The 140,743-nt window shown below is 47.0% G+C and overlaps 8 protein-coding genes and 1 non-coding gene across 11 annotated transcripts in view; 1 reads left to right on the forward strand and 8 right to left on the reverse strand.

Annotated features, from left to right (window-relative positions):
• Positions 1-16,299: 16,299 nt before the first annotated feature.
• Positions 16,300-36,699, reverse strand: LOC134506728 (uncharacterized). Of its 2 annotated transcripts, none has more exons than XM_063317014.1 (12): positions 36,691-36,699; positions 30,743-30,929; positions 29,247-29,402; positions 28,357-28,493; positions 25,658-25,803; positions 24,635-24,823; positions 20,381-20,470; positions 19,904-19,993; positions 18,611-18,733; positions 17,801-17,932; positions 17,483-17,599; positions 16,300-17,211 (listed from the first exon to the last, which is right to left on the reverse strand). In XM_063317014.1, exons 2-12 carry the CDS (start codon positions 30,901-30,903, stop codon positions 17,098-17,100), a joined length of 1,455 nt encoding a protein of 484 aa, XP_063173084.1. In that variant the 5' UTR covers positions 30,904-30,929; positions 36,691-36,699; the 3' UTR covers positions 16,300-17,097. The 2 variants fall into 2 exon arrangements, with proteins under 2 accessions (XP_063173084.1, XP_063173082.1); XM_063317012.1 differs by lacking the exon at positions 36,691-36,699 and adding an exon at positions 34,025-34,128.
• Positions 36,700-38,659: 1,960 nt separating this feature from the next.
• Positions 38,660-48,525, reverse strand: RIN1 (Ras and Rab interactor 1). Of its 2 annotated transcripts, none has more exons than XM_063317016.1 (7): positions 48,278-48,525; positions 45,655-45,732; positions 44,396-44,651; positions 42,718-42,832; positions 41,647-41,719; positions 41,226-41,317; positions 38,660-39,386 (listed from the first exon to the last, which is right to left on the reverse strand). In XM_063317016.1, exons 3-7 carry the CDS (start codon positions 44,573-44,575, stop codon positions 38,788-38,790), a joined length of 1,059 nt encoding a protein of 352 aa, XP_063173086.1. In that variant the 5' UTR covers positions 44,576-44,651; positions 45,655-45,732; positions 48,278-48,525; the 3' UTR covers positions 38,660-38,787. The 2 variants fall into 2 exon arrangements, with proteins under 2 accessions (XP_063173086.1, XP_063173087.1); XM_063317017.1 differs by having other exon boundaries at positions 48,236-48,525.
• A 3,477-nt stretch (positions 48,526-52,002) lies between these two features.
• BRMS1 (BRMS1 transcriptional repressor and anoikis regulator) lies at positions 52,003-66,601 on the reverse strand. The gene is made up of 11 exons (XM_063316794.1): positions 66,457-66,601; positions 63,309-63,464; positions 61,350-61,440; positions 58,623-58,750; positions 57,394-57,473; positions 56,563-56,659; positions 55,423-55,485; positions 55,176-55,240; positions 54,683-54,722; positions 53,140-53,278; positions 52,003-52,260 (listed from the first exon to the last, which is right to left on the reverse strand). The coding sequence occupies exons 2-11, from the start codon at positions 63,433-63,435 to the stop codon at positions 52,143-52,145; spliced, it is 948 nt and encodes a 315-aa protein (XP_063172864.1). The 5' UTR covers positions 63,436-63,464; positions 66,457-66,601; the 3' UTR covers positions 52,003-52,142.
• A 1,240-nt stretch (positions 66,602-67,841) lies between these two features.
• B4GAT1 (beta-1,4-glucuronyltransferase 1) lies at positions 67,842-70,420 on the reverse strand. The gene is made up of 2 exons (XM_063316868.1): positions 69,265-70,420; positions 67,842-68,519 (listed from the first exon to the last, which is right to left on the reverse strand). The coding sequence occupies exons 1-2, from the start codon at positions 70,324-70,326 to the stop codon at positions 68,328-68,330; spliced, it is 1,254 nt and encodes a 417-aa protein (XP_063172938.1). The 5' UTR covers positions 70,327-70,420; the 3' UTR covers positions 67,842-68,327.
• A 475-nt stretch (positions 70,421-70,895) lies between these two features.
• Positions 70,896-70,977, forward strand: TRNAS-GCU (transfer RNA serine (anticodon GCU)). Its single transcript has one exon. It is a non-coding gene; the product is annotated as a tRNA-Ser (tRNA).
• A 1,446-nt stretch (positions 70,978-72,423) lies between these two features.
• SLC29A2 (solute carrier family 29 member 2) lies at positions 72,424-88,685 on the reverse strand. Its single transcript, XM_063316740.1, has 12 exons — positions 88,585-88,685; positions 85,187-85,268; positions 84,482-84,669; positions 83,378-83,517; positions 82,328-82,462; positions 80,986-81,083; positions 80,499-80,583; positions 78,522-78,697; positions 77,762-77,867; positions 77,410-77,495; positions 75,513-75,712; positions 72,424-74,383 (listed from the first exon to the last, which is right to left on the reverse strand). Exons 1-12 carry the CDS (start codon positions 88,650-88,652, stop codon positions 74,275-74,277), a joined length of 1,473 nt encoding a protein of 490 aa, XP_063172810.1. The 5' UTR covers positions 88,653-88,685; the 3' UTR covers positions 72,424-74,274.
• Positions 88,686-97,422: 8,737 nt separating this feature from the next.
• Positions 97,423-104,202, reverse strand: NPAS4 (neuronal PAS domain protein 4). Its single transcript, XM_063316917.1, has 9 exons — positions 103,978-104,202; positions 103,494-103,645; positions 102,979-103,081; positions 102,245-102,494; positions 101,500-101,609; positions 101,247-101,385; positions 99,257-100,112; positions 98,785-99,208; positions 97,423-97,451 (listed from the first exon to the last, which is right to left on the reverse strand). The coding sequence occupies exons 1-9, from the start codon at positions 104,150-104,152 to the stop codon at positions 97,423-97,425; spliced, it is 2,238 nt and encodes a 745-aa protein (XP_063172987.1). The 5' UTR covers positions 104,153-104,202.
• A 15,859-nt stretch (positions 104,203-120,061) lies between these two features.
• Positions 120,062-127,072, reverse strand: MRPL11 (mitochondrial ribosomal protein L11). The gene is made up of 5 exons (XM_063316849.1): positions 126,556-127,072; positions 123,986-124,081; positions 122,832-122,925; positions 120,867-121,026; positions 120,062-120,537 (listed from the first exon to the last, which is right to left on the reverse strand). Exons 1-5 carry the CDS (start codon positions 126,673-126,675, stop codon positions 120,402-120,404), a joined length of 606 nt encoding a protein of 201 aa, XP_063172919.1. The 5' UTR covers positions 126,676-127,072; the 3' UTR covers positions 120,062-120,401.
• A 10,251-nt stretch (positions 127,073-137,323) lies between these two features.
• Positions 137,324-140,743, reverse strand: part of GAL3ST3 (galactose-3-O-sulfotransferase 3) — a 3,874-nt gene continuing 454 nt past the window's right edge. Inside the window, exons 2-3 of the mRNA XM_063316883.1 lie at positions 139,291-139,529; positions 137,324-138,852 (exon numbers count right to left, since the gene is read on the reverse strand). Coding sequence (XP_063172953.1) covers positions 137,697-138,852; positions 139,291-139,529 — 1,395 coding nt within the window. The 3' untranslated portion in view covers positions 137,324-137,696. The remainder of the gene's footprint in view (positions 138,853-139,290; positions 139,530-140,743) is intronic.

Raw genomic sequence — 140,743 nt, forward strand, 5'->3', positions numbered from 1 at the left:
AATGGTTAAGAAAAGCCCCCAACAAGGGAACTTCTAAGACAACTGTGTTTAATTCTCCTTTCCCCCCCCCCTTTCTTGGCTAAGTAGCTCATACTTAATTGTTTTAGAGGGCTGGGAATGATCTGCTTTACAGTCCCCAATTCAGAGGAGGGGTGTGAGCGGACCCTTGGGGGCTGGAAGCCGAGACTCCTGAGCAGCTTCCAGGTTTCAGCTTGCAAAAATCCTTCCCCCACCCGGCTGGGACCGAGAGAACCCAGCCTGCCACCAAGTTCTCTTCTGACTTTGCGCAGAGTCCAAGCGTCTCCTTTCAGGGGGAGCGGGGTGGATTTTGCCGAGGTCAGTGGGGTGCACGAAGCAGGACTGCAGCCAAGCATTAGTTAACAAAATATAAGCATTTGGGAATGCAGGCGATACTTTGGCCAAAGAAATAAAACACTTGCAGGCTTCCCAGAATGGTCTGATTAGCACAACACACTGCAATCCAGCTGGGTTCCCACAACAGGCCGAAGGTAGTCCTCACTTAACAACCATTTGTTTAGTGACGGTTCGGACTTACAACGGTGCTGGAAAAAACTGACTTATGACCAGTCCTCACGCTTACGACTGTCACAGTGTCCCTGCAGTCATGTGATCGCATACAATACGATACTTTATTGGCCAAGTGTGATCAAATATACAAGGAATTTGACTTTGATGGAACGGCTCTCAACATACCTACACAACATCAAAAATAAACAATAGTAAAGCAACAATGTTGTTTACTAAAACCATACAATCAAGAGAGGAAAAAAATGGAAGGAAATAACACTACAGCTATCAACCAACACACACTCACATTTAAAAGGAGAATTTATGGACAGCATCTGTTGTCCAACATATGTTCACATCCAACAGAGCATTTTGGGCGCTTGGCAACTGGTTCACATTTATGACCGTCGCAGGGACCCATGGTCATGCGACTGCCATTTTTGACCTTCCTGGCCAGCTTCTGGCAAGCAAAATCGATGGGGAACCATGAGATTCGCTTAATGACCATGTGGTTCACTTAACACCAGGGAGATTCACTTAATGACCGCCGCAAAAAAGGTCATAAAATTGGGTCGGATTCACTTAATGAGCGCTTTGCTTAGCAACTGAAAGTCCAATCCCAATTGTGGTCGTTAAGCAGGGAGTCCCTGTATTTTAGTGAGTTCACCAACTTCCCGCAACTTGTTAACAGCAGGACTACCAGATTGGTGCTGGAAAACTCTGGGTTAGCCCTAGATGCACCAAAGACACAGGAATTTTGCAGATTAGTAGAGAAACCCTTGAGTAAATAAGACCCAGAGAACTGAACCAAAGCTTAATAGTAAACGAGTGTGGCATATGGTATGATTAGACTGAGATATTTCCTGGATCTGATTACATGTGTTCAGTGGGTGTGCTCACAAAACCATCAACTAACCACACTGGCTGGCTTGCAAACACTGGATGCATCCATTCACACAACTCATTTACCCAGACCAGGTTAACCAGCAGCTGATGGTTTATTCAGACAACATGCTAATCTAGGTTGGTATTGACCTGGATTAGGCTGCTTTATTTTTTTTGCACCTGGGCTTTTTGTTCAAACTCGGCCCATTTGGCTAGTTTATGGTTTACCATTTGCTGCCTTGTGCCTTGTGCCTTGTGCAGAAGCTGGCTTAATTCAGGAAGCAGGTTAGGTTTGTTGTGGTTAGACACAAACTGGACAAAGGTAGTGGGGCTTGTGAAAGGATCACTTCCCTGATTTGAGCAATGGAGAAAGGGGATCTTCCTGCTGAGGGTTCTCCCTTGATTCCCCCAAATCTTCCCCAGGCTTCACCCTCTTATGAAGGATGTATCAGCTGCAGAAGGGGGAGAGGGCTCTTTGGAAGTGGGTGGGAGAATGCCCTCTCCTCAGGGTTGGGACAAGGATGTTGGCGGTATCAGCAAATCATCATGCCTCATTAGCGTGGGGATGAGTTCGCTTTAGGATGCAAATGCTCCATGTGCTTCTGGAGGAAGCTGTTTGTTGCCCCTCCCACATTCCTCACTTCCTCTTCCTCCTTCTTTGGCCTTCTGGGAAGAAGCATGCTTTTGCAGCTCTCCCCATCTCTTGGGCCATGCAGTTGGCCTAGGGACGGAGTTTGCCCCTTTCTGCATGCAGCTCTTAGCAGCAACGAGGGCTTAAGAGTTCAATTCAGCTTAGGGACCAGAAGAAAGAAAGAATCATCATTTTTCTACCGAAGATGGATGTAACTGAACCAGCTAAATCAGTAAGACTCTTTTTACTTACTTTTTGAGCCTCCTTTGTCTAAGCGTGTAATTTTTTATGCTTGGGTGGACTAAGTGTATTAGATCAATAACCTATATTTCTCTAACGTGCTCATTAAAGCTATTTTAGATAATATTCTTTTTCTGTGCACATCTTTCACTGTGTTCAGCTCTGCTCCATTCAGTGGTCCTAGCTGTCCACTAATGGCTTCAAAGGATGGGACTTGGGTGTAAGGTGCTGGGTGCCCCCACAAGTTGTCTCCCACCTTAGTGCTGAGTGTACAGTCTTGGAGCATGAAAGTTTGCTGATCCTGGCTTGGGAATTGCAGATGACTGCAGAGACTTGTGAGCAAGCACATGGCACTCTGTACGTGTCCAGAGGAAGGAAGGGAGGAAGGAAGGAAGGAAGGAAGGAAGGAAGGAAGGAAGGAGGGAAGAAAAAAATAAGGAAGGGAAGAAAAAGAATTGGAAAGGAAGGGAGGGAGGGATGGAATTTATTTCCATTGCCAGTTCAGGAAACGTCCCACCACAGTATACCTTTTCACCTTGTCTCAAAGCAAGCAGATTTACCTCTTTCCTTGGGAGAGTTATAAACACTGTTGCTTGACTTTCCGCCTGCCGTCATCCCCCATATATATTTTATTTAATGACAGGGATTTGATGGTGGAGGACAATTAGTTAAACCCTCACCCTGTCCTTGTCCCAACACAGAAACAAACAGGAGCCAGATGGCTGCCCCTCTGCAGGGAAAGCCTCTGTGCCTTTCTGCCTCTCCAGGCCTCCTTTTCCCACCTCGAAATCTGCTCCCCCCAGCCCGCTTTTCTCTTTTTCCTCTCCTGCAGGGATTCTATGCCAGTGATGTCTGCAGATCCAAACTGGCCTGCCCCCAAAACCTCCAGCCCAGAAAAAAAGGAAAACTCCCACCCTCCTCAAAATCTGCAGCAAGGGCCCCCTGAAGGGTGGGGCTCTTGACACATCATTCTTTGCATCATGGCTGCCCTGAGCCAAAAACTGGGATCGCTACAGAGAACATGGACAGGGGAAAAAAAGAAGGGGAAGAAATGTTAGCAACAAAACTGAACATATTCCCCCTCCTTACACATTCACACCCAACAAAGTGCAAAGCAGCATTAGGAAACGGCCAACGTGTGTTTCCATGGTAAACAAAAAAAACCTCCTCTTGCAAAGAAGACCCAGCCAAGTGTCAATTCAGAAGCTGTGCAGGGACAGAGCTTTGAATCCATGGATGGGAGACCACCAGGAAAACTTAAGGCTGGAGGCTAGGCTAGGAAGACCCACAATTTTTTTTTAAATCCAGAAGTGGCCAAAAAAAAAACCTGCATGGCCTTATCATTAGGAGCTGAACTTGACCTGATGGAGATTTGACTTAATAAACCATGGCTTAGCCAAAGCTCTGAGACTGACTGAAGAAAGCTAGAGAAGATTAACCTTCAGGGAGCTTGAAAGAAAGGGGATCTGTCTGAATCCAAGCATAATTTAGCTGACCTAAAGTTGAGGATAAGCTTGAATGGAAGAAAAGCCAAACAAGACTTTGGTTGCATAACATGCTGGCCATAAAGCTCCTTTCGAATGCCAGGAACTCGAGGCTGCAAAAAACCAGTCAGGAGAATTAAATACAACCAAGCTTGAGCAAAATTTTCCCCATTCCCAAAGTACAGCCAAGTCTCGGTATCTTTTAACGCAAGAGATGAACCCAGATCAATTTGGGGGGGAGCCAGGATATTGATTTAATTGTTGGCCCTCCGAACGCAGCCTGGAGGGGTTAAAAATTCTAAAAGGAAGAGAGAGGGAATTGCAGTCCGTAAGGCATAATTTATGGCAGGAGGCGTTCCCTGGACCTAGCTTACGTGTGGCTTCTTCAACCAAACACGGTTCAAGCCCAGCTTGGCACCATGTGTGAACCCCATTTTGAGCAATGCTCCTAGAAAAGAAGACAAATCCAACCTCTTTTTCTTTTGAGCAATATTTGGGGTTTCCCAGATCCCCAGTTTAGATCCCGGTTCAGTTTGCACGCTGCGTTTAACCCAGATCAGGGAAAACCAAGCCATTTAGCATAGGACAGGTCCGAGAACACCAAAACAAAGACAGGAAAGTCGGGCGCCATCAATCAAAAGCATGAGTTTCTCAATCCGGGATGGGAAAAAGATTTTGTTTGAGTCAGCAGGCTTTTAAAATCAGGGCCGAGGCTCTGATGGATGGGAAGCAGCGCTGGGTGGTGGAATGCATGACTTCATCTCAACTTTGCACCAGAAACGCGAGCAAGCAGAACAGCTGGGGAAGGTTAGGGCAAAAGAGGCACAAGAGCAAGGGACAGGCGGCTGGTTCAGGGGTGGCCAGGAAGCCCACCCAGGGGTCGCTGAGGGCCTAGAGAAGAAGCAGGGGAGGAACCCGGCGAACGGATCCAGGGCCGAGAAAGGGGTGTTTGATTTCTCTGGAGGGCCAAAGGCTTGTGGTCCACAGCAAGCAGGTGTCCCTGCAGCTCAGCCCAGGGGGGAGCCTGGCTTAAGCAGGAGGTGATGGGGGCCCTGCAGCCAAAAACATCTGGAGAACAGAGTTGGCATTGCCAAAATCATCATCATCATCACCATCATCATCATCTGGGGATCATCATCATCACCATCTGGGGAACATCATCATCATCACCATCATCATCATCATCTGCAGATCATCATTATCATCATCATCATTACCATCATCATCATCTGCAGATCATCATCATCATCACCATCATCATCATCATCATCTGCGGATCATCATCATCATCACCATCTGGGGATCATCATCATCATCACCATCATCATCATCATCTGGGGATCATCATCATCATCATCACCACCATCATCATCATCTGGGGATCATCATCATCATCACCATCATCACCATCTGGGGATCATCATCATCATCATCACCACCATCATCATCATCTGGGGATCATCATCATCATCACCATCATCACCATCTGGGGATCATCATCATCACCATCATCATCATCTGGGGATCATCATCATCATCATCATCACCATCATCATCATCATCTGGGGATCATCATCATCATCACCATCATCATCATCATCTGGGGATCATCATCATCATCATCACCATCATCATCATCATCTGGAGATCATCATCATCATCACCACCATCATCATCATCTGTGGATCATCATCACCATCATCACCATCATCATCACCATCTGGGGATCATCATCACCATCACCATCATCATCATCTGTGGATCATCATCATCATCTTCATCACCATCATCATCATCTGGGGATCATCATCATCATCTTCATCACCATCATCATCATCTGGAGATCACCATCATCATCATCATCTGGGGATCATCATCATCATCATCACCATCATCATCATCCTCTGGGGATCATCATCATCATCATCACCATCATCATCATCATCTGGGGATCATCTTCATCATCATCACCATCATCATCATCATCTGGAGATCATCATCATCATCACCACCATCATCATCATCTGTGGATCATCATCACCATCATCACCATCATCATCACCATCTGGGGATCATCATCATCATCATCACCACCATCATCATCATCTGTGGATCATCATCACCATCATCACCATCATCATCATCATCTGGGGATCATCATCATCATCATCACCATCATCATCATCATCTGGGGATCATCATCATCATCATCACCATCATCATCATCATCTGGAGATCATCATCATCATCACCACCATCATCATCATCTGTGGATCATCATCACCATCATCACCATCATCATCACCATCTGGGGATCATCATCATCATCACCATCATCATCATCTGTGGATCATCATCTTCATCACCATCATCATCATCTGGGGATCATCATCATCATCTTCATCACCATCATCATCATCTGGAGATCACCATCATCATCATCATCTGGGGATCATCATCATCATCACCATCATCATCATCATCTGGGGATCATCATCATCTTCATCACCATCATCATCATCTGGAGATCACCATCATCATCATCATCTGGGGATCATCATCATCATCACCATCATCATCATCATCTGGAGATCATCATCATCATCATCACCATCATCATCATCTGTGGATCATCATCACCATCATCATCATCATCTGGAGATCATCATCATCATCACCACCATCATCATCATCTGTGGATCATCATCACCATCATCACCATCATCATCACCATCTGGGGATCATCATCATCATCACCATCATCATCATCTGTGGATCATCATCATCATCATCACCATCATCATCATCATCTGGGGATCATCTTCATCACCATCATCATCATCTGGAGATCACCATCATCATTATCATCTGGAGATCACCATCATCATCATCATCTGGGGATCATCATCATCATCATCACCATCTGGGGATCATCATCATCATCATCACCATCATCATCATCATCTGGGGATCATCATCATCATCATCATCTGGGGATCATCATCATCATCATCATCACCATCATCATCATCTGGAGATCATCATCATCATCATCATCATCACCATCATCATCATCATCTGGGGATCATCATCATCATCATCATCACCATCATCATCATCTGGGGATCATCATCATCATCATCACCATCATCATCATCTGGGGATCATCATCATCATCATCATCATCATCACCATCATCATCATCTGGGGATCATCATCATCATCACCATCATCATCATCATCTGAGGATCATCATCATCATCATCACCACCATCATCATCATCTGGGGATCATCATCATCACCATCATCACCATCTGGGGATCATCATCATCATCATCATCACCATCATCATCATCTGGGGATCATCATCATCATCTTCATCACCATCATCATCATCTGGGGATCATCATCATCATCTTCATCACCATCATCATCATCTGGAGATCACCATCATCATCATCATCTGGGGATCATCATCATCATCATCACCATCATCATCATCATCTGGGGATCATCATCATCATCATCACCATCATCATCATCATCTGGGGATCATCTTCATCATCATCACCATCATCATCATCATCTGGAGATCATCATCATCATCACCACCATCATCATCATCTGTGGATCATCATCACCATCATCACCATCATCATCACCATCTGGGGATCATCATCATCATCATCACCACCATCATCATCATCTGTGGATCATCATCACCATCATCACCATCATCATCATCATCTGGGGATCATCATCATCATCATCACCATCACCATCATCATCATCATCTGGGGATCATCATCATCATCATCATCACCATCATCATCATCTGGGGATCATCATCATCATCATCACCATCATCATCATCTGGGGATCATCATCATCATCATCATCATCATCACCATCATCATCATCTGGGGATCATCATCATCATCACCATCATCATCATCATCTGAGGATCATCATCATCATCATCACCACCATCATCATCATCTGGGGATCATCATCATCACCATCATCACCATCTGGGGATCATCATCATCATCATCATCACCATCATCATCATCTGGGGATCATCATCATCATCATCATCACCATCATCATCATCTGGGGATCATCATCATCATCACCATCATCATCATCATCTGGGGATCATCATCATCATCACCATCATCACCATCTGGGGATCATCATCATCATCATCATCACCATCATCATCATCATCATCATCACCATCATCATCATCTGGGGATCATCATCATCATCATCACCATCATCATCATCATCTGGGGATCATCATCATCATCACCATCATCACCATCTGGGGATCATCATCATCATCATCATCACCATCATCATCATCATCATCATCACCATCATCATCATCTGGGGATCATCATCATCATCATCACCATCATCATCATCATCTGGGGATCATCTTCATCACCATCATCATCATCTGGAGATCACCATCATCATCATTATCATCATCTGGAGATCACCATCATCATCACCATCATCATCTGGAGATCACCATCATCATCACCATCATCATCTGGGGATCATCATCATCATCACCATCATCATCATCTGAGGATCATCATCATCATCATCACCATCATCATTATCATCATCTGGGGATCATCATCATCATCATCATCATCATCTGGGGATCATCATCATCATCATCATCTGGAGATCATCATCATCATCACCATCATCATCTGGGGATCATCATCATCATTGTCCTTGTCGTCGTCATCATCATCATCACCATCATCATCATCACCATCATCATCATCATCTGGGGATCATCATCATCACCATCATCACCATCATTATCATCATCATCATCTGGGGATCATCATCATCATCACCATCATCACCATCACCTGGGGAACAGAGTCGGCATTGCCAATATAATAGTTATAATGGTGATGATGGTGATGGCAGAAATGGATGTGCCAGGAGGTCCGTGGGATCATCTGGTGGCCTCGTGTGTGGTGGACCACTTGGCCCTTCCCTAAGGTCTTCGCGGGCCCAGGGGACGCCACGCACTGCCCGCCTCTCATTCCGTCTCCAGGCTGTGGCTGCGGGGCTGGCAGGCAAACTGCCAGGCACCTCATACAGGAATGCGAGACCGGAGCCTACAATGGGAACTTTGCGGACTTCCTGATGGCAACTGGCACTGCAAAAGGCTGTATTTGTAATCTTAATGTTTGTTTTTAGTTATAACTGCCCATGTATTTTTTCTATATACCTTTTTATATTCCCAATTTTTAAAATATAATACAATGGTAATATGTATGATATGCTGCTGTACGACACATACATAAATAAATAAATAAAAATAATAGTTGCAGCTTTACTTGGAACAGCTTCCATCCTGCGACGATACCGTTAATATTACTAAACATCTGCCTGTCCCAGGTCCTTGGGAAGGGCTTGGCAGATGGACAAAAATGCCAAATCCAGGCTAAACATCTGGCCGACTGTGCGACCAGCCATCATCATCATCACCATCACCATATACACACACCATTGCACGGCCTTGAAGAGGAAGGAGGAGGAAGGATGATGTGTAACCAAACTGGCTCGCAGGTGACTCAGCCCAAGGAACCAGTTCCGAGCTGGAATGGCCTCTGAGCATATGCAGAAGAGAAGCGGAATCGGGGCTGGGGGAGGTGCCAGTTTAAAGAACAAGACAAGGGTGCCTTGAGACAAGTGCAGAGTTTGGGCCTCTCCCTGTGGAGGAAGCCCAACTGCTGTTTGGGTGTCAAGTCTAAATGAGCATAGCTTTGCAGGCCAGGCTGAAACCCAACTGGTCCTGTTTACAAAATAAAACCCTCTGGGGAAAAAAATCTCTCCTAAAATTTTTGGGAACAAAAGTTTGGACTGAAGAGGGTCAGCTGAGTCAGGCAGAAGTGGATGCCTAAAATGGTTCAGCTCAAGCTTGGAATATTAAGATGTGACAAAAGAAGAGATATATTGAGCATGTGCAGAGTGCTGCTATCTCCCTAGCTCTCCCATCAGAAATTAATTAATTAGTCTTTTCTTGCTTTCACCAATGTCCGTTACCTTTATATCTTTGGATATAAAATCTGTTACTTATTGGGCCAAATAATGATGATTTATTGAATAAGCTACCATATTCTGGGTTTGTATGACAGGTTAAGCCCAAGTCAACCACACTGTGTCTCTGTCTGCTGCACAAACCTAGCCATTTTCCTTATTATGTTTTGCTACAGTTCATTTAATACAAGTTTATTAAATAAACCACAGTTGGCTGGGCTTCCATGACACTCAAAAGCTATAAACCCAGATTCATAAGCAGTTTTGGCCTGCTTTAAGGCAAAATTAAATAAATCCCAAATTTCTGAATGCACATTCCCAGACCAGAATGGGATCCCCACATAGTTTTAAAAGGGAATTAGACCAATAGGTATCAGTGAAGCAACCCCCTTTGGCTCAATCCAGCCTTCTCAGGGCCTTTCTTGGGATCAGAGCCTCCATGTTCAACAGCACTGTACCTCGGTGGCTGGAAGCACAGGCTTTTTCGACATTCAGCTGGCCGGATCCTGCAGCAGAGTTTTCCTTATGGGAAGCCAGCTGGCTTTACGAGCACAACGGTGCCCACGGAGCTGCTGCAGAGCCCAGCTCCAGTTCGCTGCCTCCGAGGTGGGACAGCAGCCGAGAGGGCCTGTGATTGGAGCCAGGTGGATGTGGGTAATGGGCTGGGCGCTTGACAGCATCCTTCCTCCCCTCCGCCCCACCCCCTGGGAAGTGAGTCAGCCCAGCAAACATCTGGCAAGTGCATTCGCTCACATCTGATGCAGGCACCCCACCCCACGCTCAGCATTTCTGTTCCAAAAGCCGGACGCCAAGCAGACCTGCATCAGCAGCTGAGCTTTTTCTCCCCAAGCCTCAAACAGGCCAGGGTTTATAAACGGTCCCTGACCTTTGTCTGGATGTCCGAGAGGACCGTCCACCCCACCCGCCTCCCATCTCGAACCCAGCGGCCTCTAACCACTAGGCAACCACTGCCTGCTCCAAACTCTGCACATGATCTGGCCTTCTGTTGGTGGGCCGGGCTCGGCCGCCCACAGCCACCTCCTTCCAGCCTAGCTCAAGGGTTTCATCCTGCCCATGAAGTCAGGAATGACAGGCGTCTCCCCTAATCTGGTGCAGTCCAGATGTTTTGCGTGCAGTTTGGGATTCTGGGACTTGCAGTCCAACAGGTGTGGAAGGAAAGCAACCAAGCCAGGACACGGGGAAACCTTGGATTTTCTTTCCAGCAGCCAGAGGCTCAGCCTACGAACCGGAGGGGCAACATGAAAAGAAAAGCAGTGCTCCTGCCCATGGACAGAGGGCAAAATTGCCTGGTTCCATGCAAGAGGGGAGCTCCTCTGCATTGTCACTGCTACAGGTATCTGGAAGAGTATCTGGAAGCTTCAGCTGGTCCAGAATGCAGCCACGCGGGCAGTCATGGGTGCCCCAAGATCAGCACATGTGACACCACTGCTGTACCAGCTGCATTGGGTGCCAGTCTGCTTCTGGGTCAAATTCAAGGTGTTGGTTATTACCTTTAAAGCCCTACATGGCATGGGGCCAGGTTACCTGAGGGACCATCTCATCCCCATAACATAGACCTGTCCTACCCGGTCAGGCAGAGAGGGCATGTTATGGACCCCGTCTGTAAGAGAATTTCATCTGGCGGGGTCCAGGAGGCAGGCCTTCTCTGCAGTAGCTCCTGCCCTGTGGAATATCCTGCTTCTGGAGTTGAGATGGGTCTCCTCGCTCGCAGACTTCCGGGAGGTTTGAAGACCTGGTTCTGCCGCCTTGCCTGGGACAGGAAGGGCAGCAGCTCTTCCTGCGGGTGGCTGGTGTCGTAGAGTTCTCCCTATCGAATGTAATCCCCGCCACTTGGGATTTATATTTATATTTATTATTTTATTGCTTGATTGTTTGTTTGGTAATTTATATATGGATGGTTTTAAATGTTTAATTTTATTGTAAGCCGCCCAGAGCCCCCCCTTTTCTGGGGGAGATGGGCGGTGATAGAAATTTGAATAATCAATCAATCAATCAATCAATCAATAAAACTACACCAGGAAGTCAGAAACCACTCCAGAAGAAAGGAATGCCTATCACTTCTGTGTTCTTGTCTAGACTAGTGTTTCTCAACCTTGGCAACTTGAAGATGGGTGGACTTCAACTCCCAGAATTCCCCAGCCAGCCAGCTGGCTGGGGAATTCTGGGAGTTGAAGTCCACCCATCTTCAAGTTGCCAAGGTTGAGAAACACTAGTCTAGACAATTAAATGGATGTGTCCATCCATTGAGTTCAGTCTGAGGAAGGCTTCACTCTTGAAACACATGAAAATAGCCACGCTGGGCTGATTGCAAGAGAGGCATCTGGCTTGTAAAAAATCCCTCCCGGGAGAGACGCAGCTAAGTTTAGCATGCACTTGCCCTTCGCCTCCCAACCCCTCTCTAAGGGCCCGTCTTCGCCCCCAGAGCCGAGGGTGGCAGAGCCTTTAACTTCCCTTCCCAGCCTCTCCGCGTTTCATTTCCTGTGCTTCCAAGGTTGCGACACACAGAAAGGGTCAGTGACGCCAGATTCGGGCTCCCTTGGGATCCGGTCTCCCTTCCAGCTGTGGGCCAGGGAGGCAAAGGGGTCAGGGGGTCGAGCGGGGACGGAAGTGTCCGCACAGCTGCACCCAGCTGGGGCCAGGAGGAAAAATCGGAATCCGGCGTCCCAGTCAACAGTCTCTGTTCCCAGCAGGGCCCAGAGGTGACAGCTTGGCCCCAGATGTCCCTTTGCCTTGGATGGCCAGAGAGAACAGCAAATATTCTGGTGCTCAGGATCCACTGGGATCGGATTGCCTGGGCTGGAATCCTTGCGAGGAAATCGACTGGGAACCATGAGAATTGCTGGCGCGAAAAGCCAGATGTTTTTTCCCCCACCTTTAGGTTCCGATTCATTTTGAATTTGCTCTCACACACCTCCCAGACTCTTTGGGGACCAGGGTGGGTTATAAGTGCCATCAGATCAGTCAACTGATCAATCGATCAATCAATGTTTCTTAGGCTCACAAACGCCATCATTCAGCCCAAGTTCACTTTTCCAGTCTTTCTTAATAAGGGCCCTGAATGATGGGTGTTGTAGCTGAAAGCCAGCCAGGGCCCCAGCACTGGGAAAGAGGGACCCTAGTTATTGCTGGACTACAATACCCAGTAACCTCAGCCAGCAGGACCCAAGGATGCCACGCTGGTTGCAGCTCAGCACCAGCAGAAGGATGATCCGACTTGCAACTGAAACCATTCTCCATTCATCTGTTCTTTGTTTCAGTTCCCATTTCCAGCAGAGTCTACAAAACAATACAGGGGAAGAAAAGAATAAATGCAAAGAGGAATGTCATCAAAGAATAAAGCTGCATCTTTAAAAGCCTGGGAAAATAAACAGTGTGGGTACCCCAAGCAAATGCAAGCCGATCATCAAGCTAACTTCTTCTGAAGATAATGTTTTATTCTTCAATTACCACCACCATGAAGCCTTGAGTGGGTGGCCAGCCTCTGCCAGTGGGGAAAGGAGAGGTTAGTTTATTTTGCTAAATGCAAAGGAATGCAGACTTTTCTCCCAACGCACAACCCAAAATATAGTTAACATTCAAATCCGCACTTCTCTGAGCGTGGCAATCCTCTTCGGTTAGACATGAAGTAAGCAGGGAGAAGAAAAGATTTGGATGAATAGATTTCTGTATCCTGAAAAAAAGAGGCCATCACAGGTTTGGAGAAATGGAGAAAACTTTGGAAAAATGGGCAGGACTGAATTTGACCGAGTCGAAAAGGGCAAAATGGGGAGAAGGCAAACTTGGCAAATTTGCACCATTGAGACCTTGGACCAGTTTTGCCCGGTTCAAATTCTCACTGGCTCATTGGTATCTCCCATGTAATCCAGTTTGGCCTTCTGGTTGGGTGAGTGTGTTTTCCTGCACATCTGGAAAGGGCCAAACTGGGGAGAGACCACAAAGATGGACGAGAAAAACAGCTCAGGATTCTTGCTGTGCAAATAATATTAGAGGAGAGCTGGTCTATCGAGTTGAAGCCATCAGGGGTTTCAGGGCAGACTGTTAGGAAAATCTTCATGTGGGTGACTTCTGGTGGGTGGATAAATTAATCACTTAGCCAGAACAGGGTTCCTGATTCCAGAAGTCAGTACAATGAAGCTAGAAATTAAGAGTTTTCTGTCTTCCCTTCAACCGTTAATGCTTACAGGTAGTCCTCACTTAATGACCACAATCGGGACCAGGATTTCAGTTGCTAAGCGAATCATTAAGCAAATCCAACCCAATTTCACGACCTTTTTTTGCAGCAGTCATTAAGTGAATCACCACAGGCCTTAAGCGGACCAGGTGGTTATTAAGTGAACCATGCAGTTTCCCATTGATTTTGCTTGCCAGAAGCCAGCCGGGAAGGTTGAAAATGGCAATCACCTGACCAGAGGATGCTATGACAATTATAAATGCAAACCGGTTGCCAAACGCCCAAATCATGATCACATGACCGTGGGGATGCTGCAACAGTCATAAGTGCGAGGACTGGTCATAAGTAGGTTTTTCAGCACTGTCGTAAGTCCGAACTGTCACTAAACGAATGGTTGTTAAGCAAGGACTACCTGTAATTCGAGGTTTCGGTTGAATCCAGAGGCCCCAAGTTATGCTACAAGAATCATTGGAAGTTGGGTGGCATATAAATTTAATAAATTATTATTATTATTATTAAGACTGGAGTCTTGGTTGGGTTAGTTCATGGCTGCAGATGCGTGCAACACACTAAAAATCATGACTAACTTATAGATGTTGAAGCCTTTCTCTAGATTTCTCTGTTTTATTTTATTTTCATACCGTTGCTGTACTTTACTTTTCTTTTCCTTTGCTCACGCTAGGCTAAGGGCATGTAATCCCGGGTGCCACACACAGAATGTGCACAAAGCATTATGCTTAAATGAAGAAGTCATGCCAGGATGAAAGGTTTTCTCCAGGAATCAATTAGCTACTTTTTCAAAGTGCTGCAAGAATTGTTGATATTTGGGGCTGCAAACCAGGAACGTGGTTATTCCCTTTCAAAACATTAACAGAAGATGCTGAAGGGTATTGTAAAAGCTAACCAGGTTATTATGGCCTGAGATGGGCTTTCAGAATGCCCTGATCTAGGATGGTTCAAAGGGTTAGCCCTTTTAGGACTTGGATAGGAGACCACCAGGAAATCTGAGACTACAGGTTAGATTGGGAAGTAATAAAATAAAATAAAATAAAATCCCTCTGTCAACAGCAAACCACTTCTGCTCTGTTGACGTGTCCCTGTGAGTCATCTGGAGCTGAGCTCATTTTGCAGGAAAGCTGACTTTTCGGAGCCTTCCCGGGCTCCGAGGACTGCAATTACAAAAATTCCCAGCCAGCCTGCTGGGAACTGGGGTAAGTTGCCCAAACATACTGCAGTCTGCAATAGGTTTAAACTTTGCCTGGAATCCATGCAATGCTATCAGGAAGAGGCAGGCAAGCAGGCTATCTTTCAGCTGCATGGCCTGTGGCAAGGCCTTCTGGGAGTTGTAGTTCAGAACAGCTGGAGAACCCAGGTGGCCACAGTTTATGCAGTGGTTTACCCCAAGGGGCGAACTGTGCTACCCCTCTAGATCAGGCTGGCTGGGGAATTCTGGGAGTCTAGAGGGCTTCAAGTTGCCAAGGTTGAGAAACACTGGAATTCTCTGCCTAACGTTGGCTAACAAAATCTCCGACAGCAGGCAAATAGGCCCGTGCTGCCCCCTGGTGGCGATTCTGTGAAGCTGCAACCATCTTACTTTGGTTTTAATCTGGGTGAAATTTTCAGGGAGGAAAAAACCATAAAAAGATCTAAAATATGAGTGTTTGTGGGCAGCCAGCTGACCTCCATCCCCCTCCAGCCAAGCCTGAGTGATGCAACTTACAGATATGGCAATGGTACGTCAGCATATTTCCCTGTTCTTGAATGATGAAGACTTTTTGATTACCCCAGGCTCTTAAATTCGTATTGTTTGAGATTTTGAATGACTGCTCTGTTCTGCTGCTGCCAGAGTTTGGATGATGTTTTCATTCTGAATTTAATTTGATTTTCTTGGGGATGTTTTTATTCCCATTGTGTCTGGTAAGGTTTTATTAACGGCCCAGACAGCTTTGGGGATGGGGCAGTTTGAATTTTTTAAATGAATGTGAAATAAATAAATAAAATAAAATAAAATAAAATAAAATAAAATAAATAAAATAAAATAAACCATTTGGGATGGTGATGGGATTGAGGGAAGTACCATGAGAAAGCTAAGAGGGAGGCGGAAGAGATTATGAGATGGGAACCTCCATCTTTTAGGAGCTGGGCAGTGAAGGACCCTGTTTTTGTATATATGTGAAAGATTCTGTTCCTTCTTTCACAGCTCATCCTAAAAATGTCTTTGCATTGCAACAAATAAAAAAAAAAACACAAGCCATTCTGGTAGAGGAGAATTGATTTTATTAAAATCCTTCCCCGATCCTAAACAATGATAAACATTGCAGGGAAAGAGATCCAGTGTTTGGAATTCCAAATCCTCCCTATTTCTCTCAGTTTTAGAACCCACCAACAGGAATTTGCCTCCACCAGTCACTACAACTGGCGGGATGGGTGGTTGAGGGCAAAGTACATAGAAAACACTTCTAAAGCATAAAACCAACTGGATCCTGAGTCATGTTGAGAAAAACAGGATTAGCAGCAAATCCCATGCTCTTGCAGGCAGGAGCAAATGAAACTCTATGAATCTGGGGGGGGGGGAATCTAAAATCCAGAGGACAACAGTCCTTTTTTTAGGACAGTTTGGCAGGAAAAAGGACAACTGTGTAATCTTTGGAGTTCTGCAGGATTCTTCATCTGCCAAGACCCAAGCTGAGATGGCACAGGCGTGACATTCTTTGCACTCTACTAATTTTGGGATGGAGTTTGGAAGGAAGCAACGCAACGAAAAGAAAAACAGATGGGTGGAAAGGAGGGAGTTGCAGAGCAATAAACTCCCACTTGCCAACCATCCTGGAACTCAGCCCCAACCATCTGCTAAAAGGGCCAGCAACATTGTGGAGTGGGAAGATGTGTCTTCTCCAACCCCTGTTCCCAAGGAAAGCCGGTGGGACTTGCAAATCAGTGGGACCACCTGGGAAACCAAGCCAGGCCGTTCACATCTGGAGTTGCTATTAAAAGCTGGAAGTTCAGAAGGGTGTTGGAGAGGGCCAGTGGTGGGTGGGCATGTGGACTCTGCCCGGTTCTACTGTGGCTTCTGCGCAAGGAAGACTCCCCAGCGCTGGTCTCCGTTGGCACAGCGTTGCAGTTTCTTTTCCCACCCGGAAGCCATGGACTTAAACTCATCCTCTGAGAACTCCTGAGGATGAAGGAGAAAAGGAGAGAAGGCATTAGGCACAGGGAGGAAGGAACATATTCAACGTCAAGAATCTGGAGATGTCGCATCTCCAGTTCTTCTCCACTCTGGTCCAACCCATGGAAGAGAAGCTATGAAAGAAATGGGCCTCCCCCAAACAAAGAACGCTTTGCTACTTGGTATGTCTGTTGCTACCACTGGCTGTATAGTCCCCGTGGCTGTCAAGGTGTGCACGCGCTGGTATTTGGACACTTGCTCGAAATTGCTACCCCACCTGAACAAATTTCTCCCGGCTTGTCTCCAGTTCTTGAAGCTCTTGGGTCAGTGCAGACAGCATCCGTTCGGTCAAGTCCAAAGCTTTGACCTGCACAAATCCAGCCTCTCGCAATACCTATGGAATGATAACGAGCGATGGAGCCATTGGATGGTAAGTGATGGGTTGACTTGATGGCAAGCAATGGGCCCATTTGTGGCGGTGGAAAGGGATGGGTTGACTTGATGACAAGTGATGAATCCATCTGTAGTGGTGGAACATGATGGGACTGTGCGAATCCAGCCCTGCCAGAAGTTTGTTCCACTCCATGTACTCTACCTGTCCATAGTCTTCAGGGGTCAGCAGGCTGTACTTCCTCTGCTCGACATATTCGGTGAAACCTTTGGACCACGGACGTAGCCCACAGCAATAATCGGAGATCAGAAGCTGCCCGCCTGGCTTCAGCCATGACTAAGAAGAAGTCAGAGATGGCCGAATAAGACAGAGCAGGCTCTAAGACCGTGCTTCTCAACCTTGGCCACTTTAAGCTGTATGGACTTCAACTCCCAGAATTCCCTAGCCTGGGGAATTCTGGGATTTGAAGTTCATACAGCTTAAAGTGGCCAAGGTTGAGAAAATCTGCTCTCAGGCATGCACAGTTTTTCACACTGGAGTAATGGGGGACAGTAATGGGGGACAATGCCTTCTGATTGCTTTTGGCCTGCAAGAGAGCAAACAACACTCTACCAGAGCCCACAGAAATCAAAAGTGGCAGCATCGTCCCTGGCAGAGGGTTGTTTTTAGGGTCCACAAGAAACAGGACCATGTCATTTTTTACTGGTGCCCGCGAACAATCAAATCTGAAATGTTTGGGGGAAATGGATCATGTTCTGCCTTTTTAAAGTAGCACCCGCCCCCAAGTGTCTTATACCCATTCCATCTCTGTTGGATAGCAGCTTCCATCGTCCCCCCCCCATGCAGGCTGGCTGGGCATGATGGGAGTTGCAGTCCAACAGGCCTGAAGGATGCCTTGCCGAAGAAGGTTGTCTTAGGGCCTTCTGTCTTTCTGGTTTCTACATGGGAGGGAGGGAGGGAGGGAGGGAGGGGGGCTTCCTCTGCTTACCTGCAGGGGCAGGAAGGAGCACTCACCAGGAACTGCTGGAAAAGGCTAATTTTATCTTCTATATGCAGGATGGTGTCTCGGCTGTACACAATATCAAAGGAGGCCTGTGGGAACCTTCTTCGGGTCACGTCGCTGATTTCAAACTGGACCTGGAAACGGGAACGATTCGAGAGAAAACGGGGGCTCAGGGATGAAAAACCAAGGATTCCTCCTCGCTAAGTGGAAGAAAATGTGGAACCATTTAGGGAAGAATACTTGTGCAACCGCCCCGCCCCGCCGCCCAAAGAGACCATGTTGGAAGACGCATGCATCCAGGTCGACCAACCTAGGGACAGATAGCCTTTCGGCTTAAGCGTCATCAAAACAAATTGGAACCAGCAAAATTCTTCCCCCTAAACCAATTATTTTCTCCCTGCTGTCGGGTGATAGACATTACAATCGCTATATGCAAATGTGCTTCTCTTACTTTGTAAAGTTTTGGGGTTATTAGTGCAGTGGGGGGTTTAACTGACCCAACCCAACCATGGTTTGCTTCCTTATTTCATCCTCTCCTCCCCACACTGGACCCAAACCAGGATGTGGTGGGGACTCTTAGGGAAAAACCCCTTCTGACTGTGCACTGATGTTATATATGCGGATAGCCCTCAACTCACGATCATTTGTTTAGCGACCATTTGAAGTTATGATGGCACTGAAAAAAAGCGACTTATGACCAGTTCTCACACTTACGACCGTCGCAACCTCCCGCAGTCATGTGATCAAAATTTGGGCACTTGGCAACCGGCATGTATTTACAACGGTTGCAGCATCCCGGGGTCACGTGATCACCATTTGCAACCTTCCCAGCTGACTTTCGACAAGCAAAATCAGTGGGGGAAGCTGGATTCACTTAATGACCATATGATTTGCTTAATGACTGCAGTGATTCTCTTAACAACTGTGGCAAAAAAGGTTGTCAAATCGGGCGTGGTCATGGAATGCCTTACTTAATAAGTGCATCACTTAGCGACTGAAGTTCCAGCCCTAGTTGTGGTCATAAGTCGAGGACTACCTGCATATTTAAAAAAAATACAGAGGCCTGATTTGGCTAAAAGAGGGAGGAATTCACAAGTTAGAGTCCAAATTGACAAGATGGTGCATGGCACATTATGATCTTAATGTGCACATGTTCTAAAGAAGTCAAGTTTGCATCATAGCCAATTTTGGCCACCTCCCCAAGTATGCCATTGGATGCCTTGATGTCCTCCCTCCCCAAATCCTTCCCTAACTGAAGAATTATCCTGCTTGTATTCCATATCAGTTCCCTGTCTTGTTCTTACCAACAAACTGGGTTCTTTCTGCGCCCGTTCCAAGGCCAGTTTCACCATGTTGGATGAAAGATCCAGGCCTAACACTTCCACCCCAAATTCCTGCAGAGAAAAAAACGTAAGAGACTCGCTCGGACCAGGTGGCCTGTCAGTCCTGGGGCTGGCCCCATTCACTTCTACAGTGCCCAGGTGCTGTTTGAGTTTTTCCATTCTGTTTAAAGAAAATGGAAAAGAGTGCCCCAGAGCATTGACAGAGTGCTTTTCCATCACTACTGTGGAAAACCATCCCATAGTCACTATGGGATATTTCCGTGAAGCCCTGCATGGAGGAAGGTTCAGACATTCGTTGTCGGGAAGCCATTGGCCTGTTTGAAGTGAGGGCAAATGATGGGCAATAGCCCCTTGCCAGGAAACCTGCAGGGACTTGTCCAGGCAGTCTCAGAGAATCAGACACGGTTGAATGGATTAAAATATATAAAAAATGTATACCTTAGCCAAGTAGAAATCGCTACCCCCAAGTCCACAGCCCACATCCAACACACATTGACCGGGTTTCAAATCCAGCAGGCAAACCAGCTCCTGGGGAAAAGTTGGGGATGTTAGACAGATGTTAGATCAGTCAAGGAGAACATTTTGTCCTGATCCATCCATTCCCTGATCTGGCAGGTTATTGGAACTACAATTCCCAGCATTCCTTGCTTTTGGCCACGCTCATGGTTGGTGTTTTGATAGCTTAGCATGTTATACAAACAAGCCCACTGGATTCATTTAGACCAGTGTTTTTCAACCTCTGCAGCTTTAAGCTATGTGGACTTCAACTCCCAGAATTCCACATGGCTGGCTAGGGAATTCTGGGAGTTGAAGTCCACATAGCTTAAAGCTACAGAGGTTGAAAAACACAGTCTTAGATGCTGCTCTACCTAGTGGGGATGGAATGACCTTGGCTTAGCAAATGTGGATCAGAGAAATATTACCATTATTCCATTAGATTTATACCTCACCTTTCTTTCAGGAGCTTTGGGTGGCATACATCGCACCCTTGTTTTTCCCCATAACAACATCCCTGTCAGGTAGGCTGGGCTGAGAGGGAGGACTGGTCCAAAGTCCCCCAGGAGCGTCAGTGGCCAAGGGGGGATTTGAAGGTGCCCAGCCCCTTCCCCGCTGCGCCCATTGCTCTCTATTCCTAAAAGCAACAGAATCAGTTGCAACAACCAGGGCAGAAATAAGCCCTAGATTCAGAGTTTGCCCAAACTCACATTATGGGACGACCGCCACACTCCGTTACCAATATCAGTAGCTCTCATGTACTAAGATCTGAACGCAATTAGTTCTTCCACTGGAAAGCAGCGATCTCCGTGGCATATCCCCTTCCCCTCCCTTTCTCTCGGCATCTTGACACGCATGTCCCGACGCGTGTCTTCTTCTTCGGCAGGGGTGCGCCGGCTTGCGGGCCCTGACAGGCTGCCCCACCACCCCTCAAAATGAGCTCATACGTTTTATTTCTTCCTGTAGTTCCCCCCTGAAATGCAAAAGCAACTGATTAGCGCGAGGAAAGCGAAGCGAGGGCACGTTGACTCGGCGTTCGCGAGCAGACTTGTTTAGGCTTTTCAGGGTACCTTGCACAGAATTTCTGGATCAATTCTGCAGCACGGAGAGATGATAAGCCAGGATTTTCATCTCTGCTCGCAAGCAGAACATTCCAGTTTTAATCTCAGGCTTTGTCCGATATCCATGGGTAGAGCTGTATCTACAAACCTGGAAAACTGGCCCTTATTTGTTACTCTTGATATCAGACCTTTCTCTAAAACCATGAGGACTAGAACCTTTTGAGACAGACTGAATTGCTCGAGCTTTGTATAAAACCCATTCCAAGTCAATTCCTCGCAACTTCTTCAGACGGAGCTGAAAAAGATCCCAGGCTCAAAACTTGGAGATCAGCAAAACATTGACCAGGGCTGTGTTCCTCAACCTCGGCCACTTTAAGATGCGTGGACTTCAACTCCCAGAATTCCCCAGCCAGCCATGCGTCGGCAGGCCACCCGTTCGCCGTCGCTTCTTTTCATCATCCCGGGATTGGCACGGCTTCCTCTTTGCCCCCACGGCTGCTGAGGATTCGACCTCTTCCCCGTTTTGGCGACGCTTTTGGAGGCGAGGCGAAGTTTCGTGTTTTCCACCGTCCCCGCAAGGCAAATCCATTCTTTAAACGTGGCGGGATCACCTCTAGACGGGCAGCCTTCCAGGATTTCCGGCTGTAGCCCCCTCGACTTTCAGTGCTTCGGGCCGATCAACCAGTTTCCCCGCCAGCCTCCGGAGCTCCAAGGCATCCTCCGCCACGGAGCGGCTCCGCTGCCTGATGTATCGGAGGCTCGTTTCGGCTCTCATGTTTGCAAGAGGATCCTCGAAACGGCCCCTCAGCGCGCTCATAAAGCCGTCGAAGCCGAACAGCTCCGGCGAATCCGCCTTTGCGCATTTGAAGCATCCCTTCCGAAGCCTCGCCTTCCAAGTGAACTGACGCGTATCTCACCTTAGCTGTGTCGTCTGGGAAGAATTCCCCCCAAATCCTCCATAAATCCACGCACGTGGATAAGGAAGAAAGCCAGCTGTTCGGGGTCTCCGCCGAACTTGGCGTTTAAACTAAAAGCTCCCTTATGCCGACGGGAGCTTCTGCCCTCCGCTGAGCCCTGGGAGGGGCGGCAGCGACCCTAACGCGCTGTGCGACGCGCTCCCGGTCCCCTGCAGCTTCTGGGGCTCCGGCCCGGCCGCCTGAGGTTGGCTGCGCGCTTTCGGGTCGTTTCCCGGCTTCGTTCAGATTTGAGCCTCAGCGCCTCCACCGCTTCTCTCAATGTATGCACGCTTTCGCGAACCGACGCGACCTCCTTTTCTACCTTCAGCGGACGCCCCTCAGCCATCCGCTCGTGGGAACGCGACCCTCTCTCTCCGGGCGCCTTTCTGGTCCTTCCCCGGTAGTGGCTTTGTCGGGACAGAAGCCTCGCATTCGACCGGTTCCGGGGACTCAGCTCGACGTTCGGGGGGCTTCTTGCCCCTCTTCTTCGCCCCTCTGTCGGCGAGTTTGAGGGTCTCGGGCTTGGCCGCTTGCGCCCGACGCCCGCTGGCCTCGACGGGCCCGGCGCACCTTCGCGCCCCGCCGCCTGATCCTGCCAGCGGCGCCCTCCATTCTCGCTTCGCCCGGGACAGACCTCCCACCTGGCCGAGCGCGGTTGGCGATGTTCCTCGGAAAAGGTGAATCCTCTCCGGGTAAAGCTTGCAAATCGAAGGGACTCTGAAAAGGCTGCCCTGCTCAAGAGCCAATATCAGTAACTCTCTGGTGCCAGATCTGGATAGGATAAGTTCCTTTGTTGGAAAGTAGCGCGCAGGTAGAGCTTCAAAGCGGCGAGGGCTGTTTCCCGCTCAATTTCCCAATTAAAACTTTCCACCCTCTTTCTTTCTCACCCTCCCTTTCCCAGCGTCTATCCCTGCCTGTCTCGGGTCTCTCCCAGCTGCCAGTTCACGCCAAAGCGATCTCCAACTGCCTCTCCGGAATTCCCCCCTCCCATCCTTTTCTCCTTTGATCTCGACACGCAGAACTTGACTCGCGTCTTCTTGTCTGGCGGGGACACGGGAACAGGCGCCCTGCGAAAGCCTGGTTGCTGTTCCTGACCGACGCGCAGCTTCCTGCGATGACTGCCAAACTCAGCCACCAGTGCCAGTAACTCTCAGACGCATGCATGAAGGTCTGAATGCGCTAAGTTCTTTTATTGGAAAGCAGCACGCAGGCGAAGTTCAAAGCTGCGAATGCGAATTCCCGCTCTTTTCCCCAATTAAAACTTTCCACTGCTAACGTAACTACCCTCTCCACTTTCTCACCCTCCTTTCCACCGTCTCGTCCCTGCCTGTCTGGGATGCCTCCCAGCCTGCGACCTCGGCTGCCAGTTCACCCCACAACGATCTTAAAAGGATGGCGGAGAAGGGATCTGCAGACCCCTCGCATCCTGGACAGAAACTGTGTCAGCTTCTACCATCAGGACGGCGCTACAGAGTACCGTCGGTCAAACCATCTAGACACCGAAACAGCTTTTTTCCTCGTGCCATTGCTCTGTTGGACTCCTAATTAATGTAGCCTGATATAATGATGGACAGTGTATGGTAAGCCATGACTGCTAAGATGTGACTGGTAATGCTCTGTTGGATGTGAACATATGTTAGACAACAGGTGCAGGATGCTGTCCCTTAATTCTCCCTTTAAATATGAGTGTGTGTTGGTTAACAGCCATAGTATTATTTTCCTTCATTTTTTTTCTTTCCTGATTGTATAGTTTTAGCAAATAACATTATTACTTATTATTGTTCATTTTCTGATGTTATGTAAATATATTGAGAGCTTTTGCACAAGTCAAATTCCTTATATGTCTAATTATACTTGGCCGATAAAGTATTCTATTCTGTTCTGTTCTGTTCTGTTCTGTTCTGTTCTGTTCTGTTCTGTTCTATTAATTCTAATTCTATTCTATTCTATTCTTATTCTATTCTATTCTATTCTATTCTATTCTATTAATTCTAATTCTATTCTATTCTATTCTATTCTATTCTATTCTATTCTAATTCTAATTCTAATTCTATTCTATTCTCTGTCTCTCTGGAATCTTCCCCTCCCTTTCTCTCTGAATGTTGACATGCATGTCTCAACGCTTTGGCAGGGGTATGCAAATAGGTGCGCCACGTGCGCCTGGTTGCGGGTCCTATTACCTTGGTGGTAGCCAAGCCACCCACGCTGACGAACGCAGGTCCGAAGATCCATTCGTAGCGCCGGATGCTCCGAGCGGCATACTGTTCGCTGTCTAGAAATTTCTGGAACGTGTCATATCCAAGCCCATTTTTGAGATCCCAGGGGGCTTTTTGGAGAAGCCAGCAAATCTGATTCTGGTTTTGCTTTCTCTGGAGGATAAGCAAGCAAGCAAGCAAGCAAAGAAACCAACTTGGAGTTAGAACTGAGGGTATGAGAATCACATTCTGTTTGTGCTTTAAGGTCAAGTTTCTAGTCCCCCATGTCTTTGCAGACTTGGCAAAAACTTGGTGATCAGTTTAAAAAAAGAAAGCCAGGTTGTTTTGTAACTTTTAATTGTAAGCTGCCCAGAGTCACTGTGAGTTGGGTGGCCTATAAATTGGACAGATGGCAGATAGACAGTAGAGATGGTATAGATAGATAGGTAAATGATAGATAGATGATAGAGACAGACAGACATAGATAATAGACAGACAGACAGGAGATAAATAGGAGATGGATGGATGGATGATAAAGATATATTATAGATAGATAATAGATAGGAGATAGATGACAGATAGATGAGATGGATGGCTGTATACTGTAGATAAATAATAGATAGGAGAGATAGATAGATAGATAGATAGATAGATAGATAGATAGATAGATAGATAGATAGATAGATAGATAGAGGAGATGGATGAATGGATGGATGAATGGATGATAAAGATATATTGTAGATAGATAATAGATGGAGATGATAGATAGATAGATGGATAGATGGATGGATAGAGATAGGAGATGGATGGATGGATGGTATATCGATAGATAATAGATAGATGATAGGTAGTTAGACAGTTAGAGAGAGATCTGTCCATCTGAGGAGGCTGTTCTAATTTTTCTCGTATGTGAGAACCCGAAGAGGAGGAGACACTCTTCTTGGGCTCAGAGGCCCCCTTTCCATCTCAGAGTATCGAAAGAGGAATCGGGAAGGAAGGGGCTGTTACCTTTATGTAAGTCTGCACCGACCGGGAGAGGACAATCTCAAAGCCATAGGACTGGTTTCCAACTGTGGCTCGGGCTGAAGTGAGCAGATGGTTGTATTCTGCAGGCTTTCTGTACAATGAAGGGTTAAAACTCCTTGGGCTGTTTCCTAGAAGGAAGTGGGGTGGGGGGTAGGGGGACAAAGCCAACCTGTTGGTGGGGAAAGAACTGAGCATCCCAGCCTTGGATAAATTCATTGGGGAGAGATGATAAGCCAGGATTTTCATCTCTGCTCGCAAGCAGAACATTCCAGTTTTAATCTCAGGCTTTGTCCGATATCCATGGGTAGAGCTGTGTCTACAAACCTCGAAAACTGGCCCTTATTTGTTACTCTTGAGATCAGACCTTTCTCTAAAACCATGAGGACTAGAACCTTTTGAGACAGACTGAATTGCTCGAGCTTTGTATAAAACCCATTCCAAGTCAATTCCTCGCAACTTCTTCAGACGGAGCTGAAAAAGATCCCAGGCTCAAAACTTGGAGATCAGCAAAACATGCTGGCTGGGGAATTCTGGGAGTTGAAGTCCGCATCTTAAAGTGGCCAAGGTTGAGAAACACTGGACTAGAGACATACTAAGCTGGGAGGACCAATATTTTGAGTTTTTCTGAGATTACCTCCTGGATCAATGGATGTTCTGAATGAGAACTGCCAATGGGCCGTGTGTGGTTCAATGCACTGGGGGAATCCAGCTATTATCTCTGCAAGTTGTGAAAACCAGGCTGTCACATCAAGCCATAAAATGGGTTGTCTGTCTGTCCCATGCAATATTAAGTAAACGAAGCAATTAGTTTGCTAACCTGCCTCCAGAGTTTAGCAGGTTGTGTGAAGGCGGCCGAAAGTACCCTTGTTACACACTACTTGCAAATATGAAGGTTATGGAGGTGTATTGCCCTCTGGTGGCTGAAGCTGGCTATTGCAAGTGTCCCAATAAGACTTGTGCGTTCCAAAGGACGGCAAATATGCTGCCCTCTGGTGGCTGAGATTGGTCATTACAGTATTCTTGGAAAGGACCCCATTCTAAAACAGGAGGAAGGAGAACAACAAAGCAACAGACAGAACAGCTTTGTCAAAGGAGAGCACAAAGTCTGCCCTCTACTGGCTCCATTTAGTCATTGCACCTCCTAAGGTGGTGGCGCTGCCTTAAAAGGTTGCAAAATACTGCCCTCTGGTGGTTGAGTTTTAGCATTGCACCAGTGAGAAAAATGTTTGCGCTCAAGCTTTTAGCCATTGCTCCTGTTTTTTAATTGTACTAATTTATTAGGGTTATATACACACACACAAAGAGAGACATTAGAATGTAACCCCCCTTTGACTGTTCTTACAAAGAGAATAGAGGGGTGGAAATGCAAAAATAAATAAGAAAAAAAACAGCTTCCAAAAAAAACCCACTGGGAAACAACCCCACCAAACTAACTTCCTACTAGCAAAGGCAGAAGTTGGTTTAGGTTCATAAGGGAAATGATAGCTTGGCTAGTCTAAAAGTTGGTCAAAACTCTGCCCTCTGGTGGCTGAGGTCTATTGATAACGCTATGCATCTTTAAGTGGAAATGTTTTTTGAATTATTCCAAAGGACACAATAGATTCTCCAGATCAGTTAATAGCTGGATTGATTCAACTTACTAACCCTGGCTACAGTTAGCCCTGGTTTGTGTATGTGTGGCTTAGCCATGTTGTAGAAATCCAAGATTTTTGGTTCCTTGTGCAAACCAAGGTGATGATAGGTTTCCTCTGAAACCCATTTCTAGCCATTTGGGTGGACAGACTTCCCATCCCTTTGAACAATACTCTGAGCAGCTAACAAAATGATAATGTAGCTGACCCTAACAAGACCATCGAGACCCCTCTATGAAGAAGAAAAATGAATTTTTTAAAAATTTATTTTATTTATATTATTAATAATATGTAGTTTTATAATGTATTTTATATATTTATTGTTTTATTGAGGATTTTGTTGCAAACTGCCCAGAGTCCCTCCAGTGGGAGGAGATGGGCGGTGACAAATTTGACAAATAAATAGATAAATAGATAGATAAATAAGTAATTGGTATCCGTTGAAAATTAAAATGACTTTTAAACTAACCAAAAATTAAATCAAATTAAATTTTAAATTGAATTAAATTAAATCAAATTTTAAATTAGATTAAATCAAATCAAATTTTAAATTAAATTAAATTATTATCACTGAGATAAAGCAGGGTTAAAAAATAGTAGTGGGCTCATTAGTTCGTATATTCCAAATGCTCTCTGGAAGACCCCAGTTTGAACTGGTTGCCAAAAATCTAGTAGTATGAAGACAATCTGGGTTTCAAAGGGGACTATATTTCTGTAGGACTGTCACCACCATGAAGGCCTATTTCTAGGTTCCTGCCTGCTAATCTCCCCCCTTAATTTCATTCAGGAATGAAATTAAGTGCACCTCAGTCTGCTTAATGCAGCAAACATTGCTGTATCCATGTTTCCCAATCCTGGACCCTTCCAGGTGTGTAGACTTCAATGCCCAGAATTCCACAGGCGGCAGGACTACTGCCGAGAATTGTGGGAGTTGAAATCCACGTACCTGGAAGGGCCCAAGATTGGGAAACACCATTCTGGATGCAATCCCAACATTCAAAGCCTCGGTTTCCAAATTTGCTCTGGATCTGGTTTCTCAGCAGGACTCACCTGACTGGTAGGAACATGATTCACGGAAGAAAATATGGCCCTGCGGTCGAAGCCACCGAAGCATCTGCTGGGCCAGAGCGCTCAGCTCGGCATCCGAGAGGTACATAAATAGCCAGTTGGAGAAGATGAGGTCAAAACTAAAATTCGAAGGAAAACTAAGCTATCAGAAGAACCGAGGTTCCCACTGGCGTTTCAACTTTACATTTTACATTCCCTAGTTTGCAATCAGAAGCGTCAGCATCCTGGCTATGCATAAAACTTGGTGTTTTGAGGAACGCTTGGTATTGGGGGGCACGTCTGCATTTCCTCGCAAGGAATGTTTGCCAGGATAAAATTGGGGTCTTCCATTTTTTGAGGCTTTTTTTTAAAAAGCCCAGCCTGCTTGGTTAGTTTATGGTTACAGGTAGTCCTCACTTAACAACCATTCGTTTAGTGATGGTTCGGACTTACACCAGTGTTAAAAAAACCGACAACCGGTCCTCACACTTATGACCGCCACAGCATCCCCACTCTCACATGATCACAATTTGGGCCCTTGGCCACCAATTTGCATATATGACTGTTACAGCCATCCTGTGGTTACGTGATTGCCATTTTCGACTTTCCCAATATATATATATATATATAACATATTGTGTGTGTGTGTGTAGATATATATATATATATAAAACAATATATTTATATAATATATATATAACATATTGCTGTAAATCGTTTCCTGATTTTTGTGTGCCATTTCTGTCTGGCATTTGTTTGAAAATGACACATTAAATTGGCCTGCATTAGGTTGGATATCTCTCCCATTTCTGTTTTTACGTTTCAGATTGTAAATCTCTGCTCTTGCATTGGGCCAAGCGATATAGCTAGCTAAACGCGCCGCCTGTTCGCACCTCTGGCTTGGCAATTCCAAGTTGGTAACATCAGCCTGTAAAAACGTTATGTTGGTCCAATGCCCATTTTCTTGCTGATTCCGGTTCAGGAAGCTATTCATAAAATCAACCGCTGTAACGTGATGGGCTAATTCCGCCAGAGGTCCTGTGAATCGGCTAAAAAGAACAGAAGGAAGGAATTACATACAGCTTTGGAACTGTGCAGGGTTATGAATTTAACCTGGTTAGAAGTCATTTTAGGGGTAGAATTAGCTTAGTTTAAAAAATCTGTTAGGAGATTTACAGATATTAGACCAAATCACTTACCTATTTAAAGTTCTTCGTTTTACGGGAGTTTAGCTCTATATTATTTTCTACTATAATTTACGTTTAATAAATAGTTTATGAACTTTAGATTTGTAGGTTATACCCATGTAGTTCTTAATTTGCAGAGATTAACCTCATGGTTATTCTGTAGTCAGCACAATTCATGGACCTACCTGTAGCAATCAGTTTACAGATTGTATTCTCCTAGGCATTTCACATAAAGACATTGTTCTTGCAATTTTGCGATCAGTTTTATATTGTTCTATACTTTGAGCTGGTCAAAGGCAAAAAAAAATTGATTGCCCTCTCTCTCTTGCACAGGGCAGGCCAACATGTCAAAGGAGGAGATGGGCAGATGGCCAAGCAGAAACGGTAAGCATTACAAACCGGCTGGATTTGAGCCAGTAGTTCTCCAGTGGCATCTGAGCCTGTGCAGATTGCCTTCTCCAGCGTGAGATCTGGAACTTGGAATGGAAAGTTTACTGGATAGGAGGCAGGAATGTTAGATATGTTATAATATAAAAGGGGGAATTATCATGTGGCAGTAATGAAAAATTGGTGGGGGCCTAGAGTCGAAAAAGTTGTCAAAAGCGAGCAGCTTAAAATATTGGGGGGTTTCCAAATACCAGCTGATGAAGCCCTGGCACGTAGCACACCAGATTTAACGGTGGTTGAAAAGAAGGACGTGTGGATAATTGGTGCGGCAATACCAGGGGGTAGTAGAACAGAAGACAAAGAACTGGAGGGGATCACCACGTATCTGGACCTGTAAACTGAAGTTGGAAGATGATGGCACAAACCGGCCCTGGCGGTCCCAGTGGTTATCGGCACACTGGGTGCCATTCCAAAAAGCCTTGGGCGGCACTTAGAAAATCTGCGCGTGGACCCAATTTCCATCTGTCCGTTACAAAAGGCCACGCTACGGCATGCCCGGGTCTTGGGAAGGGCTCGATGTGAATGAGGGCCAATGCCAGCTAAAGAACTGGCAGTTGTGATTTCACATTGTGGTGTGTATAATAACAATAACAATAACAATAACAATAACAATAACAATAACAATAACAATAACAATAACAATAACAATAACAATAACAATAACAATAACAATAACAATAACAATAACAATAACAATAACAATAACAACAATAATAATTTCCATGTTGCCTTTTCCTGATCTCTCCATCACTCACCCTATTCCGGCTCCCAGTTCTAACACATCTTGTCCTTCCGAGGAAGGCAGGAGGCTGAGAATCTCAGGAGTGTCTTCCAGAGTGAGTTCCCGCACTCCCGAATCCAGCATCATTTCCTGCAGCGAGGAATCCTGCGAGTGTTCCTCCCAAAATTGGTGCATCAGGTGGCGGGGGGAGGCTTCCAGTGCTGTCATAAAGAATAAAAAACTCACCGTTACAGCTAGTCCTCGCTTAATGACCACAATTGGGACTGGAATTTTGGTCGCTAAGCCAAGCGAATCCAACCCGATTTTACGACCTTTTTTGCGGTGGTCATTAAGCGAATCACCGCAGGTGTTATGTGAACCATGCGGTCGTTAAGCGAATCCAGTGGTTCCCCATTGATTTTGCTCGCCAGAAGCTGGCCAGGAAGGTCAAAAATGGTGATCCCGTGACCACAGGATGCTGCGACGGTCATAAATGTGAACTGGTTGCCAAGCACCCAAACCGTGATCATGTTACTGTGGGGACACTGCAACAGTCATAAGTGTGAGGACCATTTGGGGGTTTTTTTCAGCACCGTCGTAAGTCTGAACCATCACTAAACGAATGGTTGTTAAGTGAGGACTAGCTGTATGCCCTCTCTAGATTACTGTTTGCAAAGGAAGGGGTGCTTTTTTAAAATTACACAAGGGTGCCCAACTTCTGCAAATGTCAGTTCTGAGATGAAATTAGACTGATGGGCCTGACTTAGAAGGCTTGAAGCTCCAGCACATAACCAGGGCATTCAGATTTAGTTTGAAAGAATCCGATTCCAACATTTGGCCAAAATCCGTATATTGTCCCAGAGTTGGCCAAGGCAGCATTTTTATTAAGAGATTGTGCTGAAGTTGAAAATGAAAGAGGACCATCTCTAAACACAAACCATGGACAGATGGGAGATTCCATCACACGTTTGCCAAATAAAACAGGCTTTGCTCGCCACAGTTAACACTCTCAGGGGGTTACAAGCATCACATGCCAATCAAATATCCAAATGAAGCCATCATGGAATAATATTAAAACTACCATTGGATGGCATAATGCCATAAACCAAAAGCTTTATGAGTCGCCAGAAAATACCAACAATAAATACATAGAGGGCAGGCTTTATAATTCAAAGGCCCTCTTAAATAATCCTATTTGTAATAATTTCCTAAAACCTAGGAAGCTGGCGGTCGATTGGATTTTAGAGTTCACCTAACATTGTGCCGTTTTTAGCAGTTCTGTCACAGCGGCCGGTTCATGTTCAGCTTTTGGTCAGCTGCACGATCCGTTTCTCATACCTCCTCTCCCAGTGAAATTTCTGTTCCTTAAGCTGTGTTTCTCAACCTCGGCCACTTTAAGCAGGGTGGACTTCAACTCCCAGAATTCCCCAGCCAGCCATGATGGCTGGGGAATTCTGGGAGTTGGAGTCCACACCTCTTAAAGTGGCTGAGGTTGAGAAACACTGTTCTCAAGGGAGAAAACAGATGGGGAATCTTACAAAAGGAGGGAGGAGGGAGGGAGGGAGATTGTGTGGGATGCAGGCAAGTCCAGGATTAGGACACAACAGGATAGGTGGAACTTTTCGGAGAGGCAGAGGGACCTTTGGACACCAGAGAACGCTGGAATTGAAGGGACGAAGATCACTGGCAGAGAAGGGTTGCAATACGCAAGAGATAAATAAAAGGGTGAAGGTCACGAGAGGTCTTTGAAGGGAAGAAAAAGAACTCGGACAGCATCTGGGAGCAGAAAGGAAAGGCGCACAAAGCTTAGGGGCAGAGCCCCACCCTTGATCCAGAGGGTCTCCGTTCTATCTCAGTTCTGTAAGAATGCTGGGCTGGATTTATACAACTGGTTGAGCCAGGCCCAGTAAAAATCTAGCACCACAGTAAGGATTGGCATAATAATAACCACAGCAATAACAACATTTTTTTTAATCCGTCCAGTCGTGTCCGTTTCTCGGGGACCGCCTGGACAAGTCCATGCAGTTTTCTTGGCAAGGTTTTTCGGAAGTGGTTTGCCATTGCCTCCTTCCTAGGGCTGAGAGGGAGTGGCTGGCCCAGGGTCACCCATCTGGCTTCATGTCCAACTCACAGTCCGACTCACGGTCTCCCAGTTTCTAGCGTGGTGCCTTAACCACGACACCAAACTGGCTCTCAGTAATAACAACAATAACAACAAATAATAATAGGAAAATAAATAAATAATAATAGCAAAAAACCTTGGACAGCACTTAGGAAATCTGCACACTGGCAAAATTTCCATCTGTCAATTACAAAAGGCCACCCTGCTTGGATCCGCACATGTACTATGCCGATACATTACGACATGCCCGGTTCTTGGGAAGAACTCAGTGCGGAGGCCAACACCCGCTAAAGAACTGGCAGCTGTGATTTCACGATGTGGTGTATAAAATAATAATAATAATAATAATAATAATAATAATAATAAACGATGATAATGATGATGGTCTGGATTCACACAACCTGTTAAGCCAGCCTAACGAAAAATCTATCAATGCATCTGTTTAACACACTTTAATGAATGTACCATAGTAACTGAAGGATTTAAAGCAAGACAGCTGAACAAGCCTCTTGTTTAGGTGATACCAACCCTCTATTTAGAAAAAGGGGTACCAAATTGGCATCTCCAGAGAGCCATGCTTCCCCCCCCAAAAATTATTGCCTCTGGCTGTCCAAGCGCTTCACAAAACTGCCATCGCGTGACCGTATGAAAGGAGAAAACATTTCCTTCCAAGGCAGGTCATCTATTAATGGCTCTTTAGTTGCACATCTTGTTAAACCCCATTCCATCATTTCTCTCCTGTCCTGCCACCGCAGCTTTCTGCTCGCAGGACCTCTGCCACTCGAGGACCTTGAGGACTAGCAACCTGGGCGGTCCTGCGGTGCTGCAGCCCTCAGCAAAGGTCCCAATTCCAAAATCCAGGGGGAAAATCCTTCCTGCCCTGAACTGAGAGGGGTCTTGGTAGCCAGGGCCAATAAAATTGGATTTAGGGACGGAGGGTTGCCCCAACCGATCTGCAGTGGGTGGGCGGAGAGGGGATGAAGCCCCCAGCCCATTCTGAGGCCAAGTTCCCTCTGTGAAATTCATCCTCTCCTTATTTTTCCAACCCTTTGGCAGGGGAAATATTTGCCCACCTCCGAACAGTGCTCCATAATTCCCGCCTGTCATATTTGTAGGGGGTTCATTTATAATCCAATTTTTGCTCCCCACCCTGCCTCTTCATGCCCCTGCCAACTTCCCCAAATCCCCACTCACTGTGTGCCATGGCTCGGCTTGGCTCCTTCTGAACGCTTCTCCAACTTGGCAATCCCGTTTAATCATTAATTGGCAGTTGTGCTGATATTGCTGGCCAGCTAACAATCGACAAGAACCCGCCTCCCACCTTACCTGGAAAATGGGCCTGCTGTTACCCCTGGATAAATTAATTCAAATCACCTACGATGCCCAGCTGAGTGACCACATCCAGCTAACTTTGGCCAGTCTCAAAAAGCAGCAAGGAGGATGAGGCCTGTTTTGTGCTTGGATGGGAGACCACCAGGAAGACCTACCTTTTTTTCTCCACTTTGGGTAGTGAAGAAGAATATCTGGGAAGAAGAAGGCAGTCCTGATCTGCCTCTGGATCAAGAAAATGACACAAATGTGCCTGGAAAGGTTGTTTCTAAAGAAAACCTCAGCTTTCCCGAACGTTTTTAAGCTCATTGAAGGGCTTGGTGAGCTGGACGGGGTGTTTTAGGGGTGAGACCCCCCAAATCCAAAGCAAACTAAATGAGATTCAACTCACCCAAGCCCTTATCTGAGACAGTCCGTTCTTTTTCAGGGTGATGCGCCTTCCTTGCAGGATTGTTGTGAGGATAAATGGACCATACAGAAACTGGGTGACTTGGAGAATAGAGAAAGTTTAAAGATGATTTAAAAAAAAAAAAAAGGAAACAGATAAATTTCCCCAGGAGATTTTCTTTTGCTTGCCAAACTCTAAAGGTCACACAGCAGAGGTAAAATTCCTGCAATTTTCTGCCTTGTGGGAGATGCAGGATAACAACTATTTGGGAGGGCAGAGAAAGGAATATTCCGTATTACAACATTTTGATACAGGCGCCACTTGCCTTGTTCTCTTTTCTTGCAAACCAATTGGGAACGGAAGCTAATTTATGGGAGAAGGTTTAAAAATCCTTCCTTGTAAAATAATTCTCTTATTGCTCCTTCGGCTTTGTCGCTCCTCCCGGTGCAACTTTCCCCTTCAAAATTTCCCATTCTTGGGTTCTCTGCCTTGACCATATTCTATTTCCAAAAATAAATCTATTATTATTATTGATGTTTACACACAGTCTAGCACAGTGGTTCTCAACCGTGGCAACTTTAATACGTGTGGACTCCAACTCCCAGAATAATGTTGCCAGGGTTGAGAAACTGTGCTAGACTGTGATGTCCTAAAGAATCTTAACCATTTTACAGGCAGTCCTCACTTAACAAACATTTGTCTAGTGATGGTTCGGACTTACGACGGTGCTGAAAAACCTGACTTACAACCAGTCCTCGCATTTATGACTGTCACAGCATCCCCATGCTCACATGATTGCAATTCGGGTTCTTGGCAACTGGTTCGTATTTATGACTGTTGCAGCACCCCATGGTCACATGAACGCCATTTTTGACTTTCTTAGCCAGCTTCTGGCAAGCAAAATCAATGGGGAACCACGTGATTCGCTTAACAACCATGTGGTTCACTTAACAACTGTGGTGATTCACTTAACAGCCACCGCAAAAAGGTTGTAAAATCGGGTTGGACTCGCTTAATGACCGCTCCACTTAGCGACCAAAATTCCAGTCCCAATTGTGGTCGTTAAGCGAGGACTACCTTTATGTTGCTCCGCTGTTTTTTTTTTCTTTAATGTTCCATTTTAAATGGTGATTGTTTATTTTATATACTGTTCTGTGGCTACCAAAGCAGTTGATAGAAGCTAGCTGAATTTGGTTGATCGGCATACGAGCAGGATCAGACCTGGTTATTTCTGGAGGGGAGACTGCGAGAAAAAGATATTTTGTAGGGGAGACTGCAAGAATAATCACAATTGTGGACGAGAATCAAAGGAAGTTAAAATCCATGCTCTGGGGTTGCCCAATAAAAGGAAATACCAATTCACCAGCATACTAAGCCATTAAAAAAACAAACACCACTATTAATGCAGGAGCTTTGCCTGCGGTATAAATACAGTTGCCAAGTGAATAAACATTGCCTAGCCAGGTAGGCTTTTAAAACTTTTAAAAAGCCAGGATTACTTTTAAGCTCTTCTTCATCAGCAAATAAAGAATTAATTCACATGTTCGGGTAAGCCCTAGCTTTGCACTTTGCTGTTGCTTTGAATATAACCGGGAGGCACGGTGGAATTTTGCAAGGTGGTTGGGGGCATGCTCACCAAATGGCTGCCATAAAGGGCTTGCCTAGTCTTAAACTGGTTGCTTAAGGCAGTGTTTCTCAACCTTGGCGAGTAGACTTCAACTCCCAGAATTCCCCAGCCAGCATCTTAAAGTTGCCAAGGTTGAGAAACACGGACTGAAGGGACAGAAATGGTTACCAAGTGCCTGTTTCCCAGAATGCCCCCTCTGTTCTCTGGGTATGGACTGGGCCCTTTCCAAACCAACCTTTGCAATGACAAGTTGCATTTTATTGGTTAAGGTCTTGGTGGCTCCAGGTCCCTTTGACAAATATGGTGGAGACAGACTGTTTTGCTCAGCAAGAGACTTTTTGCACACGTTCATATGTAATATGTAAAAAGGAGAGCCAGTTTGGTGTTGTGGTTAAGGCATCAGGCTAGAAACCAGGAGGCTGTGAGTTTGAGTTCCACCTTAGGCACGAAGCCAGCTGGGTGGCCTTGGGCCAGCCACTCCCTCTCAGCCCTAGGAAGGAGGCAATGGCACACCACTTCCAAAAAACCTTGCCAAGAAAACTGCAGGGACTGGTCCAGGCAGTCTCCAAGACTGCGGCGATGCCAACAGAAGAAACCCCTTTGGAAGGCAATGGAATTGTGTTCCCGCTTGCATCTTTTTTCAGCCCAAAGTGGAATTGCCAGGAAAAGGTCTTTTTGTAAGTTTTTTGGTGCATCGGTTCCAGCTCCGTGGGGAAATACACATAGGGAGGGTGAAGTCGCTTTTCAAATAATTAAGCGAAAGGGGATTGCCGTATTTACTTGCAAGGGAAAATAACCTTCTAAGATGGTGCTTCCTCCCCTCCAAAAAAGAATTAAGACTAAAGAATTTAAATGGGAGTCCGTCTTCAACAATGGAAAGATATTTCCTTTCAGCCAGCCCACCTTGCAGGGTTGTTGTGGGGAGAAAACTGGAGGAGAGACTACTACAAGGGAATGCCTTTTGTTCCTCCAGAGCAGTGTTTTTCCAACTTGTCAACTTTAAGATGGGTGGACTTCAGCTCCCAGAATTCCCTAGCCGGCTGGCTGGGGAATTCTGGGAATTGAAGTCCACCCATCTTAAAGTTGACAAGGTTGAAAAACACTGCTCCAGAGTATAAATCTATTTAATGAATAAATGAGATTAAACAAGGGGGAAAAAAAACCTGTCACTTTTTTACTATATTTTCAGCAAATCTAAGACAATAGAAATAAAAATAAAAGAATTGGAGAGGGGGGCCAAATTTAGTTGTCCTCTTCAAATATTTTTAAATATTTAAATTTAAATATTAAAAATATTTCAGATATTTTCAGATATTCAGTGTTTATTTGGGGGATTCTGGGGCCTGGTTTACCTTGGTCTTCTCCAGTTGGGCTGGGGATGATGGGTATTGTGGTCTGGACCATCTGGAGGGTGCTTTGGGCTGGGAAAAATAAATAAAACAAAACAAAACAGACAGACACATAAATGCATGGCGTTTGCATTTATTAAGGATCTTTATTTAAAACTTTTAAAAATGCCTGCTCTTCACAGAAGGAGGTTTCAAGGCTGCATTCATGATATAAAAAAAGGTAACAGAGGCCAAATAACACTAGTAAAATTTTAGTCATAAAACATTGTTCAATCACAGCATAATATTTTAGCTCTTCAAATATTGAGAGGCCAAAGAGGAATAACAATATTGTTTTTTTATGTGAAGAAAGGAAAAATACACAAAATTACTAGCAGGTAACTAGATATCTTTAAATGTCCTTGTTTGACCTAAGCTGACATAAACACACAAATCTGTATCTCTTAAATCCCTCTATCCAACATTATACGCTGTACATGAGTTAAGAAAATATTTAAGAACAATCTCAGCTTTCCTCCAGAAAACTCAAAGCAGCATATATGTTTGCTTTTTCACCCTCACAGCCCTGCAAGGTAGGCCAGCTCCAAACAGAGGCTGGAGGGCCATGTACCAGAGATGCTGCAGCAGAGCCCACCCTGAGCAAGGGGTTGGACTAGATCTAGGATCCCATCCTAGATCTAGGATCCCATCCTATGAATCTAGGATGCTTCAATATGGAAATGGCTTTGATTCATTTGTTAGTATCATTGATAAATCACTTCATACGCAACTCGAAGTGGGTTTGATGCCCAAGTATTCATTTTTTTCTCCAAAGTTTGTTCCCAGAATCCTCTCGCCAGCTAATCTGACACCATCGCCCAAAGTGTGTAATATACAGCCGGCACTTGTGCAATGGGGAACTATTTTCCCCTTATCACCCCCACCCCAGCTGCAGCCTCTAAAAAACGATGAGTTCCCTTTTTCTCAGCAACACTGAAATATTCCAGGCGTCAAACAGTAACCCCTTTTATTTCTTTTATTTTCCTTTCCTTTTTCCTTTTTCCTTTTATTTTTTATTTTCCTTTCCTTTTTCCTTTATTTCCTTTATTTCCTTTCTGTCCTTTCCTTTCCTTTCCTTTCCTTTCCTCGTTCCCTTTCCCTTTCCCTTTCCCTTTTTATTTATTTCTTCTATTTTCTTTATTTCTTTATGTAACCTTTATTCCTGGCTTTGGCAGAAATTTCTCTGCAGCTGCGAGTTACGTTCCTGCCACTCAAAAAAACAGGCTCAGATGGGCTGGAAATGCAGTTCCCGACTCCGGGGCCCAGTTTCCCCGCCATCTTGAGCAACGGGGGGCCAGGGAGAGCATTCCCTGCTTGGCCCCTCGGCCTGTTCTTCCTCCATCATGCCCAGCAGCTGACCCAACGAGGCAGAAGGAGCGAAAATCTCCCCGCCGCATGCATCTCCATACACCGCTTTGTCCGTGGAGAGGAATTGGAAGTTGCAGTCGGAAAACTGGCCTTTCCCATCAGAGGCAGGAGGCTGGGGCGGGGGGGCAGGTTTCGTTTTTTTCTTCCCAACAGGAATGGGGGGCGGTGGGGCAGCCGGGGGAGAGAGGGGGCTGACAGCCTCGGTGGAGACTTGCACCTTGACGTTACTCTTGAAATATTGGCGCCGGACGCTCACATCTTCGAGGGACGGGCCTTCAAGCGGTGGGGTGGGCAGGCCACAGGCTTGGGTGGGCTGTCCCCTACCCACCTGGGATATGTTCAGACCCTGGGGGGCTCTTGGAGGGGGGCATGGAGAGGCTGTGCCCATGCTGAAAGAGGATCCTGATGAAGCCAGCCTGGTGGATCCCTTGGCGTTGAGGGAGGAATTCCAAAATTCTGCAGGTGAAGAAGGAATAAGGGGGGTTATCCTTCTGAGCATCCTAATTCTGGGTTTCTGAGCCCAGAGACCAAGATGGATGAATGTTTCCCACTGACAGCCAACAGTTAGCAAGTTGAAAAGAGAGCAGCTTATACAACGATCACCCCTCCGTTCTCACCCTTCCCAGGTGGACCAGACAGGAAACACAGCCAGATGAGCTAATTCTATTGAATTGAAAAGCTATATTGACAGAACCTTGCGAGTCGGAAAGTACAAATCTCCCCCTGTCTCCCTTACAGCCCGAGAAACCAGGGAGGGTCCCTCTTGAGCCTCTTTCTCCTCCCATTATGCAGCTGAGGGCTAAGCCACCTCTTATCTGACCGTTCCCTAGGCAGCATCTTTTCGCCCCATCTCCCAAGGTCCTTCTCACATACCATTATGTCAGCCTTCCCAGGTGGACCAGACAGGAAACACAGCCAGATGAGCTAATTCTATTGTATTGAAAAGCTATATTGACAGAATCTTGCGAGTCGGAAAGTACAAATCTCCCCCTTTCTCCCTTACAGCCCGAGAAACGAGGGAGGGTCCCTCCTGAGCCTCTTTCTCCCCCCATTATGCAGCTGTGGTCCATGCCCTCCCTTATCTGACTGTTCCCAAGGCAGCGTCTCTTTGCCCCGTCTCCCAAGGCCTTTCCCATATATCATTACATCCTTCCAGCGAGCGCTGGCCTGCCAAAGATCTTGCCTCCCAACCAGATCCCAATCCTTTTCAATCAGAGATCCCCAAACTGGTTTCAAACATCTCTGCGCCAAGCACAATCTATAGTTCCTTCCTCTCCCTGCCCTATCATTGTAGCAGACCGTCAGAGCTCATTTGCGTCTCCCAGCAGCCTGCTCAACCAGGGTTTTGAGCTGAACTTAAAATCAGTGAAGTAACGAAGTCAAAAAAACTCAGAACTGTGACCAATCCAGAAGAAATGGGAGTTGGGTCTACTTCTGGCCCCATCCATATGGCAGCTGGGAGAGAACAACTGAATCTCCACCTGTTTTTTGTGTGTGTCACGCACATGATGGGCCGTGCTTCGATCACCCTGTTTTAGCCACCATCTTGACTTTTTCGCACACCTGGCAGCCCCCTCTGCTCGAAACACATCAATGTCTCCCAATTATTTCCCTTTCTCTTTGTTTTCCAAAATGTCAGGGGTATCAAGAGCCAGAAAAGCAGAAAAGCGAAAGGAAAGCATATATTCCTATTTTAGGAAGGACAGGAAGGGCAGGAGGAGGGAGAAAGGGGAAAGAAAGCAGGGTGGGGGTTTAACTGAAAAAATATTAATTTGGCTTGTGGCAAAGTTTACAGGTAGTCCTCGCTTAACGACCACAATTGGGACCAGAATTTTGGTTGCTAAGCGAAGTGGTCATTAAGCAAATCTGACCCAATTTTATGACCTTTTTTGTGGGGGATCATTAAGTGAATCACTGTAGGCGTTAAGCGAACCACATGGTCATTAAGAAAATCACATGGTTCCTCATTGATTTTGCTTGCCAGAAGCTGGCCAGAAAGGTAGAAAATTGCAATTATGTGACCACAGGATGCTGCGACGGTCATAAATGTAACCGGTTGCCAAGCACCCAAATCATGATCACGTGACTATGTGGACGCTGTGATGGTCATAAGTGCGAGGACTGATCATAAGTTGGTTTTTTTCAGCACTGGCGTAAGTCCGAATCATCACTAAACGAATGGTTGTTAAGTGAGGACTGCCCATATAGGAATTTGTGTCCACCGAAGATAAAATTTGGATTGGTGAAGCTTTGAGGGTCAGATGCAGTGGAAACACCTTGACCTGAGTTACTCACCCAGCCCCAGGTGAGCGATGGCTTCCAGCTGCTGGCAGGATGCGGCCTCCCAGATGGGTTGGGGAAGACGTAAGGCAAGAGGGAGGACGTCCCTTAAGAGAGGAACAGAAAGAGAATCTCATCAAGAGCCCAAATGCCTCTGTTTGGAAACACATAAGGCTGCTTCTGAAAGCCAAAAACCTGTGTTTGAACAGAATGATTTAATCTTTGACAGATTTTTTAGATGGCGCCTGGCCCATGCGCAAATCTTGAGTCTTGCTCGGTTTGGGAAATAAGGCCAACCCTGAGCGCCCCCGATTGCAGACTTTCTCGCCTTCACACAAGGTGCTTAACTCGGTTAGTTAAGAGACCCACTTTCTGGGTAAATTTGATACCTTCCACCATAGCCCGACCCCTCCCCGGCTTTGCTAGAATCGCTTACGGAACTGAGCAGTAGAAGGCAACGAGATGGAGAAGGGTGGGAAAACTCTGATCCGATCCTTCCAGCGTAATGGCTAGGAAAGATAAGAGAAATATTAGGAGGAAAAATACCTATTCATCTTCTCTGACTAATTTCCAGCCTTAAATCCGTTGCAAAAATGTAGAATATTCTGAAAAGACGCCAACATTTGTCTGATTGGTCTTTCAAATCAGCCTGTAGTCTTGACTCATTGCAGGTAGTCTTCACTTAACAACCATTCGTTTAGTGACGGTTCGGAATTACAACGGTGCTGAAAAAACTGACTTATGACTGCTGCTCGCAGTTACGGCCATCGCAGCATATCCACGGTCCTATGAGTCCGATTTGGGCGCTTGCCAATCAGTGCGCATTTATAACTGTCGCAGCGTCCTGTGGTCACATGATCACCATTTTCAACCTTCTGCGCCAGCTTCCAGCAAGCAAAATCAATGGGTAACTGCGTGGTTCGCTTAACGACCACATGGTTCACTTCATGACTGCCGCAAAAAAGTCATAAAATTGGGTCAGATTCACTTAATGACCGCTTTGCTTAGCAATCAAAATTCCCGTCCCAATTGTGGTCATTAAGTGAGGACTACCTGTATGATGTTTGATTTTGAAAGTCCAACATTTTGCTAGAGCAAATGAATGAGGGGGATTGGAATTTGCTTTGGTATTACAGACATCATCATCATCATCATCATCATCGTTAAAATTTATATGCCACTGAACTTTGGTGGCTTAACAATAGGATAAAATAGAATAAAACATCCACAGCAGGAAATCATGGAAATTGTCATCATGGATGGCCAGAGCTAACTCTAGTGTGCAAAATCAGCAGGAGGAGGTGTGGTTGCTCCTGAGCATGTCTAGAGTGCTTTTCTCCCATTCGAAATGGCTATCTATATAACTGAATCTCCCCCCATCAAGCACACAATGACCAGCACAGAAAGAGTACAGAGAATCCACTTTTCTCTTTAAAATCATGTGAGTTTTGCAACCCGACTTCACAAAGACATCCTACTTTCTCCAAAAATGCCGTCCGGGTCTTACCTGCCCGTTCCTGGTGTAAACGGTAGGTTGTCACGAAAGCAGGTGCTGAATCATCCAAAAGACGGAGACAAAGAACTTGGCACTGGTGTGTGCTGGATCTTCGCACAAGGAATGTCTGTGGGAAGCAAGAAACTGGGTTATGCTAGGACCGAAGCGTAAGAGATGACTGCTAAGATGTGACAGGTAATGCTCTGTTGGATGTGAACATATGCTGGACAACAGATGCAGTATGCTGTCCCTTAATTCTCCCTTTAAATATGAGCGTGTGTTGGTTGATAGCGGTAGTGTTATTTCCTTCAATTTTTTTTCTTTCTTGATTGTATGGTTTTAGTAAACAACATTGTTGCTTTACTATTGTTTATTTTTGATGTTGTGTAGATATGTTGAGAGCCGTTCCATCGAAGTCAAATTCCTTGTATATTTGATCATAGGTAAAGGTTTCCCTTGACATGAAGTCCAGGCGTGTCCGACTCTAGGGGGTGGTGCTCATCTCCCTTTCAAAGCCGAAGAGCCGGCGTTTGTCCAAAGACACTTCCTCCATGGTCATGTGGCCAGCATGACTACACGGAACACCGTTACCTGCCCGCTGAAGCGGTACCTATTAATCTACTCGCATTTGCATGTTTTCGAACTGCTAGGTTGGCAGGAGCCGGGACTAGCAATGGGAGCTCACCCCGTCACGCGGATTGAACCACCAACCTTCTGATCAGCAAGTTCAGCAGCTCAGCGGTTTGGCCAATAAAGTATTCTATCTATCTATCTACCTACCTACCTACCATCTATCTATCTGGGAATTCTGGGAATTGAAGTCCAGAGACCTGAAAGATGACTTTCAGCTCCCAGAATTCTCAGCAATGGCTGTGCTGGCTGGGGAATTCTGGGAGTTGAAGGCCACACAGCTGGGAAAGTTTTACTGTACTTAAAAATGCGGAGCCCCAGCCAGGATGGCAAATTACTATCCTAAAGGAAGCAGGTGTTAATTCTGATTATAGTTCTTAGGATAGTTCTTGCAACTTCACTGCTTTGTCCTGGGCATGGAAGGCAGAAATGCAGCAGGTCCAGTTTCCCCTCTAAATTGCATTTCCACCCTGTAGGTGATCAAATTTCAGTCTATCCTGCGGGCTACGATATGCTCAAGGGACTTGGCTTTTACAAGCCCCTACCTCAAAGTCGCGATCACACCTAACTAGCCTATAAAACAAGTGTCTGGACCAGTCCCAATCTGATCCATCTCAGTTCAAGTCGACAATTCAATCCGATCTCATGCTTCAAAATCAACTTCAAAAATCAGAAGCAAAAATCAAAACATTCTCCAAATCCTTTCAGGAAAAAAAAAAGTACTCATCATTCTAACACAGAACATCAGCCAAACCTCTGATGCAATTTTTGCAGAGCCCTTCTAAAAAGGCACTCTGCTTGGGCTCAGAGGCACTCTTGGCAGCCACTCCTCCCAGGTCCCAGCCCTGGTTCAAACTGAATCAACTGAATTCCATTCTCCAAATCCGTTCGGGGGAAAAAAATCACTCATTGCTCCAATAGAGAACATCAGCCAAACCTCTGAATCTGATCTTTGCAGAGCCCTCCTAAAAAGGCGCTCTGCTTAGGCTCAGAGGCACTCTTGGCAGCCATCCCTCCCAGGTTCTAACCCTGGTGCAAATTAAGCCACACCTAACCTTACCCCTGCCGGTTCCCGTTGCAAGATGTGGAGGGCAGTGGCTGAATTAATTCCCAGCTGGAGCCAGACAGGCTGGGTGAGCCGCAGTCGTCCCATGAGGCTGATGTTATGGACAAAGGCCACAGCTCCTTGCCGTGGGTTGGCATAGGGCTCCGGATAATCATAGGTGGGGTTGGAGGTCATCCTGGGTCAGGAGATGAAGAACAAGGCTTCTAAGTCCTTGGGGGACTAAGAAAAGACACAAAGAGTCCCAAAGACCCTGGGAAATCAGAAGCACAATTTTTCCCCATGGAGGGGAAAAAATAAAAAATTAAACGTTTCCTATCCTACGATTAGGAAAGGCCAGGGTTAGGGTGGCAAGAAAGGCCTCTTTTTTAACTTCCAGGCTTTTCCAGCAAAGCCACAGCAGAAGGGGAAAGACGCTGTAAATCCTCTATCCAAAATCAGAGCCAAACTTTGGGGGGGGGGAGTCAATCCAATCAAACTGGGTTATTGGCCAGGATAAATAACCCCAAAGGAGAAACCTCTGAAAGGTAAAAGGAATAACCCAACAAAAGAAAAAAAAATTGATTGTAAATTTGAACATGAATCCCACCAATATGATGCCTGCAAAGGTGGCCTGGATACAATCTAAAAGGGAATTATATGTGGTTAATCCTAGACTTTCCCTTGTGTTTTGTGAACACTGTCTGGAACAGTGTTTCTCAACCTTGGCAATTTTAAGGTGTGTGGACTTCAATTCCCAAAATTCCAAGGCTGGCTGGGGAATTCTGGGAGTTGAAGTCCACACGTCTTAAAATTGCCAAGGTTGAGAAACACTAGTCTGGAGATACACTGGCTCCCCACTGATTACACGTATCTACTAAGTTCGCACATCACACTGAAACACCTGTGCCTAAAACAATTAACTAATTTCCCGCAGCAGTGCCCTTCCTGCAATGCGCTGAACCACAAAATAAATCATACATTCAAGTAAGTAAGAGATAAATAATACTAAAATACCCTGCTCCATTTGAGCCTGGTCCAGCGTCCCGCCCAGGCCTAAAGTGTTTTCTGGGCTGAAGGTCCTGGGTTCAAATCCTGCCATCTCCCATTCCAAGGCTTCCTTTCTTAGAGCTTTGCCAGACAAGGAAGCCTCCGGATAGCTGTTGCGATGCTGCAAAGCCTTGCTGGGGGAAAAGCTTGCTATCTTCGGTAGAGGCGCAACTGGGATTAATTCCCCACCCATCCCCTGAATAAAGCATTGGTTGAGCGGTACCAACCTTCAGCGGTTGCAAAACACAGCGGGGGCGAGACGGTATGAGTCAGTGCCATGGCAGTGGGCCACGTGGATGTACAATCTGGAAAAGGAGGGGGGGGAATAAAAGAGGAAGAAGGGGAAACATTTAAAAAGAAATGCAGTTTGCCATGTGGGCCCCGAAGGGAGAAATTAATTTAAGGAATTCTTGGGGAGATGAATGCCACATCCTCCTCAAGCATCAAAATGGCATCAGAAAGATTAATTACTGGACCTGTTTTTTCCCCCTTCCATAAATCCCACTTTAGATTGGAGACTTGTCCACATTTTGCTGAGGCTCCTGGCATCTTCATTTAAGTGAGAAATATTTGCGTCCCAAATGAACAACAAATATGAAATAGTTAGTGTGCGCAGCCAAGCACATGTATACACACATGTCTAGGCAGGAGTTTTCAGTAAAAACAAAACAAAACAAAACAAAAAACAGGGACAAATACTGTATAACAGGGTTTCTCAACCAGGGTTCCGCGCCACCCTCGGGTTCCGCAAGAGGTCCCTAGGGGTTCCCTGGGAGTTCTCAATTTATTTAAAAAATTATTTCAGATTCAGGCAACTTCACATTCTTTATTTTCAGTTTAAGAACACTGTTAATGCCTATATACAACCTACCCATGAATCGAATATAGTCATTTGGTAACTTCTGGCCTCTATTTGAGCCTGAATGGGCAGGGGTTCCCCGAGCGAGGCCTGAAAAATATTTCAAGGGTTCCTCCAGGGTCAAAAGGTTGAGAAGGGCTGCTGTATAGCCAAGTGCCATCTCTGTAAATGAGTTTGTAAGAGTGACCAACTGCGGAGCTGTGTTGCAAAGCAAAATTGTGAAACGACAGGTTGGGTTAACCTAACCTTACTAAGGCAGGCTTAAATGGAGTTGGGCATCTGAGGTTCAAATCCAAGCAAATCCTCTTGTGAAGCCATAATATTATATTTTTGTTTCTTGGATGGGAGACCACTAGGAGATCCCCTAAGTGGCGACTAGAAAAACACATTCTGCAAGATGCACTGGCAAATTGTTGCCAAGGGAACCACATGGACAGTTCCAAGCTGAGCTCAAATGAGATTTTACCTCCAACCTGGATTTAGTGGGTTGTGTGCACCCACTTTTAGACTGGGCTAGGCCTGGGCAGAACTGGATTCATGTTCCTCCCAAAGTTCATGTCAGTTGCCATTCTGGCCTGGACTACCTTGCAGGGCTTCAGGGAGAATAAAATGCCAGGAGGTGCAAGGCAAAGCCTGGGACAAAAAGGTAATTCGACTTGGCCGCTGGCCATTCCTAATTCCAGCCAATTGTGCCAAAGTGAGGATGTGGATCAGTGTTCCCCAACCTTGGCAACTTTAAGACCTGTGGACTTCAACTCCCAGAATTCCCCAGCCAGCCTTGCTGGCTGGGGAATTCTGAGCATTGAAGTCCACAGGTCTTAAAGTTGCCAAGGTTGGGAAACACTGGATTGTGGATGCTGAAAAGAATTTTAGGGAGGAGAACATGCCCCCCTCACTTGAGTAAATTGGCTTATCTGGCTCTGGAGACGCGGGGGAGGGGTGGATATTGCAAGCCTTAAGGGGGGAGCATTCACGTGCAAACCCACGTGGGAAAACGTGCTTCTCTTTGAAAAGCAGAATTGCTGCTCTGATCCACGTGGCCCAGGAGGAAGCCAGAAAGCAAGTATGGGGCCGGGGATCTGCAGCAGAAATAAAAATGCCCCCCGGCTAAAAATGACATTTCCCCTCCCCAGTGGCGTCGACCTCGGTTCCCCCCAGCAGGAAACACCCAACCTGTCCTTGCGCTGGGAGAAGCCAGGCGTCCGAGCTGGGGTCCGCGCAGCCTTTGGACCAGCCCCTCGCCCCCCCGCCTGCTGTGCCTGATGGCAGCTGTAGTCCTCAAGGGTTGCAAGGAAACCAGGCTGGGAAGGGACAGCGAGGAACTGGCCGCGGGTCGCCCGCGAGAACCCAAACGCCGTGCGAACGCAACACGAGAGGCGAGTCAAGCGTTCCGAAGCAAGCCCTGCTCGGTGACGGTCCCCGTCTTGGCATGGGGGCCTGGGAGAAGGACTGGACCCCAACTCCCATCGCTCCCAGCCTTTAAAGGACGACCCCCCCAAAAGAATTTTGAAATCTTAGATTCCGCGTTTACCCGGCCGCGCGTGTGGATTAAGAAAATGCCACTTCATTAAGGGCAAAACCTCGCTGATCGGGGCAGACTCCGCCCCGTTCACCCCCCCATTTTTTCCAAAAGGCCTCCAAAGTTCAAAATGCCCCCCCTCCCAGCCACTCCTAGCACCCCAATAACTCCTTGCACAGCCCCCCTCCCCTTTCTAATTCGGGTCAAGCGGATTCAGAAACCTGATTTCTGCAAATCCCCCCTCCCAGCCCTCCCTTCAGCAATAACTTTTGAGCAATCCTGCCTCTTTTCCCGCCCCACCCAAGTCCAGGTGTTGGCAGGGGCAGCCGAACCTGCCAGCTGGGAAATTGTCGAGCAAAAAGAAACAGGTTTTAAAAGCAGGAAGCTCACGATCTGTAAATCCTGTTAATACGATTCCTCCCGTGCCCACCTCGAAATACATAGGTAACACAGGGCAGTGACCAAACGAAACCTTTTCGCGGGCTGCTCCTTCCTCCCGGGTGCCAGTGGCGTGCTTTGGCTGCTCTATTCCATGTGATTTTTTTTCCCCCCTTCGCTGTCTCACACCCATGGAGGCTAAGTTGTCTGCACGCGTCTGGGCTGTCTTCCAGAGGCAGGGCGAGGCCTGGGCACGCAGCTCGCAACGGGGAGAGGGGAAGAGGAGGGTGGCAGCCTGGGGCCTGCCAGCCCAATTTTCATCCTGATAACCCAGGGAGGAAGTTGAGCAGATGGGCACTTTGTCAAATGCCAGGCAGCAGCACCGCTCGCGGGGGGCGGGGCAAAGCGGCTGCAAGGGAAAACCTCTCAGGAAGAGTTTTGGAGGCCGGGAGGGGTGGCACTCTTCCAAGGGTCCCTGTTTGCAAGAAAGGCTCCAGGGAGTTGGCACCAAGACCTGGAATGTGAAAAGAAGTCCCCTAGGCCAGTGTTTCTCAAGTTCAGCAACTTAAACAGGTATGGACTTCAACTCCCAGCATTCCCTAGCCAGCATGCTGGGATCTGTGCTTGGGAGTGTGCTGGCTGAGGAATTCTGGGAGTTGAAGTCCACACATCTTGCAGCATGCTGGCTGGGGAATGCTGGGAGTTGAAGTCCACGCAACTTGCAGCATGCTGGCTGGGGAATGCTGGGAGTTGAAGTCCACGCAACTTGCAGCATGCTGGCTGGGGAATGCTGGGAGTTGAAGTCCACGCAACTTGCAGCATGCTGGCTGGGGAATGCTGGGAGTTGAAGTCCACGCATCTTGCAGCATGCTGGCTGGGGAATGCTGGGAGTTGAAGTCCACGCATCTTGCAGCATGCTGGCTGGGGAATGCTGGGAGTTGAAGTCCACACCTCTTAAAGTGCTGAGGTGGAGAAACACTCCCTTAGGTTGTAATAATCAAACAGTAGGTGGTCTCCGTACTCAACCTAGTATGGGTTGGCTTGGAAGGGTGTGCGTTTTGTGAAAGGCGGACCAGCATCTCTAAGACAGGAAAAGCACTTTTACTAAAGGTTTGCAGTGCCACCCCACAGCACAGGTAATATCTATCTGGCTATTTATTTTATTAACGTAGATGCAGCGATGCTAGTGTTTGGTACACCCCTTGCGATCTGCGGAACAAGCAAGCAGAAGGCAGATTTTATTTTGCTTGGAGGCTTAATCAGGGCAGCAGACCCAGCCAGGTTGTTACTCGGGGTGTGTATCATCGAACGCAAGCAAGCGAAGACACAAGTTTTCGTCCGCATCTTCACAGCGCCAACAACCTTATCAGCAATTCCCTCAGACGCTGCCATCCTTGAGCTAAGTAAGGGTGGGCTTAATTCTTGGATGGGGAACCACCAGGAAATCCCACAGTTGGAAAAAGTTGGGAAAACATCCCTCAATCCAATGGCAAGCTCCTTCGATATTATTGCCGAGAAAATTACAAGGACGGGTCCGTGACGTCACCGGAAGTCGAGCTAAACTCGAAGGTCACTGAATCACCCTGACATCCCCATTCGTTTGAAGAGCTGAGACCACAGAAATGAAGAGTCGCTATCCGTTTAAAGGGTGAACTGATAACTGAGAGCCTCTGAGCATTCACAAAGTACAAACCACACCCCAAGGCCAGCCACCACCCTTCACGCGCAGCCGAAAATTTGGACAAAGGGCTCTGAAAGCAAGAAAATCGGCTATTGCGTGCAAAAACCCACCTTAGATTTCTAGCCGGCAAGCAAGTTTTAACCGGTGGCTATCAGGAATCGACTACAGATCCCAACAAGATAGACCTACAACAGGAGATCTGGATGATTTAGTTATCAGCCATGCGCATAAATAATTGCAGGTGAAGATCTTCCTCCTCCACCTTTTGTTAAATTCATTTTACATGGTTCTCTTCAAGACACGTACCTGAAATTTAACTTGGGTGCCTTAGATCTTTATGTACACAGAGAGAGACGTAATGCTGTCGAGGGAAACATTGGAACAGAAATAAATCCAAATAAGCAGAAACGCTTGTTTGGCTGAAACTGCCCTTGGAAACCTGGTTGGTGGGTGAGCTAACAGCTGTGAGTTCATTTCCACCTGTTCCACACATGCTCAGCATTGTGTCTGCGCTGTGTGTATATTTAATGCACTGTGTATGTACTTATTAATGCAAATTTAACCCAAGCATTCACCACCCCTTGCCTGCCAAATTCATCCTTCCCATTCATGCAACCCCCCACCCCCCCCGCCTTCCCCAATAACAAAGTTAAAGGGCCAGGAGAACAGCCTTTCTCTCTGGGGCAGTGTTTCCCCACCTTGGCAACTTTCAGATGTGTGGACTTCAAGTCCCAGAATCCCCCAGTCAGCAAGAATTCTGGGAGTTGAAGTCCACACAACTGAAAGCTGAAAAGGTTGGGAAACACTGCTCTGGGGTGAGTGGATGTTCACAGCCAATGATGTTCAGGGATTGTGGGATTTGAAATAAGGGGCATCAAATATTGCAGCCAGCTGTTTGCCACAGAAGCCTGGGGGCATTTTAAAGCACAAGGAAGCACATGAGGAAGGGGCTAGTATGCGTGTGCACGCTGTTGGTCTGGCTCCACGGAAGGAATGGGGGTCCAAGATGGTTTTGATCTGGGTCACGCATAGCACAAACCAACACAGCTGGGTGGGGTCTGAGTGAATCCAGCCTCTCCCAGTTTGTTTAAGAACCTAGGCATAAGGGGCCAAGCCTTAATGTGACTTTAAGCAACCCTGCTCATCACTCTTAAGCTGTAAAGCAAACAAGTTATAATATGGTTTTAGCAAAAAAAGTGAGATTGGCACAGCTACAACCAAACCCCCAGGGAAAAAATGTGCTTTTTATGGAAGGGGAACTTTTTAAAGAGGTCTTTTATTCTCTCTCCCCCACAAAAAACAAATTACATGCTGATGTTTCTCTAGCAGCTTTCTTTGAACCGGTGGCTATCAGGAATCGACTACAGATCCCATCAACCCCAATGGGGAGAAAGACAGAATGGGGAAGTAAAATCAGAGTCCATAATTCATGGCACTGCTGTTCTACCCTCTCCTCCAAGAGTACAGGTAGTCCTCGACTTATGACCACAATTGGGACTGGAACTTCAGTCGCTAAGCGATGTGGTCATAAAGTGAGGCATTGCGTGACCGTGCCTGATTTTACCACCTTTTCTGCCATAGTCATTAAGCAAATCACATGGTCGTTAAGTGAATCTGGCTTCCTCCACTGATTTTGCTTGTCAGAAGTCAGCTGGGAAGGTCACAAATGGTGATCACGTGACCCCAGGATACTGCAACCATTGTAATACATGCCATTGCCAAGCACCTGAATTTTGATCATGTGACCATGGGGATGCTGCGACTGTTGTACATGTGGGGACCGGTCTTAAGTCACTTTTTTCAGCACCGTCATAACTTTGAACGTTCACTAAACGAATGATCTTAAGTTGAGGACTACCTCTATCGTCAAACCCTTTGAGAGTGAAGGAGTCACTGTAATTAAAAAGCCAGGAACGGCAGGCCACAGGGAACAGTTTAACTTTGGTGCTTTATTTGAGACTTCTTCCAACAAGCAGAGCTGCCCACCCCTCCCCTTCCTCTCCTCCCTGGCGCACAGTGGAGAAGCACACTTAAAACTGCAGAAAAAGACTTCAGAAGAACGGGCCATGGTCAACCTGGTGCCACAATGCTGGCGTCACCTGGAAAGAAACGCCAGCTCGCCCTAGATGAACGCTTTCCATTTCTGTGGCCCCAGCCCGAGCCGGCTTGGGGAGGTTGCCTGCTGTGGCGGGGTCCCCTCCTTGTCCGGGAAAGAGTCCATGATGGTTTTGGAAGAGGTGGGCAGCCAAAGCCCCTGGCCCCCACCACATGGGATATGCTAAGCTTTCTGTACTGAATATTTGCCTTTTTGGAGTTGGGAAACGTAGATTTTGGTTTTGCTCCCATCTTCTCTGCGCAGCCAAACTTCCCCTGTGCTGATGGCGGTGATCACGGCCCTGGGATCAAGATGGGGGAACACACAGTTGGGGGACGCAACCGAGAAACAAGAGGTGCTTAGTTTAGCATTGACTAATGCCCACTGAGGTCCACCTTCACCATCGATGGAGGACGTTTCTCCATGAAACTGCCTGACTCAGGCTTAAACCCAGCCTTCTCCACCTGATGCTCGCCAGAGGTGCATTGAAAGTTCCTGAAGATGAACAGTGGAAGACTCCCACACTTGGAAGACACCAAGTTACAGGTAGTCCTCACTTAACAATTATTTGTTTAGTGGTGGTTCGGACTTATGACGGTGCTGAAAAAACTGACTTACGACCGGAACTCACACTTACGACTGTCGCAGCATCACCGCGGTCACAATTTGGGCGTTTGGCAATCGGTTCACATTTATGACCGCCGCAGCATCCTGTGGTCAAGTGATCGCCATTTTTTACCTTACTGGCCAGCTTCTGGCAAGCAAAATCAGCGAGGAACCGCGTGATTCGCCTAATGACCACATGGTTCGCTTAATGCCCGCGGTGATTCCCTTGACTGCCACAAAAAAGGTTGTAAAATTGGGTCAGATTTGCTTCATGACCGCTTTTCTTAGCAACTGAAATTCCGGTCCCAATTGTGGTCGTTAAGTGAGGACTACCTGTAGGAGAAGGCTGGGTTTCAACGGGAGCCTGTTAGGCTAAAGGCCACATGTCCAAGGCTGGGCTTTGGGGTGGAAGGCGCAACCATCGGGCTCCTTTCTGATCCATCTAGGTCAGACCAGACTCGAAAGACCTGTGCGCCCAAGGAAAAGAACCCCTTTCTTTCAGATAGCTGGACTCCACCAGGCAGAGTTGACTGATCCCCAAAACACTGTCATCCCCCCCTCCTTTGCAACTCACTGGACAGGTGCCTCATCTCCCACTTGCAAGAAGATGCTTTGCCCTTTGACGTAGACCTCGCCGTCATAGTGAAGGTGGCCATCTTCACAGTGCGCGGCGAAGAGGGGAGGGGAGGACAGCTTCTCAGCCTTCAGTGGGCCTGCAGGAAGGAGAGGAGGGGGGAAAGGGGGGACTCAGGGCTGTTCAGGGTAGGAGGGGTGTGTGGAATGACCTCGGGAGGCGGAGGGACGAGCCACGAGCCAGGGGAACGGCTGGGTAACAGGCAGCTGAGCCCACAGAAGGAACGGAAGGTGGAAGACATCTCAGAAGGGACCCTCCCTAGTTTCTTGGGCCGTCAAGGCGAGAGAGGAGAGATGTCCTTTCAGATTTGCAAGATTCTGTTAACGGAACCTGACAGTAAAGTAGAATTAGCTCATCTGGTCGTGCTTCCTGTCTGGGCTCCCTCGCTAGGCTGACATCAACCTTGCAAGTCTCATACGCTCTTCCATAGAGAGGCAGAGAACCCCTCCCTCTCCCAAGGTCATTCCCACATACCGCTGCAGGGGCAGAGGAAAAGAAGAACATCTGCAGAAGGAGAGGGCACCTCTTCACGTGCTACACACACCAGTCCACCCAATGCTCTCTTCCCACGCAATGCCAATCCACAGCCCGCCGGCCCAGGGTGGCACCAGGAGCCAAATACTGGTCTTTGCGCAACCCACTGAAGATCATAAACTAACCCACCAGGCTGGGCCATGTGCAAAGACAGTGGGTTGAGTTCCCCACAACACTATCCACCAGGCACTGCACAAAAGTGACCCAAGGTGTTTTGCACACTCTCCTGCCCCTGCTGACGGAGGTCAATGGTGAAAGTTCTTTCACTCTTAGGAAACAAATCTTACCCTGACAGACCCATCTTCTTGGCTTTGGGCTTTCATTCATTCATTCATTCATTCATTCATTCATTCATTCCACCTTTTGCTACCCCTGACTCCAAATTTTTAAAGGATTGGTCTGGGTACACATCTTATGCCACAAACAAGGGCCTTTTTGTTATGGCTTAGAGCAGTGTTTCTCAACCTTGGCAGCTTTAAGACATGTGGACTTCAACTCCCAGAATTCCCCAGCCAGCATGGGAATTCTGGGAGTTGAAGTCCACATGTCTTAAAGGTGCCAAGGCTGAGAAACAGTAGCTTAGAGGGATGCACAAACCCAACCATTACAGCTTAGCATTAGCCATAAACCATTACAGCTTAGCATTAGCCTTTTGGCTTGCATAACCAACCCTGCTGAAAAAGTATTCCTGGCTGAGCCTGGCATTTTTCAGGCATGGATTGGTGCGCCACGATTCCCAGCTGCCTCGGCTGGCGTGGCCAGCTTTGCAAGGGGTTCTGGGACTCGTAGATCAGCATCAGCTGGATGCACTGTTTCTCCATCTCTTCTCCAAGGGCACAAGTAGGTGGGGGCAGCTTGCCTCTGAACAAGGCACCCAGTTCCAGCCCAGAATTTTAGGGGAATTTAGGGGGAGATCCACATTCTACAAAGAAGAAACCAAGTTACTTGCCTTCAGCCTTCCTCTTTGGAGGGGAGACAGCGGCTTTTGCCTGGGAAGGAAGAATAAGGCAGCAGTGAGAGAAAAAGTCCTCGTCCCCCAGTCGGCCTGCTCCGTAACCCCCAGCCATCTTGCCTCTACAACAGAGGCTCATCCCACCATAGGAAGAAAACACATAAAGAGCAGAGCATGACAACGGATCAAATAGTCGGCTTCTCGTCTACCACAGTGTTTCCCAACCTTGGCCACTTTAAGAGGTGTGGACTTCAACTCCCAGAATTCCCCAGCCAGCAAGCTAGCTGGGGAACTCTGGGAGTTGAAGTGGCCAAGTCACCGTTCTACCAAGTCACGTTTTTGACCCGGCTCGTTCAATATCGCTAGCTCCATCTGAAAGCAGAGGCCTTGGGCTCCCATCCCCTTGGAACTCAGCAATACAAAGCCCACTGGTCTAATCTCACACTTCAGGTTTGTCCGCCCGCACCACCCCCTTTCGCCGCCCCCTGACCTTTTTGATGGCGGTCCAATCTTCCATGATGTCGATGTCGTGCAGCATGTAAACGATGTATGGGCGTGGGGAGGAGCAGTTAAAGAGGAACTGCAAAATCAGGCACTCCCCCACCCCCACCACCCCGGTGGGGCTGTCCCGGCGGCTCGTTTTGCAGGGGGAGAAAGCCCCACTCCCCCAATGGGCGACTCTCCGGGAGCAGGGGAGCGGCTGTCGCTTCCGGATGGAAAGGGGCACGAAAGGATATCGGACACCAGTGGCGGTTTCTTCCTCTTGCCGGGCCAGAGGGAATCCCAGCCATCCCACCACTCTAAGAGGACGAGAAAAAGAGACCCTCCAGGTGAAGGGGAATTTGCTAGTCTGGCCAGAAGGGTTAGCGGTATCAGGGACTCAGCCTTCAGCCTTCTGCTGGAAAGCAGCTATTCAGGGCTGTCCAGGAGCTGGACGCTTTTAGGGAACGGAATCTGCAAACGAATCATCTTCCTTCTGGGTTGCCTGACGCCAGAGCCTTGTGCGTCTGGCTCTGGATTATCCCCGGCTAGCCAGGGACCCCTGCAGAAGCGCAGCCTCTGACTTTTCCACCACGATCACGTTGGGGGTCTTCTGGACACAAGGCCAGTCGCCTTTCCTTTAAGTCCTTCTCCCAAAACCTGTACAGGTAGTCCCCAGCTTATGATCATTCGTTCAGCGACCATTCGAAGCTAGGACAGCGCTGGAAAAAGTTACTTATGACCACTCCTTGCACTTATGACCACTGCAGCGTCCCTGCAGTCACAGGATCAAAATCTGGGCACTTGGCAACCGGCGTGTGTTTACAATGGCTGCTGCGTCCCGAAGTCACACGATCGCTGTTCGTGACCTTCCCAGCCGGCTCCCGACAAGTAAAATCAATGGGGAACCCATGATTCACTTAATGACTGTGGTGATTCGCTTAACGACCGCCAAAAAATATCGTAAAATTGGATGCAGTCAAGTGATACCTCGCTTAACCACGCGCTGATTAACAATGCATTTTCCAGTCCCTATTGTGGTCGTAAGTCAAGGACTACCGTGAATCATTTGACTCTTCATCCCCATGGCTCACCACTAACTATTTCAACCTCCCTGGCATCTAAGGGACTGAAGCTCCCATCCTACCCAGGGCATGCCAGCCTGGTAATATGGGAATTGTAGTCCAAGACAGCTAGCTGGTGTTCTCTGGTTGGTAGCAGTTTCTGAGACTTTAGAGAGAGGGAAGATTCTTTTTCCACATCTGGATTCTTTGCAGAAGGGGCCATCCATATGCAAACTGGATGCCCCGGGACCAAGTTCTGGTTCTTTTTGCTCAAAGGGGCAACATTTGCACGCAGGCAAGGGGAAGGATAACCCACCATGCAGGGAAACCCACCAGAAGTGAGGCCCACGCTGTGCCTGTCGTCTTCCAAACGCTGGATGCGCTCCAACAGGCGTTCCTCAAGGCTGTCGAACAGCAGCAGTTTCTCACTCTGAGGAGCAGACAGACAATCCAGAAAATGTACATATTGCAGCCTTTCCCTTCTTTGCGGTCTCAACTGACTAGCCTTCGATTGATCCTACGCCAGGCAAACACTCAAAGCTAATTTTATGGGCAGCTGCCATGAGGACTAGCCACCTAGGTTTCTTTTTAACTTTTGCTCGCCAGCTCATGCGCCTTCCAATCAACGGCAGGGGTAAAGAATGGCCACAGTCACTGTTCAACTAGAGATGGGTTACAACAGTTGGAGAAATGGGACTGGAGCTGGGTTCGAGTGCCAGCTTGACTGTGTTGCTCATGGGCTGACTCGGAGACTTTCACTTATGTCTTAGGCTGACCAACCTCACAAGGTTGTTGTTCTGAGGATGGAAGTGAAGGGCAACTGCCTAAGTATGCTGCCTTGGCCTCCTCAAAGGAAAGCTAAGGCGACAAGATTATCAGCAGGCCATAGGCAGAGTTGTTTAAAAACCGCACTTGCTGCCAAGGAATTTAAGACAGTGCGGGCAGGACTGTTTCCATTTTGTCCTCACAACAACCCTGTGAGGTTGTCTGCGGCAAGGCAGAACGAGTTGCTAGGACATTTACTGAGTGGCAGAGGAGAGAGAAGAATTGGGGGCGGGGGGGCGAGGAACGGATGAGGAATGGGCTGCTTTAATTAATGGCCCCTCCCCACTTCCTTGGCAATTTGGGGGAAAGGAAGGGATTAAAAGGAGGGGGTGTTCTGACCTCCAGATGTTGCTGTGCGCCTTGCAGCTCACATCGATGTCGGTGCTTGATGACTTCCAGGCAGAACCCTCGATATATCCCTGGAAAAATGTACAGATATTCGGAGGCAGTAGAAGGTGAAGTCGGGGGCATTGCCCCTTCCTCCACCAATCCCAAACTTCTTCTTCATCATTGTTCAAATGTATTATTATTAGTAGTAGTATTATTAAAATGCATTATTATTATTGTTATCCTCATTAAAAGGTATTATATTATTATTATTATTATTATTATTATTATTAGCAGCCCAACTCTGGGCAGCGTACAAAAGCAAAACAATCCATAAAAAAAGATACAACCTAAAACTACACAGCCTGGACTGCAACGTTCAAAAAACGACAGTAATCAAACAAAACAAAACAGCCCCCCCGCCCCCCAAAACCACAGAACATTAACCCCAGGCCTGGGACCAAAGCCATGTTTTAAGAGCATTCCGGAAACCTTAGGAGAGAGGACGCCATCCTTATCTCTCGTTGAACGAAATCATTCTGTCCTAACAGCCAGGAACCACGCTGAGGCGAGGAGCAGGTCTCTAGTGTTTATTACTGCTACATAAACAGAATCCTAACAAACTGAAGAAGCGTGGGAAAAACCCAGACAGATAAACCCCAAAAGCTAAGGCGGGTCTGATCTGTGTCTCTTTGAATGGCTGCTTAATTCCTCAGTACTACGCCTGCGTTTTCCACCCTGGACGGGGGCCCCCTCCTGCTCACCATCAGTTCTCATGACATATTCATTGGTTAAACGATACTATCCTCGCTAATCTTTTCTTGGCTGAGAAACAAGTAGGGCTTGGATGGGAGACCACCAGGAGATCCCACGGCTGAAAAGTAGGAAACTAGGCCAAAAACTCTATATGAGTATGGTTATCTAGCCCCCACGAAGGGGTTTTTACATTACTTGCCCAGCTAGATGGCAATCCCCAGCTGATCTTGGATAATCATTTTTTTTTAAGTGGTAGGAAGGGAGACCACTAAGAAATCTCAGGCTTGAGACCCAGACTGGAAAACTGAAAAAAAGAACATCCTGGCAGAAGCCAGTGGCAAACACAGAGGTGCCAAGAAAGCTACGTGGTGGGGTTCAGGGGTCAGGTTCATTCAAAACTCACCCCAGCCCGGCAGCCCACAGGCAACTCCCTGCCTCGGCCTCCCCCCTCTCTCCTCCACGGCTCACATCCCGCAAAGCTTTACCAGCCACTTCAATCTGGATCTGCATGTGGTTCTGCAAGACGGCCAGGGGGTCAAGGTATTCCACGGCTTTTCCTGACATCACGTCTTCCAACTTGGCCTTCACCTGATTCAGGCGCTCCTTAAAAAGCCTGGAAAAGATCCACAAAGCAATTCACCAGGAGGAGGCCCCAGGCTCACGCATGGAACCAAACACCACCTATCCCTATTCCAGCCTGGGGCGCAAACCCAGCCGATGTGTAACGAGAGGCAACGGGTTCCAAATTGCGGATTTCCTGAGTCATTCTCAGTGAGTTCGTTTCGATGCCAACTTGTGGCCAAGGGGTTTGATCAGAAAACAGCAACTAGCTACAGGCAGTCCTCACTTAACAACCATTCGTTTAGCGACAGTTTGGACTTATGACAGTGCTGGGAAAATGACTTATGACCAGTCCTCATACTTATGACTGTTGCAGCATCCCCACAGTCACATGATCACGATTTGGGTGCTTGGCAACCAGTTTGCATTTATGACCATCACCGCATCCTGTGGTCATGTGATCGCCATTTTCTACCTTCCCAGCCGGCTTCTAACAAGCAAAATCAATGGGGAACCGTGTGATTTGCTTAATGACCATGTGATTTACTTAACACCCGTGATTTACTTAATGACCACCACAAAAAAGGTTGTATAATCAGGTCAGATCCGCTTAATGACCGCTTTGCTTAGCAACCAAAATTCCAGGCCCAATTCTGGTTGTTAAGCGACAACTACCAGTTTTTGCTTGTTGGACTGCAACAAAATTGTGCGGCGGGGGGAGGGGCTCCTGATCGGAGCTCCAGATAGCTGGGTCCTCCCTGCCACTTCCCCTTTTAGCAAACACTGAGCATTTTGTGTCACTAAGCTTAATGTTTATCAGGATAGGAGTTCAGAGGCATAGAGAACGGGGTTCCCTTAAGCATTTGATCCCCCAAGTTTTTTTACCGAGTTCTTGTACGATTTTAGCATCCTCCCCAGCTTTTATGAGCCCTGTCTATGAGCTCCATCAATGGATTCAGGAAGCCGGAAGGGAAGGACCAAGCTGAAGTTTAGATCTCTGAACAGTGGGGGGAAAACCAAGCCGTGAGAACACCACATTCATCTGAACATCCGGGTGAGAAATAACAGATGGGTCATCCCTCAGCTGATCCAAGAACAGGCATGGAAGGAAACCTTTGCCAACCTGCGTTTCTATCCCCCGTTGCACCCTTTCTCACTCAGTGCTTCATCGCCACTGACGATCTTCAAGGATTTTCTATTCCCAATTTTTCCATTCCTCTGCCTCCCCAGGCTTTAAATCTCTGGATCGGGGGCTTCTAGGCTTCTAGAGAAGTACACACTTCCTTTGTGGTTCTCTGGGCTCAGGAAGACCTGCGCCAGGGTGGATCCTGTACGCTGCAGAGATTTTGCTGTGTGCCACATTGGACTGTTGCACAGATGAAGCTTTGCTGAAACGCAGAGCAAAATGTCTGCAGCATTCGGGATCCACGCTCTGGCGCAGATCTTCCTGATCCCGGAGGACCCCAAAGAAAGTAGGCAGAGAGACCGGGCCACCATTTTCCCAAGAAATCTTCTGAAGAAGTTTCTCAATGGGTGCATGAAGCCCTTGGCTCAAGGAAACCCAGAGGGGCATCTCCATCTTGTGGCAGGGACTTCTGCAAGCTAACTGCAAACTACACAAAGAAGCCACTTTTTTTCATCCCAAATATATCAGTTTTATTAGAAAAACGGAGAAACCCGCTAAGATATGTGGGGGAGGGAGGATAAGAATTAGTTACATACTCCCTTTTACAAGACAGGTAGTTCTCACTTAATGACCACAACTGGGGACAGAATTTCGGTTGCTAAGCAAACTGGTCATTAAGCAAATCTGACCCAATTTTATGACCTTTTGTGGTGGTCATTAAATGAATCACTGTGGGTGTTAAGTGAACCATGTGGTCATTAAGCGAATCACGTGGTTCCTCATTGATTTTGTTTGCCAGAAGCTGGCTGGGAAAGTCAAAAATGGCGATTGTGTGACTGCGAGATGCTGCAACGGTCACAAATGCGAACTGGTTGCCAAGTGCCCAAATCGTGATAATGGGGACGTTGTGACGGTCATTAAGTGTGAAGAGTGGTTGTAAGTCGGTTTTTTCAGCACTGTTGTAAGTCTGAACCGTCACTAAATGAATGGTCATTAAGCAAGGACTACCTGTATTCCCTATGTATCTCAGTTTTAGAGATGAGGATGATATATTGAGGATGATTCCACTGCTGTAACAGAATTATCTCTCCCAAGAGACAGAAAGAGTGCCAACATGGTTATTTTCCTGATCAAAAATTAAACATTTTTAAAACTGGGCATTTGAACGCTGGATCCTTTCTTACCCTCTGCGTTTAGCAGTTCTTCAACCATGTCACGATAACAACATTTACCACTTTAGGATGTGTCCTGTTTTGCTGATTTTCAGCATGACTGCTTGTTTTGATCATTATATGTTTATTTTGGATGTTCGACAGAACATCTGAAATATTATCCCGGCACCTATAAAGGCAAGCCAGCCGACGAAGTTTTTTTTTTTTAATGTTACATTTTCATCCAACATTTGCAGGGAGGGAGGGAGGACCCAAAATTGCTGAGGAGAAACAGCTGATGAGCAAACACACCAACACGTGTTTTAGAAAAAAAACAGACGTAAGACAACAGAAGGAAAAAGAAGGCGACTCACTTCTCTTTGATTTCAGAGAACTGCTTCTCCAAATCGAGCATCTGATTCATGCATTCCACCCGTCGCCGTTCATAATCTTCATCGTTCATTTCTGGGGGGCGAAACCGACAATTCCCATTCAATTGATAAATCCACCAGCAAAATCCCTGGATAAAACAGGATTTACTTCAGGGCAGGAGGCTAAACCTGATACAAAATGGACCGTCCAGAATCCAAACTACACAAAGCCACATCCCATTTCATGGCCAGCTACTGTGGTCGTACTTGGGAGGACCAAATATGCTCACACAACGGATATCACCGCATCTTGATGAGCATGCGCATGCTAAACTTGTGCTATGTGAACTCTGGTTAAGGTGCTGGTTTATTATAACTTAGTCTGCTGGGCAAACCCAGCCTGCTTTCTTAGTTCATCGTGTCATGTGAAGCCAGAAAGCCCTTCTCCTCTTTTTCCCCTAACAACAACCCTGTGAGGTAGGCTGGGCCGAGAGAGGAGGACTAGCCCAAAGTCACCCAGGAAACTTCCATGGCTGACAGGGGACTGGGTCTCCCCAGGGCCAGTCCAGCATCTCAGCCGCTGTGTCTGTAGCCAAGAAGACCCAAAGTCTTCTTCTTGGCAAGTCCCACCGAAAGAAGAGAGAAAAAGACCATCTACCCTGGCTGGGAATCTTCGCAATCTGAATAAATTTGAGGGCACCAGGTTGAAGAAGGCTGAGTAGACACGGCTGGCCAGGTGGAGTCGCCAACGTGGAGCTTGTGGGCCCCGATGAGCCTCAATCGTTCCCTTCATACAGTGGGCTCCCTCTCCCACCTGCCATTCTATAGTTTTTAAAGATTTTTTAAGTTAGCAAAGGACATGGGAAGCTAGCACGGGGTAGGGCTAACAGGATCGCCATGGCCAGAAATCCCTCTGCTTCAAAGGCACTTTAGGAGAGGTAAAAGTCATAGCTGGTTGCAACCCAGGCATGTTTTTGTTGGAAGCCTGGGTGCCCAATTTCCAAGCCTGGGGAAAAAAAATAAAAGTCAAAGCTAAGCTGGGCAGGGTGGGAGCACTGGCATGGATTGATGGGGTAGGGAAAGGAACTCTGACACCTCTGGGTAAATGGGCCTTTTGTGATGGACCAGGTTGATCCCAGCTGCCATTCGGTGAATGGACAAGGCCGTGAGAGAGTCCATCCCAGGCTCTCACATGTGCCCAGTGGCCCCAAAATGGTGAAAAGCCCTGACCTGTCGATTAATCGGGCCTAAGGCCAGCTCACAAAGGCCACATTCCCACAACGGCACAAAGGACCAGGGACTGCAGAACTGACTGAACCATGGTATGAAGGATGAACTAAACCACACGACATGCAGAATTAACTGCACCACACCAGGCAGAATTAACCGGCTACAACGTGCAGAATGAACTCTACGGCATCCCAAATTAACATGCAGAGTTAACACAACTAAGGACTGTAGGATTAACTAAATCACGACACGCATGAATTAATCCAACGATGATAGGCAGAATCAACGGTACAACAGGCAAAATTAACTATGCTATAAAATGCAGACTTTACTAAACCACGACATGCGGAATTAACTGAACCCTGGAATGAAGAATCAACTAAAACTTACGACGGGCAGAATTAATTGAACCACAACATGCAGAATGAACGATGATCTGCAGGATTAAGTCTACCATGACCTGAAGTTAAATATGGCATATCAAATGAACTAAACTCTGCCTGTAGAATGAACCCAACCCGGTGTTTCTCAGCCTTGGCAACTTGTAGATGTGTGGACTTCAACTCCCAGAATTCCCCAGCCAGCATGGTTGGCTGGGGAATTCTGGGAATTGAAGTCCACACATCTACAAGCAGCCAAGGCTGAGAAACACTGACCCAACCTCTTGGGTTCGCTTAAGGCTCTGAGCTACATTTTAGGCGTGCAAGTCGAGTTCCCCCTTTTGAAGTCTACCTGAACTCTCCTCTTCGGATTCTGACTGGCTGGCACTGCGTTCATCCTCGCTCTCTTCCTCGCCGTTCATTTCCGCGGCAGAATCGCCTTCCCCCTCCATCTCCTTGGGCAGAGGCTGAACAGGCATGGCAGCCTTGACTGGTCAAAACGCCCAAGCTGAAATAAAGGTGAGCAGAAAAGGATCCAATTGTAAGAACAGAATCCAGATATCAAATTTGGAATAATTACTCTGCACATATCCTGCAAAGGGAGCACGCAAATCACAGGGCCTGGCTTTGGGTGCATTATGGATCTGTAAGCAATTGTCCCATCAGCCTGTGATGGAAGGCCTGGAAGTTCACCATCAAGAATTCCCACTCAACTGCCCCCATGAGGCACAGCTACCAGGTAACAACACTATGTACAGATTTCTCAATGGCAGACTCCGAGTTTTATTTTTTGAGGACCCATAAAATCCTGATTGAGCGGGCCAAAAACGCACCGGGCGCTGAGATAACCCAGTGTGCAAACTGCACCAATGGACAACCTTGAAGATGCATGTTTTTTTCTCTCTGCCGCGCAAAAGAAGTCAGCTGCACGTCTCGTCCACCGGTTTTGATTCAGTTTGATGAACGAGGATTTTGTGGATGGTAGTAACGAAGGTGATTCCGTACCCTTGGAATGATATGCGGGTACCAGTTTGTTCCCATTAAATTTACCCACAGCCTCTGACATGGCTGTGTATCATTGGACAGGCAAAACTGAGCAGTAGGGTATCACGTGAATAATAATATTGTACTTTACATTTAATTCTTTGTTTAAAAACTGAATAGTATATGTTACTACTTTGAAATCATTAAAAATATGTTTTTTCTCCTTTCCTTTTTTAAAGTTTTCACTATTTAGCTTATTTAGTTTTTATTACTTTTATTCTGCCTTTATTATTTTTATAAATAAATCAAGGCGGCGAACATACCTAATGCTCCTTCCTTGTCCTATTTTCCCCACAACAACCCTGTGAGGTGAGTTGGGCTGAGAGAGAGGGACTGGCCCGAGGTCACCCAGCCAGCTTTCAGGCCTAAGGTGGGACTAGAACTCCCAGTCTCCTGGTTTCTAGCCCAGCACCTTAACCACTAGACCAAACTGGCTCTATAATTTTTTTCAGTTACAATTTTGGCTATATAGTTCTGAAATTAATTTCAGTGAAATGAACTCTAATAGCTTTGTATGCAATTATTATTTCCATCTTGTTTATGGCCAGTTGCATTGCTTTACAATGTTAATAAAATTAAGGGGAGGAAAGGAGCTAGAACCCCCACTGATGTGAGAGTAAAGAAAATCGGAAAAATAGGTTGCAGAAAACGACACCAGCGATCACCCTAAAAATGTCCCCAAGAGAAACTCAAAAGAAAATTGAAAGTGTCTTGAAAATAAGGGTGAAAAACAGACACCTCTTTCTTTCCACGGGGAAGAAAATTTTTGAGAAATTGCAAGGAAGGGAGATGACTGTGCATTTGAATTTTCTCAAGGGGTGGGAAGGAGAGCAGATCTGTAGAGGGACACTCTAACAGGTGAAAAATTCTACTTCTTGGCCCACTTCGAGCATTTTTTCCTGCCTCCAGGATGAATTCTGGCATTCTCAACCATCAATTCTGAGTTTATCTTAAATGTGATGTACTTAAAAACTCACTGCGAGGGCACCAGTTCATTAAAACAACCCAGGGGTGACATCTCAATTGACAATCACTAATGGCAGCAAAAAGATTACACAGTGGCCATCCAGAGTCTTGCAGCTCAGACCAGATAACCTTAAAGCAGCCATCTTTTTGCAGGTTTCTGGGCTAGCTGAAAAAGGATGGATCTGCTTTAATGAGCCAACTCTTAAAAACAGCTGCATCTTTAGTGCACCTCTTATAGTAAATTTTTTTTTCAGGCTCTCGCGGACATTTGGAAAAAGACACGGCTGTTTTTATGAGCGGCAGGTAAGTGCTGCGCTCAAGCGCGTTCCAAAGGATTCCTTCTGATTCTTTTTCCAAGTCTGATCCTTTCTTGATGGAAAATACCCAGGATTAAAATGGAGACTTTCAGCATTTAAAATGGGAAATCCACACCCGCACACATCAACGTGCAAAAAACTTCCTCATGCTTTTTAAGGTTTTGGAAAGACCTTATCCTAGAAAACAAAGGCTGCCTCTCACAAAAGGGAGACATTTCACTGGAGCAAACCACAGTGAAGTCCAGGCTAATTTCAGAATAAACATACTTTGGACCGCAATCTAATTGAGCATATTAGTCACTGCATAATGGCTGCCAATCTCCTTTGGGCCCCCAGAAAGGATGGTCATTTGAGGCTAAGAAAAAGGCTTTTTTGAAGCTTATACTTGGGCCAAGTGTCCCCAGTATAGTGCCCCAAACATCGGTGGACTGCAACTCCCATCATACCCAGCCTTGCTTATGGGAATTGTAGTCCCATGTATTCAGAGAGACTCGGACCACCCCAGGCTTTTGGACTTGCTTATGATTCTTGAGACCTCACTGGCAACCATCAGGGCCCTGAAGAAAACCTTCATCTGTAAGAGAACATTTTGTAAATAATGTTGGCCAAGTACCGTTTTAAATAGTTGGCTTACTGCTGCAGGTTTTAAGCTATACCCCTCCACATGCTTTTGAACTGTCATGCTTAACTACTTTTTAAAATGAAATTTTCCACTGTTGTGGATTGCTAACGAATCAGGTAGAAAACCGAGGCATCATAAAGGTTTATGAATAAACATAAATACTGCACCGTCCACCATCCCCCCATAATGCAATGGACTAAACCATGTTCCCCTATTAATATCATGGGGGAAGAGATTACCAAATCCTTGGGGCGGGGGGAAAGGAGGGCGGAAAAGAAAAGTCAGAAATACGTTTAGGAATCGCCACCCCCCACGATGCTCCTTCAGCAGTGAACGTAACAAGCAGAAACCAGTCCTACGTATATGCGCACGTACGTTCGTACAAGAACACCTACACACAGGTATATACCCCCAGCCCCGGTTACAGTGGTCTAATCCACAATCACCCCGCCGCTCGCCCAAGTGGAGAAAATGCATAAGGTTGGAATGGGCGGGACCAACAACACCCAGAAAAAGGGGGGTGCTGGGAAGTGCCTGGACCCCTTCATTACCTGGGGGAGGGGCTGCGCCAAGCGTAGACGCCGCTCCGGCTCCCTTCCGCAATCGGAAGTGGTCCACCATCAGCCCCGCCCACTGCCCTTAACCAATCCGAACGGCTTATAAAGCCGGCCGTTGGAAGCGGCTACGTGTCTATGATTGCGCCGCTTTCGACCCTTCTCTCTGTGGTTTTTCTCCGCGGCATTGTGGGAAGCCGGAAGCGGAAAGAGAGACATTTCCGTAGCAACTAGGAAAATAGACCAGGGAATGGAAGGAGGGGGGAAAATAGCGAAATGGGGGAGGGAAGAACTGAAAAACTAAAAAAAAAATGTTTTTTTCTTCCCAAACCTTAAAATAAGAGCCTTTCTGGAGCAGCTCCCATACATCAATGCAGAATTGTAAAGGCTACAGATATTACCCACATTTCCTATCCCCACACAAGGGCTGCGTTCCCACGTGCTAAAATTGTGGTCTCTGGCTGCTTTGGTCTTCAACGCCTATCAGGCCTCCACCAGCAGGGCCATGCATGAGGTGGCTGGAGAGTGATGGAAATAATAATAATATAGCAGTAGCAGCACCTGGAGGATATCTGCCTCAAGGATTCAGGGTCCCACCTGGTTGTGTGAATGCAGCACCTCAAGAGATGCCCACAGTAACTTTGGAAGGAAAATAAGCTGTTAAATACAGTCTTACTAAAGACTGTATTCATGCATTCATTTTTGGATATTCCAAATCTAGCACCAACATGGCCTGAATGGCCTCCAGCCCACCTTCAGCAGCTTCCTGTAGAGTGGCAGCCATCTCCTCCTCCTGAAAGTCCCATTTCCTTCAAGTCAAATTGGATTCTTGGGGACCTCCTTGGCACATTCCTTGTGGCAACAATACAGAAGGGATCGGCCACTAGACCACGGCTATTCAGCCCAAAAGCTCATCGCTGCTTCATGGATCTGCCACACTTTCCTTCTGCTTTCCAAGGTCCTGATCTACCCTACACCCTTGAGATTTCCTCCTATCCACAAGGCCCAGCCCTGCGTTGCTGCTAAGTCCAGACAAGGCTGGCCATGCGCCACCACCTGCTGAGAAGTCTTCCTTTACATCCTTCATTTTTAAAGATGCCCTCTATTATATACAGCCTATCCAACTCAAGAAGCACCACCAGCAGTCAGCAATATCTGGAGAACAAACAGTGACATCTCATCTCCTGCTCTATGTACGGAATTTCCACATAAACTAGAGCCATCCGTTTTAAAACTATCTATGTGCATCACCTGCCATATGAATTTTTCCTGCAAGTACAGTGTGCACTCTGGTTACACCGTAATTGCCAAACACTATTGACGTGGGAGGTTTTGGTAGAAGATGAACAGGTCCAAAGCAACCCAAATTTGAAATTGTTCACTTTAATGAATACAGTAGGTGGTTTTTTTTAAGGTACAGAAATAAATTAAGCACCTCTCCTCCAGGACTAGGATAATCCTTCTCATTTATGCAGAACAAGACACTGAGATTACTGGTTTGAGAAGGAAGGTCAGATACAAAACGGAAAAATCTCACTGCAGAATTCTCTTACTTCTACATTTTACCATTTCATGTCTCAGAGTTCAAAACTAAAAGCCCTTTTCCATGTTCTCAACCCACCTCTCTTAATTTATCATCTTGTAAACTCTGATCTTATTCTGTCAGCCTGTAGTACAGAATAACAGTCAGAAACTGACTGATATAGTGCAGAAATGAAACCAACAACACAGAATGTCTTTAGTAAATGAAAAATGACCCGTAGCCTGTTCATACAATTCTAAGGCAAATACAGTTTGCTCCAGTCCTGTTTCTATCCCCACTCCGAGTCCAAAGATGAATTTAAGCTCTGCAAAGTTAAAAGTGGAAGTCAACATCTCCGTGACGAGTCTGGATATTTGCTCTTCAGCTCCTGCTTGAATTGCCGGAAAAGGATCTTGTTCCGCTGGTTCTCAGCATCCTTTTGCGCATGGAACTCGCCCGCCACCTTGAATCCCTTGTGAACCAAAAAGGCATTGCTCAGCACTGCAAAATGGTAGCCAGCAATGTGGAGTTCGCAAGCCTGTTGGGAAAAGAGAAGAAAACAACAGAAGAAATGAAGGTGGTGTCCCCAGCATCTCACACACCCAACTTTGAACAACCACCTTAGCACAAAGTAGACAACCCTGTGACATGCTAGGTCATCCTTTGAGAAGGTAGCACAGTCTGATGTGACCAGAATGAACATTAAATTTTAGGCTGGCTGTATTTTTTTTACCCCAATGCTGGACAATTCTGTGATCATCTAAGGAGTATATATCATAAATAGAAAAATAATTGTACTGGCAAACGTACTTCAATAAGAAGTCAATATTTACTTACCTCAACAGAGAAACAGAATGACCACGGGCAGGCAAAAAAGCAGTGGGAGTGGGAGTGACTTCCAACTTCCTGCCGGCTTCCCCATGGACTTTGCTTGGGGGAAGCTGTCGGGGAACGTCGGAAATCACGATCACGTGACCTTGGGGACACTGCAACGGCCACAGCTTTGTGAATAAAACTGGTCTGAATATTGTGGAAATTTCAATTCCACAGGAGTAACAGGTCCCGGATTTTTTACGCATTCTTTAAGCTCGCAGATTTTAGGTACCTTGATTCAAAAATTGTTGCGGTATAATGCACCGTTTGGGCTGACTTGAGGGCACAAACAAACACAATGAGAGTTTTAGTATCTATAGACAGATATCCTGAGAAAGAAATCTCGGGAACCAATAAATATAATGTAAGAGCACTCCCCATTCTCCAGGCCTTTCCCCCTGCTTGATTACCTGGCTGATACGGTTGAAGCCGTACTGCTTGAAACGTTCGTCAAACGGCGGCACTGAGCTAGCACCGACGTAGAAGGGTTCCCAAGGATCCCGCCATGCCACCTTGTAGGCCACGCGCAGGGAGCTCCCCACAGGAAGGTTCAGCCAGTGGGAAAAGTTGGTGGGAGCCTGGCAACGGGGGCATAGCTCCTCGTAGAATGCTCGGATCTCCCCCACTTGGTACAGCTGCACCAGCTCTGCCTTGGTGGCAGGAATACGACGGGTGTGGCGGATCTCGAACGCAGGGACCACAAAGACCCGCGGCGTCCCCTCGTCGGTGGCTTTGGGCAAGGCCAGGAAGTCTTCTCGCAGACCTTCACTGGGTACCATATCCATGTCGACCACCAGCACCCAACGCCCGCCAGCCGCCTCTCTCGCCACGTTGCGGAGCAGGTTGTTGGGGTAAGACGCATTGGCGGCGTCCATGGCGTAGTTGCGCCGGCCAGCCCCCAGCTGCGCTAGCTTGGCAAAGACATCTCCGCAGGCCCGGAGATGGGAGAATTCCCCGTCGTCCCGCTCCGGCTCGGGGAAAGCGGCCATCTGGTCGGCGTGGCACACGAGGTGGAGGCGAAGCAGCTGCCGGACAGGGGCGCAGAGGACGGCCAGGGCGTACACCATCGCCGTGGCCAGGCGGACCTCGTCGAAGCCTGGCGCAAAGAGGGCCACCGAGACGGGGCCCTGCCAGCGCTCCACCAGCTGCTGAGCGTGGTGCAGGTTGCTGAGGCTGGTGTGGCTGACCAGCACCACGTCCTCCCGGTCCCGGCCGTCCCAAGAGGCCCACAACATGTCCCGGTAGATGCGGTACTGCCCGCTGGCGTCCAGGGTGCCGCCGCCAGCCAGCACCGGCTTGAGCCTCTGCTGGTGCCCATTGCCGGGCACGGGGCGGCGGGCCTGGAAAAGCTGCGCGTAGTGGGACCGCTGCTCCTGACCGTGGAGGCCCGAGAGCAGGGCCAGGTAGAGCAGCTGCAAGCCGGCCACCAGCCCCAGCGCCAGGATTAGCGCCTGGAAGCAGGAGCAGGTCATGGGCAAAGGGGGGGAGGGGGGAAGGGAGCAGCAGGCGGGTGCTCAAGCTTGACCCATTTGGTCTCCCCGTGGCTCCCCTTCCCTGCGCGCTCTGCAAAGCCTCGCGCAAGCTGCTCTTCGTGCAGGGCAAGAATGCAAACGGCGCCGAAGCTAAGCTGCTCAGCCAAGGCAGCCGGGCAAGGCGGGGGCGGCCCTTGCTCGCGAGGAGGCTCCCTCCAGCGCCCTCTGCTCGGGAGGAGCAGGCGGTGCAAAAACAAAGGCGGCCGCGCAGCCCCCGCCCCCAGCCCTCCCGCCGGCTTTGCTTTTGCGACCCCCGCCCGCTTGGACGAGCGGGTCTTAGCTCGGCGTGGTGAACCGGGGGGTGGGCTTCGTTTAGCCCTCTTCTGGGGGGTTTTGCATATCAGGGCCGGGAGGCGGCGCGGGGGCGCGACGGAGATTTTGCAATGGGAAATCGGGGAGGCGAGCGCTGGCTCAGCCCCTCATTGCAAATCCCGACTCGGGGGTGTCGCTAACAATTGCCCGGAGGAAACTAAGTATAGACCAGGTGGAAAACAAACCGTGCTTCGTGAGACGAGGTGGCCGAGTGGTTAAGGCGATGGACTGCTAATCCATTGTGCTCTGCACGCGTGGGTTCGAATCCCACCCTCGTCGCTCCCGTTTTGAGCTGTCGGCGTATCCCCACCACCACCCAGGGACTTTATAGTCCCCGTTGCATTTTCAGGCAAAGGAGCTGGAAGGCGGGGAACAGTGCCGCCGACGCTTTGCAAGGGTCTTCCTCCGGAGACGGGGTGCCTCCGTTTTGGGGGATCTGAGAGGGGCTGCGGAGCTCTGCAAACGGGGTGAATTTCTTGCCGCCCAGGTAGACCTTTTGCATGAGCAACAGGCTTCTTCACATAGAGTTTTAATTGTCTATAGCAGTGTCTCTCAACCTTGGCCGCTTGAAGATGGGTGGACTCCAACTCCCAGAATTCCCCAGCCAGCCATGGGGAATTCTGGGAGTTGAAGTCCACCCATCTTCAAGCGGCCAAGGTTGAGAAACACCGCTGTAGTCCATTGCAACTAGTTAAATGCCAGCCGCAAAAAGCTGAGCTGGGGCATTCCCGTTGCTGCAAAACACTGCAGAAAATATCTGCTGGAAAAGCGAGCGAGAAGCATTTAGTTCGGTGACAGGGATTTTTTTCTTTTTCTCTTGGTTGTGCAAACCGTCCCAACCAATTTGGGTAATTTAGGGCTCACTAGATTGTGCCAACCCCAAATATGGGTTGCCAGATTAAACCTGTTGAACCACCACAGAATTACCACCTTAGGATCACTAAAAGATACGCCTGACCACACTGCTCTGTGCAGGTAGCATCTTTTAGCGCCTCAAAAGGAGCATTGCAAGCATTTCTTTACAGAGAACACAGCTAAGAGAAGTCATCAGAATGTATTCAGTGGAAGAAATGTATCATGGTGTTTTTTTCCCCTTTTTTTTAAAGTTCAGTGTTTTAATCAATACTTCGTTGATTGACCAATTTGCTTCTCTGAAGAATCTCAGGCCACACAACCGGAACGGTGAAATTATCTAAAGCATTTTCAGACCTCTTTCACAGAAAAAGCTCTCCAAGTGACATACAAAGTTGAGGAAGTCATTGATTATATTTGGAAATCCATGGTTAACCATGGTTTACACAATCCAGTTTTCCAAGTTGCATCCTCCTTGAATTAACCGCATGCAACATTCTTCCGGTAGTTTCCAGGCTGTACAGTAGCTGGTTTCTGTGGACTTTTTAAAAAATACTGTATATCAATCACCAGGCCAATTCTGATAAACACATTCTCATTTGGGAACAACTATTTAATTGTTCCAAATTATGAGCAGTCAGCAGTTGTAGATGCTTCTAGAATAAAGTTTTGATAACATTTTTTCTGGAGGTGTTAATGCAATAAAAATGAGAAGTCTTTTTTTTTTTTTAAAAAAGCCTTTATTAGAGAGCGCATAATACGCTCCCCACATCCCCTCCCCAAGGTTAGCAGCAAACTAATAACAATGATTTTAAAAAATCAATATTTACATGCAACAAAGATGTCCCTTTTAAAAACACGCAGACATGTACCTTAAGTTTTTGTCCTGATTTAAACTGGCTCACTTACCAGATCAGGTTCAAACCTGGGGAAAAGACAAAGGTCACTTCCCTACTTAGAAGTTTTGCCATCTTTCAGAGCCATCCAACCACTGTTAGGCCACAACAGTAATGAGGGGAGGCTTAATATCACTATGACGACAAAGATGTCACAGTTCTAAATTGATCCCAGAGCCTGGCCTAAACAGCATCCCAGCGAAGGAATGTACAGTAGCCCTGCCTCCTTTAAGAGATGCTTTGCAGCCATGTTCCCAGACTTCCTAGCCACTCTGCCTAAGGACAAGGGGATTCTGGATTTGCAATCCCCATACATCTAGAAGACAGTGGCTTAGACAAGGTAGATCTAAACTTAACCAAAAACTGCCACTGGGCCAGGATTTAGGGCAGTGATTCTCAACCTTGGGAACTTTCAGTTGTGTGGACTCCAACTCCCAGAATTCCCCAGCCAGCATGCTGGCTAGGGAATTCTGGGAGCTGAAGTCCACACTTCTTAAAGTCCCCAAGATTGAGAAACACTGATTTAGGCAATATATTTCCACAACAGAAATTATTTTTTAAACCTTTCCTTGACCTAATACAATACAGGTGTGGCTGCATATGGATGTTTTTTCCCCTCTTTCCAGAAAAACAAGTTTCTGGCTCACCGACTTATGAACAGCGACCAAGCAGAATGAATGAGAAAGCAGAGATTGAGTAACTAGTTACTCTGTAGTTCCTTTTATAATTCAGAGTAACCACAGGTTGATATTTACATGCAGCCTTGGTAACACTTCTGCGCTCAGAATATCTTTCCGCTGTTCTGGTTTAATGGCAGAACAGGTAGAGCTTTGCCCCAAATGAAGTCAGATTAGGGGCCAGCCATCGCTGCACAGCCCATGCCTGAACCCCAGAATGTTATTACAGGAGATGAAAACCAGCCCTGTAATTTATGCCTGGTTACCCTTCCAACTAATTTTGTGCCTCTTGCTTCATTTCCTGCCCACCCAGGCAACTTCCTAACTTTTTTTTTAACTCTGTTTCAGTAGTCAGCAAGGTCAGGCTCTATCCGTGTGCGCACATGCGCACACGCATGCACAATCATCTCTGCCCCTGAGCCCTCGTATCTTCCAGATCTCCAGTAGTTTGAAATCAATTAAGGGGCTATTACAATTCATTCTCCTGTCCCTTCATTATGCACTGGAAAAGTTGAGAGGTGCTTTCCCAGCTTGGTCTGTTTTTGCCATCCAAGTTACTAGCCCTGTAGGTTTGGCGATCCGCTCAAGGGAGACAAAATGACCAAGGTGAGGTAGGAAACAGACTGTGGATTGCCTTGACATTAAAAGACACCTCAAGGGTTTTTTCCCCCTTCTGTATCCCTTCCAGCCATGTATTCAACCGAGTCGAGTCCCAAGATAATAGCTCCTGAATTCCAAAATGGAGCAGAGAAAAATCACAGCTTTCCATCACATGCGAAGGTCCAGCTCCTGTTTGCTGGCTGCATCATCAGCTGGGCACAGGGGGAAAAGACCGTTCCTTGACAACCCCACCCTTAACAGTTTGCAGAACTGTCAGTTCCCCGCTTGAAAAAATCCAGAACATTTCCTCCCAAATACATTTGGACATCTACAGAAAAAAATGGGGCAAAGTGGAAGGGATGCAGACATGAAATAGAAACAAGGAGGAAGGGTTATGCTCAGATAGGTCCCATTCCCCCTCACTGCGAAGAAAATTTCTCAGCTGCCACACGGAGGGGGCTCGAATGAAAATCCTGCAAGGGGGCCCGGCCACCAGCTGCCCCTTCAGCCTTCAAGAGGTGCGGATGCGAAACCTTGAAGGGCGGAGGCCGTCAGAGGACCTTGAGGACGAAGGAGAGGGCTGCTCCGCAAGAGAGGCCCAGCGCCAGGAAGAACGTCATGATGGCCCCCGCTAACTCGCTCTCCTGTGGCTGGACCTGCCTGGAGGGGAGAATTCATGCCCACATTTGAGGATCCCAGAGGTGGTTCTTCGCTTCATTCATTCATTCATGCGTTCAGGATACTGCCCACCGCCAGCTGGTTCTGGGCAGCTCACAACAATAACGTAAACAACCGCAGAACCCCAAAAAATGAATCATGGCTGCAAAATACCGGCAGTCTGTCAAAGTTACGGCAGCACTGAACGAACTGCAGTTATGACCGGTCCTCAGAATTCCGGCCATCCCAATACCCCCGCGGTCACGTGATCTTGCGATCTGGGCGCTTGCCTACCCATTCGCACTTATGACCAGTTGCCACGCACCCCACAATCACCTGGACGCCATTTGCAACCTTCCCTGCCTTGTTTGTTTGTCATATTTTTATCACCGCCCATCTCCCCCACAAGGATTCCCCAGAAAGTCAGTGGGGAAGCCAGCAGGGAAGGTCGCAAGGTGCTGGGGTGAGTCTCCCCCACCCATGCACTCTCCCCAGCCACTCTGTGCTCACACCGACCACTTGCACACCCTCCCTCTGCCTCCCTCGCACCCTCATGCATCCACCCTGCTCCTCCCCCACCGGACAGCAGCCCCTTACCTGCCTGCCACCTGCATGAGAGCCCACTGGGACTTGCAATGGCTTCCTGCCGGCTTCCCCACTGACTTGGTTGTGGGAAGCCGGCAGGAAGTTGCCTCGCCTAACGATCGTGGGATTCAATTAACAACAGTAAGCAGGGCTGCAGGGATTGCCATCGCTAAGCAATGCAGTCTCGCTTTACGGCCGCATTGCTTAGTGACGGAAATCCCATTCCCAACTGCCGCCTTAAGTTGAGGACTACATGTAATCACAAGGTGGCAATCCAATAATAAAGCAAACATAAATCATCACAACCAGGGGAGTCTCATCCCACCTCAAGGCCTGGGTAAACGGTCTTTAAGGCTTTCTGGAATGTTATTGGGGTGGGAGCCGTACGGATGGGGGGCGGCCTCATTCCAGAGGGCAGGTGCCGCTACCAAGAAGGGACGGGGAATTACGGACTGTACTCAGCAGCCTTTGCATCCCACTGGTGGTTCTCAGAGCCCTGAACCCATCATCCTGCTTTCGGAGGAGAATATGGCAAATTCCTACTCACTTGGGGGCCAGGCACATGGTGACAGAGACGAAGTAGCCATTGGAGAGAGAAAAGACCACCATCAGGACGACAAACCAGGCGTCGTGGTGGAAAACCACAGGGAAGTAGGTCTGTTCCGGGATGTTGCACAGGAGGAACATGGGTACGAGGACGACGCGGAGCCCCACCGCTGCGGGAAGGAGCTTCAGGTGTTTCTGCGGCTGGTGAGAGAGAACCACACGGTTCCAACAGAGCTTGCAAATAAAACACATATATTATCTATCCCCCGTGACCCTAAACAGGAAGGGCGGCTTGAAGAAAATCCTTGGGGGATTGGCGGTGGATCCCTTGTATGGTGTGCTAGTTTTCTGAGGATTGGCTCTTTCTCCAGACTTTTGTTGACTTGCATACTTTATAGTATTTTGCTGTTGTATTTTGTAAGCTGCCCAGAACTGTACAGGTAGTCCTCAGTCAGGATTGGAATTTCCATTGTAAGTCGTTACGGTCGTAAGTCGAGTCACCACATGACTGGATCCAATTTTATGACCATTTTTATGGCGGTCATTAAGCGAATCAGAGGTAGTTAATCCAACTTCCCAATGGGCGTTTTTTTGCCAAAAAACAGCAAAAAGCATCGTAAAACATGATCAAGTGGTCAGGGGATGCTGCAACCGGTCGTAAATGCGAGCCAGTTGCCAAGCTCCCAAAATGCAATCATGTGAATGTGTGGGTGGTGGTGCAACATTTTGCGATGCTCAGAAGTGCTTTACAGGCCGTAAAGCACCCATTCCGAATCTGTCATAACTTCAGACTGTCGTTAAACGAACAGTCATAAGTCAAGGACTACCTGTAACAGATTTTTTTGGGGGGGAGGGGGTATATAAATTTCACTGAAAATAAATAAAGAACCTCTCTGTGGTTCTATCCATCTTGAAAGATCTTCTAGGATGCTTCTTCCTGGTGCCTTCTTTCAAAGATAGCCATCTTCTGAGGCCATGGAGACCAGCCTTCTTCAGTGCAGCCCCTTTCTTTGGAACAGCACCCCCCCAACCCCCAGATATGGCTTTTCCAAAGAGTCTTACGGACAGAAGGGTTAGGACAGTGTTTCTCAACCTTGGCCACTTTCAGATGGGTGGACTTCAACTCCCAGAATTCCCCAGCCAGCCATGGGAGTTGAAGTCCACCCATCTGAAAGTGGCCAAGGTGGAGAAACACTGGGTTAGGAGAAGCAAACCTCTGTTGTCATGGGTGCTTTTCCCTTTATTTAGTGTTTTAATGCATTCTCTACGTGCATTTGTACCTCATGTACAGTATATTATGTCTGGGGGGTTGTTTTTAACTTAATTTAAGAGGCACAGCATGGAAAATCCAGCAGATGGTGAAGTACACAGCTTAGCGAACTGGCCTTCTCTGTGGTGGCCCCAATTCTAAAGAAGGCTTTCCCCCGAAAGGGGCAGGTACAAGCATTTTGAAAACAGGCCAAAGCAGCAGCATTCTGTGGGCCTTTAGCCCTTTGCTGAGGCGAACAGTGCTGAGATATAGTAGGTTTTTTTAATCACTGATTTCAATCATTTATATATGTGGTGAGGCAATTTTGGGGGACCTTGTTGGGCCCTGCCCAGAGTCTGTTAAGACTGGAGCAAGCTACGAATACTATTAAATAAATAAATAAATCCCCCCCACCAACTTGGATGGAAATGGGTTGGACGTGCAACAAAACGGCCACAGCTTTCGAGGTCATAAGCTACCTTCTTTCTTTTTGGCTATGGCAGGCAAATATGCCTGCCCTTGCCCCACCCCCGGATTCATTCAAGATGCTGTCTGTGCTTCCCCCACATGTGAAAGAGCATAGCTGAGAATCAATCAATCAATCAATCAATCCCACTCCTGCCACCATCGGCAGGCGTCAATCGCTCACCCAGAGGAAATAGGAAGTCGAACTCCTTCCCAACCAGTCCATGATGTTGAAGAGAAGGAAACAGCAGACGGGAGTGAAGAAATTCTCTAATGTGGGGAGAAGATGGGGACACCCCCAGAACAGTTTGGACCATGTCTTGAGCCAAGTTAACCCAGCGCTACTCAGTCTGGCCGCAGCCCTCCAGGTTCCAGACAGAGACGGCTCTTTCCCACCACCTGGTCTTTAAGCTGGAGATGCTGCGTGCAAAACGGATCCCTTCCCTAAAGTTTTCCCCTTTCCCTCACTGCAACTCCAGTCAGCCCGGACCAGCCCTGCCCCTTCCTCCCCTGTTTTTAAACGCCCCATCACTCACGCCAAGCCAGGTTCTCAGAGGAGCTGACGATTCTTGTGGTGATCGCCGGAAACACCGACAGGGTAATGGAGAAATCCATCACAATAGAGAGGGCCAGCACCCAAATCTGAAATGGAAAAGCAGAAGCCACAATGTGACGTTAACCGCATGCGATACCGGTGCCGCCCTGGGGTCTCCCTTCAACCATCATCAAGTGGAGGGCATTCTGGGAGTTGAAGTCCACACATCTGAAAGCTGCCAAGGTTGAAAAACACTGATATAACCCAGTGTTTGGTCTGGCTGGCAGGAGCTCTCTCATCCTCCCCTCATCTGCTCTTACAACCCACTATTGCAGAGGAGGGGGCTAGGGTGCCCCCCTCCACATTGGCCTGGCCTTCACAGCCAAACCAGCAGAGTCCCAGCAATCCACTTTATTTCAATCAACAATCAGAGTGGGTGGGAACATCTAGCTGCCCTCGGTTGAGCCCAGAACAGCACAGCGGGGACCGAGCTGGTTACGGGAGACGACCAGAAAAATCCAAATTGGGAGACAAGGTTTGAAAGCTGAAAAAACTTCCCCAAAGACAGGAAAGACAAGTGACGTCATATTCTTGCTCAAGAAGGTCCTTGTCTAAAGAAGTCTCTGCTTTTTTTTTTACTTTTTTTTTTACATTACATTTTTTTTACAAGAATTTTCCTGTTGCCTAACCAATCTTTTCTTCCCCCTATTTACCAGGAATTGAAACTGGAACTTCCTTTTCCTAAAAGCAATGATTCCTACCTTCCTGAGCACACTCAAGAGCGAGGGGTTGGGTGGAGCCATGCCCACCCCGCTCTTTCCGTTCATTATTTCGGGTGGGCAAGTCAAGCCATCCTGCTCCAGGACCACGGCGTTCCCGTTGCTCAAGCTGAGCGGTTCTCCTTTGGAACTGTCTGCCACAAGAGTCGAGCCATCCTCTGAAGAGACACAAAGCAGGGGGGTCCAATCAAGATCAAACACTGCAACCTATTAATCTACAACCTTCCTCAGCCTGGCATTCTCGGTGGGGGGACAGACTTCAGATCCCACAACCTCTCAGCTTAAAAACACTCCACAAATACAAACACAGGTAGTCCTCGCTTAACAACCATTCATTTAGTGATGGTTCAGACTTATGATGGTGCTGAAAAACGTACGACTGGTCCTCACACTTACAACCGTTGCAGCATTCCCACGGTCACGTGATCACAATTTGGGTGCTTGGCAACCAGTTCGCATTTATGACCGTCACAGTGTCCTGTGATCACGTGATCGCCATTTTCAACCTTCCTGGTCAGCTTCCGGCAAGCAAAATCAACAGGGAACCACGTGATTCACTTGATGACCACATGGCCTGCTGAACACCCACAGTGATTCACTTAACAACCACCGCAAAAAAGGTTGTAAAATCAGGTCAGATTCACTTAATGACCACTTCACTTAGCAACTGAAATTCCAGTCCCAGTTGTGATAGGCGAGGACTGATAGTTAGGCGAGGACTACCCGTAAGTAAAATTAAAAGAGTGCCATCTGTGCTCATTCCTGAATCTATGCCTCTCTCACTCCACCCAAATCCATTTCATCACATCAACACCTGGAATTTTACCTGTCCAGACAGGTGATTGCTGAAATGCTATTGGGGGGCCCACGTGCCAAAAAGCATGGCCCAATCCAAATTTGATTTCTTTTCAACCGTGTCAACGAACTTATTCTCTGTTTACTTAATAATTTCCCCCTTATGCAGGGTTCAGAAGTAGACTTCAGCGGCAAAAGTTACTATTACAAGGTTCAGGGTCTCCCACCCTGGGGCTGAGGTAGTAAATCTCTGCCGTAACAGCAGTTAGTGGAGAAGCATCTAGACAACATCGGATCATTTCAAAACATTAAGCAAGTCTCTGCAAAGAGGTTGCAGAACAAAGAAGGGGGAAGTCAGAAAATAAACATTTATTTACACTGGTTTCTTTTTTTTTCTCTCTTTTTCCCTTTTTCTAGTTTAAACATTCATAAATAATAATATAGTGAGCTTTTACATTAAGCACAAAAATTTATATATATTTTTAAAGATCATTAACACAACTCCATGTACTCTGCTTGGTCTCTCTTATTAATGTTACCGTATGACTTGTATAACCTCAGTCATTATCTGTCCATCTGTATGCTTTTTTGGAAATATATCTCCAAATCTTTTAAAGTCACGTCTTCGATATGTTATGTAAGACAAATACAGAAATTGAGAAAGCAGGCGAGAGAGAGGTGAAATTCTTTTTTTCCTTTTGCTTTAAGACCTCACACCCTCTGATGTTAGATTCTGGACAAGGGAAAGGAAAACAGTCAAATTCCCTTTGATCAGCTTTGATCAACCTGTTTGCCTGTTTGGACTTCAATTCCCAGAATTCTCAGCAATGGCCACTGCTGAGGATTCTGGGACTGGGCCCAATGACAAGCAAAACATCCAGGAAAAATGGCCCTCGATCACAAGCTTTCTCAAGCTAGTTCCCTCCAGATGTGTTGATGTGCAACACCCCTCGTGCTCAGCCAGGATAGACAATGGCTGGGCATTGGGGGCTTGTAGTCCAGCACTTTGGAAGATCACCAGGCTGGGAAGGCTGATCTTGAAGCCCAACCAGGAATGCCAAACTGAAACATTAAAAAAAAAAATGGACACCTTTTCCACCACCAGCTGAGCCAGGTTTTAACAACTTTTCAATTCTCCCTATTTTTTCTTTCAGATGTCCCCACCTGGAGAAAGAAGGCCAGTCTTGCTCTCCAGTTCACATCCTAAATCCTCTTGGGGTCTCTCGTCCAGATAATAACGGGCAAAGGTCTGCAGAGAGAAAGAAGAAGGGCTGATGATGTCTGATAGCAAACCTAGCTGATGATGTCTGATAGCAAATCTCCCAACCTGGGAGCATCTGATCAGCCCAAAAAGCTAAGCAGGGCCACAATTGGTTCTGCTGGATGGGGCACCACCAGGAAGTCCCAGGAGGCTAGACTTGGAAATTGAAAAAAAAAAACTTCCTAGAAGAAGTCAACGGCAAAGCAGCTTCAAATGACAAGCAAGCTACGTGGAAGTGTCTGAGAAACGAAAAGGAGTCCATTCAAAGCAGACTTCACCTTTTTACCTATTCTTCCTCATTCTTTTCTTATCTCTGCAAGAATCCCTCTGAAAAATTTCCCTCTTTTGTTTGCAGAACCAGAGGAAGAGGGAAAGGGAATCTAATCTCACCTGGCGGGGCAGCAAGAGATAACAGGCGATAGAAACGAAGGTCCCAACACAAGGAGTGACGAAATAGATCAGGGCAGACGTCTGGGCATCCAAGCCACCTGAACCGGAGAGAAAAGAGGCAGATGGACCCAGGGCACACCTTCCTGGGCCCAACGTTCCCCGGATTCACCCATTCAAGCACGAAATTGGGGCAGCGATGCTGGGAGATGAGGTGTAAATATCAGAGAAGAGCTGGGAAGACATCACCCCTTTGCAAGAAAAGTCACAAAGGGGGTGGGGTTATTTATTCAGCAAAAGGCCGGGGTTGCTGATTTTTGCCACGTGCAAGACACCCGGTTTGGGCAAGTAGACTTCCCCATCTCGCATAATGGCACAAGAATGTAAGAAGGCCACCCCTGCTTTAATTAAGCAGGATAAAACAAATGTGTAGCTGGGTTAGATTCCTGTTTTCTTGGAAGACTCTTGTGGTCCTTGAAAACGGCTTCCTGCTGGATTCTGAAATTCCACTTTCCCAAAGTTCTGCTGTGCTAGCCTAGGATTAAGGCTTGATTGATAGCCATGCCTTCCATCTCACCCCCCATCAAACTTACAAGGCCCCTGGCTGGGAAAAGCTGCAGTAAAAATCGGCACATTTACTGCCATATAAATCTCTGTGGATGGCGTGCAAATCCCGCGATTAGCAATCCCTCGGCCACAGGACCCAACCCCAGCATTCCCAAGACCTGGCTGGTCCAACCTTTCCTTAAATCCCTCCACCAAGGAAACTATACAGGTAGTCCTCGTTTAACAACCACAATTGGGACCAGAATTTCATTGCTAAGCACAGCGGTCATTAAGTGAATCTAACCGGATTTTACAACCCTTTTTCCAGCGGTTCTTAAGCGAATCACCACGGGCGATAAGCGAACCATGTGGTCGTTAAGCGAATCACACAGTCCCCCACTGATTTGGCTTGCCAGAAGCCGGCCAGGAAGGTCAAAAATGGCGATCACCTGACCACAGGACACTGCGACGGTCATAAACGTGAACCAATTGCCAAGCGCCCAAATCGCAATCACATGGATATTGTGACGGTCGTAGGTGTGAGGTCTGGTCATAAGTTTTTTTTTCAGCACCCTCATAAGTCTGAACTGTCATTAAACAGATGGTTGTTAAGCGAGGACTACCTTTATTCTTTCTTGTGGCAATCAGTTCCCTGACAGATAGCTCTACTTGGAGGTTTCTCAGAACATTTACCCCACATCAGCTTCCCCACAATCTAGAGGCCCCTCTTGTCTTCCCTTTGAAAGATCCTCCCCAGCTCTTTCAACCCAGGACGTGCTGTTCAGACCCCCATACTCACTGGCCAAGGACAGCAACATGGCAACGGCGGCAAATGTTCCCGCCATCCCTTGGCCACTGAGAAATAGGGTGCTGTATCTTTGCGGAAAAGCCCCCAGCTGGCCAAACAGACTTCCTTGCAGGATGGCGCAGAAGGCTGTTGAAAACAACGGAAGACAATGTCAGGAATGAGACTGTTTTGTGCATTTACTTTCTTTTGACATATGTATAAAAGAATATATATATATATATATATATATATATATATATATATATATATAGTATATATTAAAAATTTAAAAAACTAACAAGAAATAATAATCAGAATGAAGAGAGCGAAAAAAGAAGGAAATAAGAACAAAGCTAAAAGTGTAGAAAACAAAGAAAAAAGAAAAAATAATAAAGACACAATTTCTGATTTTCTTTCACAACAGTGACAAGTATAAAAGTAAATTAACCTCTTATTCTATGGATACAGCATGGCTTACATTTTCTACTATAACCTGATTTTTCCTAATCCTCAAAACCATGCATCATAATTATTTTGTGTATTTACTTTCCATATGCAAGGAAACATGAGACCCAAGCTTTCACACGAGCACCAATTTCCCTGAATCCTGTCTGTCCACAAGGACTGGATCTCGTTATCCCATTTATTTATTTATGTATTTATTTATGTATATATTTATTTAACAAATTTATATGGCTGCCCAACTCACACACGGTGACTCTGGGCGGCTTACAGAATTAAAAACCACAAAACCACAATTTATTTGGATGTACAGGAAATACAGAAGCACACGACTCCCCAAGACTGAATGGCGCTGCCTATGTCCTTCTGACACCCTCCCTGGCATGCTGGCTAAGGATTCTGGGAGTTGCAGTCCAATAGATTTGGAAGGACCAGGATGGGCAAGACGATTAGAATCGAGTCCCTGAGCGCACAACAACCCTGTGAAGTAGGCTGCCCAGAGTTTTGGGGGGATTTGAATTGGGGTCTGTGGCAAATCTACAGAGCACAGATCAAAATCTCAGAGGGGAACTAACCAGACTCCAGATAATGCACACTCACAGTTAATGAACCAGACGCTTGCCATGGTGACAGAGAAAAAACTCTGGGGCGACATTACCGCCTTGACCAGGATGGCCGTCAGCACAAAGAGAAACAGGATCGCGGTCAGGCTGCCCAAAATGCGCACTTTGTCCGAAATGCTTTGCAGAGGGAGAAAAGGACATGTGAACGGACGGAAAGGTAGGACCGGCTACAGACATCCAAGGGAGCTGGGAAAGCTGAACAGGGGCAGACACCTCCCTTGGGGCTGGAAGGAAGGAAGGAAGGAAGGGACAAGAATATACTTGCCAAACCTTCAGATAAATAAATCAACAGCCCTGTTTTGCTTTGAGAAGGGGATGGAGGGCTAATGTGTTTTCCTAGCTCTGTCAACCAAGCAGACCAGACAGGCAACACGGCCAGATTAGCTAATTCTAGTTTATTAAGGCTACATTAACAGAATCTGAAGGTCTAACTCCTGCTGTCTCCCTTACAGCCCGAGAAACCAGGGAGGGTCCCTTCTGAGCCTCTTTCTCCTCCCATTATGCAGCCGAGGGCTAAGCCGCCTCTTATCTGACCATTCCCTTGGCAGCATCTCTTTGTCCCGTTTTTCAAGATCTTTCCCACATACAAGTTCTGTGTCAACCCTTCGAGGTAGTCCAGACAGGAAACCCCAACCACGAGTACTAACCCTATTGTAAGTTTGCAGTAACAGAATCTGGCAAGTTTGACTCACTTTCCCCCTCCCTTACTTTTACTTCCCATAAAACGAGGGAGGGTCCCTTCTGAGACGCTTTCTCCACCCCCATCCCTGCTTGGGACTCAGATCTCTCTTCTCAGACCCTTGTCTAGGCTGTGCCTCTCCTCCTGACTCCCCAGGCTGTTCTCACAGCCCACTACAACCGGCAATTTTAGCGTGCCCGGCTGGGCTGGGCTACGCTATCAGGAGAGACGGGATGCCCAATCTGGGAAGACAATCACCCCTGGACTTTGTCGGGAAGAGTATTTCCACTTTAACCCCTCCACGCCTGCAAGCGAGGGCCTTTGCTCCGGGCAGGGCTAACACGATGGGGCAAAAAAGGGTGGGATGCGGTAAGAGGAAGCCGTAGAGAGAAAGTGCCCCACCATCGGTAGAGGAGGGAGTTGAGAAGCGTGAAGAGCAGCAAAGGTAACTGGGAGAGCAGCGTCAGCCAATTACTGAAGCTAAAAGCATCCTTGCAGACGGACACCGGTTGGAGGTCCGAGGCCGTCCGATTCTCAGCCGCCTCCGGTCTGGCAGAGCAGTTCCCCACCACGAGCCTGGCCTCGAAATACTGGCGAGAGAGAAAGACTTTGATTAGAAGAGAGCATGCCGCAGAGGTCTCGGAGAAGCCGACAGGATGTCCCGTGTGGCACAGCGTCACTTGTGCCACGACCCTGCCCATCGTTTTGGACCTCCAGAGCCCCGAAGATGTAGCTGGGATTAACTAGGCTGAACCAGCCTAGTTTGATTTATCTTCCTGACCCCCCCGTCCCGAAGCAAAACAAAGGCAGGTTAGGAAAAAGATGGAGGAATTGGATGGAAAAGGCCCTAAGAGTCCGGAAGTGAAGTCGCTGAATCATAGAGTTGGAAGGGAACTCAAAAGGTCATCCATCCCAACCCCATGCTCAATGCAATCAGACCTGTCCTTTATATAAAGAGTGGAATTCTTCCAATGCCCCCCTGTTCCAACCCCGATCGAAGCAATTATAATCATAACTCAGCAAGTATCAGGAGGAGAAATAAGGATTTAGAGCAGAAGATCTAAACCTCCCTGTTGGCCAGGAATATCTCCAAAGGGAAGGACTCACCGGGATGGCTGTGATGAAGAAGTTCCAAGGCAGAAGCGTTCCCAAGCCCAAGAGGAAAAAAATGATTCCCACACAGTGGAACCTGGAAGGAAAGACCCACATCAGCTCATCAAACCCTGGCTCTCTACCCACCCCCACCAGTCACTGGGCTGGGTTCCCACACCAAGCTACAAACCATAGTCTGCAAACTGTTGGCAGATTGCTGGGAAAGCCTTTAGCCCAGGAGAGATCAGAAAAGTCACACACACCAGGCATATCTATAAAAATAATTTATTTACAGAAAGCAAAACGAAAGCAAAAACATATTTAAAGGACTTAGCTCTCATTGAGAGCTACCTGGCTTGCTACATGCCGGCACAAAAAGAAAAGAGGAACTGAAACAAGTCCGGGCAGGTTCCTCCCCCCAGGTGCAATAATTAACATTCAAAAAGGGGGCAGTTGAATTCAACCTCTGCACCCGGCCAAAATGATTAGATACAATAGTACCTTAATCTGTTAGTAGGAAAACCATTAACACAAACTACCATCCACTGCATGATGGTTACCATCCACTGCATGATGGTTACCATGTGATGCAAACGAACAATGGTGATGATGATATAGCCTAATGTGTAAACCCAGGTTAGCATGTTTGTCCCTGTAGCCAGGATTGTCTACTGCAGTGTTTCTCAACCTTGGCCGCTTGAAGATGGGTGGATTTCAACTCCCAGAATTCCCCAACACATCCACCCATCTTCAAGCGGCCAAGGTTGAGAAACACTGGTTTAGAGCATCAGGGTGGGAACAGATAAATTAAAACAGGATGGTCCAAGAGATCAGGAAGGGACCTTGCTCTCTGATCTAATCCTGGGGTTGGGTGGGGGGTGTCACCGAGCCAACCACCATTTCAACAGAGCCTCCTGGCGCTCCACATTAGTTGATCTGGAAGAGGATGGTCAGGAGATGGAAAAGGTGATCCACAGCTTTCTCCAAGCTCTGCCACTGCTAACTTCCATCAGAGGCTTAAAGCTGTGTGTTTGTGTGTTTGTGTGTATGTATGTGTATATGTACATATATCACAGACAAAGAGGATCCTAAATTTCACTGCTGAAAAGAAAGCAAAATCCGTAGCCAAAATTTCTGCCCTTTTCGAAGGATAGGGATCAGGGCGCAGAGGGACGGTGGCTTCACGTTTAATATTTCCGCAAAATAGCCCATATTTCATGGGTGGGGGGAGATAAGACTCCCCGCCCCATGAAATATGGGCTATTTTGCTGAAATACTAAGGGAAAGCAAGAACAGCAGCAAAGAAACTCACAGAAAACACTGTAAGTTAACATAGGAGTTCAGAGCATTTAAAAAAGAAAATCAGAGAGGACAAAATGTCCTCGACCAAGCTGTGGTTTCCCTCCTGATTCATCCGGCCCAAGCAGAAACAAAAATGTGGCCTGTCCTCATTTCTAAACCGGGAAATGCCGTTGTAGAAGTGAAATTCTTCTCGCAGCAGGGCTCTTGGTGGGCGGGCAGAAAGAGCTAGAAAGGAAGTCCCTGGTCCCCAGCAAAATCTGGAAGTTTAAAGTTTCAATCCCTATCCTGCGAGCAATTCAACCCAGCTGCATATGCTCCATCTTCTTTCTCCTCCAAATATATCACTATTTCCCTATAAATAAAATAAAATAATAAAATAAAATATGAAATAAATGAAATAAAATAAAATATGAAATAAAATATGAAATAAATAAAATAAAATAAAATATGAAATAAATAAAATAATAAAATAAAATAAAATATGGAATAAAATATGGAATAAAATAAATAATAAATAATATAATATAATATAATATAATATAATATAATATAATATACAGGGTTGCTCTTGTGGGGAAAATAGGAGGAGGAAGGAGTATTAGGCATGTTGAGTTATTTATAAAAATAATAAAGGCGGGATACAAATAAAATAAATAAATAAATAATGTAGAGAGAGAACACACATAAGCAAATCTCCTGCCTCTTCTAAAGACTTACTAACTCTCCAAATTAGCACTGAGCCAGGGCAGTGAATGAGCTTCAGAGCTACACAGCATTCTTCAGACATAACGCACTTCCTTCAAGGAAGTCCAATGACCCAGAAATGGACTTGAAATCGGCAACAGGAAAAAATCACCAGGCCCTCTCACTGTTGCTTATTTACGACACCCATTCTCCCCAGCCAGCATGGTCAAAGTTTAGGGATGATGGGAATTGTAGTCCAGCAAGGGTTCTTCATCTTTTTTTAAAAAATAACCTATTCCCACATATATTATTTATCAAGTCTGCATTTCACTCAAAACCCAAGCTATCCCCCAAGCTTTGAAACGAAGAGCTGGCTAAGGTTTTTCGTTTATTATGACAATTATTTCCATTTCTTACCGGAATGCCGAAAACATCAAATTTAATGAAAACAACTTCGTAAATTGCATTAGAATTAAACTGCAAATTAAAATTAAAGCAAGGTTTACCAGGGCAGTAAAAAAAAAAAAACTAAGCCATAGAACAGACAAGGTAGAGGGATGGAACTGCAGGATTCATAAAGTATTCAAATGGGGCTGCATAAATTTTGAAAAATCTGAATTTTGATGCCAGTTAGCTTGTGACAAGCTTTCCCTGAAAAAAATGCTGCGTTGCTGCAAAGCACACACGCAGTCACCCTTGTAGCATGGCAAATATCAGCTAACCCCTGAGAGGCACTAGCCTTTGAACTTTTGAAACATGACAAAACCTCAACACAAAAAGTTCAGCAGTGCGAAGAGGAAAACACTCCACATATGCTCAGAGGCATGGCCTCCCTCTTAGGTGCACAAAAGATCATCTCAGATCTGCTAAAATTTCTTTCCATCAAACAGCAGCTGATGGCGCTCAAGATTCTAGGAAATCAACCCAAAACGGGGCCTGTACAGGCAGTCCTTGACTTACAACCGTTCATTTAGCGACCATTCAAATTTACAACAGTGCTGGAAAAAGTGACTTGCGACTGGTCCTCACACTTACGACCATTGCAGTGTCCCTGCGGTCACACGATCAAAATTCAGGTGTTTGGCAACCAGCATGAATTTACAATGGTTGCAACATCCTGGGATCATGTGATCGCCATTTGCGAGCTTCCCAGCCAGCTTCCAAGAAGCAAAATCAATGTGGGAAGCCGGACTCACTTAACGATCACATGGTTTGCTCAACAACTGCAGCAAAAAAAGTTTGTAAAATCAGGTACAGTCATGTTAACAACCGCTCTGCTTAATGATGACTGTTCTGGTCCCTACTGTGGTCATACGTCAAGGACCAGCTGTATGATCCAATCCTTGCATCCTAAGATTCTCCAGGCACAACCCCATGATGTCCTTTAGAGCATCTTATGCCAAAGGAGATGCACTGTTGCAACTTACAAATCTTTGGGCTTTTCCTGAGGAGCCATGATTAACAGGTTCCCTGAAGCAGGAGCTGGAAATGCCATTGCAATTCAGTTTCCGTCAAACCACAGCCAGATCTGGAAGGGAATAGAGAGGAAAGTTACTGAAAGAGAAACTCAGCCTGAAGCAGTGATTTTCAACCTTGGCCACTTTAAGACGCGTGGACTTCAACTCCAAGAATTCCCCAGCCAGCCACGCTGGCTGGGGAATTCTGGGAGTTGAAGTCCACGCGTCTTAAAGAGGCCAAGGTTGGGAAACACTGGCCTAAAGTCTCCCCTGAGCTGAACCCAACAGTTGGCACCTTTGGGGGCATGTTCAAGTGGCTTTCTGGACAACCATGTAGAAATGGTTAGCTGTTTTCAATAACAATAATAATAATAATAATAATAATAATAATAATAATATCCTTCTAGTCTTCAGCCTGGAGTTTCTTGGTAGTTACTTACCTTCATTTCTCTGAAAATTTCAGATTCCAAAGAGGAGTGTTAAATTTTGTTGCCCTCAACCCACAAGATACCAACATCCCCAAATTGTTCCAGTCAGCTCCACTCTTCACTACGGGGGTGACGGGGAAGCCTTCTGCACTTCCTCAGAGACACCACTTCCACTTCCTGACCCTTGGGGAACAGGAGATGTTGAAACAGTCCAACATGTGTTACTTTACTGTACTATCTATAGCAGTGTTTCTCAACCTCGGCCATTTTGAGATGCATGAACTTCAACTTCCAGAATTCCCCAGCCAGCAGGCTGGCTGGGGAATTCTGGGAGTTTAAGTCCACGCATGTTACACACGCTGCTCCCAGGTTCGGCTTATGGTCACTCACTCACACGCTCACAGCCTGTTGAGGATCTTGTCAGCCCCTCTTGCTTTCTCCCTGGGTTTTCCAGATAGGTGCAACTTGACACACGGATAAGATACACAGCCCCGGTCAACAAATGGGAAATAATTAGGGACACCCACAAATCACTTCCAACCGAACACGGAGGCACAGCAGGGTCTTTGGAATACACAGAGACCCAGTGAATTTGAAGTAACAGCCAAACTTTACTGGTTACAATGTACATTTGCTCTTTCTCACACACACAAACACGCACACATCCACACTTACCCACGTCCTTCCCAACTAGGCTGCCAGGCACTAGCTAGAGGAACAGAAGCTGCGAAGTCTGGGTCCAAAGAGTGGGAGCGCTCTGGGTCCCCTTTTATCCCCCAAAGTCCTCGCTTCGTTGATTCACAAGACCTGCAGCCACTCTGGCCTTGCTAATTTACAAGTCTGGTAGCACTGATGGGATGGGGGGGCTTCCATGTGCTCAGGCCCAACGTCCTTTGTCTGGTTCAGGTGACATTTTTTTCTTTGTTTCCTTAACGACTTGCTTCCTTCTTGTCACCCCCACAAGGGATCTTTTAGAGAAGATTCCTGGCTTTTTGTCCTCTCTGCTTTCCTGCCTGCTTCATTTTTAGTTATGGCAGCTTCAGCCTAATCTCACAGCATCTCAAATGGCCAAGGTTGAGAAACACTGATCTATAGAGATATTTGTAATGTCTATATCCTGCCTCTTTTACATCAGTACCCTGGGTGATCTGACAATACTTACATCACAGTTTTGTTTGACTGTAAATCATTTATAACTCAGACTGTGGCAAAATACCATGCCGCAGCTGTGAAAATCAGGTGTCAATGGAGAAAGGCCTCCCACGGTTGTTAACACACTTTTTATTTCAACTATTACAATGGCCTGCATTGTTCTACTTTTACATAATGATTTTTTAGCTGTTTTCAGCTAAATCTTTTATTATAGATACATATAGATTATAGACACGTATACATGCGTATACATAGCCTTTGGCTATGTTAATGATAGATAAATTATAGATGATAGAAGATAGATAGATAGATAGATAGATGATAGATAGATAGAGGAGAGAGAGAAAAATTCTTTCATTCACTTCCTGTTGCCTGAATTCTGATCAAGTGGGAAGATTTATTTTCATTCATTCACCATTGGGTTGACCTCTCACCTATGTTTACCACTTCCTGCAGAAGCTTGGGGTGATATCCCAGGCCCTCCTCCAATTTGGCCCTGAAAACAACCACCCTGTGAGGTAGGCTGGGCTGGGAGAGAATTGCTGGTCCAAAGCTGCTCCGAGGCTGCGCTCACACATCGCCCTTAACCAGGCCCATCGCAGACACATGTTAATCTTGGTGTAGTTTTAACCAAGGATAATTTTTCTCCCCCTCTATTGCCATCTTGGTTGGGGAGGATGGGAGTTGTAATCTCACCCCCCCCTGAAGGGCTTCAGGGGTGCTAAGAGGGTGATTCAGATATTAAAAAGAAAGTCAGGCAGAGAGTTGAAAAGGATTAAATTATCTCAAAATCCTGGGGGAACCTGCCCATTATTCAAAGGGCGGCTTGTTTCCTCCAGTTTTCACAGTTTTAAAAATGAAAGAGGAAAAGCTTAAACAAATCTCACCTGCTTGGTGGGGGGGAGATATTTGTTGAAAAAGAGCCTTTTCCGGTTAGAAACCAACCGAACAATGTAACCTTTCAGGAGAGGAAATGGCTGGCAGAAAGTTACAGAACTTGCTTAGCAGAAGTGGAAGGGGAAGGGGAAAAGGAATGAGCGGCATTCACGCAGGCAGAGGCCCAGCCGGAGGCCTTTGCGGGCTTCCCCAACCTGGCACCCGCCGGGCACAACATGCCCGTGCCCAGACAGCCGTGCAGGACGGGGCTGATGGGAGGGGGGTGTTGTCAGATACATCCAGAACCAGTTTGGCAAAAGTACCTTACTTTTTTAAGTGCCCCCTGCTCCAAAGTACTGGCAACAACACTGATGTTTGTGCAGTTCAGACCAGAGGTTCTGAACGAGGGACCAGGTCAAAGGCTTTTCCACCCCTACAAACACTTCTGTGGATGGTTCTCGCCTATCTCTAGCCTGCCAAAACCGGCCAACTCTGGCTGCCGATCCAGGAATGCGTACGGCCTTCGGGAGCCACATGGCACCATGACCTTGAAGGGTTCCCGGGCAGGAAGGCCACCTGCCCTCTTAACTGGGAATGTCTGAATCGGCTTGCAGCTCTGGCCCGGTCCTCGCTTCCCCGTGTGCCAGGGTTGGGGGTCTTGAACTTCAGGAGGGTGGGCTCACCACCAGCGGAAGAGGGAGGCATTCCAGACACCGGTTGCTGCGTCCACACAAAACACTCTCTGCCTAGCCCTGGCTTTCTCCATCGGAGATGCGATTCGCAAAGGTGCCACCCTCGGGGTTGACAGGATGGCCAGTTCCAGACCCTGGCTGGGCTCGCACACCCCGAATGCCCCCCAGCGTAGCAGGTTGGGGGCCTCCCGTGTCCCCTTCACACGACCCACCTTCCTCATTCCTGAACACCCCCCCCGCCCCGTCCCGCCTCGTCTTCGTTCAATTCTCCAGCGTCTAACCTGCCTAACGTTGCACCAGCCAACCCCTCTCCCGAAAATCCAGCTTCACGCGGGCTAACCCGGTCGGGCGAACGCAGCCCCGCGGCTCCTACCTGGCCCGATCGCCCGCGTCGTGCGACCCCGGCCTTTCGCATGGCCCCGCGGGCGGGCTGGAGCCTCCGAGCCGCGGCGGGGTCCGCCGGCCCGTCCTCGGCAGCCCCGGCGCCGCTTCCCGAAGGCGCAGGAGACGCGGCCGAGCCCGGCTCCATGAAACTTGCCCCGACCGGCACCGTGCAGCCGCCGCGCCAGGGAGGAGCCGACCTCGCTCGGCGTCTGCGTGCTGGGAAGGGAGGCCCGCCGCCCCCGTCCTCCGAACGACCTCTGCTGGGGGAGCCGCGCCGAGCAGCCTGGCCCGGGGCCACGTTCCCACGACCCGCTTCCTGCGTGTTCCCCGTGCTCGGGAGCGGAGCAGACACGCCGAGCTGCGAAGGAGAAAGCGGGGGAGCCGCGTGGGGCGAACGGGGCCGCCACGAACAGCTGGTTTATGACCGTCAAAACGCATCTGGTCTTGCCAAGGAGACGGGGCGGGGGGGGGGAGAGGCTGGGCCGCGTTTACACGCTTCATTTCGCCATGCTTTAAGTATAAATGAGCGTGTTAAGTGAGCCATTATTCACTCGAGTGCGCTCTTCGCCGCTGAACCTTGAACGATCCGCACATGTTGCGGAACCCGACACGTGCTCCGGATCTGCAGCAGCACCTAGCCGATCTTAGTTAGTCTCCGAGAAGCAGGGTTGGGTCTGGTTAATTCTTGGATGGGAGACCACTAGCAAAGGCAGGGCTGTCTCCTTCAATTGGAAAACCCAGAATTTAAAAACTACCTGTCCTAGGAGGTATCCGCCCCACACTTTTTTAAAGAAAATAAATCTTTTTTTTAAAAAATGATCATTCATACCCGGAAAAACAGCCTTCCCTTTTAGGATTAGGCACATATGCAGGAATAAGGAAAGGATAAATCTCAAATGAAGTTGCTTCAGTTCTTCCCCCTAATTCTTGATTTTTTTCACCTTTCCTGGAAGGTAAGGTTCAGCCCAAAAGGGTGGAGAAACTTAGCCATTATCAGCCCCCCAGATTCCTCACCTTGGCCTGGTCCTCTGCAAGCCAGATGTGCAGTCTTCTGTGGGGAAAGAGAAAAAGGAAGTGCAATTTTCTCCCGCCACCCCGTTCCTGCCGAATTTGAGCAATGAATCATTTTCTCCCCAGCAGGGGTCACCCAAAAGCCACTTTTTCTTGTGGTATGGGGGGGGAGACAAATGGTTCTCTTAGAGCAGGCCCTTCGGCAAGACTTGGTGGGGGGGCTTTCTGCATTTTGAGCTGGGGTGGATACAGGTAATCCTCACCTAACAACCATTCATTTAGTGATGGTTCAGACTTATGATGGTGCCGGGAAAAACAATTTACGACAGGTCCTCACACTTATGACTGTTGCAGCGTCCCCATGGTCACATGATGACAATTTAGGCACTTGGCAACTGGTTCACATTTATGACTGTCACAGTGTCCCATGGTCATGTGATCACCATTTTCTACCTTCCTGGCTGGCTTCTGGCAAGCAAAATCAATGGGGAACCATGGGATTCACTTAACAACCGTGTGGTCCACTTAACAGCCACCGTGATTCACTTAATGGCTGACACAAAAAAGGTTGTAAAATCAGGTCAGATTTGCTTAATGACCGCTTTGCTTAGCAACTGAAATTCTGGGCCCAATTGTGGTCATTAAGTGAGGACTACCTGGAGCCTGAACATGCAGGGGTTCCCTGAGGCCTGAAAAATACATCAAGGGTTCCTCCACGGTCAAAAGGTTGAGAAAGGCTGAGATGCAACCACACACTAGGGCCACATTTTTCAACCTTGGCAACTTTAAGATGTGTAGACTTCAGCTTAAGACGTCTTAAAGTATGCTGGCTGGGGAATTCTGGGAGTTGAAGTCCACCCATCTTAAAGTTGCCAAGGTTGAGAAACACTGAACTATGGTTAACCTCCTTACTGAATTATCCTTTTACACTGAGCCATAAACTAGCCAAAAGGTTGCACAACACAGTGAGCCCCATGCAGACCCACGAAGAACCACAGTTAATGCTAAGCAAGTTCACGAGTTTTGCAAACGGGTCAGTGTGTTGTGGGAATGCAGGCCTTGAGACTCCTGGATAATTTATAACCTTTCCATGTTCCCACCTCTCCCCAGGAAAAAAAAATACCCTGTTATTTTTCCATCCTCTGAGTTTTGAGCTATTTGTTCTTTCTGGCAGACCTTGACCGGTGCTGTTCTTAAAGGCTGTTGTGTTGATGTTGTTTCAACTAACATAGCATCTAAGAGGCAAAGAATCCGACAGAACTTAGAAAGAGATTTAATTCTAGGATAACTCTTCATCTCTCCAATCCTCAGTAGGCAGGGGGTTGGACTAGATGATCTTCAAGATTCCTTCCAGCCCTTACGTGCTATATTTTTATTCATTTTGCCTGGAGCTGTCAAAGGTTGTGCAGCCGATAACCTAGTTATTGAACCGCGTCATATGGTTTGTTTAACGTCTGCAGTGATTCACTAAACGACTACCACAAAAAAGGTCGTAAACAGGTTGGACTTGCTTAATGACCACTTTGCTTAGCAACCGAAATTCTGGTCCCAATGGTGGTTGTTAAGTGAGGACTACCTGTACTTTCAACCCAATTCTTGGATTGGAGAATCTAGGCAGGGTCAACCCTACCCTGAGGCAGACCAAGGCACTTTTGGGAGGCAGCCAATGAAGAAGAAAGGAGGGAGTACAGATCCCTCTTAAAGAAAGATGTCACTTTGCAGGGGGAGGGTTGGGGAAACTATCCTGAATCTGAAAGGAGAAGTCACCTCCCAGCACACTGGTCTTTCATTATGGATCTCCGACAAAACAATGTCTTGCGACAATCAACGTTGGGACTTGAACCCAGGACTGTTTGCTTTCTCGCCCTGTTTGAGCAGATCATCCCAACATGCGTGCCTTAAACCTGTTCTTTTGGATGGTGATTCTCCCCAAATGAAAGGGCTTACAGATCGTCCTGAAGCAAAATTCTGTAAGTTTCACAACTAGGTGGCCGGGTTCACACAACGCTCTTGACCAGACCCATTCAAAACTTAGTGGCTGCATTCAATAACTAAGTCTGCTTAGCTGTTGTCTCTGTGTCTGCACGCATGGTTTAGATATTATGCAAGCCCAGCATATCTGATTTTTTTAAGGTTCGATACAAAGACGAAAAATGGGTTAATTCTTGTGAGAACCCTCCTGGTGGGAATCAGACAAAAAGCCACAAAATTGTTTGCCTTACGGACATGGTTTAAAAATAAAATGTTTTAAAAATCATGCACACACATTTTAAAGACTTGTTCTTAATATTGGTTTTCTTTTATTGCGAAAGCTCACATCCACAGGTGGCAAGGCAGCAAGGTTTCAATGACGCAGACAGCTCCACAGCAGGCAACATTTCACCAATTCAATGTACAATTACAGGCATGTACTGTATTTGTCGTATAAAATGGAAATCAAACCCTGTCTGATTTTTTTTCCTGCACAGCCTGGCGGGCGTGTTGCTTTATACAGGTCCCACATTCGGACAGCGTGGGTATCCCTACCACATTCAGAGGGCTCGAGCCTCGTGAGAACTCTACAAATGGCAGCATAATACTGAGGGGGTGGCACAGGTCCCCACTCTTTGAACGTAACAATGAACAAAAAGGTGGGGAGAGGCTGGGGCTACGAAGCAGAAGCTCAGTGACCCAACCCACCAATTCCTGCTTGGGGGAGAAGGCTGGGAGAGGTTTCTGAAGCTCGTCACAAGCCGCCTTACCGAAAAATCGACTTAAACATAAACACCTAGAATGCAGCTGAATATAAACATCAGTATTTATAGCCAGAAAGATTTCTGTCCTGTACCATCCTTCGCACCGGTATTTCTCCACTGCTAGAAAACTGCTGTTCGAGGATGGCAAAGCAAGCAAAGAGACAAATTAATAATATCATCTCTACCATCCCCCAGCAGTTATCCGGGAATTTCCGTCAAGGGTCAGATCCCAGCCAAAGCGGGGATTGGCCTGGGATGCCTTGCATGGAAAAACAAGGGCTCTGCCACTGAGCTGCAAGGCCTTGCCCATTGTAGTGTGGTTAGAGGGAATTCGGGACCAAAGGATTAAAAAAAAAATCCAAGTAACTCACATGGTGATCATGTATACAGCAGATTCCACTGTCAAAGGAAATGTTTTGGCTTGACCAAAACAATGAGATCATTTTATGTGCAATTAAAAAAACCAAAACAAAACCTGAATTTTGCTGGACGCTAAAGTTAGGACAGAGGCCTTACATTCTTAATTTCTTCTAAAAATGTAAAAGAATCCCTTGAGACAGATTGGAGTCCTGGTGAACATAAGGACACACCTATATAGTGTTCTTGGCAATAATACAGAGGTGGTTTGCCATGGATGTTTTCCTGACTTCCCAGCCTAGTCTGTGGCCCTAACATTTCCTGGTGGTCTCCCATCCAAGTCTGACCCTGCTTTGTTTTTTCAAGATCAGCCATGTAAAGCCCACTCAGTTCCTTTCAGGCAGCTGTTTCCAGTCCATTGTATCGTTTTCCTTTTCTGTTACGTTAAAAGCAAGGAGTTGCCAAGGCTTTCAGGGGGCACAGGCAGCCTTAGAAACTCAGATTGTAGACCTCTGACCTAGAGGAACCTGCTAATACTTTAAGAACAACCACGGCGTGAACACGCACACATAAAAAAAAATTGAACTGGAAACGGGTGCGCCAAGCCTTGACTTGTAGTCTTTCTGTAGAAACAGAAATGTACTACTTGAGAGTAGCAAGGCAATAAAATTAATTATTGCATTACCAGCCATTGGCCCTTACTATTGTAGGTAGTAGTACCACCTACACATTCTGTACTCTAGGGAGCAGGGACAAAAGGGCAGAGATCAGAAGAGGACGAATCCCCAAACAGTGCAAATGCTTTGCTCCAACTTTGGGTTAAATCACAATTTAGGAGCCTTCGGGCCCAAGGCCCCCTCTTGTGTTTCTTAGTAAATTACATACAGTTTTACTCACTACGAGTGAATACAGTAACATGTGTAAATCCACTTACAACGGTCCTTCCCTTAGCTCTGAGCAACTAGTCTCACACCGATGTCTCAGAATCAATATTTTTTTTCCTTTTGTTTTTGTTTTTAATAAAAAAAAAGTCTTTTCCTGCCAAACCCTCCAATGTAAACTGCTGGGTGCAGACACTTCATCAGCAGGACACTTCTTGGGGGCTTGGGTGGATGTAGCTTCTTAAAGATATGACAATATGCCATACTTGGAGAAGTAAGTCACGGACTTATTTCAAAATGAAGGATCATTTTCACTTCCATCTAAAGGAGGAGACACAAAGGGACAAACAGCTGGTCAGTGGATGAAAAACTCACTTTCCCTGGATCAAACTCAGTCACATGCTTGCTGATTCCTTCTCCCCACCTTAAGGACTAGGAACTTGTTTCTCAAACCAAGATGGGCTATTCTTAGGATGCAGGATTTCCTGTGTTGGCAGAAGGACCTATAGATTTCCAGCACTAAGCCCAGCCCACTCTCTTTTTAACTGATGCACTACACTGGATAAGATTAAATCACAGCCGCCCAGTTCAACCTGGACTATATCAGCTCTGAGTAATTGGCTGAGTAGACCAGTGAGGCAGAAAAGAATAAATCTATCCAATAATCCAACTCCCTGAAATCTTTGCAATGGGCATTCTGGGCACTGGAGTCCAGCCACCTGGAGGACAGACCTTCGCAACCAGGTTGGGAAGCCTGGTGTCCGATGACTGGCTTTGCCCCACATAGTAGACTAAGCTGTAAAGTTGGGTTGGGGAGTCGGACATTCAACATGCTGTAGGAAGTCAGCCTCTGTCTTGGGCAAGAAGCAGGCCAACCCTAGGCTCATTTGTGGGGCATCCCATGTTCTACTAGGATAGTGTTTCTCAACCTTGGCAGCTTTAAGAGGTGTGGACTTCAGTTCCCCGAATTCTGGAAGTTGAAGTCCACTCAACTTAAAGAATGCTGGCTGGGGAATTCTGGAAGTTGAAGTCCACTCAACTTAAAGAATGCTGGCTGGGGAATTCTGGGAGTTGAAGTCCACTCAACTTAAAGAATGCTGGCTGGGGAATTCTGGGAGTTGAAGTCCACTCAACTTAAAGAATGCTGGCTGGGGAATTCTGGAAGTTGAAGTCCACTCAACTTAAAGAATGCTGGCTGGGGAATTCTGGGAGTTGAAGTCCACTCAACTTAAAGAATGCTGGCTGGGGAATTCTGGGAGTTGAAGTCCACTCAACTTAAAGAATGCTGGCTGGGGAATTCTGGGGGTTGAAGCCACTCAACTTAAAGAATGCTGGCTGGGGAATTCTGGGGGTTGAAGTCCACACCTCTTAAAGTTGCCAAGGTTGAGGAACCCAGGGAGATCAGTCCTTAAGCCAATACAGGGACTTTTGGTTGTCAAAAGAGGGCTGCATCTGCTCCCTGCTCAGATGCTTCCACAGTGCCAGCCCAAGCATTGCATTTTCTTGCTCTGAATTAAAGGTTCTGCTCATGCTGCTAATCCCGCCAGCCTTTGGCCCCGGCTCTGCAGGGCATTGTATTCTCTGCATCCCCCGGCCCTGTCTCGAAATGCTGGGAGTTCGCCAGCCCCCTCTCCAAATTCCCTGCCCCGCTTACCTTCACGGAAGCCTTCTTGCCTGTGGCTCTGGAGTTGATACAACTCATCTAACCCATCACAGGGAGAGTTTGAGGCACGTGTCTCAAAGGCTGTTTCGAAGGAGGCCAGTTCTTCCAAAAAGCATTGCTGGTCGGGAGGTAAGTCCGTACTTGGCGAGGGAGCGAAGGCTCCTTGGCTGCTATCTTCGCTGTCCAAGCCGATTGGACTACTGACGTCGCCACCGCAGAACTGGTGGTGAGGGCACCTCGTTCCTGCTCCACCTTTCTCGAACAGAAAGGCTGGCAGGTCTTGGAGAAAAGTCTCAAGAGCATTATCTTCCAGGAGATCGTCCTCCAGGCAGCTCAAGACAGAGAAGTCAACGCTCCTCCAGGTCTTGGGAAGTTGGAAATCCAGGCACGGTTCAGGGACAGGGCTCGGCGTGGCCTCTCGGAGGGCCACCTGGCCATTCTTGGTGAGCTCTCCGGGAGCCGCAGAGCCAAAAGTCTCTGCCAGGCTGCAGATCTGCTGGGCCAGCAGTTCGATTTCGTTTTTCTCCTTTTCAGAATATCTGAAGAAGGTCTGCTTGATGGGCGAGGCCTCTGGCGTCAGGATCCCCTCTGGTACCATAGGCACATCAACGTACAGGGGACCTCTGATCTCGGGCAATGTCATGACGGTGCAGTCCCCATTACCAGGGCTGTCTGGGGTAGGCGGTAATTTCTCATAGAGAACACTGCATTGTTCTTGGGTGTAGAACAGCTCGGAGGGGGCCACAGCAGTGAGGGTGGTGGGAGGGGTGGAGCCGGTGGCCCCAGGAGAAGCTGTCCCGGGGGGCACAGCAGCAGGGGCGCTGTGGGGCCCATAAAACTCCTGCGCGCCAAACAGGAAAGCCGACCTCTGGTGAGGGGTGTAGGGAGGGGTGCAGACAAAATCCTGGGAAGAAGAGGAGCTGCCAGGGTTCTCGCTTCGGAAAGTCTGTTTGTAGCCTTGTGGGAGGATGATGTACCCAAAGCCCGGCTCTTTGGCAAGAAGGCTCAGGGTGGACCCTGGCGGGGCGTCCTCTATGGAGGAGATATGGCCAGGTTCCATCACCTCCTGGGGCAGGCTTTCAGAAGTCTCGCCGAAGGCCGAGGGGCCTTCGGTGCCCCCAGCAGAGCTGAAGTCGAAGGTCGGGGCAACCAGGGTGCCGGTGGGGGTGCCCGCCACGGGCGTGAAGACTTGATCGGGGCTGGAAAGTTCTCCGGGAGATAGGAGACCTTGCAGGAAGGTGGTGGTGCTTTCAAGGGCGTAAGCCACTTGGGATCCTTCGGCAGAGAGCTGCTGCTTGAGGCACCAAGCTTCTGAGTCACTGCAGAGAAACGGGGAAGGGAAAGTTAGAAGGGGATTCTTGGGAGATTTCCCATCCTTAAGACAGTCAGAAGACAAATATGTGCATTCCTCGTCCCTTCATTCCTCTTGGCCCCTCTGACATGGAATTGGAACTCTCTGCAGGCCTGAGACTGCCTGGGACGGGCAGGTGGGTGGGGGAGCCTTGCTCACGAAACCCATAAGCTCTGAGAGAACCATACAGACAATAACCGTATCCTGGCTGGCCACCCATTTTCCCCTCACTGACTTATTCACAGTCGGGCAAGTGCTTCACTATTCTGCTTTCCTTCCTCATTTACATGATCCTTCCACTGGGAAGGGGCATCGGGCATTTGGAAGAAATCAAGCGGGAAGCCAAGTGGGGTGTAGCACTTTAAAGCAAAGATGGCCAATTTGTTTATTTTATATTGTGTCATTTTAAGCCTCTGTTTGCTGCCTTGGTCTAGAAAGCAGGAGGCCGTGAGTTCAAGTCCCGCCTTAGGCATGAAAGCAGCTAGGTGACTTTGGGCCAGTCCCTCTATCTCAGCCCAACCCACCTCACAGGGTTGTTGTTGTGGGGAAAATAGAAGGCAGGAGTATTGGGTATGTTCACTGCCTTGAGTTGACCACAAATATATAAAAGGCATAATAATAATAATAATAATAATAATAATAATAATAATAATAATAATAATAATAATTTGGTGTAGTGGTGAAGGTGCCAGTACCCTAGAAACCAGGAGACTGTGAGTTAGGCCTCCCTCAGGCATGGAAGCTACTTGGGTGACTTCAGGCCAGTCCCTCTCTCTCAGTCCAGCCCACCTTGCAGGGTTGTTGTTATGGGGAAAATGGGAGGCAGGAGAATAAGGTACTGTATGTTTGCCACATGGAGTATATAAAGAAGGCAGGATAAAATATGATTATAATATTTATTATTGTTGTTGTTGTTGCTGTTGTTAATAATAATAATAAATTTCAGATGAAGGTTCGCATTTGGCCTGAATTATGTGCCAGGAGCTACACTCCCCAGCATATGTGGAAATGATGGAGGGAAAGTTAGACCCACCGCTGAAGTTACCAAGAAACAAGCAATATCTCAAGCCAACCCCCCACAGGGAAAGTTCACAACTGTTACCTGATGACGTAGTTGTGAGAAACGATGGGGGCCTCGGCATTCTCCAGGTGAAGCAGTGAGTAGATCCATACCCAGCTTACGCTGACTTTTGTTTGGAGTCGGACGACCATTTCAGCTTGCAAGTTGCTTTGGTCGCCCACTGAAGGAAGAAGGAGGAAAAAGGAGATGATCAGACCCGTCCCCCAAATCAGCTTTCCCCATCTGCTGTGTTTGCCTCTGGGAGCAGATGAAAGAACAGTGGTGATAGACTTACACAGCCGGTAATGCTGGGCCGAAGCGTGGCTGAGGTCTTCTGGATGGATCAAGCCGTACCATGATTTGCAGAAGAGCTCACTTTTCTCAAAGCCCAAGTGGAAGATCACACTAGAAAAGGGGGGAATTGGGGTAGAGATCAGTGCTTTGGAGCAACGGCGCTGCTGAATCCTGCCTTGCCGCTCCGCCATTTTCCTCTCCTGCAAACTTTTTCTATTTCGTTCTCAGGAAGCTTGAGGATTCCTTTCTGGTTTCTCTTAGAGGGGTTTCTGAGCATGTTTTGTCCTTCTAAGTGGGAGAGAAGGATCATCCTTCTGCAGCCTCCCTGAATGCTCACACCTCCCAGTCTGAAAAAAGCTCCAGGGGAGGAATTCCCTCCTGTCATATCTTCCATTGGGACCAAAAGTGCGAGAAGGCAGAGGATCTGCAGAGCCCAGACATCCACCTGCAGGGACCCATGCACCCCTGAGCCATCATTAAACGAGTGCACACCACACCCTATCCATGGCAATTCCCACCCAAATTCTTTTTAAACAGAATGAGAAAGTGTTGGGAAGAATCATACAGGAGAGCTTTTACACCCTACACTGTTTGGATCAACACTGGTCAGGGTGTTCAGTGTCCTGCTTCTCCCTCTGGTGGACACAGGATGTTCCTTGCTTAACAAGCACACAGAATTCCTTGAGTCTTTTCCATGTTCTCCTACACTAATCCTAACCTTTCACCTCTTCCATAAGGACACTCACCTTTCAGAGATGTCCACGATGGCTAAGTCCTTTGTGTGGCGACTCTCAAAAGCAGACAGGAAGAAAGAATTTTGACCCATCCTGGGCCTGGGATCCAGAGGCGTGCAGAAGGCAGTGAAGACAGGATTGGTGGACCAATAGGAACCAGGCGGAGGTTGATGGAAGTGGCCGCGAATCAGAAACAGCTTATTTCCTGCACTTTGACGGCGGATTGTCTTGGAAGTGTTGAAGTGACAGCGGAAGAGACGGTCTGTTTTGTTTTGAAGGAATAAGATAAGAAAAAGAAGAGGGACAATGAGAGACCAGAAGAGCCATACTCACTGAAACTTACTCATGGTAAACAATGTTGGGTTTTTTTCTACATGGGACAACTTCCTAAATGAATTTCTTAAACAAAGACTACAAGAATGGATTGAACTTGCCCTGATTTGAAACGCCATCCTAGAGGCTTGTTTTCCTCCCTAAATGCCATGGTGGTTTTGCTCCATGATGATGGAAGACCACACTTCATAAGCTTATCAGCAAAGTTCTGCTCCTGAACATGAGATTTTCTGATACAAGCTGAGCTTTTATATTTTCTTTCTTGAATTAAGCTCTGCAAGGCATCATTCTATTCTGACGTGGACCTGTCAACTTTTAAATAGTCCTCTTGCTAGTTTAGAGTCCTTCCTAGCCACATGTCTATTTCTCTCTTCTCCCCTGCATGACACTCATTTTCACAAAGGGACACCTACCGGTATTTACTGGGGAAGGCAATGCCAGCTGATTCCTCATCACAAAATGATCTGCCGGGTCAATGATATCGTAGATGCTGTCTCCTTGGGCAACTAAATCCACCTGCAGCATAAATGGAAGGGAGATGAGAACAGCTGAAAAATTAACTGTCCTATTAGGCATTGCATTTTCAGAAATCTTAGCCTCAGAAAGGATCTCAATGTTCAACAGACTTCCGTAAGTAAATTTACTCCATTTGGGCAGATGATCTCTCAAGACCTATCAACGTTATGGACAAACTGTTTCCATTGTAGAGAGTATAGGGCTGATGCAATTACTACCAAGGCCTGGAGGAAGTGAAGGGCTGTGGTTTAAATGAAATGCTCTTGTTTAACTATCAGTAATACAACTAACCAAAGGTTTACTAAACAAAGCCTGCAGTTAAACCAAGGATGATTGAAAGGAGTGCTATTATTTCCCCTACGTTATAGCAAAGGTATCCCTCTGCCCTCTCGACAAGTCTGCCGGTACATACCATGGAATGCCCTAGGTGCTCAGCCACATTCTCCGACACGTAGATGAGTTTGCCTTCTCCAGTGAATGCCACAAGGAAACCTGGAAGGGTGTTCATGAAATCTTCTAAGTCCTGGGAAGAAAGCAAGCTCTCCAAACCTTCCAAAGTCGCACCTGTTGAGAAATGGGAATGGGGTTTAATCGTTTTTTTCCCTTAAATCTCCCTTCGCATCTAATGAGTCAGGGGGACGGGACCGGGACGGGGTTTCAGCACCACGGACAGCGATCGCCGCGCCGCGAGAGCCCCGGCTGTTTCAGCACCATGGCCAGCAGCCCCGCGGAAGCGCCTGGGGGGGGGGGGCGTTTCAGCACCATGGAGAGAGACCTGTTGACTTCCTAAGGAAAGTCCCTTCAGGATAAACCCCTTCGCCCAACTTTAGAAGTACGCCCACCCCGGGCACTTCTAGATTCCCTTCCCCAAGCCCTCAATGGCTTTCTGGACCTACCTTTGGAGAAGAAGATGGATTTCCGAGTATAGATGCATGCCAGCGACATGATATGCAGATAAGACAGCCGAAGTTTATCCCCTTCAGCAATGGGCAACAGGTCCTTGAGATGCCTAATCTCCGCATTGATTTGATCCCGCCGTGCCTTGGAGGCTCCTTTCGTGGACCGGTACATCTCAGCTCTGAAGATCCGTGCAGCTCACCCTCTTCCGTCTTTGCGCCCTCTCTCTCTCTCTCTCTCTGATGTCTGCCTGTGGATCTGTCTGAGAGCCTGCTTTCCATCTTTTATAGGCTGTTGGGAGTGTGGGCACTGGCATATTAAGGAAAATGGGGCGGGAAGAGTTGTTCAGATCAATGGAGGGAGATGGTTGCAGAGCCAGCTCCCCCCGCTTTCATGGGCTTGGGGGAACCCTACGTCACTGGCTCCTGAATGACGTGGTGAGGGAGGGAGGGAGGGAGGGAGGGAGGTGGAGGAGGAAACCAAGGAAACTGCACCGAATTAGGAGACGAAACAGAGTCTCAAGTGTTGGAATCACATCTCTGTGTGCCTGACTTTTTTCTCCATCTCAGACCCCGAAATTTATGCTGCCGCTGAAATCCTCTTCCTTCTCTTCCCCTCCTTACAAAAAAAACCAGTCTTGATCTTTCTCAAATTCTCTCCTTCCTTCTTCCCTTCCCTCTTCAATTATCCCTACACAAAGCAATATAGCCAAACCTTTCTCCACATGTTATTTCCTCCTCTTGTTCTTTCCCTCCTTGGCCCTCCCCTCCTCAGTCTTTGTCATGCCAAAGCAATATGCACCCTGGCCAGATTTCTCCACAACTGCTCTTAAATCCAAAACGCTGGGAGAAAAGGTGATGTCAAAACTGAAGTGTTGAGCCCGAAAAACAGCTCTGAACTACCAACTCAGAAAGGTGTGTCTTAATGTGTCTCCTGCCATTCTTTCACAAATGTGTGTGTGTGTGATGGTTTATGGTTTATTTTTCCCTGATAGTATGGTCACTCTTTGCACTTTGAAGAAGCTGTATTTGATGCAATCTCTATAAAATACTAATATTTACTCTTGGAGATATAAACAGCATTCCAGGTGGTGTGAGTCTGTTGTTGTTTTTTTCCTTCTTTGAATTTTTTTTTTAAAAATTTTCTGAATAGACCTGACTCTCTCATTTTCTCTCTTCTATTTAGTAAAGAGAACATGTTCTAAGCACATCTTTGTCTAGGATTTCTGTCCAGGAATTCTGCCTCCTCTCCCAAAAAGCCATCAGCAGAGGGTGAGTCTATTCTGGTTTTCTTTTAAACTTCCCCAATAAATAAACAAGTCAGGCCTTAAATAATGTTCTCTTCTATGAAGGCCAAAAATAGCCCCTCCAAAAGAGAGAGAAAGGAATCTGGGTTTTTTGAGCTCTGCAGTTGCTAAGCAACCATGTAAAGTGACAGCATTCTATCTCCCATTTGGGGTGATCCTTTCTTTCTTTCTTTCTTTCTTTCTTTCTTTCTTTCTTTCTTTCTTTCTTTCTTTCTTTCCTTTCTTTTTTTCCTTTACCGAGATAACCTAAATTAGGTAGCTTGCTTTTGCATAAACCTCTCAATCCATATAAGGCATGAAGGCTGAGATGGTGGGAGGTGAGCAGCAATTTGCGGTTTGGATGTTCCTGCCCTTGTTTTGGAAGCTGCCAGAGAGATCAATGCATTTTGCAGGGCTAAACCTTTTTGGAATGGAGTTCAAAGCCCCCAAGTCTGTGCAGGATAGTGTCTTAAGGAATATTATGTTTGCTTTTAGCATCCCCTTTGATTTAGGTTTTTTTTTTCCATAGTTATACAATTATCACTTTCTGCAATGCAGACAGCCTGTTTATGCAACTGACCGATCCAGGAACAGCAATTCCTAAAAAGTTCCCTTTGACTGTGATGTGTCTTTCTGGGCAGAACCAGAAATGAGCTGGAAAAATTCCACAAGCCAGATAGGTAGAAGAGATGCAGATTTGCAAATTCCAAACTGCCGATCCAGTTGGATGACAGGCATAGGGACTTCATGGTCGAAGAACCACTGCAAGAATAATTTGGAATGAAATCCTTGGCTCTTGGATATATTGGTTAGCCTAGCCAACCTGGGCTGATCTCAGACTAACTAAGGAGGGTCAGATTGCATTAGTATTTGAATTGCATTAGTATTTGAATGGGAGACCACAAGAAAGCTCAGGGCTGTTGCACAGGAAGTGCATCACCACTGTAGCGCTGACAAGAAAATCACATGGACATATCTATGAAGTCATCAGGAGCTGTACTTGATTTGTAGGACATGTAACCTTCTTCAACATCAGCAGGTGGCAGCATTTGGCTGACATTGCCTGGGCTACAAGCTAAACAGGCTCAGGCCAGCTTAGGACTTGAATGGGAGACCACCAGGAGATGTCAGGGCTATAGGCTAGACTGAGAAGCTAAAAAAAAACATACTGGAAGTACTCAGTGTCAAACCACATCCATACAGCTGCCAAGAAAACTACATGGATTTGTTCATGATGTTAGGAGGGGTTAAAGTTGCCTTGACACTTTGATCTTCTCTTGGGCAATCCATAAGACATACTACACAATATTGTAAATCCAAAGCTAGATAAACTGCAGTATGGTTTAGTACAGTGAGTGAACCCAGCCATTGGTGGACAATGACCGAATCCTTTGTGGGAAAGGTGCAGTCTTGGTCCCCCATGATAAGTTTGTATTTGTAAAGTGTGGTATCTCCATGTGAATAAAGAACCACCACTGGAGCCAAGAAGAGGCCAGAAATGAGTTAGCCAAGTCCTGATGCCCTGAAGTCCAGGTCTCAGGGCTCAACTGAATTCTTTCTTTCTTTCTTTCTTTGGTTCATGCCAAGACACAACAGGGCACCACTATCTTTGTGAGTCAGAAATGTTCTCTGGAGCATTTTAAAAAAGTCAGCGCTGGGATGCGCACACCTGCTTGCGTCATTTCTTTCTTTTTGAAAACATTCCCCCAACTTGCAGCCCAGTGATTCAATTAACCCAGTTTCTGAATTTGTACAATAACCATAAATGACCAAGGGAGCTGGATTCACACAACCACGCACAAAGAAAAACCCTACAGAAAGTTAACCCCAACTGTACTTAGCATGTTGTGTGAATGCATCGGCGAGACCTTGAATTAGAGCATGTGGTGCACATGGCCTATTATATTCCTAATTGGCCCCAGGATAAAAGTGCTCTGGGCAGATTGCATTAGAAGATTATCATGTTTGTGATAAGCTATATTGGGTCAAACTATTGATCCATCTACGTTAATATTCACTGCATGGAATTGAAATAACTCTTCATATTTCAGACATTCTGCCTACTGAGAGATGTTGAAAATTAAATCTAGGATTAAGCATATACTTTGCCACTCAGAACTACAGCCCTGCTTTTAAAAGGAAGTATTCAGTCATGATTTTGAATACATTGGAAGATAGAACACTTGCCTTGTACTGAGTTACAATATCCATCTAATTTGACACTGTTCACTTGTTAGATTTATATCCTGCCTTTTCATTCTATCTATCTATCTATCTATCTATCTATCTATCTATCTATCTATCTATCTATCTATCTATATTTTTATTCTGCCTTTATTATTTTTATAAATAACTCAACTTTATAAATAACCAGCCTTCAGGCCTAAGGCAGGACTAGAACTCTCCTACCACACCTGATTGACTCTTGGGCTGAGAGAGAGCGACTGGCCCAAAGTCACCCAGCCGGCTTTCATGCCTAAGGCAGGACTAGAACTCCCATACTATGCCTGATTGGCTGTTCAGCTGAGAGAGGGGGATTGGCCCAAGGGCACCCAGCCGGCTTTCATGCCTAAGGCAGGACTTGAACTCACAGCCTCCTGGTTTCTAGCCCAGCACCTTCACCACTAGACCAAACTGGCTCTTTTTGTTGCCAGGCCAGGTAACATTATCAGTCTGGGGGAGAGGAGAGTTTGTTGGCTGTTCATAGAGTAGCTGGCCCTGCCAGTCTTGGTTCTAGCTTCCTTGGTTCAAGGAAGAAAACCACACTCCAGCCAAGACGGGTTAGTGCCAACCTGGGTTTGGTGGTTAGTGGCTTCATCTGTTTTGCAAACCCACTCTGTTGGGTGGGTTTGGAATTCACTGTATTGTTTTTTTGTTTGTTGCCATTCAATTGTGTCCGAGCGGTGTCGACAGCCTGGACTAGTCCCTGCAGTTTTCTGGGCAAGACTTTCAGAAGGGGTTTGCCATTGCCTCCTTCCCAGGGCTGAGAGAGAGCGACTGGCCCAAAGCCACCCAGCTGGCTTTCAAGCCCAAGGCAAGACTAGAACTCTCAGTCTCCTGGTTTCTAGCCCGTTGCCTTAACCACTAGACCAAACTGGCTCTCCGCTGTACTGTACAAAACCAGAAAATAGGCTAATCCAGATGCAGGGAGTATTATTGTGGCCCCTGAGAAAGGAAAACATGCAAATTCCTGAAGAAAAATGGCTTCATTCAGGAAGTGGGGTTTGCAACCCAATCAGTGAATTTTCTTTCTCATCCACCTCTTAAAATTTCCTTGCTTTGCCTCTTGTTCCTCCCGTTTAGTGCTCCTTCCTTTTCTGTCCCCCTCCCAGAAAAAGCGGGGGATCCATTCTTTGACCACCCAGCCGACGCCTTCCAGCCACACTGAAACAAGCTTTAGGCAATTTTTGGAGAGGTTCAAGGGGGTTTCCTGAAGATACGAGAGCTGGGTACAGCTCTGGAGCTTCAAGCTGTGCATGCTTGGTTTAATCAAGTGGGATGTAGTGATGAAGAGCCTGGGCGGTTACCATGGAAACCTAAATTCAAATCCCTCTTTAGCCATGGAAGGTCCTTGTCTGATTTTGGGCCAGTCACTCTCTCTGAGCCCAGCCTGCCTCTCAGGTTGTTGTTCTGGTGGAAAATAAGAGAAGGGAGCACAATATTGGTCTAGTGGTTAAGGTAGCGTTCTAGAAACCAGGAGGCTGTGAGTTCAAGTCCCACCCTGGGCACGAAAGCTGGCTGGGTGACCTTGGGCCAGTCCCTCTCTCTCAGCCCTAGAGCCAATCAGGGGCGGTATGAGAGTTCTAGTCCCGCCTTAGGCATGAAAGCCAGCTGGGTGACCTTGGGCCAGTCACTTTCTCTCAGCCCAACCCACCTCACAGGGTTGTTGTTGTGGGGAAAAGTGGAGGAGGAAGGAGGATTAGGTATGTTCACTGCCTTGAGTTATTTATAAAAATAATAAAGGTGAGATTAAAAATTAAATCAATCCATCGATCAATCAGCCTCCAGGAAGACCACCAAGCTCAGAGAACACCAAGAACTCAGCAATCCTTCCACCTTGATTTCCCCAACCAGATAGCTCTCTAGACGTGTTGGACTTCAGTTCCCAGAATTCCCAGTGGGCTATGCTACTTGGAATTAGGGGAGAGAATTCAGTGCATCCAGAAGGCACTAGGCTGGGGACAGTCATTATCATCTACTACAGAATCAGAAAAAGTGCCTGTCATCTGTGCAAAGACCTCTCCATCGAGGGAGCACCCAATGGTTGGCCTGACATGACATTCTAGACTACGATTCAAGGTGTTATGGGAATTTTGCAGCTGGGGAAAGCAGGCCGTCGCCTTAAGCCAAAATCTGGTTTATTTGATTGGACCAAGCATGGTATGTGAATACAACAGCTGTGTTTTGTTAACCTGCATTTAGAATGTTGTATGAAGATAGTCCAAGCATTTGGGGTCAGGGGGGAAAGAATTCTAAGGAAGAAGAGACTCTGCGTAAAAATGGTGGCAGATTCAAAGACGGATCCACTCCCAACCGAGCGTTGATTGGACCGGAGTGAATCATTTTGCATTGTGACTGTGAATCACTGCCATTTTTGCAATGCTCAGTGGGTTTGGGAAAGAGGGGGAGAAGGCTTGGGGGGGGAGAAGCTTTTGGGGAGGGGGAGCCGATGACTGCAGAATGGCTTGTTTTCCTGGTACAGTACTTCCAAAAATCTCCCATTTCTGTTGCTCGCATCTCTTCTCCCCCCTTGCTGAGTCTAAAAGCCTTCTTGAGCATCCCCCCCTTCACCTCCTTTCTGCTAATTTGGGTTCTGAATCAAGAAACTAAAAACAGCAACGGGAAGCTAAATATAGCAACTTGGAGTGCGTATACACACACACACACACTCATACACACACACACACACCCCGACGCGCCTGCACTTTGTAATTCAGTCTCTGTAGCATCCAACTGTTCCACTGCAGCGTGTGGGGGCGGCCAACGTTGTAGCTCACAGCCAGGGAACTGTGAGAGGAGAAAGAAAGAAACGGGGGAGGTTGGATCCCACTTGTACTTTTACCCCAATAAGGGGATGCCATAAATAAATCTTGAACAAGGAGGTGTTTGAACCCGGAAAAGACTTTTCACAAACCAAAGCTGTATACCTACCAAGCAGACAAGGGACAAGGAGACATGCATAATGTGCAGAGATGTACCCTGGATGGGGACCTGGGGTAGCGTTTTCTCCAAGCCTCCTCTGGCTTTGGCCCAGGACTGCAAAGCAGTCTGAACCCCCCTGCCCCCTGGAGGACACTGACAAGGAATGGGGGAATTTAATTAACTTCACTTGCCATGTTTAACTTGATTAAACCCACCCATTTTCGGGCCTGCCTGGATTTTCAACACATACTTAAACAGAGAGACCTGAAGATCCCTTTGCATAACATGCAATCATGGTTAGTTATAACCCCAGTTCCTTTTTTTCAGGGGCTTACTGCATTGAGTTAGTTTGCAGATGAGTATATGGGCTGAGCCCCCCAAAATCAGTGAATTCAAGAGAAGAAGGACTGAAGGAAAATTAAGCATCTTGTGCAGATCTTCAATGAACAAAGAGGCTGAGTTCGCCAAGCAGAGTAAGCCACAAGCAAGCAAAAACCAGCCAAGATCAGATCTAACCTAGATTACTGTATTGCAGTAATGCAACAGTTAGGGGTTGAGCTGACCATTGTGAATGGGGTTGGGAGCAGCCAGATTCCCAGTACAGAACATCAGGCCATCCAACTCAGTTTGGTTGGCACGGCCAGCCGCCCATCCTTTCCCAAGAAGTCAGGTAGGATTTTTTTCCAACCCTCCCTGAATAAATCCTATAAAATAGATGCTTGGTCCCAAAACAAGTCCTTCCCTTTTTAAAAAATGGTAACATGCCAGTCCTCACCACTCTAAATGAAAGTCCTCCTAGTCTAGTATAATTGTCTTCTCTTTTCCCCCTTTTCCTTAGTTCTCCTTGGAGATGTTGTGGATTTAAAACATCCCAGTTCTCATCCTTCCCAAAACACCCCCAGGTGTTGGTAGAGTGGTGAATCCTGCCTTGCTCCTCCCCGCATTCCCTGGATGTACTATATATCTGTGCCCTCTCTAACATTCGCTCTACTTGTAAGATGGTGGAGAAGAAAAGAGATTATTTCTCAAGCTGCAGGTAACATCACCTAAAATACCGTCTCATTCGCTGGCTGGGTTCGCACAACACAGCTGTCCAGTGTCTCTCAATCTGGGCAACTTCCAGCCGTGTGTACTTCAACTCCCAGAATTCTCAGCAACAGCCTACTGGCCAGGGAATCCTGGGAGTTGAAGTCCACAAAGTTGGAAGTTGTCCAAAATTGCACTAATGTGATACTAAAAAGGGGGTTGCTTGTGGTTTGGCACACTGTGGAAACCCAGCCTTCAGGGTGAAAATATGGTGTGTTTATTTGGGCTTAGTTTTGCTAACCTGGGTTTAGGAGGTTGTGGAAATCCAGCCATTGTCTCCCGATGGCTACAGAGTGAGAGACCCCCCCCCACCCCAGCTTTCCTGATAGCTGTATTTATACCTGCTGGCTGTTTCTTCCTTCTTAGAGTAAAACCTTTGGCAATTTCCTTTTATGATCATCTTTCGATGGGCAGAGCCCTCCTGATAATTTTAGCAAAGCATCCCAACGTTTGTGCTTGATCAGGAAGGACCGGCTGCCAATGCGCTTAGTCTAGGAAAAAGGAGGGGGGGGAATACATTCAGCAGCCAAGGAGGAAGAGCGAAAGGAGGAGTTTGTTGCAGGAGGGCACCAATCGCGGGATTGCCACCTTGTTACATAAAATAGCCCCCACGCTGATCCTGCCTTTAATCTGTTACTTTTATAACCCAGGAGAGCACACTCTATTTTTACTTTTCTACCTAGCTAGGACAAAAAAAGAAGGGGGGGAAAAAAAAGACGGTGAAGCAGCAAGCATAGAAAACTGGAGGTTTTGCAATCATGGTTCCAGGTGTTTGGGGAAAGAAGCTGCAATCGATTCTTGGTTATCTAGGTCTGAGGCTCCAAGAGTAGGTCACTCACACAGGCTTCCCGATCCCCGAATCATTGTTTGTTCAGTTCTCCTTGGGGTGGGGGTTGCTGTATTGTCTCTGCACCTAGAAGCCAGTGGCTGCTGGTCCCCAGACAGCAAATTTTGAAAAACCTTGAACTGATCCAGTTCTTCCACTCCCAGTTGCATCCGTTCAATACACTACCCTAAAACACAGTAGGCTCAGCTGTGGTTATGCGAAACCCACAATGGCCTGAGGCCACACGTTAGCCATAGTTCACAGCCCACACTGTAGGGCAGTGCTTCTCAACCTTGGCCACTTTAAGAGGGGTGGACTTCAACTCCCAGAATTCCCCAGCCAGCAAGTGGTAGTTACTTACCTTCATTTCTCTGAAAATTTCAGATTCCAAAGAGGAGTGTTAAATTTTGTTGCCCTCAACCCACAAGATACCAACATCCCCAAACTGTTCCAGTCAGCTGCTCTCTTCACTACGGGGGCGACGGGGAAGCCTTCTGCACTTCCTCAGAGACACCACTTCCACTTCCTGACCCTTGGGGAACAGGAGGTGTTGAAACAGTCCAACGTGTGTTACTTTACTGTACCATCTATAGCAGTGTTTCTCAACCTCGGCCATTTTGAGATGCATGGACTTCAACTCCCAGAATTCCCCAGCCAGCAGGCTGGCTGGGGAATTCTGGGAGTTGAAGTCCACCCCTCTTAAAGTGGCCAAGGTTGAGAAACTCTGCCGCAGGAGTTTCCATAGCATGCTAAACTACAAACCAGCTGGCCACATTTCAGCATAGTTCACTGTGGGAACTCAGCTGGGTTGCACTCAGTCTTGGTGTGTATAACCATGGTGTGCTGCATAAACCACAGTTTGCACCACACACACCCCAATCCATAAGCCCTGATTTCCAGCGGCCAGGCTTGTACGAAACGCTGTAGCGTGGGAATTCAGCCAGACGGGCCCTTGTTTTTAACAGAGAGGGTCTCAGATATGAAAGCTGAGGGGGGAACAGGAAGAGGGGCCCTCTGCACATGTTCAGATTCCCTCTTGCCTTTACAATCAGCAACACATACTCCAATGTGGAGTCTCACTCGATGACGGTTTTATTCCAATTTCTACACAAAAATCAGAAATTGAGTCAGAACATCCCTCCATGGAGGAAACGTCCTTAAAGCAATCTAATCCTGTTCCCCTCTTACTGGGATGCTTAGAAAATATGATACAGAACACCTCATGCTCCTCCAAACATTAAATAGCCCCAGGAGATCTACCACAAACTCCTTGCCATAAACCTTGTCAACATTTCCTCCATCCATCCATCCATCAACTATCTATCATCTCTGCTTCCTTGAAGGACAGAGGACAGCTGCTAGTCAACAGGGGCCTGACGGGCACTTTGCACATGCCCAGAAACCTGCACATTCACGGCTTAGCCCTGAGAAGAGCTCGCAAACTAAGTTGCTGGAACAAATTAGGGATTCTTTCCCCACCTGCATCACTGCTGCAGAAGGACCTCTTCCTCCTTCACCCAGATCCTCTCTACATTTCTGCAAACGGTGCTGAAAGATGCTAGTGGGTTTGCGTACGCAGTGAAATTCAGAGGCAGGCATTTAAAAGCCCTAATTGCTGCTCAGATGGAGAGGAGTTGGAGGGGGCCGTTTTCATAAAACTATCATCCCCCCAATCATTACGATGAGCTGCCCATGGCTTTGGAGGAGAGAAGAAACCGGGAGCAGCGGTTCGACAGCCTCCTGAGTGTTACAAAGTTCACAGCCTTAGTGGGGAAACTTGAGTAGACCGGTTGGATTCTCATCCTTTGCACCCTAACCATTGCTGCTGTTAGGCAATGTAAGCTGCCCACAGTCCCGCTCTCCAAAAGCCAAGCCTTTCATCTGTCCAACTTACTGGGAGAAAGAGGGCATCACCAGTTGAACTGCAGCCTGCCTCAAAGCCTAAATCGTACTACACTTTGGATGCAACCAGATTTTCTTCTCCTCCTCCCTCCCCTGTTCTCCCTCCATTTTCCTGTGTCAGGTTTGAGATTGTAAGCTCCTTGGGGCAGAGAAGTTGACTCACCTGCTTTCAACACAAAAATGAGCAATTTTATCTCACCATTTTATTCCTCAGTCCTGCCCCCGCACCCCAGCACATGGATGGTCTCCTTCCCCTTGGTGAAGAATTGTGGCAGCGGATAGCAACAGCCATGCTGAATCACAGACCGCTGCGGCTGGGTTTGAGGGCAGGGAGGAATTGCTTTTGAAGACACCCGTAAGAGGGAAAAAACACATTTTCCTTCTGCCTGGTCAGGGTTGCATGGGAAGGAACATTTGGAATGGCCAGCTCAGATGCTGAATTTCCTCAGAAACAGGCCACATTTCCACTCCTCCCCCGGGTGAGGCTCTGCCCCTTTAAAGCCATCTACGTGGCTGGTAGGAGGGAGAGCTGACGCAGCTGCATTCTCCCTTTTGCAGCCAAAATTGGGGAAAAGGCTGAAAAGCTTGGAAAAGAAAAAAGAAAACAAGGGGAACTAAGCAACTGAGCTCTTGCGTCATCAGGGCCTCCCCTCCCTCCCTCCTCCCCCCTCTCTCAGCCTGCATCACATTGCCATGGCAACAGCATCCAGAGGATGAACGCTTTTTGAGTTGCATCTCAGGACTGGAGGAGAAAGGCTTGGGAGTTGAAAGGCCCTTTTCCAACAAAAGTAATGGAGAACAGAGGCTGGCTGACACCAGAGATGTTCCTTCCACCTTGGAGAAGTCGAAGAAAAGGAGAAAACACGAAACACCACTCCAGCTTTTCATGTAAGCGGGCATCCTGGCAGGCTACTTCTTGGCATAAAGATACCTTAGCAGCAAGCCCCAGCTTTGCATCCAAAGTCCTGTTTTGTTTTGTTTTTTTAATCCCTGACATCTGCAGTTCAACGATGGAACCAATTCTGACTCCTTCCCTGTACAAATTTATGGACCTGCTGCCAGCCAGTGCCAACAGATATAGTATTAAAGGGGGGGGGAGAGAAGTTGCCCCAGGGGGTGTAATGTCCTTGCAATTTGGATTTGCTCTGGGCTGAAGCAGATAGAGACCATCCTACACCACTATTTCGCTATCATAACCTGCTTCGCAGATTGAATAAAACTGCCCCGTTGAAACCCCATTTTGAGGGGAAATAAAATGGAAAAGGTGGGCCTTTCAAGTGGGCTTTCGCTGTTTAGCGGGGTGGGCGAAGAAACTAACAATGGCCAGAGTCACACATTGTGCTAAACTGAAGGCAAAGGACAGCCATGGTGGCTTACTCAAGTGCATTGTTCCTCAACCTTGGCAACTTGGAGATGTGTGGACTTCAACTCCCAGAATTCCCCAGCCAGCCTTGGAATTCTGGGAGTTGAAGTCCACACATCTCCAAGCTGCCAAGGTTGAGGAACACTGCTCTAGGGAATTAATCAGCCACCAAAAAGAGGACTTGGAATTTGAGACTGGCATCCCAGAGACAACATATCTACAGGAGATCCCCTCTTTCTGCACCCCAACTGCTCAGTTGCCTCTCCCGTATTTTTACCCAGGCCCAGTCTCCTCCCACCCACAAAGCTGTAGCAAAAGGATGCTAAGCAGCTTCATCTGTTGCTCTGGAAGCCCAGGGTACCAATCAGGAGTCAGTGACCACAAGCATCTGATGTCAAGGGAAGGAAGTCACAGTAGTCCAGCCACTGATGGGATTCCCACAGGCACTGATCAATTTCTAAGAGCCGCTGGGTTTTTATCATCGTTCACTCCAGCATGGATAGGAAGAACGAGTTTGTGTGTTTCTCCAAGCACTAAAAAAATGGCTTAGCTTAGTTCTGGCCCCTGCCGGGTTCTTCCGAGCAGTTTGCTTAATTCTATGCTAAGAGCGAACGAGGGGGAAACCCTTTTCAAATGCCTGCCAGGAACGGGCAAAAGATCCATCTATGGACCCAGGGTTCAAAGGACCGAAACAGAGGGCTCCGAGAGCGGGGAGGTCCAGATTCAATCTTCCACTAAGCCAAAGGAAGATCGGTGGAGTTTCAACCATTCAGCATTTCCAATCGTCCTACCTCACAGGGCTGTTGGCTATACAATCAAGGAAGAGGAGAAAATACTAGCTGTATCACTTTGAGCTTTTGGAGAAAAGAGCAGGATATACATTTAACAAATGTTCCAGAAAGCAACAGGGTGGGAATGACTAGCAAAGGTTAAGGGGGGGGGGGGGCAACGATGTTAGAATTGTGTAGTTTTATTAAGCTTCCTTCTGCCCACCCTCCCCTATAACTTTACCTGATCGGTTTTGAGACAGAAACCAGGTGGCCAACTTGATTCTACATATGTATATGCAGAATCATTGGCTGAGTTCCCACAGCACATTAAAGTGGGACAGGCTAGTTTGCGGTTCAGTGAATTAAGACAGCTTATAGTTTACTAGTTTGGACACACAGTTTTGTGAGCACAGTCTTTGTGTTTAAATCCAAGGTTGGTTAAACATGCTAGAGTTAAACCAGCCAATATATAGGGCTTATTCTTAAATCAAGGGGTAGAGATTTGCAATCTTAGTTATTGTGCAATCCCTCAGCTTACCCGCCCACCCCGTTACAAAGACAAACCTGCATCCGTTCCACCCAAGACACAATTGGGACTGGAACTTCTGTCACTAAGCAAGGCGGTTGTTTATTTATTTATTGCTCAAATTTAGCCACCGCCCATCTCCCCCAAAAGAGGGACTCTGGGCAGTTTACAGTAAAATCCAGTGCAAAATATAAACATTAAAATCACATAAAACAGTTATAATAAAATACAGTAAATAAATAGAATCCAAGAAAGGTATAAAATCCAGGCTGGTGGGAGGGACTTTAGGGTGCGAGCCACCCGCAAGAATGGTTGCTCACTTTCCCACCCCAGGCGAGACGGCAGAACCAGGTCTTCAGGGCCTTCTGGAAGGTCAGGAGCGAGGGGGCCTGCCTCACCTCTGGGGGCAAGATGTTCCAAAGGGCAGGGGCCACTGCAGAGAAGGCCCGCCTCCTGGACCCCGCCAGATGGAATTATCTTGCAGACGGGGTCCGCAACATGCCCTCCCTGCATGATCAGGTGGGATGGGTCGATGTAACGGGGGCAAGACAGTCCCTCAGGTAGCCTGGCCCCATGCCATGTAGGGCTTTAAAGGTGATAACCAAGACCTTGGATTGGACCCGGAAGCTCGCTCAGTGAGTGAGTTATATGTGCCAATCTAGGGGCACCAAAAATAGCCCGTGCGGCTGCATTCTGGACCAGCTGAAGCTTCCAGATACTCTTCAAGGGTAGCCCCATGTAGAGCACATTGCAGTAGTCTATATTGGTTGTTAAGTGAGTCACACTCAATTGTACGACCTTCTTCCCACGGTCATTAAGCGAATCGCTGTGGTCATTAAGTGAATCTGGCTCCCCACATTGACTTTGCTTGTCAGAAGCCAGCTGGGAAGGTTGCAAATGGCGATCACGTAACCCTGGAATGCTGCAACCGTCGTAAGTGCAAGCCAGTTGCCAAACACCTGAATTTTGATCATGTGACTGCAAGGACGCTGCGACGATCATAAATGCGAGGACCGGCTGTAAGTCATTTTTGTTAGCACCGTCGTAACTTTGAAGGGTCACTAAACGAATGGTTGTAAGTCAAGGACTACCTGTATTGCTTTTTTGTTTTTAGTTGTACACGTTGCCTTTAGAGTGGGGTTGTAAGCTGCCCAGAGTTTGGTTTTAAGATGGGCAGCTATACCAACATTTTAAATAAATAAATAAATAAAATTTTGCGGGGCCGCTCATCACCGATTGTTTCTGCATGCCCTATCGGAGTTGGTATGCTCCAGATCCCATCTATGAGGGAGTGCCATTTTGTGGGACCTAAGATTTGTGAGTTCAGTCACAGCACCTGCCTTGTGGAACAGCACATCCCCAGAAACCCAGATGCCCCCGACCCTGTTGGCTTTTGCTGAGGCATTACAGACTTGGCTGTTCCCCCAGGTTTGGGGCCAGGAGGTTAATTAAGCTGTCGTTTGAGCTGCTTGGTTCCAGTCCTCAAACTGGAAAGTTCTTAGACCTCACACATAGTTCTTCACTTACCTTGTTCGTTCTGGTTATTTATACTGTGTTCCTGCTATGGTTTTGAGCCCTTTGTTTGCCATCTAGTCCCACGGCACTGTGAAATGCAGTGACTAAATGAATGAATGAACGAAGTACTGGCCAACCACGTCTAAAAAATGTCAGCAAGAAAACTACACGGATTAGTTCCTGCACAGTCACTACGGCTGACAAGGGCCATGATGATGATAACTAGCTATGACACATTGGTACCTCACCGAAAACCAAAGAAAATGATTCTCCGTCTCTCCCCCAAACTATTGATATGCAAAATTATGCCAATTTCTTCAAAGACGATTCATATAATTAGACTGAGATTTTATTTTTTAAAACCGAATGACTGCAGTAAATTATCATCATGCCAACCTCCTCAGTGGGGCCTCTGGTGGAGGCCGAACAACTCTGAAAAGAAAGGGCTGTGTGTGGAACACGGAGCGGCCTTAATCGTATAGAAGGTCTTACAAGTATTTTTCGGGGTGAGAAAAATATCTGCTGGGGAGGGAAGGCACAGAAAGATGAAAGAGGACGGAGCACAAAGCAACAGGAAAATCATCACAACTACCTTTGATTCTTTCAAAACTCATTCAAAGTGTTTGTGGCATGTGAAAATGCTTATTCTCTCCAATTTCTTGATCTATCCATACTTTTGCAAAGTATCTAACAATCATCTACTCTCCAGGCTAGTATCGTAATTCTTGAAAAGGGATCGAAGAAAATGGAAATTAACGAAGGAATGGTATGAGCGGCATTAAAAGGAGGATTTTTTGAGGACCTATTATCTAGAATTTTCCCAGGCTTTGGATTCACTTGCGTGTTTGACTAGAACAGCCTTTCTCAACCTGGAGGAACCCTTGAAATATTTTTCAGGCCTCGGGGACCCCTGCCCGTTCAGGCTCAATTATAGGCCAGAAGTTACAAAATTATTATATTCGTTTCACGGGCAGGCCTGTGTATATGCATTCACAGTGTTCTTAAACTAAGAAGAATGAAACTTACCTCTTTCATGTGAAGTTGCCCGAATTTGAAATAATTTTTAAAATAAATTGTGATCTCCCGGGGATCCCTTAGTGACCTCTCGTGGAACCCTAGGCTGCCACTGAACCTTTTTTGAGAAACCCTGGACTAGAACCTCAAGATCCACCACTGAAATAGAACGTACTAATTCTGAGCTCAGGAATCTGCTGTTTAGTATTAAAACAGACCCATCATCTTATTCCCTGCCCTCAAATCCGCATTATACTTCTCCAAAATAGCCTTAGCAGTGTAATTTACCACAGAAGAGTGTTCCTCAACCTTGGCAACGATGATGTGTGGACTTCAACTCCCAGAATTCCCCAGCCTCCAGGAATTCTGGGAGTTGAAGTCCACCCATCTTAAAGTTGCCAAGGTTGAGAAACACTGCCACATGGGGTAGATTGCTCCTTCTTTTGCTAAAACAACAAAGCCAAAAAATCTCACCAGCTGAGTATGTTTACCTTCTCCACTTCCCTTGGACAGATGACTGCTGGTTTGAAAGTTTTATTTGGAATTTTTAATACGTTTTACCATGCAGCCTTTCCACGATCGGCCTCTGCATTCATTTTGGCTGGAACCTAATTTTGGTTGTGTTCTTTGATGAGCGATAAGGGATAAAAAATCTTGGAAATTAATATCCAACAGGTTTATTCTTCTGACTAACAGAGAGACATGAGCTTTGTCCTACGCCCATGAAAGACAGAACCCAGGAATCTGGACGACCAAGACAGACACACCAACATGGGCCAGGCCTGGGAGATTTGGGCTTGCCACAGTTAATTTAAAAGGCTCTGACAATAATTACACAGCAACCCAGTTTGGCAGCCCCAAGTCTCCTGCCTTTGAGCATTTCTTCCTGCTCTGCTTCAGCCAGCTGGACTCTGTGCAGATTTCAACTCCCAGGCCGTGAGGGGATGGGGCAAGACCCTTGCTTAGAGCATCACCTTTCCAAGGGCTCTGCCCTTCAGGCTGCGGTAGCAATAGAGGCCGCCACAGTCTCTTTTTTCTTTGCTACCCGTTCAGCTGCTCTGGCTTCGGCCTCAGCTGCCAGCTTCTCTTCGTGCTCCTTCAGGAAGACTCCATATTCTTCTGCATTCAATCTAACCGGGGAGAGAGAAGAACAGAGACTTGCAGCCACTTGGTCGAAAAAGGAAAAAAAAACCCTCTTTCACTGGTTGCTCGATGAGCCTCAGAACTCTGGCCCAATTTCCCAATTCAATCATATTTATTCGGCCAATGACCAGCAAACAGAACTCTGGCCTGCCACTTTTCCCATTCATTTTCCCAACAAGGTTCCTAGGAAGCAGTCCTAGGTCGCAGGATGTCTTCCTCCTCTCTCGGAATCCTGGCCTCCCCGCCAGCTCCCAGGGAAAATGCGCCAGGGAAACAGCGCCCGCTTCTGTTCCCAGCTGCGCCTCTTGATACTCACTCTTTCACCACTTTGATGCCCATCGACCGGGCGCTCCCAATCAGGGTCTTGATGACCGTCTCTAGAGGCATGTCGCGGAGCACAAATGCGGAGTCCTGGGATTTCACCAGAGCGATTTCGTACAGGTGCTTCAGAGTCAGCATCCCGGCGACCTCGTGGCCTACAGAGGATGGAGGTGCTCTTAAAGCCCAAGGCAGCCCCAGCCTGCTGCCAGGTTGCTGAACTGAGTTCTCACGCTTTGGGCAGCTGACAACCCCTAAAAGCAGGGTAGTCCCGGGGCACCTCTCACCCGATTTCTTAAAAAGGAAAAGGGATTCGGTTATGGAAGTAACCTCAAAAAACTTGTAAGACCTTTCTTGGCAAGAAAGGTTAGCTTTCAGAACCCAAGCCAATTCTCCTGATGTTTCCAAGCTGAGAACTGGCTATCTGTTTCCAGATAATGGAAGAACATGCAGGTGTTCTAAACCAATTGCATCTTCCAGTCTCTCCCAGTCTTCCTCTTTCCTGTCACTAAGGTGCCTGTTATACAGGTAGTCCTCAACTTGCGACCACAATCTGGACCGGAATTGCCGTCGTTAAGTCATTGTGGTCATAAATTGAGTCACCATGTGACCGGACCCATTTTTACAACGGTCATTAAGCAAATCACTGTGGTTGTTAAGCAAATCCAGCTTCCCAAATGGACTTTTTTTTTGCCATAAACCAGCACAAATCATGATCACGTGACCGCAGAATGCTGCAACTGGTCATAAATGCAAGCCAGTTGCCAAGCACCCGAATTGCAATCATGTGACTGCAGGGATGGTACAACAGTTGTAAGTGCGAGTCCAGGTCATAAAGCACTTTTTCTGAGGCTGTTGTAACGTTGACCCATCATTAAACGAATGGGGACTGCCTGTACTGCTTGGTAGCCCCATTAAATTTAATCAAAACCCACTGATAAAGGAATTAATTTTTAAAGTAATTAAATTTTTAGCTAATAAGATTAATTAATTTTAACCGCCCAGAGTCCCTCTCTTTGGGGGAGATGGGCGGTGGCAAAATTTGAAAAATAAATAAAATTAATTTTCCCCCAAGGAGGAAGGGTGTGTGTGGAAGGGCTGCAGATCATTAAAAAAAATCTGGCACTGGATCTTAGTCCACCTTCTGCCCCTGGACTAAACTCCGCCCCTTCAATGGTAGGAGGAGCTCGAAAACATCCACCCCAATCTACTGGTGTCCCAAGGATCTTGGTTGTTGGCGATCTGTCAGCGACTCGATCATACCAGGCGCATTCCAAATCCAGAACAGCTAGGTTTCAGATTGCAATGGGCTGTGAGAGTCACCTTGGGAGACAAGAGGAAGAGCCACAGCCTAGACAATGGTCTGATAAACGGAATCCAAAGGAGGGACGGGGTGGAGACAGCGTCTCAGAAGAGCCCCTCCTACTTCTCTGGAGAGTAAAAGCAAGGGAGGGGAGAAGCGCTTTCTGATTTGCAAGCTGTAACTTCCAGCAAAGGGACGCGGTGGCGCTGCGGGTTAAACCGCTGAGCTGCCGATCGGAAGGTCGGCGGTTCGAAACCGCGTGGCGGGGTGAGCTCCCGTTGCTCGTCCCAGCTCCTGCTCACCTAGCAGTTCGAAAACATGCAAATGTGAGCAGATCAATAGGTACCGCTTCGGCGGGAAGGTAACGGCGTTCCGAGTCGTCATGCTGGCCACATGACCCGGAAGTGTCTACGGACAACGCCGGCTCTAAGGCTTAGAAACGGAGATGAGCACCGCCCCCTAGAGTCAGACACGACTGGACTTTACGTCGAGGGAAACCAAGTGCTTCTTGCATGGACTACCTCGAAAGGCTGACGCAAACATAACGTCCGGGCATTTGTGCCACACCCAGCCCTACTGCCTGCTCTGTTTACCTCTTCCACCACCCCATCCTCCCTCCTCCAGGTCTCCCAGACTTTCCTCCCTCGTCCCTTCTCTTACCAGGAGATGAAGCTCCCTTTTCTACGCCAGCCGCTGAAAGTAAAAAATAGGTGGCTGTTGGCTTGTTTATCTGAAGTTCGTAGGACCTGTCAGACTACAGCAAAAAAATAAAAATAAAAGTGGAAAAAAGGAGAGACGATACAGAATGCTGGGTTTATACTAAAAATATAAATGGAGAAAGGTAACATATCAACATTTTAATACGTTATTAAAAGTTATGTTTCTTTTGTATTCTCTTTCATACAACACTGGGCATTTATTTTTACCCAACAGTACTATTCATAGATTTTCCTGCCCATACAGCCAAACATTCGGTCAGAACGGAAAATAAACTACTGACTGCTCTGTGCTGTGGAGGAACATTGCCATTTTACTTAAGTTCAGTTGTGATTCTTAAAGGTAAAGGTAAAGGTTTCCCTTGACGTAAAGTCCAGTCGTGTCCGACTCTAGGGGGCGGTGCTCATCTCCGCTTCTAAGCCTTGGAGCCGGCGTTGTCATAGACACTTCCGGGTCATGTGGCCAGCATGACGACTCGGAACGCCGTTACCTTCCCGCTGAAGCGGTACCTATTGATCTACTCACATTTGCATGTTTTCAAACTGCTAGGTGAGCAGGAGCTGGGACTAGCAACGGGAGCTCACCCCGCCGCGCGGTTTCGAACCGCCGACCTTCCGATCAACAGCTCAGCGGTTTAACCCGCAGCGCCACCGCGTCCCTCATTGATTCTTAGTTCCCTATTATTCTATATAATTAGAATTTATCTAATTATTCCTAACTCATTGATGTTTTAGAAAGCTATTGCCTCCGTGACATTTTTTAAATTCCTGATTTATTGGTGTTATACTCTTTTATTCTTTTTTTTTTTAATGTTCTTGCTGGTACTTGTTTATATATGTTCTCCAAAGTGCTCAATTAAAAAAAAAAAAAAAAGAACGCAGGAAGCCACAGCTCGTCGCTTGGAATCCTTTAAGAGAGGCTGCATCCAGTCCTGAGCCTGGAATTCAAGTCTATAGTGTGCAAAATGTTTGAAAAAAACAGATGGTCTCTGGGGCAGTTCCAGACCCGCTTCTGAATGTTGACTAGGAATTCAGGGTGAAAGTCCCCCTCTAGCCCCCCAAAATCTTTAAAATTAAGGAAGGAAGTTCTCTTTTCACCTTGATGTCAATCTGGGTGGGCAGTGGGATCCCTGGTATGAAGTCCTTTGTCCGCTCATTGAAATCCTTGCAGAACTGTCCAATGGGAATGCCGTACTTTTTGCGGGGAGAGACGAAGACAGAGGAAGCGTATTTAGCCATTTTAAAACCTCAACCACCCAGGATCCTAATCTTTTCCCCCAGAAAGGGTAACATCTCTGTGCTAATCCAGCTCCACGCTGCACATGTTCTGGGCACTATACTTCTAAGAAAATCCAGGGAAAAAAGGAGCAGATTGAGGGAACAAGGAGTGATTTGGGACTGAAACGAAGTCCTTGACATTAAGGGACAGAGGGAACCCAGCATGTTTAGGCTATATTAACAAATGTTCAAGAGGGCCAGTAAGAAATTCCCCCCAGGTTCTCTTCAAACCTGAAGGGCTGCCATTAATACTGACAATCTGTTCCAGCCTTTCTCAACCTTTTGACCTGGGAGGAGCCCCTGAAATATTTTTCAGGCCCCGGGGAACCCCTGCCCGTTCAGGCTCAACTATAGGCCAGAAGTTAAACAATTATTATATTCATTTCATGAGGAGGCCTGTATAGATGCATTAAGTGTTCTTAAACTAAAAATAAAGAATGGAACTTGCCTCTTTAATGTGAAGTTGCCCAAATTTGAAATATTTTAAATAAATCATGATCCCCCAGGGAACCACTAGTGGCCTCTTGCGGAACCCTGGGGTTCCATGAAACCCGGGTTGAGAAACCCTGATCTATTCTCTATTGTCTCACAATACGGGAGATGGAATAAAGGTCTTAAAGTTACCCAAGACAGATTCCACTTGAATGCTAGGAAAAACTTCCTAGCAGAGCAGTTTGACAGTGGGACCGGTAACCAACAGAAGCTGTTGGCTCTTCTTTAGTGGGCAGCCATCTCTGTTGGGAAAGATTTAATTCAGCCACCTGTTTTGAACTGGGCTTCCTGGCCTCAATATTCCTTCCCAGTTCCACAAGCTGATGCAAAGAACACTCTTTTCAGTGAAAGACCAACCAGTTGCATCCAGAGGCATTAATTTAAACCTTGCTTGATTTATGGGGATTTAGGTTGTTGTGCAAAGCCAGAAAATTGGGGAAGTCTGTAGTACAGGGTTTCTCAACCAGGGTTCCATGGAACTCCAGGGTTCTGCAAGAGGTCACTGGAGGTTCCCTGGGAGATCACAATTTATTTAAAAAATTATTTCAAATTTGGGCAACTTCACCTTAAAGAGGTAAGTCTCACTCTTTATTTTTAGTGTGAGAACACTGTTAATGCATCTACACAGGCCTACCCATGAAACTGATATAATAATTTTGTAACTTTGGCCTATATTGGAGCTTGAATGTGCAGGGGTTCCCCGAGGCCTGGAAAATATTTCAAGGGCTCCTCCAGGGTCAAAAGGTTGAGGAAGGCTGCTGCAGTATGTTAAACTTGCTCCTACTCTTTGGAATCCATTCCTCCTTGAATTACACTGAGAGTTCAATCTTAGGAGGTCTTTAAATGCCCTTAAAATGCTCCTTTTTCAGGTCCCTTTTCAAGATGGAAGAATTACTCTGTTCGGTCGCAGTACCCAATACCAGTTCAAATTATGGTGGTGCTGGGATTGGATAATTATTGTTAAACTGATTATAATGGATATATTATTAGATTTTCATCCTACCTGTTAATTTATTTATATATACAGAGAGGTCAATTCAAAGCAGTGAATATGCCTAATGCTCCTGCCTCCTATTTTCCCCACAACAAGCCCTAGTTCTATCAACTGTTGCATCTGGACAGGATTAATGCGGCTACTCTGGTCATCCACAGGGCTCTGCTGCTCCTCGGGCGGGATCAACGTGTCCCCTCCTTCTATGGGGGAATTTCTTACTTGCCACTGCCCTGAAGAGTTTCACTGCACAGCAGTACCCAGGCCATAGGAAAAAGAGGCCATGTCCAAAGGCCATTTACAATTACTCCCAGATCCATACATCCAAAATCCAACCCTAACAAAACAACTCCATAAAACCACACACACACACACAAAACAGCAGCAATATTCCAGAAACAACTGTGTTAATCTTTAGAGCTCAGTGCCACAGGGGGAAAAAAAATCAGGTCAGCTTCCAGAAACAAGGACTGAATTACTGGCCCCTCCTCCCCCAGAATGGCTGGGTTCGTACATCACACTAGACTAGTTTGTGGGTTCTGTGTGTTGTGGGCACTGAGGCATTGTCTTAGCCGGCTGCGTAAATAAAGTTGTGTTAAACCAGAAGAACGTTTATTCTTGAGGCACAGCATATGATGCGAACACATGTGTTTTTCTTAAAGAAATATTTAGCATGTTATGTGAGCCCTGTCTATCAGTTCTTTTATTAATTCATGGCTAGTCTCAGCAGCATAAGCTAGGCTCAGCTGGAGGGAAAAAACAAAAAAGAACTTGGTTCCCAGCCCAATTTGTGGCCAGTTCACAGCTGAATTTGCTGATCTAACTTCTTCCTTGCCGATCTAACCTCCGGTGCTATCTCTATATAGTTAACCTAACTTTGCCACCCTTGTCTTTCTCCTCTGGTTACCTGTCCAAGAAGAGGTCCCAGAGGTGGACCTGGAACGGCCTGTCCAGCTTTGATGATTGACCGGATCACACTTCCAGCAGTTCCCTTCACCAGTTTGCCAGTTTGGGCAAGCTTTGACATGATGGCTTGGACTCTGCACAGACCTAGATTGGAAAGAGATTAACTGAGAAGGGAATTTGGGATGAATGGAATAATCTTACACAAGGAGGACAGAGCAAATATGTTATAGGATGTCTGAAATGGAAATAACAGGGAGAAAAATTCATAGATTCATCTCCTTGGGAGACAGCAGTGTATAATTGGGGAGGCCAAGATTAGTCCATTCTGGTCTCAGCAGATGGCAGTATTCAGCCGACATTATCTGGTGTCGGAGGCTAAGCAGGATTAGATATGGTTAGTGTTTGGATGGGACACCACCAGGAAATCCCAGGGCTGTACGTACAGATTGGGAAATCAAACAACATCCTGGGAAAGGCAATGGCAAACTGCAGTTGTTGCCAAGAAGGAAACTCGGCTGTGTCCATGAAGTAACCACGAACAGAGCTAAAGAAAGCTAGGGACAGAAAATGAAAAGAGTAGCAGGCATAGCAGCAAGTTTGCCAGAACAAGCATTAAATTTATTCTGTTAAACGGATTGGGTATTTTTAATTTTTTTCCGCCCCAGAAATTGAAGAAACGCTGTCAGTCCAGACAGATGAGCTCGGCTAGATGGACACGCAGTCTGAGTGCATTACCTTTGGCCTGGGGAGGGTCCTAAGCATATGAGTTGGAAGAGGGGTCCCCAATGTTTGGAATGCTAAGAATCTCTTGCAGATGTGACTCCTGGGGAACGACTTCATTTTCAAAGGACTGATTGATCAGAACAGTCTCTGCTGCTCCTTCTCACCAAAGAATGTTCCTACCCCTCCAATTTTGCTCAAGGGGCTTCCAGACAAAACACTATGCAGTTGCCATTTGCCATGCTTACCTTCTAAAAAAAATTATGAGTTCCACTCGGGACCCAGAGGCATTCTCAGCAATTATGATTATGCTGAGGTTGCTTTTCCAGCATGCCAGCTTCCCACGTTTGTTCAAAAATTAAAACACTTACTTAAAAATATAAAAAGTCAAGTGGCAGAGGGAACCAAGTGGGTGCTGAGAAAGAGATCTAAAAGCACACCCAGGAGACCTCAGTTAGAATACTTGCGTTGCACGCAGAAGATGTCAGGTCTTTCCTTCCCAACACCTCCAGTTATACAGCACAAGGAGCAGAAGAGCACCTTCTCTGCAGACTATGGCAAGCTGCAGCCAAATCACGGCCCTGCATCAGAGGGAAAGAGAGCAAATTAGTTTTTCAACAAAAAAAATCATCATTAAGCAACAGAGCACCTGCTTTGCACGCATCCAGCCTTGTTGGCAGTCCTACCAGCACCTCTGGCTTTCGCTATCAGACAGTCCTGCCTTCCCCAACCTGGTTTCTTCCACAGACGTAGGATCACCAATGCCCGAAATTCCCAGCCTGAAATTAGGAGGACTGTCACCCAACACCTCTGGGAGAGCACCAGGCTGGATTTATACCTCAGCACAATCAGCAAATCCAGCATGTTTGGGTTGCCTGTAGCTCAACAGGCAGGTATGCCCCAAGGATCGTATCCCCACAGCATGCTAAAGTTGGTTACAGTTAGCATGATTACAGTTAGCCTTGGTAAATGAGCACATTGTGCAAACCTAGCTCTGTTAGTGGTTATGTTGTGTTATGTGTTGTGTTACTGTTACCGGGAATTTTAGCCCCCATTATTATCTGTTTAATGAAAGTGATATTAGCCTTTTAGCATGGCATCCATACCTTCTTTTGAAGTTCAGGAAACCATGTTTTCCTCTTACCCCAAACCATTTCTTTCTTTTTTGTGCAAAAACTAGCCTTTTCAGCAGCTAAACAATAGAGAGCGTATTCTGAAAGTCCACTTGCATGTTTTAAGATGATTTAAACCCGGCCGGGAAAGGGAGTGACGTAACCCATAACTTTGCCCCTTGTGGAATGTGATCTGCAATCAGTGTTTTTCACTGTTCAGTTCTCACATGGAATCCGTGTCTTTTATTGTTTGATTAGTTGCTTTCTGACATATCACACGTACCGAACGTAGGTATCATTTGTTTCTGTACCCTGTAAAAAGAGCTGACTCCCCCCTTAAATAAACGCTTTTGCCTGAATTGCTTTGCGATTTGTGTTTTTGGGTAGGCAAAGGGGCCAATTTGCAAAGGTAAACTTGTTTTCTCCCCCAAATTCAGGGATAGGTCTTCAGCTCCACACCACACCTGAGTTTTTAAGGCAACATGACCAAAAATTTGTTGTTTAAAAAATGGGGGGATATTGTTGTTGTTGACCCACCTGGCGTTCAGAAGCAGCAGCCGAAAGCCAGGGCCTCAGTGGGTCTGCTGCCAGCGGTAAGATCTTGATTTGCCACCTTGTATTTATACTTTATATCTGTATATTTATATTTATTATATACATACATACATATATATATATACATATATATATACATACATACATATATATATATATATATATATATATATATATATATATATATATATAATATCTTTTTAGCGATATGTTATTTTTATTACTTGTAAACCACCCAGGGTCGTTGTACACGAGTTGGGCGGTGCAGAAGTTCGATAGACAGATACGGCTGGTAGTGAATGCGGCTCACGTGTGTGGAGGGGAATTTTCTACCACCGCCGTTTCTTTCCTGCGACCAGCCCAATTCCCAGCCTCACCGGCTAACCGAAGAGCAGGAACCGGGGAAGCCGTTTCTGTGACACGGAAAGACCCGAGGAAGGACCCGACCCGGTCCAAAGCGGCCTCCCAGCCACCTTCTCCCTCCTCGCCCCCTTTCCCAAGTCCCGGCGCCCCCATCCCTCGCCGCCCGCTGCTGCTCCCCGCGCCCTTCCCGCCAACCGCTTGCCTCGGACTCCCTCAAACGGCTCCGCTGGGCGCCGCCATCTTGACGTCAACAGCGCTCTGCATCCTGGGAGGACTCGCCTTGCCCCGGCGTTAAACGGCTCCCGTTCTCCTAGCAACCGCGGAACCCACGGGCGTCAGAGGCGCGCGGCATGCCGGGAGGGTTCCCCTGCGCGGGCAGAGACGGAGCTCGTTGCCGTGGCAACCAGAGAGTCTCGTTGCAAACTTAAAAGGGTCCGGCAAAAATTGCCGCCTCCTCGCCGCAGCAAAGATGCAACCTCTTTCTAAGCTAAAAATCTTTCTCCACCTGCCTTTTGCATGTGGCAGCCTTTGGAAACGCGGCTCCCAGCTGTGCAATTCGTGGAGGGGGGTCTCTCTTTGCAAGCGAGGCCTGGATTTGGTGCTAAAGCAGAGGAGACTCGGGGGGCAACCCGAAATGGCGGGTGGTGCCAACGCCTGAGGGACGTTCTGAATGGGAGAGCTGGGGCTGGGGCTCCAAAACCAGCCTCAGCCTCATTCCTGCCTTGCAATGGAGCAATGGACTACCTTGCAGGGCTGTTGTAAGCCTTTCTCTATATGCAAGTAGTCCTAACTTAGCAACCACAATTGGGCCTGGAATTTCGGTTGCCAAGCAAAGCAGTCATTAAGCAAATCCAACCCGGTTTTATGACCTTTCGCGGTGGTCGCTAAGTGAATCACCAAGGTTGTTGGGTGGGCCACATGGTCGTTAAGTGAATCATGTAGTTCCCCATTGATTTTGCTTGCTGGAAGCTGGCCAGGAAGTTAGAAAATGGCAATCACGTGACGCTGTGACAATCAAAAATGCAAATCAGTCACCAAGTGCCCAAATCATGATCACGTGACAGGGGGTGGAAATGCTGTGGCAGTCATAAGTGTGAGGACCAGTCATAAGTTGGTTTTTTCAGCACTGTTGTAAGTATGAACCATTGCTAAAAATGGTTGTTAAACGAGGACTACCTGTAGCCCCCACCCCAACACTATCCCAGGGAAGAGGTGGAACAACAGGACTACACTGCAGGATGGTTGTATGCTGTTGCCTCTGCCTCTCAAAATGGGGATGCGGGGAACAGAAAACAGACCACACCGCAAGGTTCATTTATGGGGTCGTCTCTGTCCTTTCCCAACTGGTAACAAAGCTCTTGCTTTCTAACAGAGCCGACCCTCTGGTGAACTGCAAGACAACTAAGCTGGACAAGACCTCGATTGCTACTGGGATGGGACACCACTAGGAAATCCCCAGAGTACGGGTTAGGTGAGAAGATGGGGGAAAAACTTCCTGAAAGCAAGTGGGAAGCTACTCCAGTAATGTATTATTAATATTATCAGTATTATATTAGTTATTTAGTAAATTTATATGCCACTTAAGCATTTGCTTAACATCCAATACTGGGTCAACCGGATTTGTGTTTTATGGCTTAGGATGTTGTGTGAATCCAACCTACAGGTAGTCCTTGACTTATGATGAATTGTTTAGTGACCGTTCGAAGTTACAATGGCACTGAAAAGTTACTTGTGACTTGTCCTCACACTTACGACTGTCACAGCATCCTCACAGTCCTGTGATCATAATTCAGGCGCTTGGCAACCAGCATGTATTTTATTTATTTAATAATTCCAATTTCTATTACTGCCCATAATGGTTGCAGCATCCCGGGGTCACATGATCACCATTTGCGACCTTCCCAGCTGGCTTCCAACAAGCAAAGTCAATGGGGGAAGCCGGATTCGCTTAACAACCATGTGAGTCACTTAATGACTGTGGCCAAAAAGGTGAAATCAGGTGTGACTCACTTAACTGCCTCGCTTAGTGACAGAAGTTCCAGTCCCAATTGTGGTCGTAAGTCAAGGACTACCTGTATTTTCTTAGTTTGTGATTCACTATAGTGTGCAAATCCAGAGCATGGGTCATAGATGTCCTTCATGTTCTTCAGGATTGTTTTCCTCCTTTAAAAGATGCTCGCATTCAGTAACAGCAAAGTAAAGCCAGGAAGGCGGGTTATTGAAAAAAATTAAAATAGTGTACGGGATGAGATGATTTCTGAGCAATAATTCAGAAGTATTTTTCTTTAACTGTATCACACGTAGATTGGGGGGGGGGGCGGTGTGTGAAAGCAACCAGGCAAAGGATTTAGCCATCTACAGCTACTTGGATCTACGGCAGCAATTTCCATGAGCACAGAATTTAACTGTTTTTTCCTGCAAGCTCTTGGTGTCTCTGTCATCGGTTTCAACTTGCTCCCAACTGGGTAAGTTTTTAACTGAGAGTCCCCACTTGTGAGTGCTGAAATTTCCAAGTAGGTCAGTTTCGTTCACATACAAGAGTCTTCCTCCTCCAGGGTTACTCACCGATTCTGCAGCAAAAATTAATTCATCCAAACTTAAACATCTCTGATTTCAGAGAATACAGAATCCTGATCAGCATATACATTAAACTGCATTCAAAGCAAAAGTTCACAGTACTGAAAAACATCCATAATGGGTGTAATAATAGTAAGATACTCTTATTACGCTTATGTGACAGGGCCCTTCATAGTTCAGAAAAATTATGAAGTGAATAGGTTACAATTCATAGCCGTCAAATCAGGTTTCGCTTCTAATTACTGTAGAATTAAATTCTACATCAGATCTGCTTGTTAAATATGAAATCGATGAATGCTTCCAAAATTTAACTAACTTCTTCTGGAGGGGGAATCAGAGATTCTCTGAACATAATACTCAGAGACAGTTGGGTTTACTGCTGGTATATACCCCAGTCTTGATTGCTAAAAATACATTTCTCCCTCTAATGAATATTGGAAGTATAGCCAGCAGATTGGGGGGGGGGGTTCTTATAGATCTCTTGAACGGCATAAGTTGTTCTTCAAAGACTTTTGCTTAATTGATTGCCCACCTACCCCCAGAGAGAATGAGCAAATGACAGCTTCACCGTCTGCACAATTCATAGGAGAAATGTCCCTAAGACCAGGGCTTGCTTCCAAGTGGCGTGGATGATAAAATTCAACATTAAGAACACAGAGTAACTCTGATTCAGCACGGATCAAATAACAAAGTAAGCAAAGATGGTAACTCTTGTCAAAGGAGCAAGAGGTGAGGGTTTTTAATCATCCGTATAAAAACGGAAGGACAAAATAAAAGATTCTTAAGGTCTAGAGTGGATAATTGGAGCTCTTTCACAAGATAAAAATTGCTGGACACTTAATGGAATCAACAGAGGGTAGATTAATGTTGGAGGTAAAAAGAAATGTATTAAACGTACTGTCTGGTCTACCAGACCCACCAGTATAAGGTATTACTTGTTCAACAGTCTTGGGGGAAAAAAGCTCATTGTTCCCAAAAAGGTATGTTGGTATTTAGCCAAAACAGCTGAGAACATCACTTTTATTTTCAGATGTATTATAACTAGACGATTGCCAGATGCTGAATGAAAAACAATGGAACTGGTTGCTTAGGCAGAAAATATTGGAAACACCATTCTCATTGGAGAAACAGATATTTAGTTTACCTTCTCCTTTTACTTCTGAGTGACAAAAAAAAATGTTTATTTACTTGGGCCAGCCACTGTCTCTCAGCCCAACCCACCTCACAGGGTTGTTGTTATGGGGGAAATAGGAGGAGGAAGGAGTATTAGGTATGTTTGCCGCCTTGGGTTATTTATAAAAATAATAAAGCTGGGATAATAAATAAATAAATAAATACATAAATAAATAAATAAATTTAAAGGCCATTTTAAAGTATTTTTTTAAAAAGGAAGGGAAACAAATCTGAAATCCTATTATCAAACTTTTGGGGAAAAGACCCGCTTGCTTTGTTAACAGGTTTTATTTTGATCCTCTGCATCTCTTGTTAAAAGAATCGGGAAGCAAGATGATCCACGCGACTCAATAGCTGGACCATCAGAGGGCTTCAGCCCTGCATTGCCTTTTCAGCTGCAATTGCCAACCCGAGCCACTAGGGGGCAGCAGTTCCATGGTTCTGCTGAGTAGCTTTGATCTTTGAAAAAGGGGGAAATTAAAAGCAATTAAAGCACTGCCCTCTGTTGGCTCAGGTTGGGCACTGCAGTTGAAAAGTCCAACCCTGCTAACCCAATCTCCTGCTTCTAAAAATGGCCAGCCTTGGGCTTCTGAGGAGCTGATGAAGGCTCATCTGGCACCCCGAACGATGGGTAGCAAGACACACTTTGAAAAGTTGCTGGGGACGAAGCAACTACACGGGATGATGTTTAAATGAAATGCAGCCAATGTGACTAGGCCGCTTACGGTCAGAGCTGCCGTCAGCCTTTGCAAAATACGCTGGGGCTGCGCTCCCAAAAAAGACTCAGTGTGGCCAGGACAAAGACGAACTCATTAAATGAAGCATAGTGAATCATGTCTCCCCAGATGTGTTGGGGATCCCTGCTTTTCACAATTCTCTTCCCAAGCCTTTGGCAGACATCCTTCCTCCCCCAAGCCACCACCTTGGCTGACGGATCTATCATTTAGGTCTTGATCTCTACAAACTTTCACAAGGGCTGCTCATTCTCTACCCAAACTTGGTTCTTGCACGCATGTATCTCTCCCACATAGACTACTGCAATGCGCTCTACGTGGGGCTACCCTTGAAGAGTATCCGGAAGCTACAGCTGGTGCAAAATGCAGCTGCACGGGCGATCTTGGGTTTCCCAAGATCAGCACACGTCACTCCTTTGCTCTGCGAGCTGCATTGGGTGCCAGGCTGCTTCTGGGCCCAATTCAAGGTGTTGGTTATCACCTTTAAAGCCCTACATGGCATGGGGCCAGGCTACCTAAGGGACCGTCTCCTCCCCATCACATCAGCCCGTCCCACCCAGTCGTGCAGAGAGGGCATGCTGCGGACCCCGTCTGCAAGAGAATTCCATCTGGCGGGGTCCAGGAGGCAGGCCTTCTCTGCAATAGCACCTGCCCTTTGGAATATCCTTCCCCCAGAAGTGAGATTGGCTCCCTCCCTCCTGGACTTTAGGAAACAGCTAAAGACCTGGTTCTGTAATTAAGCCTGGGGCGGGAGAGAGAGTAGCCATTCTTGGGGATAGTTAGTTTCTTAGAAGGACCCAGCTCTGCTTGCAAATCATAAAGAACTTTCAGCCATCGAGGTTTTTATTATATTTATTGTATTATGTATTATAGTGCTTTATAGTTTTATAGTTTTATTTATGTTTTATTGTAAACCGCCCAGAGTCCCTTTTGGGAGATGGGCGGTGATAAATTTGATTAATAATAATAATAATGTAACTGGGCCAAGCCAACTGGTTTTACACGCCGGGGAAAAGATAGGTGCGGGACAAAAGACAGGGAGAAGAGGCCAGGGGAGCAAGCTTTGAATGTGTCTTTCTGGGGGGGCCGAGCAGCGATATCATTGGCTGGACTGAGCAGCCTTCTCTGTCCTAGCAAAGAGATGCATTGATAAGAAGGTTTTCAAGGTGTGCCCCTCATTTCAGGTCACCTAAAATGCCACTGAAAGAGGACAGCAGCCAAACATTGATGGACCAGATCCTTCTTTGAACTCACTGTTCCTTGCAGGATGGTTTGTATTTCTCATTAAAGCCTAAAAGTCTCATTGTGCCAATTGATTCATGACGGTTCAGATTCTTAACCTCTAGCTCAGTGTTTCTCAACCTTGTCAACTTTAAACTGTGTGGATTTCAACTCCCAGAATTCCCCAGCCAGCATTGCTGGCTGGGGAATTCTGGGAGTTGAAGTCCACACAGCTTAAAGTTGACAAGGTTGAGAAACACTGGTCTAGCTGATAACATAGTATTAAAGGACTCGGCGTATGACCCCCTCAGATGATAACATTTTATTTATTTGATTTATATATAAATGAGTCCACCTCAACCAGTGACTCAGCAAGTGATTTAATTGGGGTTAAGCTTGGGAAAGGAATAAATAAGCCACTTACTGTTAATCACTCAAATTTAACCTATTTATTGGCCAAAACAAGTACAGAATTCTACAAGTTTACGAAAACTTGTTTCACGGGAAATAAGCACCCCCACCACGCCCAGTAAAATTTAAAACCACGTTATTTAATGGGAAAGATCGGCTTTCTTACTTTTGCATAAGCCCTGCAGTCTGACAGTCAGGGTCAGTCATCAAAGATGGCGGGGGGGGCGAAAGTGTGTCGTTGCCTTAAATCAGTTTCCCTTAAACTGCTGTTAAAACGTTACAGCTTGCAAAACACTGGCAGGCTGTAAGTTGGTTTCTCTGGGTTCACTGGGGCCCATAAGCTGCAGGTTGCCAATTCCCAGGGAAAGCGCAATTCGTGCCCCACGCACACCCTCACCTAAACAAGCACAATCCAGAAAGGACGCTTAATTTAGACACACAGACTTTTATTGGCCTCCAATTTCTTGTTCCAACCCGGCCTCCAACTCTTCTCACAGTTCTTACACTGTTCCAAACAAGCTGTTTAGAAATGAAACCTGGGAAACATTTGCAGGACTACCATATCTGGCTGCACGCGATCAAACGGCAGCAAATAGATCAAATCTTTAATATGGTCATAGACCAGCATACACAGATACAGAAAATCACCTTTGTTCCTTCTAGCAGCGATCTGGAATTTACAGCTAGCCCTAAACTTTTGGAAGCGCAGCCTAGAAGTTTAGTTAACAGCCAGCAGGCGGGAAGAGGAGAATCAGTGACAGTTCAACTCAGACGGAGGACGGGATGATGCAGATGTTGGGAGATTCAGCAGAAGCTGCGGATCGGAGTATGGTTCAGGGACATGATTTTGCAAAGGTTCTCAAACATTGTGGTCTGTGCATTCTTAAAAACGACTGAAGACCCCAAAGAGCTTTGGTTTAGGTGGGTTGTATCTATCAATAGTTACTGTATTGGAAATTAAAAGTGAGAAATTTAAAAATATTTATTTGACTCCATAGATGCCCTGAAAGGGTCTCGGGGACCCCCAGGCCACACCTGGAGAACTGCTGTGATATAGGAAGGGGAAAGGAAAAAGGGTGCATGGGAGAGACGAGAGATGAAGTCAACTGCCCAGAGTCCCTCTTCTGGGGGGAGACGGGCGGTGGCAAAATTTGAAAAAATAAATAAAAGGCTCTTCCAAACAGACTGTTCTGACTGTTAATAATCCATTGTTCTTCCTCTATAAATGACACGCAGAGTTACAACTCATATTCATGCTATTGAGGAAGATTGTGCTTTGGGCCATCTCTTTCTTATTTCAAACCCTATTCTTCCACCTTTTTTTTAAAAAAAGGGGTTTTGTCCCAGGTGATGACCTCACTGGCATCCCACCGCTTACAACCTCCGGGTATCGTTTGCGGCGTTCATTTCCAATTTTAAAAAGATTTTTTTTTCCCAAGAGAGCTGTAACATGACAGTGCTTTTTAAAAAAATAAGATCTTTCACTCGGAAAGCATTGTAGTGCTACTTAAAGGATGGAGAGCATTGAGCTAGGACCGGGGAAATCAGAGTTCAAATCCTGGCGCAGCTCCGCAGGCAACTTTGGTTCTGGTCTAGCCTACCTCGCAGTGTTGTTGTGGGGATAACATGGAAGGCAGGGGAGGGTACCTTGAGTTCTTTGGAGGAAAATGGGAGAAATGTGCAATCAGTCTATAAATAAAATAAATAGAGCAGCGCCTGCCACGAGGTTAGGCTGAACAGGAGTGTGACCTGTTTGATAATCGTCACCTAACTCAGAAGCAAATTTCTTTAAAAAGATGGAGGCAGAAGTGGAAAAGGCGTTTCCCTTTCATCCATCTCAGAAAAGTCAGACGTTGGTTGGTGAGGGTAGGAAAGAGAAAAGCAGCATTGAGAAAACGGGAAGGTTTCAGGAAATGGGGAGGCTGTGTAGACCAGCCCTGAACATTCCTGGACAGGAAACAGCCCCAGTTTTGTTTGGTTCCCCAACTGAGAGGCAGGAAGATGTTAGGACAATCTGGAGCACCCAGTCGTGGTTTCCAAGTCCTACTTGCCGAAAATGGGCCACAGCTTATAGACAGCTCCTTTGGTGCATCTAAAAGGAGAGTCCTGCTCACCCAGATGCATGGGCCCTGAGTTTTTAAGTGGGTAAAACTGGGTCAAAATGTCCCAGAGACCCAGGGGGAAAAAAATCACAGCTCATTGAAATGGGAACTTCACCAGCCATCCTCCCTGTGCAGGGCATCTCTACCTGGTGGCATCTCCACCCATCATCCTGCTCAGGAAGCTTTGACAGCAGGGTGCCGAGGTGGGTGCAGAAGTCCCCGGGGCGAGAGAGGCCGATGGGGGACAGCCCTGCGCCGGTTTTTGAGGCTCTGCTTCCGTAGTAGGTAACGAGAATACTGTACCTCGGGCATGACGAGCTTGAGGCACTGCTCATCCAGATGGGGCCCCGAGCCCGGGAGGTCGTAGCCCACAATGTCCACCTTGGCACTGGGTTGCCAAGGCCGGAGGTCCTTGTTCTTGATCTGCGTGGCTGGCCGCAGCTGGGGCTGGCCCCGAAAGCAGTGGCGTGCCAAGCGCTCGCAGGCCCGGTGAAGAGCGTGGACTTCTTTCTGGAGACAGCCACGGTCCATCTTGCTGAGCTTCCTCCAGAAGGTGGCGTTGAAGTGGTCATAGAGACCGGCGTCGAGAGCGTTCCAGGCGCGGATTTGGGCGGCCACGTGGGCCGAGGTGATGTTGAGCTTGGACTCCGGACTGCGCATGTTCAGCTTGACGTAGAGGATGTCGTCCAGGTCCCAGGCCAGGAGATGGCGGAGGAGGACAAGCGATTCATCAAAATACTCCGCCAACATGACCAGAGAGAAAATGCCTTCTACTTGGCGGATGAACTTGGGGAGATACGTGGGGTCATCGGGGCTGTGTTCGGGGTCACCCCCCAGGTCGTACACCAGGGTATTGTGGGCATACATGGCATATTTCTCATGGGAATGGTAGTACTGGTACGGGTTGTTAAGGAAGGCCTCCATGGATCCATTGGGCACCCGTCGGAAAGCCGGGCAGTACTGATTGTAGTAGCTGAAGAGGGATTCGAACATGGCGACCGGCTCGCGCAGGATGGTGATGTACACGGTGTCGTTGGGCATGAGGTGGCGCAGCTCATCGTGGTTGAAGCGCAGGTGGCTGGCGATGAGGCGGGGCGGGACGGTGTATGGGTGCACGAAGCGCGTCGAGAAGTTGCGGGGGTAGCAGAACTGATGGTCGCAGGCATGGTGGGGCAGGGCCACGGTGACGTTTTGCCGCTCCGCAAAACGGAAGAGGAGGTTCTGCACCGTGGTGCTAGCGGTTTTGTGGGTCTTCAGGAAGGCCACGGCGGTGTGCTTCGGGTGCGGGGAGACCCAGGGTGCGCAGCTGAAGGGAGGAGACTTTGGGAACCTAGCGGGTGTAGAAACAAGGCATCCAGGGACCCTATCCTGGCACCACCCACATTCTGCCTAGCTTCCTGCAACAGAGTGAGCCACAAACTATCTCAACACTGGCTGGGGAATTCTGGGAGTTGAAGTCCACACATCTCCAAGCAGCCAAGGTTGAGAAACACTGCCCTGCAGTGTGGGCTGTAACCCATGGCTAATGTGTGACCTTAGGCCGTTGAGGGTTTCCCATAAGCCACCACTGAGCCTACTGTGTTTCAGGGCAGTAGGGCATTTCCACCCAGCCATGCTACCTGTTGGATCTACCCCCTTTCAGGGGCTCTAGATCCCTCTTCCTGCAATCCCACTCCTCCGTTACAAGCCATTGGCCCGTTGCCACATTTCCAGAACTAATCCAGTGCCCTCCCCCTGCTTCCCAGCCCCTCTATCCCTGGACGCTTACCAGTTGAGGTGGGCACTCTGGCGCAGGAGAAGCGTCCCGGTGCTGAACGCCAGCAGGAAGAGAAGAAGGGTCTTCTTGCGAGAAATCATCTTGAGGCTGTAGGGTAACACCGGCCCAGAGCAGGCCATGCTGGGGGGCTTGATCCACGCACAGTCCTGCCCACATGGGACACTGGCAGCAGTCAGGCACTCTCGGATTCCACAGCAGCAATGCCGGGCCCTGACAAGCCAATGGAGGACCTGGCAAGGAGCAAAACGCCCAACGGTGAACTTGGGTACACACCAAACGCCATGTGTTCACCTTGCCAGACAGGTCAGATCGCAGAGGTGATGCGTTTGGAGAATGCGTTCAAGGCATTCCTGCTTTCAGGCTGTGTGCGGTTCATCCGAAGGACGGGAATTTACAGTTCTGATTTGTAATATTTATTGGAAGGAAAGTTAATCTCACAACATAAGGATTCCAGCACGGACTTGACTTTCAAATGAGACCCCTGTATATAGGCACAGTACAGTAGCAACATTCTTGCCTGTTCCTTCCCGCTTTTTCAATTTAAGGCGAGGCTCCCTCCATCCCAAAACTCATTTTTTTGGCAACATCTGGTCTTTCCCATCAGCGTGCGAAATAACTCTGAAAGCCGCCTACCGATGGATGGATGCACCATGCTTCGGTGGTCGAGAAAAGGGCCATGGACTTTTCAAGAAATGTATACACTTCCATATTTCAAAAACAGCCCCATAGCCTCTAGTTTTTGACCGTCTCGCTGCTGCAGCTTAGCCTGGACAATGTTTTCATTTTGCACTGCATTTGATTTTCTTGTATATTATACATTTTTACCCCAATTGTATCAGTTCATGTGATTTACTGCAAACTGCCCAGAGAGCTTCAGCAATTTGGACAGTGTAAACATTTAAACAACATAACATAAAATTAAAAATACTAAGTTGGCAGGAGTGAGTCTGGGTCCCAACAGCTGGCTGATTTACTTGGTTAAACCAGTTTCAAAAGGAACGATGCTCAATTAATCCAAAATAAAGTGGTTTCCCCACCACCACCACTGGCTTTCCTTCACTGAGCCTGCAATTCCTGGCTTTAAATGGGCTCCCTTACTATTTGAAGAATGAAAAAGCAACATCTGGGTCAACTCCTTCACTCTTTCCTCCTCCCTACTCGAAAACACAGAGGAAATCAGAGATATCGACCAAGTTTTGTTTCAGCCATGGAAGGAGATTAGATGTCAGAGCCCTGTCTTTTTCTTTGGATAACCTTACAGCAGAACAGAAAAAACAAGCTTGATATTTTCCTGCGAAACAGTTTTAGCATTATTTAATTCAACAGACAGAAGCACTTTGACTGTGGAAGCAAATCTTGCCAACAAAGCTGGCCTGTAAGGGACACACATCTGGAATTTGAAAGAATACAAAGCCAGCTGTTTTGAGATGCTCCTGAGCCTCTG

The sequence above is a fragment of the Candoia aspera genome, chromosome 17, assembly GCF_035149785.1.
Source record: "Candoia aspera isolate rCanAsp1 chromosome 17, rCanAsp1.hap2, whole genome shotgun sequence".
Classification (NCBI taxonomy): Eukaryota; Metazoa; Chordata; class Lepidosauria; order Squamata; family Boidae; genus Candoia; species Candoia aspera.

Excerpts from the sequence above, each read along its gene's own strand:
- NPAS4 (XM_063316917.1), bottom strand. The coding sequence starts at position 104,152 with ATGTACCGGTCCACGAAAGGAGCCTCCAAGGCACGGCGGGATCAAATC. Across the intron at positions 102,495-102,978 it reads GCCTTCCCCAGTAAATACCG|ACCGTCTCTTCCGCTGTCAC; the intron begins GTAGGTGTCCCT and ends AAAACAAAACAG. Across the intron at positions 100,113-101,246 it reads TCTCACAACTACGTCATCAG|TGACTCAGAAGCTTGGTGCC; the intron begins GTAACAGTTGTG and ends GTTTCTCTGCAG.
- MRPL11 (XM_063316849.1), bottom strand. The coding sequence starts at position 126,675 with ATGTCAAAGCTTGCCCAAACTGGCAAACTGGTGAAGGGAACTGCTGGA. Across the intron at positions 124,082-126,555 it reads TGGGACCTCTTCTTGGACAG|TACGGCATTCCCATTGGACA; the intron begins GTAACCAGAGGA and ends CCCCGCAAAAAG. Across the intron at positions 121,027-122,831 it reads AAAGGGAGCTTCATCTCCTG|GCCACGAGGTCGCCGGGATG; the intron begins GTAAGAGAAGGG and ends CATCCTCTGTAG.
- RIN1 (XM_063317016.1), bottom strand. The coding sequence starts at position 44,575 with ATGACCTCCAACCCCACCTATGATTATCCGGAGCCCTATGCCAACCCA. Across the intron at positions 42,833-44,395 it reads TGCAACGGGAACCGGCAGGG|ACATTCCTTGTGCGAAGATC; the intron begins GTAAGGTTAGGT and ends TGCTTCCCACAG. Across the intron at positions 39,387-41,225 it reads CATCGCTCACCTGGGGCTGG|AATTTTGGAATTCCTCCCTC; the intron begins GTGAGTAACTCA and ends CTTCACCTGCAG.
- SLC29A2 (XM_063316740.1), bottom strand. The coding sequence starts at position 88,652 with ATGGCATTTCCAGCTCCTGCTTCAGGGAACCTGTTAATCATGGCTCCT. Across the intron at positions 85,269-88,584 it reads CAGGAAAAGCCCAAAGATTT|GTTCCACTGTGTGGGAATCA; the intron begins GTAAGTTGCAAC and ends CTTTCCTTCCAG. Across the intron at positions 77,868-78,521 it reads TCTTGAGTGTGCTCAGGAAG|ATTTGGGTGCTGGCCCTCTC; the intron begins GTAGGAATCATT and ends TTTCCATTTCAG.
- B4GAT1 (XM_063316868.1), bottom strand. The coding sequence starts at position 70,326 with ATGACCTGCTCCTGCTTCCAGGCGCTAATCCTGGCGCTGGGGCTGGTG. Across the intron at positions 68,520-69,264 it reads GCTTCAACCGTATCAGCCAG|GCTTGCGAACTCCACATTGC; the intron begins GTAATCAAGCAG and ends TTTTCCCAACAG.
- BRMS1 (XM_063316794.1), bottom strand. The coding sequence starts at position 63,435 with ATGCCTGTTCAGCCTCTGCCCAAGGAGATGGAGGGGGAAGGCGATTCT. Across the intron at positions 56,660-57,393 it reads GCGCACAGCAACATCTGGAG|AGTGAGAAACTGCTGCTGTT; the intron begins GTCAGAACACCC and ends TCTGCTCCTCAG. Across the intron at positions 53,279-54,682 it reads TCCAAAGAGGAAGGCTGAAG|GCCCACTGAAGGCTGAGAAG; the intron begins GCAAGTAACTTG and ends TCCTTCCTGCAG.
- LOC134506728 (XM_063317012.1), bottom strand. Across the intron at positions 28,494-29,246 it reads TTGGAATTGCCAAGCCAGAG|TTTTGACCTCATCTTCTCCA; the intron begins GTGCGAACAGGC and ends TTCGAATTTTAG. Across the intron at positions 17,933-18,610 it reads GCCTTTTCCAGCAGTTCCTG|TCATGGCTGAAGCCAGGCGG; the intron begins GTGAGTGCTCCT and ends ACTTCTTCTTAG.